The sequence below is a fragment of the Centrocercus urophasianus genome, unplaced genomic scaffold (genome assembly GCF_019232065.1).
Source record: "Centrocercus urophasianus isolate 14NV4802_14NV808 unplaced genomic scaffold, USGS_Curo_1.0 seq_5, whole genome shotgun sequence".
Lineage (NCBI taxonomy): Eukaryota > Metazoa > Chordata > Aves > Galliformes > Phasianidae > Centrocercus > Centrocercus urophasianus.
Genome location: NW_024885088.1, coordinates 4,228,684 through 4,372,862, shown reverse-complemented (window position 1 = coordinate 4,372,862; position 144,179 = coordinate 4,228,684). Strand labels below are relative to the sequence as shown.

Here is a 144,179-nt window from a genome sequence, read left to right as displayed (position 1 = left end):
GATGTCATGGGATCTTTGCAAGCCCTCTGGGATGTTTTTAAGAAGACTGCCATCTCCTTTACCTTCTTAACAACACATCTGTTGGCTCTGCAGCTTTTGGACCTCTTTGTATAGCACAGTCACTAGCTATTGGGAGGAGGTAAACTGTTTCAATTGTCATCTGACTACCTGCCAGCAGTTCACATGTGGCAAGTTCTCAAGCATATGTCTTGAGTCATTTTACTATGTCAGGCCAACACAGAGATGAGTCAATTTCATGTGCAGAAAGCTGGGACTATACTGGGAATGCACCAAGTCTGATCTTTTTACAATTACATTAACAACCGCTGGTTTCGGTGTTCTGATGAAGTTAAAACAGCACCTTTGGATGCTCAGCTCTGGAATTGGTCAAAGTTTTGAATCCATGGCAGATTTGTTGCTCCCGTATGTATACACAGTGGTTTACATAATTTCTTCAGTTCATTTTGTCCTGATGATGTTCTGTTGCAGCATTGATAACTTTGTTCACTCCATCTGGCCAAATAAGCTCTGGTGTCAATGCTTCCTGTGCCTCTCAGCCTTGTTTTAAGACTTCTGTCTCTCATCCTGCAACTGCTAAAATGAAACTTTGGAATATTTATTAACTGTTATCTCTCTGCTTGTCATATAATGGATGCGTTTGACTGCCATGTACCACGTTACACTTGCTCTTCTCTTGATTAAGATTTCATTCCTGAGCAAGAATTCATTCAATGGAAATGGAATATTACCTGAAGTTTCCAGAGAATTAAGCCCAGTCCCTTGCTTTTTGAAGTGCTGATTTTGGTCGAACAGTCTGCCAGTGATGAAATCTTTTATATTTTCGCAACTCTCTCCCTGCAAATTCTTCAGCAGATTACGATGGTTAAGGTGTCCATATCTGTGAAAGAGGTCTTGTTCCACAATAGCCTTAGCTATAGCTTAGTCCTCAGGACTTTTAGCAGACTGTCTCTGCAGTCTGCAGTCTGGAAGTCTTTCTTAATTTGCTTTTATGAGACACTAAGAATTATCTGAGACCTTTTGACTGGCGCTTTCTCTATCATATTTTCTAGGGAAAGAATGTTCCTGCAGGTGTATTCCAAGTTTTCCCCAAAGCAGAATATAAGTTGCATTTCAGTCAAGATATCAGCCTGTTTTTGCAAGATGAGTTTGTCTGTCCTGTGCTTGAGGTTTTCACTGAGTACTTCAAGCTGGAAACTGGACAAGAAACAACATGGGCCTAGCCCAGAGAAACGTGCTGATTGCTTGTCTAGCTGCTGACAAATGGAAGAGATGTGTTTCCAACTAGGAGAATGAACAGTTTTTCTCCTTTCATGACTGTCAGTTTGGCAAAACTTGTAACCCTTTTTTCGTAAGACCCCTACCAATCTCCAGTTTAAATAAAATTGGTAGATGGATTCCAAATCTGGGAGAAAGGCTGACAAAGATTTGGATTATAAGGTTGATTGCATTATGCTTATTTCTTTAGGAAACCAAGTTGAAAGTGGCACTGGTTGGAGGGTAGTGTAATTTTAAATATAAGCTTGCCTGAAATCTGGGTAGATTGTGAGGATCCCTAGTGGCTCTTGTGTCTTTTAACAGGCTTTGAACTCTTTGTGACTCTGTAATTACTGCCTGAAAGCAGGAATAAATTTCTTGCAACTCTACAGTTCTCCTTTCCTCTTTTTAAAGCTAGATGGTGTGTTTGCTTTTCTGCATAAATTTGGGACACCATTTTAGTTAGTTAAGTACCAATTTGAATACCTAGTAATATTTTATAGTTCATTCTTGTCTTATTTTTTACTAGTTTTCATTGTTCAAGCCACCTTCTTGTATTTGATTTTTTCAACTACTGATACAGAAACAGGCTTTACATCTTCATTCCCCTTAATGTAATTTGTTGGTAGTTCTCTTTCCCATTGAATAAAACTCCAAACATTTCTTGATCACACTTATATTACTGAAGTATTTATGGGATGCATTCTAACTACTCTTAAAATTTAGTTCTATATGTATTCATGCTTCTCTTTTATACTATAATGATGTGTTTCACTGATGCACTACTTCAAGATATTTTTCCTATGGACACATTTCCCATGGGGCCTTAATTCCTTGACAATGTAGAAATCTCCATTATTTTCCCACTGTTCTCCTGCCTTTCATTCAAAAGAACTGTAGACTCTGTCATTCTATCAACAGTCCCACCTAAGCTGTATTTTGCCTTTCCAAACACTTTCGCTGGGTTAATTAGGATAAAATTTAGAAAAAATTTCCCTTCACTACATTTTGCAGCATCAACAGGATATTGCTGACACATTCTGATAATCTACTGAACAACCTATTTTCTGCTAATTATCATTACCCAACCGATGACAACCTACTCTTTTACCCTGTGATTTTACCCCTTCCTCTTTTGCTCAGAAAATAAAACTCCAGATCTCCCAAAGCTTTGAATCTAAATCTCGTTTTCCTTATTGGTGATAGACACAGTAGACATCCCATAATTTAATACTCATATTTTCTTAGTCTTTTATCTGTGGAACTCTAAATAAGGTTTAATTTGCTAACACATGCATGGACAAAAAGCATGCTTAATCCATTCTTTTTTGTCTATTGTATGATCCAGATATGTATAACCCTATTCCAAGTAGTTTTAGGCTTTCTACTAGATGGCTGTGGTTAATACTTTCCCACGAGCTTCTATGACAGCTCCCTTCTTCAATCCCAATCCAAGGTTTCTTTACCAGGTTATGAAGCTTTTAAAAAAAAAAAAATAAAAAGAAACACTGACAAGGAAGATAGTCTTCCAGATGATCCTGCAAGCAATAATTCATTTATTTTCAGGATATATACTGCCTCTGCATCAGTCTTAAACTTCATAAACAGGGAATAGTGTAAAGAAAATTTGAGTTTAACTACATTGTCCGTCCTCTGTGTGCTAATGCAGGACTAACAGGAAAATATAATAGTCAGTGGGATGTGGCAGATATAGTTGGTAATATTTTAGCAATCTCTTGTATCCAGGCAAGATAGCAGACAACTCAGAAGACAAAGTCACTTCAGCAGATGACTCCATCTGACATCCTAATAATGAGCCACCAATCACTGTCATCTTTTGATCCCTCTTGGAATGCTTAGAGTTAATACTCTCAGATCAAAGAAAAACTCTTTTTATGGGTGTATTTTTAGAAAGAGAGTTAAAATTTTACTATTATCTTCAAGTTGAGGGAATACTATAAAACATACTTAATAAATCTATAAAAATAAGACTGCTGAATAATTCTGCATTTTGCTTATATGGAAATACACGCGCACAGATTTAACAAAAGTAATTGTTCTAACTTTCCATTTCATGAGCTATAGTAAATCCATAGCAGATGTGAAATAGGTTCAAGTGGAACATGTTACATACCTTTTAATTTAATTTCTTTTTTGTCTTTTAAAGTTATTAAATATTTAACCATTATTTACATTAGTGACTTATTTATTAAGGTTGTGGTATTTCAGCAGAAAGACTATAATGTCCATGTAGATTTTCTTATAGAAAAAAAAGGTATTCTAACTACTGCTCACAAAGGAAAAAACATAGAAGTATCTTACTTGTGATCCAGAAAGAGGAAATTTCACCTTCACAGGAGGAAAGAATATGTCCTAAGAGACATTTTCTTCTTTTAAAATCAGTGGAAAACAGTCATTAACTTCTTTTATGTTGGCTTAGCCCACTCACATTAACTGAGTATGTATTAAAGGATAAAGATGGCTCTGTAGCTGATGTAAAAACCCAGACTCATTATAATCTAAGCCTATGATCTGAAGGTCTAAGATCTCCATTTGCAAGATAAATTTTGCATAGTAGTATCAAAAAGCAAGCTTTTATTAAGAACCAGCTATACATTTTAAAATAGTGGCACAATATAGGCCTTGAAATTAATGTGTGCTATTACTTGATCAACCTATCATTTACTTCTGCATCAAAAAAAGCTTCTTCCATGTCCTTGTCTTATTTGTTGTTAAAGTCTTGTTCATTATTGCCGAATCAAATGTTTGAAACTCCAAAAAATAAGTAAATTGTCTGCACAGTCTTTCAATTTTAGAAAGAAGCAGATTGAAGATCAAGCTAACAAACTTTCCAAGAATAGAACTGTTGATGAAATAATTAAAAGGCTGAGGGACAGAGTGATACAGCAGTATCAGATATTATTATTCAGATAGCAGTAACTTTTCAAGATGGTTTTGTTTTTTTTTTTTCCTACAAGTAGTCACATGGGAAAATCAGTAAAGCTGGCTTGCAGAAGGTAGGAAAAATGTTAGCTATTTTTCCTTCTCCTGTGCTTCTCCCAGAAGGATGGTTATTGTCTTATTTTGCTTCACACAGCTAGAGTTAAATCCTCTAGGATTGTTTCAGTCACTGACAAGCTAAACAGGCCTCATGCAGGTTACTGTATAAAAGGGAATCTCAGCTTGTGTTTACAAACATAAAATTGTCATCCTGTAGCAGCATCTTACCTTAAAAGCTTCCATTGCTCCAAGGTGCCAAAACGAACTTGTATGACCTGGGAACGATGAGACACTGTTGGAACTTGGAGATGCAATGTCAACACACAGTACACCTCTTACACAAAATGGGTAGAGATTTCCTGATGAATCACTTAGCCTTAACTCAGAGTCTTTAAGCCCTCTAATGGCTCTACAGTGCTAGTTGTTAGGAGCAGTATTTGATTAGGTGAAAAATAAGTCTCTTAACAGAAACTTCAGGATGAATGACCTAAACTGCTCTTGTGTCATCTTTCAGATTTCTTCAGCCTCCTCTGAACTACTTGTGCACTGCAGTGTGGCTTGTAATCTAACTGGAGATGGGAGGAGCTCGCTGGACTCTCTGGCTCTCTTTCTTGCATACTCTTGCACTTATTTCAAAGGAGCCTGCAGTGGCTCTGTCAGAGAAATCTCCTCCAGACATCTAGTAGCATTTCAGGGTGTTGACTGGCCCACAGCAAGAAAGAAAAACCCTTCAGTAACCCCTGAATTCAGTTAATTTGAGCATGTTGTAATTTTCCACGGTAATTACTTGATGTTGGATAGCTTTTGAAACTGGGTTAGCTGATTTGGACACAGCATCTCAGTGTTAAATAAATAAATAAATAAAAACCCACAATATGAATACATTAAAATTGTTTAGTATCTACTTGCCAAGACTTCCAATTGGATTTTGTACATATCTTCCCGAGGTATCTTTTTATGCGGTGCTCCCAGGGCCTATCACAGCCTTGACTGTTTATCTCTCTCTGCATGCTGTTCTTCAGACAGATGGGTGAGGTCATGGATTTGGGATTGGAGCTGTGATGCCGATGGCGCCAGGCTGTACGTTTCTTTTTTTCCACTTTTCAAAGCAAAATACCTTGCTGAAAGTTGACAATGATCAGAAAAAGAAACATGAGGGCAGTAATATTTCCCCAGTTTACTTACATTTAGGCAAGAGCTCCCGCTAAGCAGTGTTATGTCAGTAATTCTCACTTTGCCCTATTTCCAGATGTTGAGGTAAACAAAAACTCAGCAAGCATCAAAACAGAACCGCACCTTTGAAAACAGTCTGCATAGCTCTATAGGAAAGGTTGTCCCAGCCTGTTTTTACTATGATTCAGCAGTCTTCCCATCCATGTACTGTGGACTATGCTTGTTTTTATCAACTACCATTGAAGGGCAGAATGTGCAAGCTGTAATGAGCTGGCAGAGTTGTTGCATTGCTTTCCCCACTTCTCAGCATAGACATATGAGACATATGCTCCCCATCATATGATAAGATGAATGCTTTGTTACTACAGAGCCTTTCCCCATCAACACTACCTACATCCAGCTGCACATCTTCTTACCCTCAGGTGGATATCTTTCTGCAATTGTGCATAGGAAGCAAAATTGCTTTGAAATGAGAGGGGAGGGAAAGAGAGAGGGCAAAACACATAAAACATTTTTCATTTATCTTAAAATTTTCTTGTTAATAGTACACTTATTAAGAATGTGTAAAGCTTCAACCCATCCCTACCAATAAAATCTGATATCTGTGGCACATACCTTTGGGATACTGGGTTTGGTTGCTGCAATTTACACTGCAATGTGATACCTAAGAGGCTTATATGTTGCCTGCAGCTAATGCAGCAATGTGCATTTTGTCACTATTAGGCAGAACAAACTTGTTCTACCCGCTGCTTTTCTTCTCCGTTGACTGTCTGAGTACAACTCGCATTTAAGATATTTGTATCACACCAGAAGCCATTGAACAGTCAGTCTTTGTGATTTCATTGTTCTTTTATTACACTAGAGATTACACATTTCTGAAGTTTTGACAATACACAAAGGATAAAAAATCATCATATACCTGTAGCTAGGTATGTGCATCACTGTACTGTGGTATTCTTGGACCCTGCAAGCTCAGCACAGTCCAGTTGGATGGAATATTGCCCAGGAACTCTGCTCTGCTTTGGCTTTTAATCATTCAAAAAGGACGTTTCCCTGCAAATCTTGTTCTACCCTTCTTATGCTGAGTGAAATAAGCCCACTCTGGAATAAATGAGGATGAAAGTTCTGTATGAATAAGGGTAATTAAAAGGGATTTGTTGTTAGAACTGAAGCCACTGAATACCTTATGTTTCTGGAAACTGCCTGGGCATATGTGTTTTCAGGTGACATGCAAACTGAAACTGATTCACAATCACTTGTCCTTAAAGATTCCTGCATCTGTTGCAAAAGAAAGTGGTTTTAACTTAACATTGTCTAGCTAGAATTCCAACTGGCAGTTTTTACATTGCTCCTGCCTTAACTTCCCTGACTTTTCTACCAAGATGTTCATCAGCTGCTTTCTTTACTTGTCTAGTAACACAGCTGCTTTCATCCCTGAGCTAGTGGAATTTCAGTAGTAGATAAAGAGAATCGAGAAATACCACCTTTGTGGGAAATCTACCCTGGCCTCCAATTGCTGTCTGAGGAGAATGTGAGACTCCCATTATCTGCATCTGCTATCTGCATATAAACGTTTTGGATATATCACATCATCACAATGGCACTAGGAATCAGTTTTCATGCAATGTAACCCATCCCAGCTGTGTCTAGGTGGGTTAGTCGTGAAGCATTTTAAGGTGCCGCTGAAGTTAAATGATCTATGAAGTTAAATGATTGTATGCTGTTCTTCAAATCCTGACTCTGTAGCTGGGCAGCTGTTCCAACACCATTTTCTACGTTAATGTCAACTTTGAAAAGTGTTGCTCTGATCTACAGACTCATCTGGAGTGGTCAAGCACAGCAGGACAGAGTTGCTTGTCCTCAGAGGTGGAGCAGGTTGCTCAAACAGTAAACAATATGGTGTGTTAGGGGAAAACCACAAGGACCCTTAGTTTTTGATTTGGACAAGCAATAGAAGTGGGCAAAAGTGGTTTTTCCAACTTAGAGGTCGATAAGCTCTGTTTATGTAGATAATGTGCTGTTAGAGCAGCACTTAGGGGAGGGCAGAATACATCCTTATATTCCTCTGAAAGATAATAGTTCATTGTATGCCTGAACACCTAACAACTGCAGACATAAAATCAACTCTGAGTTAACCTTTGTAGGGTTATACCAACGCAGCCAGTACTCCATGTTTTTCTTTACAGCTTACAGCATACGGACACCTTTTGGCTGGTTATCATCTGTGTGAGGTTTGTGAAGGGGGGAAGCAGAATTCCCACCCCCCTTACCAAAGGGCATATAGCACCTCTGGCTTTACTGGTCTGGCTGTCCTGGGGAAGAGGAAATAGACACAAACCTTGCCTTTACGCTTTGGGACTTGGATGATTATTCATAGATTTCAAAATGAGGAAGATGGCGCCTGAAATTTTATCAGGTGTCCTGGGATAATATCCACCATTTATGTGTGTGTGTGTGTGTGTGTGTGTGTGCGTGTGTGTGTTCGTTTTTGTGAAGGATTACAGTATTTCCTCACTGTGAGGTTGTCATCAATCATCTTCCTTTAAACAAAACTTAGAAACCATGCATTTTGTGATCCATTCCGCACAGGGCTATGACATAATCTTGGAATTTAATATAACTTAATCTTGTATGCAGTTTCGGGGAGAATTTTATCACTTTTTTTTTCTCTAGAAGAATGTGCTCATGGTTGCCAACATTACTATTGTGACTGATTCTCTCCAGCTTTGATTGGATTTGTATGGCCAGATTTTCTTATCACTACTATTAAACATTTGATCTAATGCTAGATAATTCTTCAACTGAACATGAAATATATTTATTTATCCAGAAGCTTTACATTCATAGAAAAGAATGACAATTTGTTAATTATTCTTACTATTTTAATGCTCCTTACATGTTCAGACATTAAATAATTTTTCTTTTTTTTTTGCTTAAATCTGTACAGTTAACTAAAATATAATAAGAGAAATCACTGTAGGAACACCTGGAGCATCAGAACAGAGTTGTGCCATAGTTGTAATGGAAAGCAACTAAATCAAGACTTACAAAGCAGCTGAAAGAAATGAGAGGTTTTGTAGAAAGCCCTCAGCAGCACCATGGGCTGCAACTCCAACTTTTCAGGAAATCAGAAGTTGAGAAAAGGAGGAGAAAACCAGAGACCCCTCTCCACAGTTAACTACCAGGTAACATTAGGAGACTATTAGGGAGGATCCCTGGGGTCTCAGTCTTGGAGGGTAAAAGGGTCTAGAAAGGCTGGACACTCCTCAAGAAGGAAGTCTTAACGGCACAGGAGCAGGATATCCCCCTGAGCAGCAAGATGAACGGTTGGGGAGGAATGGGGAGCTCTTCCTGAAGCTCTAGGAGAAAAAGAGGATCTACCTCCTGTAGAGCAAGGGACAGGCAACATGGGGAAAGTACAAAGAAGTTGTTAGGATGTGCAGGGAGAAAATCAGAAAGGCAAAAGTCCAGCTTGAACTCAGCTTGGCCACTGAAGTAAAAGAGAACAAGAAACTTTTACAAATATATTAACAGAAAGAGGAAGGCCAAAGAGAATCTCCATTCTTTACTACTCCACCTGGACTGTCACAAGTCCTTGGAGCCAGATTAAATCCATCTGAGGGAACTGGAGGTGATAGCCAAGCTGCTTTCCATCGTCTATCAGTGTTCTTGATCAACTGGAAAGGTCCAGAAGACTGGACACTTGGCATTGTAACTGCCATCTACAAGAAGGATCATAAGGAGGATCTGGGGAACTACAGGCCTGTCAGCCTGATCTCGGTGCCAGGTAAGGTTGTGGAGCGGACTGTCCTGAGGGAGATCACATGGCATGTGTGGGACAGATGGGGGCTTAGGCCTAGCCAGCACAGGTTCATGAAGGGCAGGTCCTGCTCGACCAACCTGATCTCCTTCTGTGATGCAGTGACCTGGCTGGTGGAGGAGGGAAAGGCTGTTGATGTGGTCTACCTAGACTTCAGCAAAGCCTTTGACACTGTCTCCCACAGCATTCTCCTGGAGAATCTGTGAGCCCATGGCTTGGACAGGTACACTCTGCTGGGTAAGGAACTGGCTGGAAAGCCAGGCCCAGAGAGTGGTGGTGAATGGAGTTAAATGCAGCTGGTGACCGGTCACGAGTGGTGTTCCCCAGTACGGGGGGAACAGTCAGTGTTGAGGTCTGTCCTGTTCAACATCTTTACCGATGACCTGGATGAGGGCATTCAGAGCCCTCAGTAAGTCCGCAGATGACACCAAGTTGGCAGGAAGTGTCCATCAGCCTGAGGGTAGGAAGACCCTACACAGGGATCTGAACAGGCTGGATTTATGGGCTGAGGCCAACAGGATTGAGGTTCAAGAAAACCAAGTGTTGGGACCTGTACTTTGGCCACAGCAACCCCAAGTGACACTACAGGTCTGGGGCAGAGTGGCTGGAAGACAGTGTAGGGGAAATGGACCTGGGGGTATCAATCAGTGCATGGCTGAACGTGAGACAGCAGTGTGCCCATGTGTCATGCTGTTTCATATTAGGAATACAATCTGTTACTACCAGGAGCAGGGAAGTAATTGCACCTTTGTACTTAGCAATGGTGAGGCCATACCTCAAGTATTGTATTTAGTTTTGGGCCCCTCACAACAAGAACAACATTGAAGCCCTGGAGCATGTCCACAGAAGGGCAACAAAGCTGGTGAGGGGTCTTAAGGGAGCGGCTGAGAGAGCTGGGATTGTTTAGTCTGGAGGAGAGAACGCTCAGGGAAGACCTTGTCACGCTCTATAACTATTTGAAGGGGGATCAGCTAATGGTGGTGTCTGTGTTGGAAAACAGTGTTTGGTACTGACAATTTGCTCTCAGATAGTGCTATTGTCCTCTTTGTATCTGTTGCAGTGTCTATGGAAGCAAATAGGAGGCATTACATTCAGAGCAGCCTGTGTATATCTCGGTCTCTTGTATTTTTATTTCCTATACAAAAACATCTTTCCTCTCTTCTTCAAAACTCAGTCCGTGCCCCATTAGTCACGGAACCGGTCCAAACCAGCCTGTAAACCGTTGACATTTGGTCACCATGGCACCGTGATGGAGAAGAATGGCATCACCATGGCCTCCTGATGTCACAGGTCGCCTCACAGCTCAGTGTTCCAAGCCCTTGGAAACGGGCAACCCTGGGCCCAGAACCCCAGTTGCTGAGCGAGAGGCGCCAGTGGCTGCAGTGAGCTCGTGAGCCAAGTGGTTGTTTTTGTTTTCCGAGGAGGCAGAATGGATTCTGTTCCTCCTAAGAAGAGGCGGCTAATGGAGAGGCTCCCCACCATCGAGCCCATGGAGGTGGACCCTCCCGAGAGCGATGAGGAGCCCATGGAGGTGGATCCGCCTCCATCAGGGCAGAGTCACCATCAGCCCATCGCTCTTGGGAAGTGGCAGAGGAGAGCCAGACCCAGAGCCCACCCCTACTACTGGAGTGGCCTGAGGTCCGGTCCACCTCCTGGCAGGTAGCCGCCTCGATGCCAACCCTGATCCTCCCATCCTGTAAGTTTATCATTATCTGATACAGCCCCAGCTGTCAGACCTCTCTGCAGGCTCACATGAGACATTCATCTCCTGTGAATTCTTCTTTTGACAGCCAAGGTTCCTGTGAACCCACCCTTCCCGTCCCCACCTCCCGTCCCTTCCCAAGTCCTCTCATCTCTTCTTTACCGAGAGGAAGAAGGAAGGCCAGGGACTGGCAGCCTCTGAGACACTGCTGCGGGGCAACAGGAGGAGTCCAGTGGAGGGACCTGAGCTGCCCGGGGACGTGAGGAGGTGTCAGAGGTGTCACCGAGGGTCTCTGTTCCTGTGGAGAAGCAGAAGACTTTGGTTGTGACAGGAGGAAGGCTGCCGTTCAGCATGAAGGACTTGTTCAAGCTTGGACAGCAGAAGATTTTAAAAAATAGAAAATTTAATATAAACAATTAAAAACAAACTGAAAAACAAGCAGAAAAAAACAACCACACCTAAAGCCTCAAAAATAATGAAAACAATAAATTTTCTTCTGGTTTTTTTGAACTTGAGAGTCTGTGAGTGGATTCTTGCCTCCTCTGCTAGTCTTCCCAGTACAGGAAAGACATTGCCATGTGGGCTGGGGCCCAGGGCCAAAGAGGGGGGAAGGGGCCAAGGCACACAGCCTCTCTGAGCAGCCTGTTCCAGCATCTCACCACTCTCTTGCTAAAGATCTTCCCCCTGATATCTAACCTAAATCTTTCTTCCGTCAACTTGAAACCACTTCCCCTTGTCCTGCTGTTATCTACCCTTGTAAGGAGTTGACTCCCCTCCTGTTCGTAGGCTCCCTTTCGGTACTGGAAGGCTGCAATGAGGTCACCCCACAGCCTTCTCTTCTCTGGCCTGAACAAGCCCAGCTTCCTCAGCCTCTCCAGTTTGGGTAGAGCTCCGGGGCAACCTCATCGTGTGAAAGATGTCCCTGCATGTGGCAGGAGGGGATTAGATAATTTTAGAAGCAGACAACAAAAACTATTCTGGGTGGTGCAAGGAATCTAACCCACAGAACCAACAAGCAGTCCTCTTGAGATTGGGTCTTCTTGGTGTCCTTACAAAAAGCAACAGGAGGCAAAGGGTGAAAAGACGATGAGGTACTACTATGAAGTAGCTGAGAGGAGACATCTGCGTGCGTTTGTCCAGTGGACAGCTTAATAGTCTGTGTTACCTTTTCCATCTATACAGTGCATGAAAGCAAAACATTGGAAGCATCCTGGAAAAGGAAGTATCTTGGGTCTCCCTGACACCATGGTAGCACAGGCACGACAACCCCTCAGCAGAAACACCAACACAACTAGCTTAGTTGTTATTCCACAACAGTCTGCTCAATTTCTTGCCAGACTGTTTGCACTTTAGTCACTGCACAGGAAACAGAAACACCCCCGTTTGCTCTTTACTTGATTTTAGCAATGCTTTTATGCTGCTACAGGTATATAGAAGTCAAGTGATAGGGGACAGCCACATATGTGGCTGTGCTCCTTTCCCCTAAGGATGAGCCCCGTAGGACTGAGAGAACAGATGGATATTAGGAAAAGGTTCCTTCAGGATTCAGGAAGCTTTTGGACATCAGTCTCCAGAATGTGGTTTGAATGTTGGTTGGCCCAGTGTGGAACCAGACACTTCCCCACAGCCATCTCTGGGAGTAACTGGCTGCTCCCCGCTTGGACAGGTGTACAGGTCACTGGCTGTAGAAGCAGGTGGGTGCCTGGGCTGAAGTGTCACAGTGAATGGAGGACTGCTGATATGACTGAGGTTAGGAAGAGTCTGCATAGAGCTATGAACAGGCTGCATCAATGGGCTGTGTCCAATCACATTAATAAGACTAAATTTGACCCGTTTACATTGATGAACAAAGCAGTGGGTGTGAGTACAGTGAGACAGAGGGTGGTGGATTTCAGCACTGACGACAGTGACACAGAAGACAAGCCATGTTCTGGGTGGCCATGCAGATTTTTATAAGCATGGCATGTAGGCACTTGTTTGTTGTTGGTAAAAATGCATGGCTAATGGTGGTGACTATGTTGAAAAATAGTGTTTTGTAGCCGAGAATTATCTCTATTAGATAATATTATTGTGTTTTTTGCATCAGTTCTGTTTTCATAGAAATAAATAGAAGACATTATTTTCAGAGCAACTTACATATATGCAGCCCACCTATTCATTCATTGTGGCCCAGGCAGGCCATAAGTTTGGAAACCATGTCATTGCCTGTTACTTGTTGCTTTTGCTAAAAATACCAGCCTCAATAGCAGGGAAATTTTGTTCTTTCTTTCTACATAGAATTGAAATTGTACAGAATAGATTTATATTTAAATGGCTTACTGTGAAAGTAAGAAAGAGAGATCAATTTTCAGAGTAATTTCAAGTTAAGCCATAGGATAAAACACCTAGACATCTACTATTCAAAATGGTATATTAAGCAACAAAATAGGCCATTGTATAGCTAATTTATTTTTCTTCTAACAGGGTTGGAAGATCATGGCATGCCTGTCAGTTCATGGATGACTGTCAGTTCGATTTACTAACAGAAAAGCTAGGGGTAGTTGATGGAGGACTAAATTACCTCATTTTTCTAGCAATATCGGAAGGTAAAGGAATTTTTGCACCAATACAACATTAAACAAGACTTTGTTGAAGATCCAGAATTTTTCTCTTTCTAGGAAGTACTTATTGGTGAAATTAGAAAGAAAGAGACTAGAGACATGACTTTTAGCACATGGATGACCTTTATGTCTGTAGATCTTTGATTTCTGATGAAGTTAAACTTCTAACCCATGTTTGGAGGGAAACTGGAACATATGGGATGTAAGCTGACAGTCCACAGTGATGTGTGATTGAATTGTCACTAACAGACTGCAAAAAGTGACTGACTGATCTCTCTGCCTCTCTGCTTGTCCCCAGAATTTCTTACTCTTCTTCACAGTCTTCTTCACAGTCTTCACAGGGATTATATTGCGTCCTAAATCACAATGGATGATTTTGTAATATGATGTCCAGAAACATTTTTTATTCTGTATGAAAAAGAGAGAAGACAGTAACTGCTTCTTTCAAGAATGAAAAACCTGTTAGTAAGCCATTAGTGATGAGTTTTAATGGCAGTATGTACAACTGGAGCTCTGTGGTGTGATCTGGTTACTTATTGGTTTATGGTTTTAATTTAAAGTAGTGCTTTTGAATGTTAAAGCTGTTAAGGGACTTTTCTACTAGAGTAATTGATAGTTTTATTGGATTATCAAGAATTCCAGTGAGATTCTAGGTTTACTGTTTTTATAGATGTAGATATATAGTCCACCCATAATGAGCATGTGGTCTCCATTGATTTACTGTTGCTGAGGAAAGCAGACCAGAAGAATATATCCATAATTTCCACTACTTGCCTTGCCCCATCAGTAATTTCACTGATTCCAAGGCAATGTGAGTAAGAGTTTCAATTTTCGACTCTTAAGAATGAATCTGATTGAATCTGAATTCATTTTCTTAGGATGGAACTCTGGCCAAAGCTAGTCAGTAATTATTCATTTCTCATTTCTTTTGTAATCTGTATTTAGTGCTTTAAATATAGATTTTCTGCATACAATTTTGATTCCACTGAATTCAATGGGAATTTTACCACTGGCTTCAAGTTCTGTTTTAAATTCTGTATTATTCATCTATTATTTTTTCTCAGATGTGCATTTTTACATAATGTAACTATTATTTTCTACTGTCATTATTTCCTTTTTATAAACAAGACAAAGGGTAAAGCTGACTTTTGGCTGGCTGACACAATATTCAAGTTTTTCTTCATTCAGACCTGTAAGTTTAGCAGTTTGTGTCTACAGCTGGTTGAACATCTGTCCATCAAAAAATGTGCACCTTTACTCACTAGCCTAATAAATGATGTTTGAAACAGGTGAGCTTGGGTGAAAGCAAGTATGCAGGCTCTTTGGTTTAAGTCAATAATCAACAGTATTTTGCCTGTATTTGAGCTTTTGCTTTTATCAGTTATGAGGCTCAAAGATTTTCTTTCAGGATGGTACTACCTCTGATCACTGTAAAAAGAAAAGTAACAAATATTTGATATAAATTAAGTCTCAAAAATTAGAAAAAGAAGAAAAAGAACCCTTAACTTTTATTTTTTTAATAATTCTTCAGGGTAAGGGGAAATCTGTTCCCTTGGCTTGTATTTACACTAGTGATAAAGAGACCTGATTTTCTTCTCATAAGCTTTAGTAGGAATAAAACAGAAATACAAGTTTCCTTTACTAGGCTTCAGTAGAGAGTGGAACTGTAAAAAAGGGAGGGATAGTGTATGTCAGTATGGAGAAGTGGGTTTTACAGAATCAAATTCGGAGAAATGAAAAAGCAGTGCAGTGAACGCAATTTAGTGACCTCTTCAGAGTAGGTGTGTATACAGGATTTCCTTGTGTGGACGTGTATGTAAATCATTTGGAAGGAAAGAAAACACTCCTTTAGATCAGACCGTTAGCTTAGGATTTTTCTTATCAGTCAGGAGCACGGTTTAGTGAAACGTCAACATGCACATTTTTTTTGGCAAGCTTTCGCATTTTGAAATCCGATGTGAACTACTTTGAAGTTACTATAAAACATAATAGAAGTTTGCTAAACGTGAAGGAAGCCATACCTACGAGCTGGTAACAGTATTTATTCAATGGGAAGATGTGCTGGTGATGATATATTTCTCTCATCCAAAGGTTTGAGAGGCCATGTGCTGTACAATGTGATCTTTCTACATAAACCACTTTGCTGCAAGGAGATGGCTTCTTATGTTTTAGGGGTTAAGTTAGTTTAGTCTTAATGAACTACTGTCTCTTATTAACGTATGAAAAGATTTAGGGTAAAAATACCCTTTCAGCAATACAAACATACTGATGAACAGTGTGTATATCCAAGTGATATGGAACACTGGAATGTATTGTGAAGGTTTCACAGCTAAGAGCTCTTTCCCAACAAATTCTCCTCACCTTTTGTCCCATGACACTTCAGTTTTTGCTATCTCCTATATGACAATATATATATATACATATTCTGTATTGCAGAAAAATTCTAAAATTCTCAAGAAAATTCAAAATACGTTACTTAATCTCTCCAAAACCATAATGATTCCTGGAGTATCACTGTGCAATGTGCAGACAGAATCACAAAGATGGGGAACAGTGACCAAAATAGCTTTTCTATGGCCTAAAAATACTGTAGCCCTTCAGGACTAGAAGTACACCTGTGCCCTGTTGTGAAGCTGGCTGTCTCCTCTTCCCGATCCTGCTGGGCTGTGCTATAACAAAACTTCAGGTTGCAAAATTATGAAGCTGCCGTTTGTGCATGACTGAATCATTCTGCAAAGAAACATCAGGCAGAATAGTTTGAGGAGAAATCAAATTGGAAATTAGGTGAGTTTTGATGACAGATCTCCTGAAATAGCTCATGCTGATTTCTGAGCAGAGGAAGACTTAGCCATGATAAAATTACTCCAGGGAGAACGGTCTAGCATGCAGTAGTTGTGATGCACTGTTAAGGACGTGACAAACTAATTTTCTGCAGCAATTGCATACCTATACCATATATATCACCTCCATCCACACACTCCCTCATGGAGAGAGGCAATATGACTACAAGAAACGGCTTTCACAGTATTCCTTTCCCCCTTCTCCAGTATCATTCTTCCCTTCCTCAAAACATCCAGGCTCCAGAGAAGGGTGAGGCAAAAGAAGAAGGCCTTGTCTAGGCTCTCTCTTTAATTGAGATTATCCACCAGGAACTTTCTTCACTTCATACTGGGAGAACTGTAGCAGTTGTGGCAGTGGCTGAAAATTGGCTGGACACCACTAACACAGTTATTGTAATTTGTCATATTTGGTCTGTAAAGAATACGAATGAAGAGTTTCTTGTTTTATTTTCATTATTTTAAAGTACTATTTATCAGATTATGTTTAATGTGTCCTTTTCAAAGTCTGCTATATTTTGATTTTGCTATTCCAGACGCCAAATAGGCCAGGAGCTACATAAGAAACAGCCCAAACCACAGAGTAAATAATGCTGAATATCACTGCATTACTGCTGAGAAATTTCTCAGTCAGCTTAATGATGACATAAGTCTATGGGGTAAACACATCAAGCCATGGTTTGCTTTTGACAGTGAAGCTGGTTGTTATTTGTGATACAAACATTTTTTTTAAACAGTGGTTTGGAGGAGCTGTGAGAAAAATGAGTCTGAAAAATGTATTTGAGTAACTTGTTTTGTGTCTTCAGAAACTTCCAGTTCAAATACAATCAAAAACTCCTTTTTCCCTAATTGTCTTCTCTGCAGTCTGTGCTAGGAAAAAAAAAGATCCTTCTTGTGAGCAAAGCTATTAAAGATTCTGCAATTAGAAGAAAATAACTCTGTACTACTCATTCATGGAGCAGTCCATCTATTCACGAGAGTGAGCTTTAAAGAAGAGGTTCTTAGTCCCTAGAGCCTACAATGTAGGGATTTTAGTCAAGAGTTGTTTTCCATCTTTTTTACATTTGCTTATTATTTTCTGTAATTAGCATTAGAATGTACTCCTTGAAATCCCACCATGGATATGCACAGAATAAGAGAAATCTCATTTTACAGAAGGAGAGAACCCACAGTTGTTACAGCCTTTTGCTCAGTTCATTCTATCTCCATTCCCTGGGAGAAGTGGAAAGATCAGCAATCAGGAAAGGGGCCCTCTCTTCAGAGCAGCTTGGGCACCCCTAGCAAAGCTGATTGTATTGACTGACATTACTTCAGGTTCCTGTAGATCTGCATCATTTGAAAGGTGTTGGAGTATTTTATGCCTGTTTTAAGGGGAGAATGCTCAGCTGTAGATTAATTGCTACAAAGTCTTTCTTTGTGACAGATTTTCTAAGAATGTGCAGGACAAAGGGTAGATATGACTCGCCTCTCAATATGGTATTGATAACTGCATTAAAATATTTGCCTGTTGTCAAAACAAGTTTAGAGCAAAGATCTGTTTTCTGCCATTGTTGTTGTTTTGTTTTTAATATGTAGTCAATATGTTAAATATATTCTAATGTCATTGTTAGTGTCTCTTGCCTTAGCCCAAGGCCCTACGCTCCAGATCTTTATGCCATCAGGTTACTAAGTGTAGACAAGATCAGGTGCTGTGCACAAAAATGCTGAGGTGCTGGACAAGGACTGGGAGAACACTGCAACAGCCCCTTTGACTTTGGGAAGTGATGCTGCCTAAAATGTTCCGAATGTTAAAGCTCAAATTGAATAACGAATAGCATTTGGGCCCTAAAAATTAATTCTAAAAACTCACTGAAATTCTGTTTAACTATGCAAACAGAGAGAAAGTCATAATGACAAGATACTGTACAGCAGTACAGTGGGACTGAAAAAAATCCTGATCAGCAACTCATCTCTGCTGTGGCAATGAAGATGTGATATACACACATAGGCTTATTTCCCAGTTTCTATTTGTCTCTTACAGCATTACTGTTGGCTCTGATGTTAGTAATATTTATCTGCTTGGTTTGTTTTCCTTATTTCCTGAATTGGACAACTGCGTGAATCAAGGACATCACTACAAAACAAGAAAGGAAACTGATGGTGATTGGACCTCGCTAACAGTTGGAGCATGAGACCAATTAATGTCTTACTCCCGTTTCTGTTTGGACTTAGCTAGAAATTGAAACAGTTGGGATTTATCTCCAAAATTTTCTTTTTTCAAATACTGTTACTGGTTTAGAAGCCCAATAATGAAAAAACAGTGACTGAAAGCATTGAGAACACTTTGCATTTTCCCAGCTAAGTTTTAGATCGTTTCTGCAGGTCAATATTTAAGGTTTATGGAATCTTATCTTAAACAGTGAGAGCAGGGAAAAGTCAACAGATTCCCACACACCTAAATCAGGTTACTGTGGCATTCATTTTTCCAAAGCCGGATGGAGCCCTCAGCCAAGGCTGATGTCCAGAGCTCTGGGAGCTCAAAAGGGGCTGATTTTGCAGGATGGTGGTTCTCCAGGACCTGATTCTGGTTCTGCGTGTGCCATTGAACTCAGCAGGTAGTCCACGTGTAGTTATCTTATCTTGCCAGGTCTTCAGATCCAGTATTCCTCTGTGTCTTATTTGAGACCACATCCAAGAGTACAGCTAAACCAGGCTCTGAAACCTTGTGCTTGAAGTATGTGTTTATAAAGAAACACATGAGAGAGAAACTGATGCTAGGAAATAGCATGAGATAGGCATCTGTGTGTTAAATAAACAGGCTTTTCTCAATTTTCTAACTGGAAGTGCTTAGAAAGTCTAAGAGGAGTTGGTTGCCAAAAGGGTTGAAATGGTTGAAACATTTCAATGGTTGAAGAACATTTCAAAGAATGGTGAAATGTTAAGATCTCCTCAATTCTAAAAGTGTCCTTGCACAGCATGTGGATTTGGTCACCTCTGCATAGTGTAGCAGCTGTGCTGGATGCTAATTGAGGCATCCATTTGCCCCTGAATGCATGGACTCCACCAGAAGCACCAGGGCCCAGAAATCAGCCACTTGTAATGGTGATTGAATTTGATTGCAAGTGTGGGTCTTACTCCCTAAACTCACTAGCCATGCCTTGGTGATTCACAAAGATGTTTTTGATCTATGCTATTGATGTAAATCAAGGATAATCTTCCTGGAGTCACTCCAGGATATAATTGTTTCAGAGATAATTAACATTTCTTTGTATGCGTACAGATGATCCATGCTGGCTCTTGAGTTTGAGGGAGAATGAACAACATTGATTTGAAAATAAATAGGGAATTACAAAATTTAAAACATCTTTGCTAACCTGCAGCTAGGGAAATAAAGCAGTATTTAAAGAATTAAGTTTACGCAGATGTGAAGTAACAGTCTTTAATGGGTATCTTAGAAACTATGAAATAAAGCCACTGCTACCGTGAAGAACAACAAAAGGAAAGGAAACTTGTGGAGATTAAAGATTCCACTAGCACAGAACATAGTTGTTATGTTATTTTTTTCTTTTCTGAGAAAAAAAAAAAACAACATGGTAACGGATGCAGAGCTAGCTTGTGATCAGGCTCATTACTACCTTGTTATCAAAGCAAGAACCAGATGGCATGACCTAGCAAGGGTAAGAAGAATGTTTTCTTTAAATAAATAAGCAGCACTAATAGATTTCAGAACATTATGCAATGTTGATCTTCAGATTCTATAAATATTCAAAAAGACCCGTGCAAAACAGCTCGTTAATGATAAAAACTTACTATGAGAGTAAAAAAAAATGAACAATTTCAATAATGCTCAATTTCTGTACTGTTAATTATATAGTAGATGCTATTAGTTATCTCTGAAACTTTCTTCGTATTTCACTTCTGTTGCTTTTATGTAATATTTCTGTTATAAGCATAGTCACGGGCTTTGTCCGAGGCCCATGTGATTACGCCCTATCCACACACCTACTGCCATGCTGATGCCCAGCGTTGCCCTGCACAATGAAGCACTGATTGGGATGTTTACACCATCCAAAGAGACTCTCATAGAACTGTCCCACAAAAACTTTTTCAACATTTTTGGAGCTTTTTTTGAATAGTTGCAATGCTTGGACAATAAGGTAGCACTAGGTAAAATGAATGTAATTTTTTGGAGCAATGTTTGTTTAAATTGGACAATAAACTCAGTTTGTAAAATGAATGGTTTAAAATAAAAAGGCAAAATTTCACTTATATTAAGTATAGAACACATTGGTGAGAAAATCTGCAGGTCTGCCTTTTTTCCAACGTCTTCATCTCCTGCTGGCATGCTTCAGCACTGGGTGTAACCACATCTGCAATTGCAGTTCTTACCTTCATATCCCTCTCTCTGCCATCAGGAAGAAATCTTCAACACAGGGAATATCACCTAAACACCTGTGATGTTAATCTTGGTTAGGTCTTTTGGGAGTTGCACATCTTTCATGTAGGAAGGAGTAAAAAAGCAGATTAAAAAAATGTTTTTAAATGAAAATCAGACATGCATGATTTTCCATTTTTCTTTCAATTCCCATTATTCATTAGATTTACAGGGAGATCAAGCATTTTGTCAAACTTGTTGGTTCTTGTTAGAGATGATTTCTTTTACGTTCCAGAATGTTCAGTAATTTGACAGTGAAAGAAATGGCACTGTACAGCCAGGTAGCATGAAAAAAGTCTTGTTCAGATTGGCATTGCAATCACCCCAGAGGAATTTAAGAAGCTTTGGGCAAGGTATGACAACTCTAAATGATTAGGTCTTGCAATAATGCATCTTTTATAGGATTACAGAGCCTTCGGTAGCGCAGTGAATGACAATAGATTGCATTGCACAAGAAATCTTTTATTTTGTTATGACTGGGACCTTAGATCATGACAGTCTAACAGGAGGCTACGTCTTATCACACTGAGCTCAGGAATACAATTAGATCCATAAGTTTCCCATGAATTCAAGGACAAGACTTTATCTTGACTTCAGTTTTACTGATCCCTTTAATGCAATACACATCTTCTTTCCTTGAACGGCACCTCAGGTCACCAGCTACCACCAGCTTGCTTTTCATCAGTTTTGTTTTATACACACAAAATGCCTACCTTAGTTTGTGTGGAGTGAAAGGCAGTCCCAGGTGTCTCTGGTCAGCTGGGAAATAGCTTCTATCAAGGAGGTCCTAGAGAGTCTATTACAAACCTGTAAGAGACGGTGTTTGTGCCACCAGCCTCTCATTTTCAAAGCGCTAAATTTGCTTACAGTATTTTCAACCTAAACAAAAATGATTCAGTCAGAAGAAAAATGCTACATACCAAGTACATAACAAAAGAGGGTAAAGTAATTTCATGCTGTGTAAAGATGGCAAATAATATCCTGAAACGTTTTTATAGACAAGCAATTTGTTGTGAAGTGGCTAGAAATACTTGTCTGCCTTCAACAAAGAGGAGCTGTGCTACAGACTGTTTGAGATGGCATAGATGTCAGCTGTATGTGACATTATATTAAAATTTGCCTTCGTTACAGGTCTATTTAAAAAAATAATAACCTTCTCTAACGTGTAGAACCTGAGTGTATTGCTTCTTGGTTTCAAACTGCATTAACTGCATGTTTTTTTCTTAAAGCTGATTCATCTCTGCATTTTTTTCAACTCCATTAGATTTTACTTTCTATTCTTACTCCTTATGGATGCCACGGCACAGTGAAGAGTATCCTTTTCATGCAGTTATTTGCTGCACAACTTCACTCCCATCAGCCACTCCTTTTATAGAATAGCTCAAATCTCTTCCGTGCCGTTATGTCTGTAACTTGAATAAAGGAATTAGAGTGAAGCTGAAGCTAAATTAGGCATTACCATGCATTGGAGCACTAACGGGTGGGGGGTGGGAAGGAACTGCAGGGGAAAAATCTATGGAAGCGTTTATGCCTAAGAAAATACGAAGAGTGTTTATGAATCTAAACTCATATTTCTAAAGGATGATTACAATTCTGAGCATCTCAGACTTGTGTGACCCATTTGAGACACCTGGGTCTGAATTTTTACGAGTCCAGTTCTCCGTGTCTCAAGTGAGACACTAAAAGGCAGCAGTTCTGAGAGCTGGAGAGCACTCCTGACTATTTGGTCCTTGGGGTAGTGCTTTCAGAATTGATTCTGTGATTACAAAGCTAAATCCTATCTTTCAAGTCTCATAGAAAGTCACTTATTCTCCGTGTGGTATGGCACCTCTGTAAGAGAGGGAAGTCAATGAGATTTAAGCTGCTATAGCACTTAAGGACATCTGTAATGCCATTCTATGAGGAACACATGAATATTTTAAAAGAGCATTTCTTTTTCATAGTACGATAAAGATGCAACAGAATATCTCAGCAAGAATTTTTACAGAAACTGGGGATGGAGTTTGCATCCACTGACACAGGGCTCAGCAGAGTCATCACAGAAGGCATCAATGCATATGCAAAAACAATCCGTAATAATCAACAAAAGAAGCATTCAAAGCTGGAAGAGCAGCACCAAGAGCAAACTAAAATTCTGCATGTAACAAAAGTTAGGGAACAGATCAAGTAAGATATTTATGAGTTTTGTATGTAACTTTCTATGCTTGTGTTTAGTTTAAGATGGCATTGCGTACAATACAAATGTAACAAAAATAATTCCAAAAAAAATCTCTGAAAAGGAATTTCAGTAGGTACCAGACCAGAATTATGCACACTGGTATTCCCTTGACTCACTAGAGATAAGCCTAGCTCAGTGTCTCATTTTTAAAATATTTTCCATGAATGTATGTCTCTTATTTTACAGACTTCATGGCTGCATGTCTTCTGAGAAATCCGTGTCCAGAAAGTCTCAGACACCACTGCCTGTGACGCTAACCTGCCAAAACAATCCCCTCCAATGCTTTGGTCAGTTCATGCTTTCTCTGATCTCTCCCAGCACAGTTTGGGAGCAAGAATGCCCCAAGCACTGTTCCTAATAGGCTGTTTGCAGGCAGTTGCTCTCTTTCAGTGGCTGAGAAGCTTCAGTAAGCAGAGAAGTGCCAGCTGGCTTCTGTGTCCAGAGCACTCCTGGACTGGTTTGTTGATAGTCTAATCTTGTGGTTCCAGTCCAAACACTTCTATCAGCACGAGTTGAGGGAAAAGAACAAATGCAGTCTTGTCACCCTGCAGGTCTCGTCTGAGACCAAGCAATGTAGACTTAAACCAATCTGATCATGATCATTGGGTGCTTTTCTTGCAGCTGGAAGACTTGAGGATGTAGCATGCTTTGGTCCCATATCCGACTCTGTCCCTTGGATGAGGTCCAAGTACAATCACAGTTGGTTTCACAACCCTCTAGCAGCTACTTAAATTGTCAGTAAATGACTGCGTAGAAGCAGCAAAAGACAGCCATGACAAGGGTAGAGCCTGGCTCCATATGAGAGAAATAAACATCTCTAAGCTAGAGGAGTCTCTGCCTCAAAGAAAATCAACAGTGAGAGTTAATAGACGATTCCTCTTGAGAAGAGCATTTCACAAACAAACAACAAAATGATACCCTACTGTGAGTGGAGTCTAATGATCCACACTTGCCCTGGTGAGTAGGGAGTGATTAGCCTGCTGCTGCTATGGGATTCCTAGTCCTGCCGCCAGAATGGGGCAGCAGAAGAATCCTCTGCCCCACCACAACACAGTTACAACCTTGTATTTCCAAGCTGTAGACAGACAGCACCTGAATGAATATAATGTTTTCTGCTCATGCTTTCATTGTTCTCCTGAACTATTTTTTATATTTTTATTTAGGACCGTAAACCTTCAGGAGCAAAACACATTTAAAAATATACTTCCAAGAACCCAAATGTGCTTTCTTTTGTGCTTGGAAAGTGCCTAGGTGTTGTAGGAACTAATAAGTTATTGATGATAATAATGATAATTCCCCATGACATTGTTGGTACGGTGATACACTCATTAAAAAAAAAAAGAACAGCAGCCTTGTCTGACAGATAAAGTGGCAGCTTGGGAAATTATCAGACAAAAAATAAAAAATAAAAAAAGGAGAGAGAACACCATAGAGAAGTCCTGTTAGATTAGCCAAGGATCTTGACTTTCTACCCTGCTTTTTTTAATATTGTTTGCCAGTGTCCCAGCTAGACCGAAGGAACTGTGGGCAAAACTTTTCTTCCTTCTCAGCATCACAGCTCTCCTACTTGCACTGCAGTCCCCAGCATTGTAAACTGTACTCGTGACACCCACAGATACCTTCCACCTGTAAAAAATTGCATAATATACAACAGAGATGGTTAAGCAGCTACTATCACAGCCTTTGCCTATTACTGTAGATGTAACTATCTGATGTGAAACTTAGACCTGAAGTGTCTCATACTGAGCTCCTGCTCCTTTTGTTGTAGCAGCTGATTGTCTTCAGACTTACACTTTGATGAAGAGCAGCTTTGGTCAGGAAACTCCAACTTTTGACCCATTAATGCAATGCCAACTACAAAGTGGCACTACCTTTAGTGCTATAAATAGAAAGTAAAGAAAGAAATTGCTGTACTGCAAGCAGAAAATGTGCAGCATGTCACAAAGATGCAAATACTCACTCTGAAGCAGCTGGAGAGTAATTAATCCAATGGGGAAGACATGGAGGGTTGATATAAATAGTAGTGATGCGAAATCCTGGCTGGTCCATATCATTTAGAATTATGAAGCTTTGAGAACTCACCATAACAGCAGTTGTGTACGTAACTATTTATGTGACAACAATACACACAAGTACACGTGGCGGTTGCTTTATCATAATATGAAACAAAACAGAAATTGGCAGACTGAGCCAAGGGTAACTGGATTCAGTTGCCTGGCAGTAACCAGAACCAGATGTTTCTGCTGGAGGTGAAGCAGCCTACTAGTAGGTGGATGTGGAATACTTTGCCCCTGTGCTGGGGCTCTCTCATGCTGGGTTGATGAAGTTTGGTTTAAGCCTGTCAGATAGGACTTTCATATCACTTTCAAAAATTATGTTATAATTATTTGGTAGATTCTGGCTTTCCTTGATTTGTATGTATAAAATATCCAATTCTGTTCTTAATCTTTTCAAATTTCTGGCATCTGTGCCTTCCTCTGGGAATGGATTCACTTGCAGTCTGCAAAAGTAAGTCTCGTTACTTATTCTTGTCACCTTTCCGTTCTCTTAAATATTCTCCTTGTCTGCCTGCGCTTTCCCATCCACTTCACATCCAGTGGGAGCAGTCATAGTGGTTTCTGTCTGATTTTCTCTCTTGGAAAGCTGAAAGGGCAAGAGAATTTGAGTCCAGGCCTCTGAACTCCTCAGATTTCACATTAGACCTGAGAAAGCCATAAATGACTTAAGCTGGAGTCATTGTCTGGTGAATGAAATCCAGCTGCACAGTGGCCGTGAAGGCAGGAATCCAGCAAGTGTCAGCCTCCAAGACCAAATAAGACAGCTGAAATACAGAAAATGGAGGTGGGCATTGTGCCTTTCTACTATATTAATCAGCACAAGGAGATCTGTTCTTGGTCAGAATAATGGAAACAATAGTTGCTAAACCTAACCTTGGTGATGCAAGTGGGCCTCAGCCCCCACTTCATTCTAAACCAGTTGAAAAACAAGTTTATTTCACTGATTCCAGTTCTGACTAGGAGACAGTTGCATGAGGTGTCAATGAATTTACTTTTAAAGGACCCACTTTGGTACCACTGGGAACAGCACCCACTGACTCTTTTGTGATCTTGCTTAAGCTGTCTCTCTGCTCTTTGCACAGTGGCTGCATTGCATCCATATCCTTTCTTCTGGCTGCAAACCTCACCCTCATTGCTTTGGAGACGTTTCAGTGCCCTGTGCTATGCACAGTGAGGCAGACAAAAGCTCTGGACTCTTGCAGTTCAAAACATACTGCTGTGCACTTTTTTTCTTTTTCTTTTGTTGTAACTCACAAGAACAAGCTGCCAAAATTAGAAACAGACATTGAACAGTGGCTCTCCAGCTCTTCAAGAAAAATACAAAACATTTGCAAGAAAATATTCCTTTTTGGCAACGTAACTTATTCTATGATTTCAATCCTCATTTGGTCCACACACGTATTTACTGCTGTGAGTGGAATAATCACTGCTTGGAAATTTAAAATCAGTTCAAAAATGATGAATGCTTCAGTTTTCCAAAAATATGATTTTCAAAAACTGTTTTGATTTTACCCCAGCCTTTCCTTTCATTGGGAAGATTTAAGTGGAAGGTAACAGTGATGATGAGAAGCTATCACTTAGCTGTATGGCACAGAAGGAAACAGGAGTCCAGCATCTTTTTCTGGAATGAAGGTACGATGTAGATATTATATCCTAAAAGTACACCCTTTCAAGATGGGAGGAGCAGTGCTAAACAGTCATCCAGTGATGGAGGAGATCAGTATCTCAGTGAAATCACAAAGACGGTGATTTTTCTAAGTGCCTGGTCTCAGTTGTTTTTGGCTTTCAGGCTTCTGTGTGCTGCTTCCTAGGTTTGATTCTCTTGGTCACTTGGGCTGCTGAGACCCAGGACCCATCCTCCTCTACTGTTTCCCCTTTGCCACCTCTGTAAAGCCATAGTTCTTAAGCTGTGGCACATTGCAATAACTCAAAAATAGGAAACCCTACCAGTAGATTTTAGATTTTTGTCTCTGTTAGAAAATTTACAGGCTTCTGAACATAATGAAACTTGAAAGCTATGGATCTAATTAGGAGATATTGGATCTATAGGGTCTTAAATCTGAGGGTGAAGAAGCCTAAGCTGATTAGGCAGTAATTAGGTACTTGGAGATTCAAAACAGTAAAACCAACTTGAATGCAATGGCACCATCTAATGTGCATGTAGGATCCTTCTATGTTCCTTCCAGTATAAGTTTTGCATTGAGTCTTGCATGGTAACAGGAGCAGAATGTGAGAAAGAGGAAGCACAGAACTGGAAAAAAAGATACTTGAAAGTGAGCAAAAAGGTGATAACTCTTTAGGGGCCTTTAGAGGCTCTAAAAAACACCAGCAATATTGTAGTTTCCATGGAAAGATTCACATCATGCTTTGAAACCAATATGCAGTGGCTGAATTCATCGTAGAAAAGCTCAGACTATCTTCTGGAATATTACAGGAGTAGAATCTATCGGTGTTTTTAATGGTTAGCCAGGGTAAGAGAGCAATGCATGCAGCCAAAAAAGTATGCTTAATAGTGCATTCTCCAGGAAATTGAACTTTTGAAAGACAAAGGTTTCATATGAGAATGCAGAAGGAGGAATCTTCTGAAGCATTTTGTTGGATCTTCAAATAATGAATCAGCCAAGTAGTTTAGGAATAATGTACCGTCTGGAATCAAAGATTCAAAGGTATGGGGAAAACGTAGGAAAGTAAGATGTTAAAAAAGAAGGCAATCTGTTTAGTCAAGTTAGGACACTCATAAGAGACAGTAGGAAAATATCAGAAGTGCAGCAGGACAATCTGTGTATCCTGAAAGAAAATGAGGAGAAAATTTTGAAGACGCTCTTCAAAGCTATCATTAAGAAGTATTAGAACTGAAAAATACATTGGCAGTAGAAGATAGATACAGTCTTCAGCAAATGGTTTGTCGGCAGTATCACTGAAAAAATAATCAATCAGTGGAAATGTGTGCCCTGTGTTTCTGAAGTGCTGCTAAACACCATTATTATAGGTACTGACTGAGAGATCAGATCTCTGGCTCTGCTGTGGGTTTTTAAGAAATGTCACACATTCATTTATTGATCTGCTATGATCAGAGCTGACACAAATCACTTTTTAGCCACGGCAAAAACAAACAAGCAACAAAACACACACAAACTAGCTTCTGAAGTATCAAAATTGTGTGACTATTTAGTGTTTTTCCTTAGTTAAAATCATTCCATTTTACAATAAAGTTTAGGTTGGAAAGATGATTACTAATCAAAAACATACTTTATAGAGCATTAAATGCATCTATTCTTGAAAACAGCACTGAAAGTGACCTAACACCTGGAAATACATTTTAAAAACAATGATTGCTCTATTTCAGAAGGTGGGCTGGGTTGGGAGAAGCTGTGGAGAAGGTGACACAACACAGAACGTCATGAAGGTTACCATCTGCTGGGTAGCAAAGGCATTACACATCAAGCCCACATAGCCAACTCAGATGAGCTCTCTGCGTTCAGTGGCATTACAGTTTAGAGGTAAACAGTAGAGTGATGTCAATATGTTATGACCTGATATGCCTCACAGAGTACAGGAGGCTCATGAGACCTTTTAAAAATGTGAAAGAAAACATCATATGTTGGTACATCTGCACCTGTTGTAAGTAATCGACTTGGGCATTAACCTGAAATTGCATTTGGATTGAATTTAACATCAGAGCGTGTTATTTCATATACTCATGCTGAATCTGTTAGAGTATGGATTCCCAGAAATTTTGTCTGGCAGTGGTGCACTGTTCAGCATCCCAGACCAGAAAATATTTGTATGGAATGAAGGATTTTGACGTGACATACAATTCAAATATCCTGAATTACAAGCTGAGTTAAAACTATTGAAAAACAGTTTCAGTAATTTGTGAAGGTGAGAAGTGATCCATACTTTCACAAAACTTGAGAGGAATGTATTTAAAATGGTTTATTGACAGCTGAAACTTTGTTAAGCAGAGAGACCCAGTATTCCCAATTTAGTCCATATAACATTGGAGGGTGTGATGGGTCTGAAACACAAAACAAATTGCTAACAGCCCGCCGAAGAAATACAATAATTCAGATTTTTTACACTGTATGCTGTCTGCATACACAATGGTGCTTCCTGGACCCTGAGGAAATTATTCTTTGTTCATATCAAATGTAAACTTCAAAAGGATGGATTCAGAGGAGAAATAATTGGCAAGGAAAATATTATTGTATGGATTGTACAAAAATTACAACTTCTTGAAAGCAAATAGAAAATCAAGGATCCTGTGATGCTGTGAGAAGAAATGCAGCACCAGCAATGGGAGCTGAGAGCAGACGCCTCTGAGGAGGAAAGACTTGCTGGGTGCTGCTAAAAAGTAGATGAGATCTAGCATGTTCCAGGTTACCCTTGTTCACAGAAAGAAGATGTATAGGTTTGGATGCTCAATGATTAATGGTAGCTTACCGAGGAGCAGAATGAGCTGGTCTGTGGATCCAGCAGCTCAGACCAGCTCACTGCGAGACAGAGGTAGTTGTGCTTGATTGCATGTGCTACACAGCTGTACTTTGTTATCACTGTCATACACCTTTTATACTCTAAATCCTGATTCTCTCAAGAACCCAGGCTCCATGCTCTCTGTACCCTGGGGCTGTCAGAGCAATCCCAAAGCAAATGGAGTACAGCTGTAGTTATTTACCCAGATAAAAACGTGTCATTTTTACCATAAGGGTATCTGCTTTGAAATGCTGAATTATATGTAGCTAATTTATGTATACTTGGCAATCTACATCAAGCTATAGTTTGCAATTATTTTGATCTTTCATTAATCTTAAGTGACTGCACCAGCTGAAAACATGCAAAAAGGAAAGATATTTGCGCCTGCCTTATCCTCCTGAGCCCAAACGTGGAGAGGCTTCTGTTGAATCAAAAGACAGAGAGGGATATTACTCGGGTTTCCAAACTTTAATCGAAAGGTCCCTGATGTCAGTGAAATACAAGAGAAAAAAAAAAGTGAGAGGAAGAGTCAAGATTTTCAGGTCTGGATTCAATCATTTGTAAGAAGCTGTAAATATGTCAGAGAAATGTTAAGGTGCTGATCCAAAGTCTCCATGAGTCAGCAGAAGCTCTACACTTCTTCCCTTGGTCATGAATCAGGCCCTGCACTTCTGCAGGTGTTGCTCAGGTCTGACTCTGTTAAAATCATTCTTCCTACTATTTCAAAGTTCCAGGGGCTTCAAATTACTGAAAGTATGCTGCTCAACCTAATTTTATCAGCTGTACCAAGTGTTTTGTAAGTGATCAGGACAGGCTCTAACGGCCAGGCTGGATGTGGCTCTGGGCAGCCTGGTTTAGTGGTTGGCAATGCTGCCCACAGCTGGGGGTTGAAGCTAGGTGATCTTTGAGGACCTTCTCAATCCAGGCCATTCTATAATTCTAAAAGAGAAGAGTGTATTTTCTATTTGCAGTTCTGGATAAGAAGAAGAGCCCGTTAATCACTGAAGTAGCATTTGTTTGCAGGGGGGAGGCTTTAGCCACACGGTTCCACATACGAATTAAATGGGGATGAGGGCGGGATGAGGTTTATTTGTGAACAATTTGGCACTCTTTGAATAAATCATATGAACTTACCACCCAAGAATAAGATCAAAATCCTTCTCTGCCCCTTCACCCCTATTTTGTATATTTCTTTGTATCCTTTCCATCTGATTCAACAAATGAGCTAAACTAAACATCTGTTCCTTTTCTGGGATAAATTTAGGGATTACTTCCAAGATTTCAAGAAGGCCTTTCATAAAATGGATAAAAATAATGATGGCTATGTAACAGCATGTGCCCCACAGAGATTTCTACAAGAATTCAACCATCACCCTGATCATGATCAGTTCAGCAGTCTTCTAAATAGATTTGTATGATTGTCTCCTGAGCACCTCTTTGGTCACACCCATAAGCTTGTATTTAGCGTTAAGCACATTAGAAGCTCTGACAAAGCTAATGGAGAGGGCCCCATGCTTAAAACTGCATATGGGTGAAAAATGTTTTTAGGTTGGGTACTGGCTCTGCAAGTAACGAGAGTGAAAGGGCTGCTTAAAGAAAGACAGTGTGCTTTGAATCTGCGTATTTATTTGCTGGTTTTATGTATTTATTTCGCTGTAACAGAGCAAGCAGGTGAAAGGGACCCTGTTCAAAACAAAACCAGAAATAAGTCAGGTCATAAAATAGCAGTAACTTTCAAAAGATCCAATACTGCTGCCATGCAGCTTTTAATTCTGCATATTAAAACGAGTGGAAAATTCTCTTGGTAGAGGCTGAGGAACACAAAGGACCTGTTCCATCATTGGATAGTTGGGCTTCTCTGCCCCAAACAGCCCCCCAGAGGTCAGAGGCCTGGCAGCACTCAGTTTTGTCTACAGCCTGTCAAATGAGACTCTTTTTTTGAAACAATGTTAGCAAAGTCTTTTTACAGTTCACCTTTAATTGGGTGATCAACTTTTTATGAATTGAAACCTTAATAGGAATCTGCTGCTTGTTTCTTTCTCAAAGACCTCTTGATGATAAACACCTCCATTCATTGTAATTTTGTGCAGATTATTCCTTTCTTGATCCAAAATAGTCTTTTCTAAATAATACAGAGTAGATTAGCATATGCATTTAGTTTTATTACTAAAATTTTAATGCCCACTTGGCAATTTATTTCTCAGCTGAAATGGTGTTGATTATTTCCTTTTCCACACACTGTCTCCAATATTGGAGCCAGCTTGACATGGGTACTATGTGGGAGTGCTGTGCAGCTGCAAGATGCAAAATCAGGGCTCTTGAATATTTTTTTTTCTTGGTAGCAGATATGGGGTCTATAGTTAATTTCTTTTCCAGCCTGTTTCATAAAGCTTCCTCTTTGTTTTACTGGCTCTCCCCATTAATTAGACATTCTTGTAACTGGATATTCTAGTGATTGGTAGCTGAGGCATTGGTCCCTGGTGATTTACTGTGGAAGCAGATGATGAAAGTACGTTAGAGTAATTCATTTTTACACAAGAAAATCAGGCTTGCTTAGTGGAGATATCTTCTCTGTCAAGGCCTGGCTCTCTAGGACCTGCCTTGACCATTATTCTGACCAAAAAAAGCATAATGCAAAACTAAAATCTCCCAACCTTTCCCTTGCAGCATAGGAGCTGCTTACTTAATGCATGTGTGAAAATAATCTTCAGTTTTGATTTAAGTCTGTTAAAAAAAGACCTCTCCATTGCTGGTTATTCTAAAGTCAGTCTGGAACCATTTCGTGGAAGCCAGTGAACCTACATGAAAAAGTCCCAAAGTATACTGTAATCTGAAGACTTTAGTTGTCTTTGAATGATAGAAAATTCTGTAAGCTGACTACACTGGATTTGTACTGGGTAAGGGTAAAGCAAGCTGCTGCTATTGTATCCCTTGTGGTAATGAATTCTACAGGCTCATTAGGCAGGTTTGAAGTACTTGCTTCAAATACACCAGGTGTCTTTTCATTAAGTGGTCATGAGTCACAGGACATTGCAGGAAAGTAGCTTTTCATGTTATGGTTAATGCTACTCATTTCATCTTAATCTTCTGTGCTGAATAACCCTTATTCTCACGTACTATCTGCATGTGTGAAGCTTGCTTTAAATCTAGACTTTTTACAGGAAACTATCCACCGTTGAATAAAAATTAATTTAGTTTGGTAACTCAAGTTCTCTGCACACAAACACACACACACAAAACAAAACAAAACAAATTAAAAAAAAAAAAAAGCCAAAATCATATGCAAGAGCTCATCTTTTCCCATGGTGGTATTTGATGCAAAAATATATTCAGTGTTGTTACCTGGAGCTATCTGTAGTCAGCTGTGTAACCCACTCAGTTTCTGATGTGACAGAACAGGAAAATCCCCAGTGTCCCTGATCTAGCAGATGTTTCAGCAGACATAAATCCAGCAAGTCGTGCATGCAGTCCGCACAGCCCTTGGGCTGGTCTCCTAGGTACTGTCTGACCACAAGTAGTCTGCTCAGGATCCCTTACTGATCATGAGGCTTCGCAAGGCTGCAGCTGAGGACCTGCATCCTCTGGCCACATCGGCGATGACAAGCTCAGTCACAGACTGTGATCAAAATACTCTGCTGTGCTTCAAAAGCACCTCATTAATGCTGATGGACTGGAAGGTTGTGTGCTTGGGCCCAGGCTAAAGCAGGTCTCGAGCATCTGGAGACAGGTTGGAATCTTCACTGGGAGCGCAGTTGCATTTAATTGATAGGATTGGTGGCTTAGACTAGAGAAAGAGGTTGAGCTGGAGCTAACAGGATTCATACACTGACAGCGCAGACATATCCTGAAGCACTGCTGCAGTACACATAATACATCATAATAATTAATCAGTGCAGACAACAGTGAGATAATTACTTAAAATCATTGATATCTCATTCTGTGTTTTTCCCTTAGCCTAGGAATCAGCATTCATGACAGCAAGCTCTCTTATTTTGATTTCCTGAGAGCAATTGATGATGGCAGAGCATCTAAATACCAACAGAGACAAAAGCAAGCCACACCACCTGCAAGCTTTGCAACGCACAGCTTAGAGCAGACCCTAATTAAGATAAAAGAAATAGTTGCATCATCTTGTGATTTGTTGTACAAGGTAAGTTTCACGTGGTCATTGCGTTTTTTTAATTCTCTTTTTTCTGCCTGGCTGGAGACTAGTCCAAAGGCTTCAGAACTATTCTACTATTAATTGAGTGTTACCAAAAACCTTGGCCTTTGTAGGAGCAGCATCTTCAGACAACTGCAGACTTTTTAATTGATGATTGCATTCTGGTAACTCCACAGAACAAACAAATCAAATGGAGCCTCACGGTTTTGTGAAGATAAGTATTGGAAAGGAAAAAGAAAAAAACAGCAAATTATCTGAAGCTCCCTCTTCCCCAGACCCCCTTTGCCTCCTCTGGTTTTTTGTAAACTGCATGGAGGCCTGTGAATGTTTAGTCTTTTGAATATCTCTGTTGATTTTCCTAAGCTGAAACTTACTGTAGGTACATATAATGTGCTACTGCAGGCAGGCATTATGACTTTATCAGTGTGAGATGAAAGAGCGTATAGCAACAGAAGCTGCAGACATATGATCAGATGAGAAGACATTATAGTGGCTGCAGAAGTTAGCACCTGTCACCCGGGCTTCTGCAGCTATCTGCATTTATGCACTTGGCCTCTCCTGGCTCTGACACAGACAGATAAGGCACATTAGCTGTCAAGCAGCAAGCTTCCTGGTTTTCCCATCTGTAAAATGAGGATGATAAAAATAACCCATTTTCTATAGAATTTTGAAAGCCCTGAATGAGAAAATGCTATTAAGTAGACTTAGACTGTTGTGTTGGAGTCTACTGAAATGCAGCAGCCTCGAGAGTAAATAGTTCTTGATGCCACAGTTAGATTGTTTACAAGCATGGAACAGAATAATCAAAAAGACCTTGAAGGAAACATTCCTATCACAAAGAAATGTAAAGCCATGACATCTCCCCTGCAGCTGCAGGTCCAGTTTAAGCTCATGGTCTTAGGGGCAGGCTTCTGTCTCACTGCTCCTATATCCCCAGCAATATGGTCCTCCAGCCGGCCTTGTGTCAAAGCCAGTGCTTGTGTTCCTGCCCAGTGATGCAGGTTGAGAGCTTCAGCCTGACAAAAGCCTGAGCAGTTGTGTGTGGCTACGGGAAAGCTGCTGCCAGCACAAGGGAGTGGAAGGAAACAGTGTCTGGGAACGTGATGGGTGTTGAAGTTTCTTTTCATCAATCATTGCATCTTTGAAATCTCAATCTCTGGGCTCTGTCCTGCAGACAGCACAACACAGGCTTGCAATAAAGACATCACTAATGATGTCACTGCTACAACTGGAAAAGAACATGGAGCCATGAGAGATGCTAGTTCTTTACAGAAATCTCTTTTCACGACGTTTGGAGACACCTATCATGCTGTAAACTTCCTGGGGCTGTCTTGCCATTTTTGGCCACTAACCACTGGACAGGACACTGAAGTATTCATGATTATTTTGCATTTTTCACAGTAAGGGAAAAAAATCCTTGCTGTGCTCTGCATTATTAAAATAGGAAGCAGATAAATATAATAGCACAAGTTGGTGTTTGTTATATTTTAATGGGACACACCTGGCTTCAAAATGGACAGTAGTATTTGTACTGTCAGCCCTAGGTGCTTTGGGAATAGGGAAAGTCACAGTTTTGTCTACTGAAGGTATGAGATGAAAATTGTTTTTTGGTACAAACAAATAATTCATTCGATTTTTCAGGATATCATTTGGTGTTATCCTGACTGCAAAGATTGACTCATTTTCTCCATGGAGAGCCAGACTGTTGTAGAAAAGCAAAACTTTTTCTCATTCCCTTTATATGAAAGAATAAGTAAATTATGCCTTTGTTTCTGAGCCGTTTTTTTGAGTAAAAGTCCCTCTCTCTTACATGATGGGGGTCTCTAACAACAGAAGAGTGGAAGAAAGTTTTTCATTAGAAATAGCAGATCTGAAAGCACATTTCCTGGAGTCCAGCTAGTTGAGAAGAGAGAACATCCCATCCATGACATTTCTACACCTGAATACAAGTCTCTGAAGTCTTACAACAAGTAGTTTAAGGTTTTCTAGTGTTCAAAGGATTCCTTTGGATCCAATGTCCTTTGGATACAGCGATGTTTGCTTTACTGCTTGGCACGCTTCATGTACATTAAAATATACAGTTTTAAACACATTATTTAGAACAGTTCTAATGCTAAACCAAAACTTGCTATATTACACTAACAAGACCTTGTTAGCCGAGTAGTATGACATTAATATGAAGTTTTGAAAGGTGCTATCCTCTACACTTTTTTGAATGAGTGGTGCACACGTGCAGTATCACTAATGAGGGACAGAACAGAATGAAGGGGCATGGTTACGTTGGTAGCGTCCAGGCAGCCTGGGAGCGGGTATGACCCACAACTTGTCCAGACCTCAACACTTTGGCCTCTCATCTGTACTACTCTCTTGTATGTCACCTGCTGCAGCTGTGCAGGATCTAGCCTACTTGCCCAGGGAAACATGGGGAAATATTCCACAAGGAACAGGCTGGGCACTGCATGTAAGGAAAAATGAGCAAACAAGTCTTCAGGATGAGCTGACACTAATGAGAAGTAAGGACTGCTGAGTCCTTTAGGGAGTAGGCAGAGGAAAATAAATTTGCTGTACTAGGAAATCTTTTTGGGAACAAAAGGCAGATCAAATATGCTCAGGCGGATTTCATTAGAAGTATTTCTAATTAAAAATATATTAGGCAGACCTCAAATATTTTTGTTCGCTTTCTCTCTTGTCTTCAGCACTGCCTGTTCTGGAATGTCTGGATGCTTTGTATGTTTCCTTGTTGTTTTTACTGCAGGTTGTTGTTTATTTGCATATTTATACTTGTGGCACAGAAATGCAGGCTATTTTTGGATTATTTCAACAATTGCTTTTCATTTTTGGAAGAATGGAAAACTTCAAACTAAGTAAGGTTCTGGAAAATGTTTTTTGTTTCTTCGTGTCTAAAACACCCGTAAGGAAAGGCATGTGGATCTCATTTCCATAGGAACTGCTAAATGGATATGAAAACAGACTTCTCTTGTGAACTGTCTACACTTGCTTAAATACTTTGAATTCTTCCTTCTCGGGCATTTTCTCTAGTTGATAAAGGAGACAATTAAAACACTAGAATTTCAGCAAGTGCTTGACTATTTCTGCTTTAAATTATCACACAAGCAGATCAGGAACCTTCTCAGGAACCTTAACCTTTGCAAGGAGCCGACAGTAGACTGGAGAGCTTTCTTAAAAAACATAAAGCTCCCTTCAGAGGTCACAGTAGCCACCAAGCTATTATTTTTTTTAACAGATAAGATGTGGTAAAAGTGACTGACTATCTAAGCATCCAAAATTCATGCATCTTTCAGTTGATCTCTATTGAGGTCCACAAAACCCTTATCTCCTTATGAACTGCTCTCTGAAGTCTGGCACTTCTGTAGATTTAGGGTTACACACAGCAAGCTGTGAGCATGGCCACAGATGCTGACAGATCACCCCAGCAGGATGACGTGGGATGTGGGATACCCAAATATGCCTGACCTGTCTATATGGAGTGAAGGATGGGGAGAAAAGCGAGTGCAGTGGAAGCCCACCGGGTTCTTGGCAGCAAGTAGTAAAAGCAGTATGGATGCAGCAAGAAGGTCAGACATGGTGATCAGCCAAATAAAGAGAAAATCTCAACTGCAGCCACAGACAGTGTTTTCTGGTGCTCTGAATATGTATGCTGGAATAATTCAAATTAGAGTTGCTCTTCTCTCTGGCAGAGGTTTGTATCTACAGTGTCTCAGTTTACTTGAGGCAGACTGCAGGAACAGATCCTTCAGTTCATACTCACATCATCCTTCTGTCAGGCAGAAATTCTTTCTGCACTTGTAAATTACGGAAGTGTGTCAAAATATGTAAGTAAAAGAAGCTTTTATCCTATTTTAATTTCAAAGTTTTTCCCTTCCCTTTAGTTTCTTCCATCTATCTTCTACCTTTTCCAGTGAGAATCGGGTATAACAATGAATATACAGGTGTCCAAATCACATTACCTTGCAGTTCACTTTCTAATTGGGCTGGAGGCCTGTTACCAAGTAGATGGCAGTTCTAAAGAAAATTAAATATGCAAGTACTAACTCTAATCTTACAGTCTAAGAAGTAACTGTGTTTCATTTACAAAAATGTATGCTCCAAGCACAAATAAAATGTGGAAAATAATAATCATCACCCAGTGGAAAACCATATAAAAAGCCTAACACTTCATTGCCATGGCAATAATAGAACGTTGTGCTAAACAAATCCGTGTAGAGCTACATGGTGGTTGCATTTTGTGTCACAAAGCAGAGGCTGGAAAACCAGTGAGATCTCTGTTTTAGCCTCCTCATATTTGAGTCAGAAGTCTGCCAGGGTTTGAGCGCTTCACAAGAAAAGGAGGGATCAGACTTCTTCCATACGGGAGGACCCACAAGCAGCTCCAAAAGTTTGTCCTGTGTTACAGACTTTTTTTAGCATGTTAGAGACTTTTTGCAAGTCAGTTACCAATAGGCACAGATTTACAATAGCGCTTATTATAAGTGCAGCTTTTCAAAATTTTATAAGGTTACTTAAATGTATTTTATTCTCTGTAAATTTAGCATTAATATTTATAGTAGTGCAACTGTTACTTTGTCCTTGGTGGCAGGGCTACATTTAATTATAGTTATTTTTAAAGTAGTTGGGAATTTTAAAATATTTATGTTTTCAGCTTGTTGAAATTAAAATGCAGCCTTAACAGATATAACAGATCACATGGCTCTCAAATGAAAAACATTGGAATACTTTTTACAGGTCAGAAAGGGCTGCATTTCCCCATTATCCTGCTTTCTGCTCAGATAATTTCAGTTGCTTTCAACCAAGTCGTACCAGCCCAAGGACCAATTGCATGAAATACACCCATATGATTATTTTCAGAATGTTTTTGTGTTGTAATATTGATTTACCAGCAAGCTTTCATCCTGACTTTAGAAGGGATTTCTGCTTTTGCTAGGGAAGATTTTGCTGTGATGCATTCTCATCCTCCGCGTACATGCTAAGCTCCCATAACAACTTGACAAGCTAGGTTCAAACTCTGAAAAGACACATTTTAATATGAAATCTCTTCAGCAGTCACTCCTCCAAGACCCTGAGTACCTCCCACCTCAACTTACCAAAAAATAAGCTACCTCCACATCTTTCAGGAAGTATTTTGGTCCATGGCAGGACTGGAGCCTGTGTGGCTTTTTTCGGAATCAAACATTCTTCTTGAATGCTGTGTTGGTGTAGAAGGGATAAATCCATCATTAAAACCCCAAATTAATCCACAAGGGAACGTTTTCGGAAAGACAAAACAAATATGAACCAGATTCACAGCACTGGTTCAGCTTCCATATGCTCTCAAATCTCATGTTAACCATTTGGGTTCAACCCCACATCTCCCATGCCTTTGCAATTTCATCCCACCTCAGGTTCACATGTATTCCAGGGCTCCTGTGCAGGCTCAGGGAGAAGTCTGGTTGTTAAATTATTCACTTCATCCAAACAGGCTACAGTTCGGGCCCATAAAGTATGTATGTAAATTAATGAGATATGCAACTCATTCAGGCACATTAGGAAAACTGATCATTATGCTATACAATTTGATCAGTGAAGTATATTAAAAAGTAACAAGTAAAGTATGCAGCTTGATCATTAAAGTACGGAAAATTTACTGAACTAGTAAAGTATGAGCCTGGGATGACTTTTGTCTCACATGGCACCTCGTAAATAAAGCCCACAACCACAAAGGCAAACATTCACAAACCCAAATACCATACAGGTTTAGAATGGTTTTTCATTTTTTGCATAGAAAATAGCTGGATAAGAGGAGATGCTAAAATCTTGTGGAAATTGTTTCTAAATACTATATGCATCACATGGATCTTTTGATGGCTTTGACATATGTTGATAAGCTTTACATTCTGATTAACTCTCTACAATACAGTCTATGGCATCTGTATGTCTAATCTGGTTTATATGAGGATGCCCACTGAATTACAGCTCTGTAGAGCTTTTAGGGCTACACAACATGAAAATAGAACTGCAAATAAAAGAAATAATAGAAATGTGAATTCTTTATGCCGTATGACTGCAGCTTAATATTCAGGCAAGGAAGAACTGTGGTTATGTCACTTAGCTGTGATACTGCTAACCATGCAGAAGATTTGAAGAAGAAGAGCTGAAAAAGTAGGAAGGAGACAGAGAGGACATTGTCTTGGGTGGGATGCTATTAACCACCAGTGAGCTTTCGGAGGATATTTGTAGAAGTCCAGATTCTGGAGCTGGGAATAAGCTCACCTGCCAGTCTAATGACTAGTAAGACCTGAGACCTGAGTGGAGCTCTTCTGTATTAAAATAATAAAATGCAATCTGGTCTAAAACAAACTACAGTTGGGAATCAGACATCCCCCCGCTAAAAAAAGAATGTACTCACACATCCTTCCCCACTGTGAGCTATTTCAGTTAAGGAAGGGAAAAAATTAAAGAGTGTATTAAAAGCAATAGTAGAGGGAGTTCTGGTCAGGTCTACAACAGCGAGGATTTACACAAAATCAGCAAACCAGCACACCTGCGTATGAGGGAGGAGGGAATGGGACCAATTGCTTTTTGTCGAATGGCTTTCCTGGAGTTGGGGCTGTCAAGGGATTTGCCAAGCACTTAGTAAACCTGTAAGTGTCAAGTCCAGCAGTGAGAAGGAAGAGGCCAGGTCAAGCTGAGATTCCCCGAAGCTGTACCTTCCTCTCCTTCTCCACTCTAAATAATAAACCAAAAGGTCTAACAATATACTTCGAGGATACCACAACCAAAGCAGCTCAGAAAATTCATTTCTTGAAATAAAATCCCAGACAAACTACCCTGGCACTCTAGAGCCAGCATATTTTGGAATTTTAATTTCATCCCTGCTTTCCCCCTTGTCCCTCATGATGCTTATGCACCCACTTAAGGCTAATGACGAACTGTACTTTGCAATGAAAGCCTTTCTTTCACTCTGTATTTACTGTGAAAAGTGGAAAAAGAGAAAGGAAGGGTAATGGTTTTGGGAACACACTATTGGGCCACCAGATGTACTACTGATGGGCTAGACACTGATGAGGAGTAGGGAATTCTCACTGCGGCTCCTAGTTCTCTATCCAGTTCTACCTAGGGTTATTTAATACAGCAGATAATATTTTAATTACATGTAAAGGATAGTGGCATTTTTCAAGACAAAATCAAGTTTGCAAGTAATCAGAAGCACTGTCTTAAATCACTTTGTCAAATCATCATGTGCCATTACAAATGCTAAACACTACAGAGAGTGTTTTACCCCATAAATGTGACCTCAAAACTTGCGTATGTCTGTTGCAAACTGTTGGTCAAAAGGAAAATAGTGCATTACAAAATGACCCCCAATGGAGTTTTCATCTTTTATTTATAATTGCATTTATTATTGCAAGCTCTTGTTGCACACTAGATATCGAATCATCAGCTGGCTTAAATCAGCACTCAGGTTAATGGAGCTAGGTTGATCACTGCCAGATGAGAATACAACTCCACTTACATGCCACTGATAAAACAAGCCTCGCTGTAATACTGGAGCTTTTTGATCAGAATCTGAGAGCTAGAACTGGCTGGCTGGTGAGTTACTGATTATGTTGAGTATACAAACAAAATGCATTTCCACACCAACCCCACTCAGGCAACTAACTGTGGCTGCCGCGTACCAGGCAGAAGCATCGTTCATGGAGATCAGCCTGAAGATACTTGTTGTGAGGGTAAGGGACAGGCCCGTGGGCTAAGCACAGAAACCCCAACAACTATGTAAACTGTCAAAAGGATGATTACTTCTGGCAAAGGTCATTCTCACTTACAAAGAGGAAAATGCATCCTTTTTCGGGGGAGATACAAGAGGCTTCTTACACAAGCAGTTTCCCAAGACCTTTGTTTTCTGAACCTTCCCAGAAAGGGGAGAGGTCAGACGTGACAGGACCAGAGAAATTGTAATTTATCCTGGTGTTCTGATTTACTTTATAATCTAAAATTTTCTTAATAGAAAAATTTCCCAGAAACAAGAAGGAGCTGCAGGGATGGAGCTTCGCTGAGCAGGTGTGGGTGGTGGAGCCTTCTTTTATTACTAATCAGCATAGTTATGCCATTTATAGAAAAGGACATGAGACTGTGCAGGGAACTTTCTAAAGAAGAAAAATGCAGTCCTGCTTTGAACAGCTAGTGATCTACATAGAGCCACCCATGAGAAAAGCCTCGTCTCTCTCACTGAAAGCAGGAGGGGAAAGTGGATTTACATGATCCTCTGAAGGCACCCAAATTCTGTTACTCCATCTCAGTCGTGAGGTTAAAGTGAGACAGAAGCTAAGGAATGTGATGTGTGTAAGCTTTGCTTCAGATGCAGAAATGGCATTTAAATACATAGATGCCCAGGCCAGAGTCTGAAATTCTAGGCTCCAGCACCGCTACTTCAGCCAAAGATGATTATTTTAGCTGTTGATGGCATACACTGAATGCATTATCTGAATGTAGTAGATGAATGTAAGGCAATGAATTAATATAAAAGGTTTTCTAGTTTTTGAGCTATGCTTTCCAAGAAGTATAAGTGATTTTTTTTTTTTAATTGGCTCTCTAACCATTTTAAGATCAAAGAGTACCAGGTCTTATGAAATAAACAGAAAGCTCTTGAAACTAAATAAATTAGGAAAGCTCCCACTTTCCAACTGTATTTTTTTAAAGGGCTGCTCAGCAGTAATATTTTCCCTAAGTCTTTGGCTTTGTTAGAATAATTAAAAGCAGAGGTAGTCCGCAGGCAGAAGGTGCACCTAGTGCTGGACCGAGCCTGGCAGTCTTCATTTCCTGACGACAGAAAGGGCCTGGCTCTGCATGCACAGTTCCACTTCTTGCGTTTCTTCTCTGAGCAGTGCAGCTGTAATACCTATCCTGCAGATGTGTTTTATGTAAAGCGTGGTTAATTGTGAAAAGTGTTATTTGCATCTGAAAATAAGGGAGTCTTTTCAGATGAGAGGCAGGCTTCTTGCGGTTCTGTAGGAAACATATTTTCTTTTCCATTCAGTTATAACGATCATGTGAGGCGTGACAAGGGAACAGGAGCTCAGGACCAAAAAGCCATCTGTTTCTTCTTTGGAATTTGGCTTTGCATAGAGCAAGAAGGTGGCAAAGCTTACACGCTTAAATACGGAGGTATAAAATACAGTAGCAACATTCAGCGTGCTGTAAAGAAATGTCCCTGTGTCTTTGAACCAAAAGCAGACTAGTACGTTTTTAAAACCAGAACCTCTTACCACCATGCAGTAAAAATGGCTACCACTTGTGTTTAGGAAAACTTTACTTCCAAGATATTTTACATATTTAGTTTAGACAGTGCTGGTGGGTGGGAGGTTGGCTTCCGTTCCTGAAAATAAGTAGTTGCTTTTTCAAAATTCTGATACTGCTTTTTAATTACCATTATTGTGCCGTTCCTGAGACTAATTTTATGAGTAAATCTTCATTCCATTTTAAAAACTGAGGCTTATTGTAGGCAGAATGCAAATGTTGAATAGACTTCACTGACGTTTACTTTTATGAAATGCAGTTTTTCACATGCACAGTGAAACTTCTGGTGTTTTCAGGTATGTCTGTAGAAAAGCATAGCAGTTCTTCGTTCTGCACTTTATTCTAACCAACTGTATTTTGTAGCTTCTGTCTCTGCTTGCCTTATGACCTTTTACTGCATTTACTCAAGATGTGGACTTTCTCACTGCAGAATGCATAATGGGAGTTTACTTACTAGGAGTAAGCTTTGGTGCTAGATTTTAAAGGCAGCACACTGACATTACGTTTGAAAGCAACGCACGGAAAATAGGATCGGTGCACACCTTGTGCAAGCTTTTACACACTTCTCTGCTCTTCCCTTACACATTGTGTACCTTTGCAGTCTTCAGCTGCAATGTTTAGCTGCCATACTCCTACTGTGGATGACCAGATTAAAAAGGGCCGCAGTGAATATACCTGGGACTTAGAAATGAAAGGGAAATAATAGCCCTCTCTTTCATTTCAGGACTGAAGTGCCCTGTAAATCAAAGAGATTTTCACTGTGTGCTAAGAACTATTCAGATGAGAAGAATACTTTTGGGATATTTGGGCTAGTTAGCACCCACTTCCTTTTTTCTGCATTAGCAGAATAGCCCTCTTTGTAAGATCACCCAATTTTTTAGACCTTTGTAGAAGTTTAGATCAGTCTTGGAATTCTGTGCTTTTGTTGGCCTGTCGCCAGTTGGATCACGTTTATAGTGAGTCTATTTTTCCCCTTAACTACTTGCATAGCCCCTTTTCTCTTTTGTGGTATAAGCCAGAATTCCTGGAAGCAGGTTTTACTGCCTGCGGGATCTCCAAGGCCGCCTTCTCTGTGGACTTCTCTCTCTGTGGCTGGCTGAGTGCCACACCATGATTTATAATTTATTCAGTAGATCCATTACTGATTCTGTGTGTATGTTTTGTCTAGACCGAGGAAGGGCAAAAAGTCATTCTGCCTAAATTTTCTTGGGAGCTGTCAGAGAGAGGCATCCTCTCACGGATACCAGAAGTAGCAACCGCTCGCTTGGACATGATTGCATGAGATTTTAAAGATATTGACTCTTCAAAAGATAACACAATATCAAAAGAGTTCTGGAATATTTGTAACCAACATTTTCAGCATCTGACAGAAGAGCAAGTAAGACAACTGTTTTATTTTTTATTGTTAATTTAAGTGTACAGCTAGGTAAATTGGCTCTGGCTATAGATGTGTATTTGAATGCTATTGTGTATAGGATAGAGTTTTAACAGTTTGGAAGAAATGAAAATGTTTTAAGACTTATCCCATGAACATTTCTTGCTACACTCATATGAGATTATTTTTTTCCTTATCTCTGACTGTGGCTGTGAACTGTAATAATCAGAGGCTTTCCAAAGCAAGGTCATGGAGATGCTATTGCTAATAATGAAGGTGTGAATGGAGAGTGCAGCAGCTTTCTTTGCCCAGCTCCTGATCTGTGTATTTGCTATTTTAAAAGTTTCTTTTTACAGTTTTAAGTTAATTCACTTCCAGGGTTGATGGGAGGGAAAAGGCATTGTCAGCACAGAACAGAGAATACTTCCCTGGGGATCTAATGCAAATTCCTTTTTCTCAGTAGATATTTTGTTCTGCCCTCCTTGGACAAAGAAAGGGGCAAGTATTTGACATTGCCCAGCCATCTCTCAGCTACTTTTCTGAATTAAAGATTCCCCTAGATTAACACCAGCAGAGTTTACGTAACCTTGAATTTAGCTCCAGTGACTGGAATCATGACATGAATCTGGCACTACAAACCACCTGATTAATCCCGTGCTAATCTCAAGGAACCCGATATTTTTGTCTTTCCTAAGATTCTGCTTCTACTGAGCTTACAGTGAAAACAGTCATTTTTTATCTTTGCTAATGCTGTTCCATTTTGAATTTTGCTGGTCCAAGGTGAATAATGAAGAAGAGAGAGTGAACCTTGACTACAAGGTTTTACTTAACAGCACTCCAGCCTTCATGCCTGACTGTGTCAGTGTTTTTTGGCAGCAAACTTAAAGACAAGACACAGTCTCCAAAGTCTTGTGCATGTCTACAAGCCAGAATATTATTTTGGTACTTTGCTCATTGCAGATACATGCTCTTATTTTTTGGCTCTGTATTTCTCATCAACACTTCTGACTACAAATTGAAAATAAGAGTGGGGCCTGCTTATAATTACATCAGAGAGATTGTACAGTCTTCTGTATTATTGGGGACTGCTATGCATGTGTAAATTAGCAAATTAAAGCAGTGAAAAAATATCTAAATATTTTCTGCTTCACCCTTGAAAATAGTATAAATAATATAAAAGAACAAATGATCTGTGTGCTTCAGCCCTAATAGTCATACTGCTGGTGAGGCACCAAGCACAACTGCTGAGGCTTTGTGAATCCTGAGCTTCCAAACCAGACAAAAGCAGAAGAGAAAACTTAGTGGTATTGTTTCCTCATCTCTGTGAAGCACTGAGCAGAAGAGCCAGTGTTGACATATGGCTGAGACCAGGCCAAGACAGGAGAGCAAACATACACCAACCATGTTGTGAAAAATCTTGTTTCTTTCCTTTTTGGAAGCAGTAAGGCAGCCATCTCCTGCTGAAAAGTCCTCCAGACAAGATCCTGTCTACTTACAGTCAAGAGAAAGCAAAGGGACAGAGGAGCTATTTTTCACTTTGAAAGAACCTCAGACAAGTTAAGAAAAAACTTCCTGATAGAAACTGTCATCCATAATAGCAATGAAAAGCAGGCCTGAAGAGCCTCAATTATATAAGCAGCAGCCTCTCTGTGAGACTCAAGCCCTGTATGTTCAGAAATATTTTGATTTTGACAGGCCTCTCTAGGATATGCCTACGTATAGCTATATGAAGATGCCCTAGGAGAGCCTTCCAATCTGGGTGCAGGATTTGCCTCTGCTAAACCAAACCCCTGCTGTTCAGGCTGTAATAGCTGCTCAGAGTTGTTACAACAGTGTTACTAGCAATCATATTCTAGATGACTTAAGAGAAAACGTCATCTTTTATCCTTTTTTGGATGACAGTCACTTATTGTTTGCTGCTAGCAAGGCTAAGTTGAAATCTATATCAAGTCACAGGTGAAGACTTCCTAAAATTTAGCTTCTTGGTCTTCTGAATTTTTGTGACCTTTCTCGTAAAAAATTCTATGGGGCAAATGGGGTGTTGATTAATATCTTCCCAACTGACACCCCCCTTTTTATTACAGGCACTTTTCTCCTCTCTGCTTGAACTACCTTGATGTGCTTGAACTACTTGCAATCCCCCAAATCCCCCAAATTTTGTTGAGTGTTGCAATAGTTTCTATCTATAGCTAACCCAGCTCATCAGGGTATTGTTGTATTTAATTGAAGTTTGTAATACACTTTGAGATCCTCATATGAAGTGCGAAGTGTAATCACAAGTGCAAAATAGAATTGTTTATAATTCATAATGTGGTAGCAGCCAGGCCAATGGGGGAAAGTTGAAAGGAAATTCAAAATGTATCCTTTGCCCTTTGAAGTTTGATTGCAACTTGGCTCATGCATCAAAGAGGTGACTAGTTTCCTTTAGGGTTTAAGTCTCTGCCGAAAAAGATCAAATCAAAAGCAATCTGGGGTTCCCAATTAGATTTGTATTAAAAATCAATAACGAAGACCCTATAAAGGCATACTGATGACTCTTGAAACACTTGCAAAATGAGTGCAGCTCATTTAAGGGCAGACTGTGATAATCCCTGCTTTGATTAGTAGCTTATATCATGAGTAGTCCCATTAAATTCAGTGCAGCTACGTATGGAATGAAGGGCTGTTCAATGGAAAGCAGCCCAGCCTTGTCCTTACAGAGCCATGCATCACTCAGAGAGCAGGGCTGCCCTGCCCTGCTTTGTGCCAAGCAAACACCCTATGTCCACATATGCTTTTAGTCCAGCAGCTGCTCCCAGGACCTCTGTAGGCTGTCTGTATTGTACAGATACGGTTCTCAGCAGTTTATCATAACTATATGTGATTCTAAAGGCTGTAAAGATTTTCTGCTATATTCTTTCCTGCTGATTCCTTTATGCCCTCAGGGTGAAATAATTTGTTGATGCAAATACAATAACTGAAGAACCTTAGTGGCCTACTGAGATGGTTGTAGAACTTAGGTGTAGCTGATAGCATGAGAAATTTGCCACAATGGTACTTAGCTAGGATACATGTGCACTGTGGATTTGATTTACATCTCATGATAAAACATTATTCTTCTATATGGCAGCTTAATCTCTGTGTCTAATCACAAGACTTAGTAGTCTAAACGTACACCGAGGGCCAAATTCAATTAAAAAATGTCCCGCAGAAATCCCTTTTTCATTGTTTTCCCAGCCTTGCTCAGGCTTCTGTAGAGAAGCTGTGATTTTTAATGTTTTTTGTAATAAGATGGACCCTAGGATTCCTTCTGTTCCAAATCATCCTCTCCCTTTCTTTTCAATATGCTTTGTCATATCCTTAGTACCTTAGAGGATTCCGGTTTTTAAAGCTAGCATTTACAGCAGTTGTCTTTCTTCATCAGTTTGAAAATCTTTGGAACACTGTGGATGTCGATGTTGGTGGATGATTGAAATATCAGGAATTTTTTAAGAAATTCAGCTCAGAACATGTAGCAATGTCATCAACCACTCCCAGTGCGACCTGTCCTGAGACTTCTACCAAGCCAGTTACCTGTGCATCCTCTCAGCCAGAGCATCCCAAGACATCATCTTCTCTAGTGGGGCAGAAGAGTGTAAGTATGGTTGTTTTATGAATTTTATCAATTTTCCTTTCTTGTGCATAGACTGAAAATAATAGTTTTGGAAGTTAGTGCCAGTGTTTCTATTGATTGCCCCTGAGATCTGGCACAAAGCCTGTTAATAAACAAATGGGGTTACTTGCAAAATAATTGTGTTACTAATTAGTAACTCCCCTGAAGTCAAATCATACATATCAATTTATAGCAATAGCATTCCCTGCTATTACCTTGGACATCTCCATCAGATGGCAAAACATCAGATGGCAAAAATTCTTTTGTCGTTTAAGTACAGTCCCATTTCTGAGAACAAAGTGAACTGCCCAAACCTCAACAGCCCAACAGCTGCAAAAGCAACAAAGCAACATAAAAAAAGGTAAGTGGTTGCCTGACAAAGCCAGGCAGGAGTGGTAGTTGCAGTTTGCTGGCCTGTGCAAAACATTCTTGTGGTTTTGCTCTGCTTTCTGACAAATGCCAAATTATAGTTGTTGATGGCTGGGAGTCAGATTGGTAGACTTGCTATGAAGACCACTGATCCAAGACAGATGAGAGAATTTCATGAGAAAGGGAGTAGTCTTGTTCCACTTTGGCATCCCTGGCTATACTTACTATGTTAGTACTGCACTTTGGTCCCCTCCACTGGCAAAAATATTTGATATCCACTTGTGGAGCTTCACGTGCTTGTACCATGTTCTTTGACTATGACTAAACCTACAAAAGAAAAATAAAATATTAAAATTATTAAGGTCCTATAAAATGAGTTTTCTGACTACTTCTACATAGAGATGTTTAACTACTGAAAAAGAAATAACAGATTGAGCAAATTAAAGATGCAAACAACTTGTCACAGCTGGTAAATCTAAACATAGGCCCATTGCTAGCTCAATTATTGCATTAACTGTAGATTCTTTCGTGAAAAGCCAGGCTATTAGAATGCGTCCTTCATGCTTCGATCCAGTTCTCAGAGAAAGCACTGGAAAATTTCTCATTACTGTCTGTGAATGCTAGGTTGGATGGTGCAAGTCCGTAGGAAAGGAATGTAAGTCTCCCAGAATGTATGGCTGTTGGGAAGACCCAGCCAGCCTGAACACCTATTAAGATTCTTCTCTGTAGCATTCGTTGCATGGAAGTGTGTGAGTCCTCATCAATCCTGCACCAGTGAGACTCCTGTAGGAACACTGGGAAATCTCAGAAAATATAAGAATATTTGTTGGACCTAGGAGCATAACTATGGCTTGTGCACCCAGCATATAGAAGTAGGCTGAGGCTATACATCCAGCTCACCCAAAGTACTGCTGAGAGAGCAGTCAAAAAGACACTAAGCACTGGCATCTTCTCACACTGTTCTTTCTGTGGGCTCTGCATGTGAGACCACAGAACTGAGTTTTCTCAGTAAGAAATCAAAGCACTGTTATTGCATTATTCAGTGATTATTTTGTTCAAAGATGATATTACACAGCTTTTCTAAATACAGAATCTGTTCTTTATTTAAAAAAAAAAAAAAGTTTGGAGAAACTGTAAATGATTTACAAGTAAGATGAATTTTTTAAAAAAGTGGTCAAGGCTGAGTAAGCAAATAGTGTCATTTCAACACTAAGAGTTTTCTAATATTTTTACCTACAGTTTTGCAAAAACAATTTAAATCAGAAATGGTTCAGATGGTGCATTAGTTTCAATGCTGAAAGGCCAGAATCCAGATTTGTCATCTAGTTAGTTATCTACAAAATCAGTAAGACTTGGTAGAAAAATTACTGTTATCTCTTGGTTTCAGACATCAGCATCCAGCCATCCTCAGACAACAACAGACTGTTCTGCACCTGTCCCTAACTGGGAAGAAATAGAAAATAAGATAAGAAAGAATATCCAGTGTTCCTGGAGAGACATACTGAAGCTGTGTCAAGAGAAGGATGTCAGCGAGATAGGAGAAATCCCATTGTCCGACTTCCTAGGTTCGTTACCATCTGAAAAGTGCTTTATTCATTCTCAGATGTGTTCTGTTTTCTTTCTGGTGTTCTGGCTATCGGCCTCCAGACATGTGGCATTCACTGCATGGTTGCTCCAGATCCCACCCTGTTAGTGCAGGGCAGAACAGCTTACTGTAGCTTTGGGTGCAATAAAATCCTGTTCGTATTCAGAATTAGTTGCCACTTAGAAAAGGAGTACATGGCTTTGCTTGTTGATAATTTTGGCTTGTAGACAAGTTATTTCCTCACCTTCCAAGTACACTGCCCTTATTGTACCTGGTGATGTTTTAATAACTTCGCCAGTCTTTTCCTTGTGATCTTGCATGTGCTTCTGGTTTCTCTGGTAGCGACAGCTGAATACCTGTTGATTTGAAAGGACCCTGGATTTTACTCTCAGACAAATTGAGCTACGCTGCTCTTATGTTGTGTTCTCTTCCTGAGAGAGTGTTCTGTGCTTCTGTTAGGACGTCCATCCACAAGTGTGATAAGACAGTGTACACTTGTGTAATCAAATGTAAAGTCCTGGGTAAAAAAAACATGTTAGCTTATCAGAAAATCAATTACATTCAGTATCAAGGCATACTTCTTGTGTGTTTAAAATCAAAGAAACATGTTATTAGTCTGCTGAAGCCCTGTGAAGTGTGAACAGCTACCTCTAGAAGTGTAGGCATATGTATATACCTGCATATAGCAATGGCTGTATAATATATTTAAGCAGAAGTCACTGAAAGTGAGCACGTCAACATATCCCTGTAAAACTTGTGAACACAATACGCGATTGTCTATTTTTATGAGTGACAAAGTAGATGTTATTTCTGCATTTCTTTATTATTTCAGATATAGCAGGGAAGTTCCATTTGGAGTTAAGCAAAGAAGAAATTAACCAAATAACAACAAAATACGATATCAAGAAAAATGGAAAAATTGCATACTATGACTTCTTTCAGAGCTGTGTCTTGTTGTTAAAACCACAGAAAAGCACGCTGCTACAAAGAGTGATTATACCGAAGCCACAAAAACCGGTACATACAATGCTTATAAAAATCAAAATTGCACTTTTTTCAGTTTCTGCTGCAGTGACAGAGAATTCCAGCATTCTCTTGTTTAATCCCATGATGTTAATTTCTGGTATTCATTTGGTATCCCCTTCAGTTTGAGGATCTAACTCCTTGTGATCATGCTCCCGTGTACCCAAGTTAGATGGTAAATTGGCTAAATGTGCTAAAATTTGGATAATTACTACCAGGAGAAAACATAGGACCTGAAGTTTTAAGAGCTTTTGTTGAACTAAATAAAAAACAATTTAGGAATAAAAAGTGCTGTGGATGTGTCATGGGATGGCTGTCATTCAGCAGCCAGTCCCATGCTCAGCCTTGTAGGAAAAGTATGGAGGCACCACTGTTATCAGTCACTAAAATCATTTTGTAGCCAGGACTGGTCAAGCACATTGTATCCATGCAGCTGTCCTCCTAACATGTACCTATTCCTCGAAAGACAGGCCCAGCAAAACAATTAGCCATAGGCTGTTGCCCGTATAGGCAGAACGTGACAAATACCTATAGTAGTGATCTAAGGCAGGAAAGATGAAAAGAAGAGTAGAAGACAGGCTGTAGAGGCCCAGAAGGAAGGCATTGGTAATAGTGTCCCGATCAAATTATGTAGTAGGAACAGTGCCAAAATCCAAATCTGCTCATTCAAATGAGCTGTTTTTGACTGTGCCTAATTAGTTTAGATATGGTTAGTAGCAGCATTTTATAGAGAAATTACATTACTGAACTGTTTTCAGATGTGAAACGAACAGATTGCTACTAAGGTATGAAGAGAGTATCATTAGGAATTATCAAGTATTCACTACCAGTAGGGACAGTAAGGTAGAACTATTAAGTTTTGCATCAAAAAACCTCATTAACTTACATAAGGTTTCCTTTACACACAAATTTGATGCTGTAAAATTTCATCCCAGAATACTGGAGTGGATAAAGAAGGAATTTTTGAGTCCCTTATGTAGTTGTCTCAAATCACTTTTATTTTATTTATCCTGTTCAGAAAATGCAATGAAGGTCTCAGTCCATGTTTTGAGCATCTTTGTATAATGTAATATTCAAAGTGAAATTTCCTCATTGATTGCTCACCCCATTCCATCTAATAAGCAGACAGATGCACATCAAAAGGAATAATAATTAATAATGGTAATAATAGTAATAATAAACTTTTCCTTTATGTCATAGGCACAGTTCTTTCTCTAAAGCCTGAGGGAATCAATGGCCTAGGGCTTCACGGAAGCATCAAACCTCCACGCTATGAAAATAACCCAAGTTGCATTCGCTGTAAAAAGCTCCTTCCCTTATTTCAACCCACAAGAGTACTCAGTATTTGGGGTTGGAAATTGCATTATTCATGTATCCATGCATTCCTCAGCTACATATTCTGAAGGCAGAACGCACCATGAGCACAGATCAGTGGTGTTATCTCACTACCATGCCTGTTACAACACATATAGGCGCAATACAGTGTCTGCTTGTGTCTGCCTGTGTCCAACTAACAGAGGTATAACATCCTCTGTTTGTTTCCTTCACAATGAGACATTTGTAGAGACTGTAGCGTCACGTGTGCCTGGCACAAAAGTGGCATAAGTGACGTAACCAATGACAAGTGTTAAGGAGAAGCCTGACATGTACCTAAAAAAATAAAAGGACAGCAGAGCAGATTCAGATCCTGAAGGTGGCCTGCTGACTTTGGATTCCCAAAGTCTCTTACTCATGGCAGTACTACAGTAATAGTTCTGCAGATCACATGTGTTCAGCGTACAACATGTAACAAGCGTAGCCAGGCTAAAACAAGGAAAGACATTTCCTAAGGAAAATTAAGTCTAAGTTCCAGTTATTTAACTGCAGAGGTCCAAAAAAACTGACTACAAGGTATTATAGCTATAGGGAAGAATGTAGAGCAGAGTTTTGCTTTTCTTAAATCACATGCTGCCCCCATAGTAGGATTATGCATTCAGTGATTTTAAAGCAAAAATTTCACTCTGGAAAATGAATGCTGCAGGGAATTAAAAATGCCTGAAAGAGGGAGTTGAAACAAGGACAAGCGCAACACAAGTGAAAACACAGGGAAAAAATCTGAGAAGAAGTAACACTGACTTAGAATCAGTTTCAAATAATACAGTTAGGGCGTTGACAGTGATTAAGTAAATATACCATCTGCACTTTCCAAGAATATTAAAATGTCATAGGTTAAAATTATCTTATGTAAACAGTATCTTGCAATAATTTGTAAACAAGTGCTTGGCAGCCAGTTCGCCAATTAAGCCAGCGCTACTTTCCGATACCTTCTCATTCTGCATTATTGTTCTGCCCCGTTGTGTCCATTGTAATAATGCTTGTCTTTCTCATCCAATTTTGACAGATGAGTCCTGGACCACAGTCTGTGTTGTTCTACAGCACAATGCTGAGAATTCAGCCCCAGATCTTGCACTGTTGGAGACCAATGAAGCGCACTTTTAAATCCTATGACGAAAGTCGTACTGGACTGTTAAATGTTGCAGATTTCAGACAAGTAAGCTGTGTTGAGCAGTTAACAGTCAGAAAATTGCAGTACTTTAATGTGAGCTTCCTGATTGAAAATTTTCTGGAAAATGGTACCGAACTATAGTATATAAAGTCATTCTGGCTTTCCTCTGTAAATTTAGCTCTGACTATTACTTGTGGTAATCTTTCTCCACATATGATTATACATTCTCAGGCTGAGGGTCTTAGTGGGGTCCTGCTATAACAGCATAAATAAAGCAGAGAAAATCTTAGTCCCTATCATAGAATCACAGAATGATTTGGGTTGGAAGGGACCTTAAAGACCACCCAGTTCCAACCCCGTGCTGCGAGTGGGTTTGCTACCCATCAGCTCAAGCTGCTCAGGGCCTCATCCTACCTGGCAATGAGTGCCTCCAGAATTGGGGCATACACAGCTTCTCTGGGCAGTCTGCTCCTATACAATCTTTAAATACAGAGCTTTCACAAATGCATAAGAACAGAGGTACTGGCAGAATCAAACAAGTCCTTTGTGGAAAGTAGCTGCAGGATCCTGTGGACTTCCAACTGGTGTCTTCCCTTCTGAATGTGAAATGGGCCCAAGCAGTCCACATCTAAGAATCTCTATTACTGGTTTCTCTCTTTGCTCTTTTGTGTGAAGTACAGTTTTGTACTAGGGGAGGGATCCAAAAGCTCTACAAATATTTTGGCATCTTGTATCCCCTCAAATACCAAATGCCTCTGTATTCTATATATGTATATTGCATCTGGAATTAATAGTTGCTTCTTCATCTATATCTATGGGGATTCTGATTTTTACTCAATCTTCACAAATTTCAGTGTATTCTTTGTTTTATTTATTCATTGTTTTATTTAGGATTAGTAATCGCAGTGTGTTCTAGACGAATTGTGAATATTTGCTATTCAACTGCAAGAAAAAATTACCATGGGTTCCTAAACTCATTTAATGCTGCGTGCATTGAGACACCCCTTGGTATTATTACTGCTTTAAAGAACTGATAAACTGGTGGACGGGATGCTCAATCACAGCAACCAAATGCTTACATGCAATAAGTAATCGTGAGGTGTAATTCTGAAGCTCGCCTTCCCTGGAGCTGCAGAAAACCAGCTTGTTGCCTGGCACTGCAAAGAACAGCCTAAACCTCTTTAGATTATACCAGTCACTGAACTCCTCTGTAAATCTTTACTTATTTAGTGTTGGTGGGAACATGATATTTCCTGGCACGGACATGTAACTGAAACCTAAGTCCCTACGTGAAGACTGAGGGATGAGAAGCACCACTGTAGCTATACAATCTTCATGCCACAGGCTCCCTGGCTGTCACTACAGCTTTTTGCCTGCCTGGGTACTGCCTCAGGATATCAGGCTTAGGGGAATAGGAATGAAGATCAGACCTGTTAGTTTGTCATATTCCTCTAGGACTGTGATGATTATCTTTCCAAGTTAAAGCGCTGTCAATAATTGCAAATCAAGCGTCTTTAACATGATCTAAGCTAGGCTAAAATAAACAAATAAATAAATACAATAACATCTCATAGGCTTAGATGAAGAAGCCATCCCCAGTTCCAGAATACTGCTACAAAGGTGTTAATCGGCCACTGACAAGATGTAAGGTGTTTTGTGAAGGAACAGAACCCTTTATTTCCTAGGAAACTTAAATTTACTGAAATGGAGAAATTAGCACCCTCCTAACTTCAGCAACACTGCTATTTACGGCTGTACAAAATGCACAGGCCATTAGCAACTTCAGATGCTGAGTTGTTAGGAGAGAGTTGCAAACCAATAAGATCTTTCCAGAAAGCCAGTGATTAGTGGCGTGGCATACCAGCACTAATGGCTTTGCTGGTCACTGGCAGGGCCCAAATTCTCAAGTGCATGTGAAACCAGAAGTAACGCCCAGAAATTAATGTGTAAAAACATGGAGTACATGTGGGCATTATTACATACATTGGGGTTTGCACAGTTGGAGTGACAGTGTTATTCCTTCTGTTTCCCTGGATGTGAAGACTGTAGATCATCCAAGAAGGATACAAAGGAAGACACTCCATTTCTCCATCCCATCTCCTAATAGTACTTAAAGCCCTCTAAACATGCATTATGTGTAAATTTGCTTCTACACACATAGGGGCTCCCCATCTCCAGTGCTCCCCCTAAGGCAAGTGCTGTTTGGGATTGTGGATGAAACCCCCTGCATACACAGGTTTTCAGAAATGCATCCCAGGAACCAATGCTGACATGGAAGTCAAAGATAAGAAAGAGGATTTGATTTTCTGGTATTCTCAGAAACCTAAGATAGGACAGGGCTAAATCATGAAGTTGTTCTGTAAAGAAATTTTAGCATAACTGTTTTTATTTCTTCCTCACCAAAGGAACAATAAATTTTAAAGTTGCTTCTGTCTTTTACAGGTTCTTCATGAATACAAAATCAACCTATCGGAAGAAGAGCTGTTTAACATTTTGGAATACTATGATAAAACTGTATCTTCAAAAATATCCTACAATGATTTTCTCCGGGCATTCTTACAGTAGGATTTGGTCAAATGCAGGAAATTGTAGATAAAGACAGTGATGGATTTACAATTTCAAATTTCAAACTAATAAATTAATTGAGAATGGCTTTTTGTATCTATTCATTAGAAAACTCAAAATACTTCAAAATTCTGACAGAGTGGTCCTGTGTTGTGGATTAGATCTACGTAGTGAGAGAATTAATTTTGCATAATCCATTTATCAAAAAAGAGGCAACAATTAACATTGTCAAAATAAGGCTTCTTAAGACATCTCCAAGAGCTATTCTTTTAAGAAAACTCTTCTTTTCAATTTTACACATTTTATTAACGGCATACTCTAATTTCAGTAAAAAGGTTTACAAGGCATACTATTCAATTTCCTCAATTGTGGTTTTCCAAATGTATTACTTTTAGTATATTAGCCATCATTATTCAAAAAAATCATCCCATTTTGCAGTGCTTCTTTTTCCTGTGCTTAGTGTCATATTTGTCTTGTCAAGGACATTAATTTGGAATGGCTATTAAGATGCCAACGGTGAGTCGACACCACATCTTACTATATTAAAACTGTTCCTCTACATCCGTCAACAGTTTAGAAAAGAAGGCACCAACGAGCATTGGCTTCTTAACTGCAGATAGATTCCTAGTGTTAGTCATGAGGTTTTATTTTTTAGAGTACAGATATAAATTAAACAGTAAATTGCAAGTAAACCGTTTGGTTAGATTTCCCAACAGCTACTGTTTGCTGTTCCCAATAGCAAAATTCTGTTTGAATATCTTGTGAGATACTCAGATCTTGGGAAGGAAATTAAAAAGTAACTGTTTTGATTGTTGAACTTCTGAGATAATTAAAGGACATATGATCATCAGAGCTTGCTTCCTGGCATTGTATCAACAACTAAACAATTACCTGATCTGAAGACTTGTTAGGTAAATATGTCACTGTTGGGTTCCTGAATTAATATTCACTGGTACACTGAAGAGTTCTGTCCTTATCACCTGTACTTATTTGGCATCACTCTTCCTCCAAAGTAGAAAAAAGTTTAACAGTATTAATAAAGGAAAAGAAAGAGCAAGCTGTGTGGTTGTAGAAGCATGTACAAAACACACACAGACACATGAATATATGGAAGTCAAAAGGAAATGGAAGAACATAATCCTCTTTTTCTTATTGTTTCTAGTGAACATGTGAGCCATTGGTAGGAATCTGAAAGATTCCCAGTGCCCACCACTTTAATGCAGTCACTCAGAGGGTGATCCACTGGAACAGGTTGTCCAAGGAGGTTGTGGAGGCATTCAAGGCCAGGCTGGATGTGGCTCTGAGCAGCTTGGTCTGGTGGTTGGCCACCCTGCACATAGCAGAGGGGTTGAAACTACATGATCATTGTGGTCCTTTTCAACCCAGGCCATTCTATGATTCTATGAATGTCTGTTTTTATGAAAAAATGGTTCATTGCATTTGGAGCTTCCACAGAAAAAGAAGGCACTGGGGATGTTTCTGATTGGACCTGTGGATGTGAGGTGTAGATGTTCTGTACTGTTTTTCATATAGCTTCTAGGATACTCCAACATAAAATAAATACATTTGGCATTGGATGTGTTTGAAATGGTAACATAAAGAATACTTGCTAGATTTTTTCCTCAAAACTGATGGCTATCTGTAAATCCCTGTAATTGATATTTAGATGATTAACAGAAGAGATTGTGACTACAGTTATTAAAGGCTGTCCTCCCATACTAAGCTAATACAAAAATTCCTAGTTCCATTCCTGGAAAAGAGTGCATCTTAGGGATACACATACCTGTAAGTGACTGAAAAGGACGGGCCTCGGTGCATAGCTGTTGTGGCATGTTGGACGTTCCCACTGGGCATCTCCAGGTGATCCTGCATTGACATCGGCCAGCCCCACAGGAATGTCCCAGTGTCTGAGGTCATCTCAGGCTACAGCAGGAAATCGTGTTTCAGCACCTGATTTGATCCCACGAGGGGTTCAGTTTAGCCCTGTACAAGAACCAATTAGTCTGGCCTTTTAGTTTTATTTTTGTAACTGTTGTGACTCCACAAACTGCTCTCTTCTTTAATAGCAACTTTTTCCCCCAACCCTAATCAGGTGCAGCATGCCTGATTTAATTTCTGTTATTATTTCATGCAGTTTATGTCCTGAATTAATCATTCATACTCATTAAAGAATTAATTGCTGTTCGGAACACCTAAAATTGTAACACAAATACTACAATGATTAGTTTTTAAATAGTGGATTTCACTGAACTGTTATAATGATGGCCAAAAAAAACAAAAAACAAAAACAAAAAAAAACCCAAACAACAAAACTATTTAAGTAATTATTGGGTGGTTATGTTTTTGTGTATTTTTTTTTTCAAATACACCAACACCTTCTATCTGACAATTGGATCCAGTTTTGTACCAAATATAATAAGGTCTCCATCCCCATGCTGTTACTGGGCAAGGAGGAATGTTGTGAAAGGATAAGGGCATTGTGCCCTGGCTCTGCCACCTTCAAGGTACCTGCCATCTTCAGAAGACATGCTGTGTCCAGGGACATTCCTGGGCTTCTTGACACGTCGTGCCAGAGGATTTTTCATTAGTTCCACTGGCAGGAGTATCAAATACAACAACTCCAAAGGGATTAAAGAGCAATCTTTTCGCTGTGCGAACAAATCAAATCATGCTGGTTTTTTTAGTGAGTTTTTAAAGGCAGAGATGGCACTTGTCAACTGTTTATCCAGCCTCAAAAAAACAAAGTGAATTTCAACTACCAGCATTTCAAAATAAGCAAGGTAATTTTTCATATTAAAATCACAAACTGCTGGATGGATCAACTTTATAATGGAAGAGAGATTTTTAAGCAGCCCTTCCCCAGAAACAATGGCCAGTCATCCAGCATCGGCAGGCTGGCAGGCATCCCATTTGTTTCCACTAAGAGGTAGATAATGTCAGTGGGATTGAGTATTATCCCTTGGTAACAGTCCCCTGCTGCTACACGTAATCACTGAGGCAGTTATGAAAATAAAAAACGTCAGTGCAAAGGGAGGAAATGTCACTGCTGAGCAGAGGACACTGATTCCTGTTTTCTGCCATCCCAGGAGCAGCCTTCAGGGAGGGAAACACAGGTAGGGCCACAGCGGGGTTTGGAGCAGCATCTCTTCTTCATGAAAGGCTATAGGACTAAAGTCAAGGATCCATGGAGGTGGTTCCGCTGGGCATCACAATCTGCCTCCTGCCACAGCCCTTCTGCCCAACCTCATGTTGCTTGCTATTCTATTCCCAGAATGGTGTCATTACTGCTGGGGACCTGCTTTGTACCAGAGGCATGAAATTCGCCAAGGGTAGAGAAGATCTACTCCTTCAACAGTGCTTTAACAGCGCTTTAAGTTCCATTTAAACCACTTCTGAACAAAATAAACAAACCGAAGGAGATTGAAGTTGCTGGTCAATCCGCCACCTCACAGAGGCCTCGTGTTCCTCCCAGATCACCCATCAACCTGCTCAGAAAACCCACTGACAGAAGGAAACCTTCAGAGATGTGTGCTGTGGTGGAAGCCTCCCTCGAGTAGCATCCAACCGACAGCACCCACTAACTGCCAGCACCACCAGAGCCTGCACAACAGAAGAACTCGTGCCAGCCAAACCCCGTAGGGTTTTCAGACAATTAAAGTTGAAACAAAAATGAATTTTGTATTTAATTAGACTATGAAGGAGGAATATCTTTCACTGCATTCTCTTCCTCTTGTATATCTCTCACTTTGAAGCTCCTGTGACACCAGCAGCATTGTCTTGTTAGCACATACCTGAGCCCTGCCCCAGGCCCGCTGGCCACCATTGCCAAGCACTGAGGCCTAACTTGGGGCAGGCAGCAGCTCAAGAGGGCCCTTCCTGGGCAGGGCAGAATCACAAGGCACAAGAGTTGCTTGCTGGTAGCATGAGCAAATAGGGAAAGGAATACGAGGTGGAAAACAGTTAGCAGAGGGAAGTTTATAGACTTTGTGGCAGCTATTTCTATTCTGGAGCTGCTGGAGTGGTTTCCGAGGCTGCTGGAGCAGGTCCAGAGGAGGTCACAAAAATGCTCCGAGGGCTGGAGTACCTCTGCCATGAAGAAAGGCTGAGGGAGTTGGGCTTGTTTGTCTGGGAGAAGAGAAGGCTCCAGGGTGACTTCACTGCGATCTTCCAGTACTTGAGGGCAGCTTCTAAACAGAAAGCAGAGTAACTCTTTACATGGCCTAACAGTGGTAGGACAATGGGGAATGGCTTCAAATTAAAAGAGGAGAAATTTTGGTTAGATGTTAGGAAGAAACTCTTTACCCAGAGGGCAGGGAGGCTCTGACACCAGCTGCCTAGAGAAGCTGTGGATGCCTCATCCCTGGACGTGCTCAAGGCCAGGTTGGATGGGGCCCAGAGCAGCCTGAGCTAGTGGGTGGTAATACTGTCCATGTCAGGGGTTGGATCTCAATGGTCTTTAAGGTCTCTTCTGACCCAAGCCATTCAATAATTCTGTGTTCTATGATTCTATGGAGCTTGCAGGACCAGAAACAAAGTCTCTCTGTGCTTAGAGGATGAACAAATAGAGTAGAGAGGGGGTTAAGGTAATCAAAGGGACTGAAAAGAAAAGGAACAAGGAAGAGCTTCATAGAGCCCATCTTCTACAGGCACACAAGGCTAGAAATAGAGCATGCTTTAGAAAAAAAATCAAACTCCTCCAGAATGCAGTCATTTGATTTGTTTGATTAAGGCATTACCATGTGAAGTACCTATATCTCTGTGCAATTACTGTTTTTATGTGGATGATATACAGCAGGTCATGTGCAGTAAAGGATGCTCCAAACATGGCAAAATGAAAATCAGATTTAAAAAAATCCATTTTCTAAAAAATAATTTTCTTCTGTTTTTGAATTTTTCTATACTAAAAGCTGTCATGCAGTGGAAAGAGCATTATTATGCTGTGAAAGGAGACATAAAAAGAATTTTGTATTATATCAATACTTAAAATATGCAAATATGATACCTTCCCAACGCCCCAAAATTATGCTTGGCATGAATTCTTAGCAACAATACAAATATCAGCATCTTCAAATGAGCAGGTTTAACACGCTGCTCAAATACCTGTAAAAACAACCTCATCACAGCTCTGGGAGTATCCAGATTTCGTCTTTGATGTAGTTAGATTTTAAGTAGGAAAGGTAAGCAAGTTGTCTTAAACAGTAGCTTTCACTGGGTTGAATGTTAATGGGGCAACTATGAATTTGACGTAGGAAGGAGAAGTGCCAGCATACATACCCAGACTCGACACCTTAAAAAACCTGGCTCTGGTCCTGCCCATTAAGGGCTGATGGTTCATTTTGGGGGAGGTGACACCTAAGTGCATAGAGCAGCTCCCAGACTGCTTGTCTGGGGAGTTCAGGCACTGCACAGCCAAAGAGGAGCAGTTCTTTGGGAGGTACTGTGGGCTCCTGATATGCATGGGTGCTGCATGGGGTTACAGAAGCACTGTGCTCAGCCATTTTCTTTCCCTGCCCCTACCAAGCAGAAAAGTCAAAAATTGCAAAAGAGTTTTAACTGCATTTGTTGAGCTCTGGAATTTGATTTAACAAAGCATCTGAAGACTTGGTGCTATGCCCAGTTGCTGGTGGCTCCTCCAAACCTGTGCAGGTGTTGCACAACTAGAAATTCTATAACTGGCCCCATAGCCACAAGGTTAACCCCAGGCTGCACAGCCAGTGTGTTTGAGCCTTACTTTAGCTATGTCTGTCTTCATCCCTGAATTGTGGTTAAAAATAAGGGTAAAGTGAAAAACAGTGTAACGCAGAAGTTTCACTGCGCTACGGATACCCCTTCTGCACCCGCTTTCAATGGAAGTACTTTTATGGAGCTAAATTCTCATTTCACTAAACAAAGCTTTGTAGGTACACTGACTTCAGGGTGTTTATTCCACCATATCAGATCAGAATCAGACTAGAATCAGCTTTTCCAGCTATTTCCAGGCCTAGAGTGGAACTCAGATTTTACTTGAGGAGCAATGCATCTTTCTCCATGCACTGTGCATAATTCCTATCTTATGCATTAGAATAGATGCTGAAACAGTTCTAATAAACATTTGTAATTTGCATTTTAATTGCCTGCTAGAGTGTGAAATGTCTGCATAAAGGAACATTTTCCTCAGTGCCATGGGTTTGCTCAGCACTAGCAAGGCAGCAGTGTGGAAACACCCTGGGCAGTGACCATTCTACAAAATTGTCTGTTCAGCCAAGGCCTGATTCAAAGTTAAGCCAAAAGCGCCCGTGTGAGTGTATGTTACTTTGTTCCTAATGAATGGGGCTTCCATAATTAATTTTTGTTTGTAGATATACATCAGATCTTGATTTTAAAATTGCCAGTTGCAATGAAACAGCACAATCACTTGAAGGTTGTTTTGGAAGTAATTACAATATTTGTAAGGAAAACACTGCATACATACATTTGAATACATACATATGTGTATTTTTAAGCTGATGGCAGTAAACACTGAATATTCCCTGCAATATTCCATTGCGTGTTGCTGCTGTGTGACAGATGGCAGCAGACAGGCAGTCTGACAAAATGGTGTCTGACATGGAAGTGCTCAGGAAGCAAAGGTGTGTCACTGAGTTCCTTCAAGTGGAAAAATGGAACCAATTGACATACATTAACACTTGTTGAATGTTAATGGAGACCAAACTGTGCATGTGAGCACAGTGAGATGGTGGGCAATGCATTTCAGCTGTGGCAACAGCTATATGAAAGACAAGCCACATTCTGCATGGCCATGCACAGTTGTCACGTTACAAAATGAAGAGCATCTTGATCAGATCACGCACGAATCAGCTAATGGTGGTGACTGTGTTGGAAAACAGTGTCTGGTACTGACAATTTGCTCTCAGATAGTGCTACTGTCCTCTCTGTATCTGTTGCAGTGTCTATGGAAGCAAATAGGAGGCATTACATTCAGAGCAGCCTGTGTATATCTCGGTCTCTTGTATTTTTATTTCCTATACAAAAACATCTTTCCTCTCTTCTTCAAAACTCAGTCCGTGCCCCATTAGTCACGGAACCGGTCCAAACCGGCCTGTAAACCGTTGACATTTGGTCACCATGGCACCGTGATGGAGAAGAATGGCATCACCATGGCCTCCTGATGTCACAGGTCGCCTCACAGCCCAGTGTTCCAAGCCCTTGGAAACGGGGAACCCTGGGCCCAGAACCCCAGTTGCTGAGCGAGAGGTGCCAGTGGCTGCAGTGAGCTTGTGAGCTGAGTGGTGTTTTTGTTTTCCAAGGAGGCAGAATGGATTCTGTTCCTCCTAAGAAGAGGCGGCTAATGGAGAGGCTCAACACCATCGAGCCCATGGAGGTGGACCCTCCCGAGAGCGATGAGGAGCCCATGGAGGTGGATCCACCTCCATCAGGGCAGAGTCACCATCAGCCCATCGCTCTCGGGAAGTGGCAGAGGAGAGCCAGACCCAGAGCCCACCCCTACTACTGGAGTGGCCTGAGGTCCGGTCCACCTCCCGGCAGGTAGCCGCCTCGATGCCAACCCTGATCCTCCCATCCTGTAAGTTTATCATTATCTGATACAGCTGTCAGACCTCTCTGCAGGCTCACATGAGACATTCATCTCCTGTGAATTCTTCTTTTGACAGCCAAGGTTCCTGTGAACCCACCCTTCCCGTCCCCACCTCCCGTCCCTTCCCAAGTCCTCTCATCTCTTCTTCACCGAGAGGAAGAAGGAAGGCCAGGGACTGGCAGCCTCTGAGCCACTGCTGCGGGGCAACAGGAGGAGTCCAGCGGAGGGACCTGAGCTGCCCGGGGACGTGAGGAGGTGTCAAAGTTGTCACCAAGGGACCAAGGGCAGCAGGAACAGCCACTGTTCCTGTGGAGAAGCAGAAGACTTTAGTTGTGACAGGAGGAAGGCTGATGTTCAGCATGAAGAACTTTTTCAAGCTTGAAGAGCAGAAGATTTAAAAAAATAGAAAAAAAAAAAAAAAAAGATGTATAATTGAGAAACAAACCAACAGAAAACAAAGGAAAACTAAATAAAAACAAAGAAAACCCTAAAGCCACAAAATAACCAAAACAATAAATGTTCCTCCGTTTTTTTAGAACTGGAGAGTCTGTGTGTGGATTCATACCTCCTCTTCTAGTCTTCCCAGTACAGGAAAGACATTGCCATATGGGGTGAGGGCCCAGCCCAGGGCCATAGTGTGGGGAAGGGTCCAGGGCACCCTGGCATCTCAGTGCAGGCTGAGGGATCTGTGTTTGGAAAAATGGCTATTGACCTAGACTACCACTGGTTCACCTCAGTTTTTCAATCCTGCTATTGTGAGCAGGAATGTCTCTTCCCTGTTCTTGTGGGAAGAGATCTGCAGCCTTGTGCACAGGAAAGGAAAAGCCAGCAAGAGTGTGCAAGGTGCTGTGAAGCCTCTGAAGACTCAAGAGAAGCAGTTGCCTTTTACAATCATAGGGAACTTTCAATGAATAAAAACTTATTTTGTCTTTATTAAAACATACACACCCTAGCTTTCTATTTTGAATCTACTTGTGAGCTGTGACTTCCTGATAATTCAAGTGAAGTATTTTTAGACCAACACTATGCAGTCACAGAACACAACCACTGCCAATAATGCGAGCGTGGGGTCAACAGGACAACATTCTTGAGAGAACACTATCCTTTTTTAGCCCAGAAACAGAAATGAAGCCAATAGGGAGCACAGAACATTACAATTGCATCTGGGAGCACTGGTCAGTCATGTGCTTTCAAATTTTTTTTTCTTCCAATCTCTGTGTTTTGAGTTTTCGGTTGTTTTAATAAAACTAGCTTCAAAATTAGGAAGAACCATACCCTATCTGTTGCTGTTGTCCTTTTCCCTTTGATTCATTTAGCAAGTGTTGGTTTCTTGTAAGCGGAAAGGCATTGCTTTAACAGAGCAGAGCTGCAGTGAGCAGGGTGTCTGTACCTGATGTGAGGACCTATCCTAACCAGCCAGGTCCCCCCCTGCCCCGTCACTATGCTTGGCCCCAGGGCCCAGCTGAGATCCTACACTTCAGATTAAAATCTGCACCATAGAAGTTCTCTGTACTAAGGAACAGCAAATGCTCAGCAGCGGGTGAATTGAAAGTAATTAAGAAATAAAACACAGAACACATGCTCTCTTCTAACATCTATAATGCAACAGGCTCAACCGCTGCAGACTCGTGCAATACACTGACACAGTCCTATAGGCAGTTGATTGTCTTCATCGTAGTTTGTTGAGTGTATTGTCTATGTTTCCATTATTTATTACTTCCTTGACTTTCTTTTGTGTTGGGAGAAACACTGACTCAATTCAAGCAGTGGCTGCTAATTGTTTGAGCTCTATTTACCGCTCGAGAGCTCCAGTTTTGACAAGTCTCTTGACCGCATGTTAATAATATGTATGATTAATTATTGTTATGGGCATTCACAGAAACGAACTGGATAGGTAGCACTTCAGAGCTATTATTTCTTTCTGAACAAACAATAAACACAGTTATGTACACTGTGCAAGAATAATGGGTGAGGAAAGAAGGTGCTGCTGGATGTATGTGGGAAAAAATTGCTTCCCAACAATCCCAGCACGAATTCCCAAGGTCTCTGGTGGGAACGATGGACAGCAAGCCAGAGGCACTGCTTGCTCTGTTACAGGATAAGCATGAACATCAAGCATGCTGTTAGATCATCCAGGTGTCAGAAGCCATCATCACTTCACAAACAGGCGAGACACATAAGATGAGAGGAATTGTGGGTTCTGGTGGGCAAAATGTTCAACAAGAGCCAAGACTGTGCACTTGCAGCTCAACTGCATCCTGGACTGAGTAAAAACAGACCTGGCCAACAGGGGAAGGGAAGTAATTGTCCCCTTCTACTCTTCCCTTGTAAGGACCCATCTGGAGTACTATGCCCAAGTCTGCGGTCGCCAGCGCAAGAAAAGATGTAGGCTGTTGGAGTGGTTCAAGAGGAGGGCCATGAAGATGGTCAGAAGACTGGAATGCCTTTCCTATGAGGAAAAGCTGTGGGATCTGGTTCATCTTGGAGAAGGTTCCAGGGAGACATCACTGAGGCCTTTCTGTATTTAAAAGGGACTTACAGGAAAGACAAGGAGGGACTCCTTAATGGAGAGTGTAGTGACCGGACAAGGGGTAATGCTTCAAACTAAAAGATGGGAAATTTAGATTAGATGTTAGGAAAAAATTATTTACTCAGAGTATGGTGATGCACTGTAACTGGCTGCACAGAGAAATTGTGGATGCTCCATCCCTGGAGGTGTTCAAGGCCAGGTTGGATGGAGCCCTGAGCAACCTGAGCTGGTGGATGACATCCCTGCCCATGGCAGGGGGGTTTGAAAGTAGATGGTCTTTAAGGTTCCTTTAAACCATAGCCATGCTGTGATTCCACAATTCCATGTCTATGTCTTTCAGCTTAAGGTGAGCTTGTGGAGCACCTACTTTAACCCTTAGTGGAAGGACCTGCCCCTCTCGGCCCTTCTGGGCTTCTTGGTTCTGTCTGGAGCTGATGGAGAAGGCGTTGTTGTTTGTCTGTGGGCTCAAAGGCAAGACCATCTGTCCATCGGATAAAACTAATGTGCTGCTCCTCACAGATCTCTTCACTATTCATGCCATAGCCATGTTCAGTCATTGCTAACTTTGAAAGCAAATACATGACTTGAATGATGGTAATGATGGTGATTTGGCCACTGTTACATGGTCCATCCCTCCACAAGCTGACATTCCCAGGGTAATGTGATCAGCATTACCAGCTCATTTTGAAGAGGAGTTGCCCTCAGCAATGCATCTGGAAGCACCCCGTTAAGCCAACCCAGCTCTTTCCCTAAGTACAGCCTGATGTAAATCCTGACTTTTTAAATGAACAAAATGAAGAAGTACAGTATATTTAAATGATGATGCTCAATGCCTCTGGTGCCATTAAAATAAATATGTACTCTTTGAAGAAATCCAAACATGGGATCTAAATCACACAGTAATGTGGCAAACATGGGGTGTCACAGCCACAGGGGCACAACCTTTGTTGTGGGACATAAAGGAGTGCCTGGAACCTCCCTTATCCAGTCTCATCTCTGCTGGGCAAACCAGCCATCCTGCCAGCTGGACCTCCTCTTCTTTGTGTATAAGGATGCACTCCAGCCCCTGGAGAGACAGATGTGTCTGGAGTGGGGATACCCATGTTGGGGGCTGCTCATGAAGCCCCCCAGTGAGTGGCACACAGTGGTGAGGACAGAGGCAGAAGGGTTGGTGACAAAAGAAAGGTGACTGGCAGCCAACACGTGTCCATGCAAAGCAGCTTTCCCTTCCTTGTAAAACATCAGGTAACAGATGCAGTCAGAGCAGCTGCACCATGCAAAGGCCTTATAAAATAGCTAAAAGAAATACAAATGAAGGTTTAATTGCCTAATCAATTTAAATTGTGTTATCCTGCATAACTTTATTATTTCTGGAAACTTTGTCCCAAGCTGTTAGGCAGGGGTGAAGGTCTCTGTTAGCCTAAGAATGTTTCCCTCACAGGAGCAGCAGCTGCTGGATGGGCTGCCATGCAAGGCAGCCAGAATTGTTTCTGCAGCACAACTCCATCAGTGCACTGAAGGCTCATGACATCCCCAGAGCAGAAAGCACTGAATGAAAACAGCAAGCCCATCCGATCACCATTCCCCAGTGAGGCCCATGGCATGAGGCTGGCTTCCAGCTGGGAACGGGGCCTTCAAAACACAGTGTTCCAGTGCCAGAAGCCATCTGCTGTCTGACCAGACCTGGGTGGTGTTGAGGCTGAGCAAATGGCGGGAGCACAAGGGCATGTTGTGCACAGGCCCAATGGCTGACAGTGAGGTTAATTGCTCTGCTCAGCATTGGCTTGTCATGCTCTAGAAGAGAATGAACTTTGCTGTGTGTGGAAATAAAACATGGTCAGTTTCTGGAAAATAAAAGCTTGTTCCTTTAATCTATTTGAAAGCTTTGGTACATCAAAATCCTGTCAAGAAGAGGTACCTTGATATAATTGGGTGGACACTTGCAAAGGTCCTGATGTAGACCTTTGTCAAAGAGCAGTTCCTGAGAGACTGCAAAGGGTCATGAGCAAGGGACATGCTGGGAAGCACCACACTATGGGATGGGAGCCATGAGGCATCCCTCTGCTGCCAGCCCCTCACAGCAGTGTGCCCGGCCCCACAGCCAGGAGTACCACTGGCAGGCCTGAGGAGAGGAGGGCTGCAGAGTGCACCACCAGGGCCAGGGGAGGGGCCCAGAGGGGAAAGGCCGCAGAAACATTCTGACATGGACTCAAAGGGATTCCACAGAGACACAAAAGGATTCCCACGTGGATGTGTCCTCGAATAGATGGTGCTTGTACAAACCAGGGGAGCCTAGATAGGCTGCCATCTCTTTAAAGGAAAACTCCATCTGGGACCATAGGCAGCTCACCACAGTCCTTCACTTTGGGCTGCAAATACCTGCTGTTATCAAAAAATCCTAAACAAATGAACAGTGTTAGATGAAGATCAGGACAGAAGAAAGTGGCAGATCGTTGTTCCCGGAAGCTCTGTTGGGAAGGGACAGGAGGTCCTCCAGAGTCCCTGGCTTTCCCCAGCTCCCACAGGACACATGGGAAGGGAGAGAGCCTTTCTGGGATAGGACAGAAAGAGGTTTAGAAATATTTGAAATTGTTTAAATTTCCTGACAAAGTGAGGAAAAAGCAACGTATTGGAAATATACAAAATAACAAATGGTCCAAAGCAGGTACATATAAGCACTCCTATTCACACTTTTCACATAAAAAGATAACAAAGGGACAGTCAACAAAGTCGAGTGGCGGCACTCTTGCAGGGATAAACGAAATGCTGTTGTTCTAATGCACGGTGCATCATCACCCAGGGAGCTTGCTGTTCTAAAATATCTCTGAAATCTCAGATGCAGAGAGTTTCCTGAGAGGGACAGCAATGTACCTGACAGGACATTTGCAGTTATCTTTGCTAAATGTGAGTTACATTAGCAGTGAGCAATAATACGAGTTTTTAAGAGAGAAATTCACATACAAACAAGAATAAATGAAGAGGGGCAGACATCCCCATGAGCAGACTATTCCAAAAATTGCCTTCAAAGGAGTATCTTGTTCCTCCTTCCTCTGAAATACTTATGTTGGCTGTCAGCATGCTCAGAGTCTGCAGAAGATGAACTGCTTCTCCCTATCCCTTCTAGCTGCCTGTTGCAGCAATGCTTGAATGCTGGCACTGCCTCCTGCCCAGCACGGCCTCCAGTCTCCACACTTCACACTGTTGAGGAAGACAGGGATTTCCACCTTTCCCCCAGGAAGGTGGCTTGCTGTATCCCTGAAGAACTCTCCTTGAAGGGCAGAGAAGTTCTGGGGTTCTCTAGCTTCAGATTCTCACAAGCAGCAGCATCTGACTTCCCAAATCCAGCTCCCGAGATCGGGGTACACTGTGGTGGGTAGTGGAAAACGCAGCTGCTCTGGTGGGTGCCGCATCCCTGCTTGCTCACTCCTCGTAGCCAAGGAACATTTCACATCCCCAGCCGTATGTGCCTGAGAGAGGTAAAAATAATCTCGCCTTTTTTCACTGACATGCAGCAATATCTCCTAGTCCTCACTGAAGTGAACTGGAATTTATCTCTGTAACAATTCTGCCTAATGATGGGAACGCACGTTATTACTGACACACACCAGCACACCTCTGGGAGTGATCCTACCTGGATAAATAGCGGTGAAGGTCAGCCCTGGGGACGGGGGTGGGAAACATCTTGACAGCTCATCCCTGAATTTAAACAGAGCTGACAGTTCCAAAACTGCAAAACCTTCCCTTTCATGGCCTTGTTCACCTGGGGTAGATTGGAGCTGGGGCAAGAAATCCAGGCTTTTGATGGTGTTCACAATGCTAAAATAAAAATGTTCCCTTGCTCTATCTCACAAACCTGTATAGTTTGTGTCTGTACAGACATAAGCCAGCACTCAAACTGTCCGTCCCCCAGTTCACTAAACATTCCCAAAGGGCAGCGTGCAGCTTGAGCAAGTGACAATGAAGACCAAGACTTACCAGGACAGAGCAGGACAAAGTCCATGCCCTGCTGGTCATATCATAGTGACCACCACTGTGTCGGCTGCATGACCCATGGGACACCCCACCCTCTGTGCCAGCTGCCCCCAGCCATTCATGATGGCAGCTTCAATACCCCAACTCAGTACCCTCAGGCTGGCTCCCACAGCTGCAGAGCAGATGCTCTATTACCTGGGATTGAGTGCGCCAGGGGGATATAAAGAAGCCTTGTGTTTTGTTGTTTCTTTTAAGACTTTATTTGTCTAACATGCTTGACCAAAAATTACAACAACAATCAAGTTATGCCAAAATGATTAAATAACCTTTAAGCTTTCATACCTCAAGTAGTTTAAATGATATTTTGAAGTAACAGCTGCTTTCATATCTTTTTCACATAAAAATACACAGTATTTTGAAGATACCTTAGGAAAAATTATTTTTAAGAGAATAGTTTATGGTCGACATAGAAATTTTGTTGAGGCCAATAAAAGGACCTCTTCCCTCCACTTTCAGCATTTTAGTATCTTAAGTGCCATGAGTGAATGTAAACATTTCAGACTTCTTTAACATACAGCCAATTTCCTGCCACGTTTGTTTCAAAACGCTCAAATTGTGACTAGATTAGACACTTTAACTGCATGCTATTGTTCATCTTCCCAATGATGGTGGGAGTTCACATTAAGCTATGAATTTTAGTCTTTGCTGAGTTAGGAGCTGATCTTGCAATTTCTACACCAATGGATTTTACAAAAAGTAGACCCAGCTGAATTCAGTGGTGGACTGTTCTTGTGCTGTGAACTGTTCACTCCAGGAAACCCCCGCTCATTTTTATGTTTGTTTTTTGTTTGTTTGCCTGTTTCAGGAAAAAGCAGCAAATCAGTTTAGATCCTAAGTCACACAGCCGCTCCAGGAAGTGACAGCTCTACGGCTTGCCATGTTTCTTACTGTCAGTGGACCCACAGCACATCAGTTGCTGGCTTCGAATTGCACAGCTTCCAACATCCACTGGATGAGGATTCAGGAAACCCCCAAAATGCAGTATTTCTGCCTGCCTCCCTTAGAGTTGTGGCTGCTAGCCTGGGTTGGCAGAGCAGGAATTTTGATATAGATGCAGCCGCTACACCAAGCTCGCCTTCACATCCATACATCAGGCAAAAAGTAACCGATACTACCATCCACTGTGTGTGTGCACGTAGGAGCTGTGCGCAGAGCTGAAAACAATCCAGTATTGATAGTGAGATGAGTTGCCTAATTTGTGTAAACAAGATTAATATGTAAATGCAGTCAGCCCCAAACACTGAAAGTCAGCATTCAGATTCCAGCAGTTAAATGATCTCCATCCAGGCAGAAAAGCTGCTTTGAGCATGGAGGTGTTAGTTCAAGGCAGAAACCCATTTCTTGCGGGACACATATGAAGCAAGTATTTTTGCAAGTTCGTAGACAGATCTCTAGCTTCTGCCCAGGACTGTGTGGAAATCCCAGCAGACTCAACACCTCTGCTAACCTGCAGGAAAGCTGCACAGTTAAGATTGGTGCTAGCCATCCCCAGCAGCTCCTGACACCCCCTGCTTTGCCTGGATGCATCTACACGCAGCACAAGAGACAGATTTCAGCTGGGTTTATGGTTTTGTCTTGGGCCTCCCTCAACAGTGCCCATGAATGGGTACATGGCCATGACAGGCAAGCTCTTTGTGAGGCAAGCTCTGCTCTGTACCCACTGGCATGTACTCATCACTCACTGCACTTATGCTACTACATAGCTATCCAAAAATTGAATGCCCAAACCCCACTTTTGGATGACCCCTCCCCCTCCCCCTTGAGGTCCATACGGTTTCCCAAAGGACAAAATGATCACAATGACATTCAGTCACAGCTGACATGGGCCAAATTCAAAACAGAAATCTCACTATTGGCTGCATATACCAGCAACAAGTTTTAAACAAATAGTCCCAGTGGGTTTCATTTAAAATTTCAATACTGAGCAATGGGTTGTTGGGTGTTGTTTTTGTTTTTGTTTTCTTTTTACAGACAATCACGCATTGCCTTACCATATGAAAACACAGTTATACTCCTTCATTTTTTTTTTTTTTTTTTTTTTCCCCCACAGGCGAAACCAGCTCTCAAATTCCTGAGTTTATACTGCACTTAACACAGTCTCCCTTCTCCCTTCTTAGATTTTGAGCTGTTTAGAACATGCTGGCAATATGCATCCTTTCCCTTAATGTCAGATGTAGCAAACTTCATTTCAGTACAGTGAATTAAGACCTCTATTGCATTGGTTTTGAATAGATGCAAGGACTCAAGACCTGGAAGGCTTGAAATAATAGCTTTCCTCTTGTGGCTGGTCATTTATGAAGCATCTTTTGTGTATCCTGTGTTAAGGGAAAACATCTTTAACATCACTTTTATCAAGAGCTCAGTGGGAAACATCTGAAATGAGAAAATCCTAGTCTAAACTCTGTTTAAACTGCAAACTTTCTTGAAGAAACATTCCCCTGAAAGACACTGTTCTTTTAGTTAGTCCAATATAATGTACGGTATATACAAAAGTCTCTACTTGAGAAAGAGAGAGATGTATATGTATATATAGATGTGGAAGATGTGGAATGCATTCACTTTTCTGTGTTCACAAACATTTTAATGGTGATATGTCTTTAATCTGTTTCTGGCACCAAAAAGTCTTTGTTCATCATCCGTTTTTGTCACTCAGATTTATCTGTGAAGAGCTAGCAGGAAAAAGAGAAGAAGGACTTTTCTTGTTGAACAGTTCCCTATTGGGATTCTCAGCCAGCAATATAAAGTTGCTAATGTGTTGGGCACAACATGAAATCCTTTATTATAATCATGTATTCCTCGGAGTAGGTAAGTCAATAATTATAGGTGGATTTAGTGGTTGGTAATTCACAGTGCACACAGAAGCATTCACGTAGGTAGTAGTTCCATCAGCCATGACACCATAACCTACGAAAAAAGAAGAGCTCTAATTACTCTCATTATTCATCTTTAAATCATTTTTATTATTTATCTTTATCACATAACAATGATGACTGGCATGTTTATTATTCAGAAGGTGTTTAGAATTTACCTTAATGCAAAATGTGAAAGTCTCTTGGATGAATACCATCTTTGTTCTACAGTAGAACATTCTGCCATATAGCATAAGAAAACAAAAACTGACCCTCACTAGATAGAGGCTATCATCTCTGGCAGCCTGCCCCCCAAACCTCCTTATAAACATTGGTATTTCTCTTTGAAAAGCTGTTTTCTTCAAACCTCCCCAGTTTTAGAAGGGATTGGAAGACAGAGCTTAGACAGTTTCAGCACTAAAAAAAAAAAAATACTTCATTTAGATTTGCAGACATCCATGCAAAAGAATTTGGGCAATTTTTCTTCTTCTACCTTTTTTTTCCGTGCTGTGTTGTAAATATTTTAAGCAACTGATGGAGAAAAAGGATGATGTGACCAAGGGGAAGATGTATGCATATACACATGGTTGGGCTTAGTCTCTGTAGGAACCTCTTCCCATGTGTTTGATCTTGATGACTAATTCCAATAAAATGTGATGGAAAGATTGTAAAATGTCAGCCCAGGAAGAGAAAAATGACTTCATTAATACATTCTTTGACAGACAAGGTGAATTCCCCCCCGGACACTGTAACATTTCCATAGGAGAAAACACCTCCAGAATGTCTTACAAGTAGGGAAAAAGTTTTAACTACATCTCATGTCCGACTAGACATTCAAGACACTCTCAGAGCTAAATCTGCAGGAAATCAAACTTCCAGTTCTTAAGCTTGTAGAAATGCAGTGAAATGCTGTTTGAAAAGCTGAAGAAAAAGCCCCTGGACTGAAAATTAAACACATTGTCCACTGTCAAAAATATTTTCATGTACTTCTAGGAGAAAGCATGAAAGCATGAATTAATAACACTAAAGCTTCATGTTGAAAACTTTCATTGAACTAAATGCAAGTATTATGATCAATATAATGAAATGCATTCACAGTCTGAAACACATGATTTTGGGAAAATCACCTAGTGGAAGGCTTTTGTACTAACAACCAATCTTACTGTTACTAAAGTTAATAGTGAAACTATTCACTATATAGTGAAATAGTGAAAATATTCACTGCTACAAGGGTTGCTCCTATTTTATTATGCTGGTGCACAACGTCAGAGGCAGGTGATGGTGGTATGGCAGTAAAGGTTGAACTTTCCCAACAATATTCCATTACACTGTGTGACATGACAGCAGAGGGGCAGTCTGACAAAATGGCACCTGACATGAAAGTGCAGATGTAGGAAAGGTGTGTCACTGAATTCCTCAAAGTGGAAAAAATGGTACCCACTGACAATCATTAACACTTCCTGGATGTTTATGGAAACCAAACAGTAGATGTGAGCACAGTGAGGTGGTGGGTGGTGCATTTCAGCAGTGGTGACATTGATGTGAAAGACAAACCACGTTCCAGATGGCCATGAAGATTTTTATGAGTGTGGCATGCACTCATTGTTCACTGCTAGCAAAAATGAATAGTTAATGGTGGTGACTGTGTTAGAAAATAGAGTTTTGTAGCTGAGAATTTGCTCTATCATATAATGTTATTGTGCTCTTTGTACCAGTTTTAGTTTCCATGGAAATAAAAAAGGAGGCATTACTTTCGGAGCGACCTATGTGCACTGAGTTAAACTGTTGCTCTCCTAGGTACATAGGATCCTAGTTTTTTCTGAAAGCAATTCCATGTCTTACAGAAGCACTGTTAATTGTAGCATTTATAAACAAAGATCCTTAAAATACCCTGAAAAATGCAGGGCCTCCTGGACTCCCCATGGAAAAGCCGCATTATAATTAGGGCGTAGGGAGGGAAGAGAACTCTGTCAGGTTCCTGTCACAGACATTTCTTTACATCATGTGCTGTTTGCCACAGAACAATCGTCCTGTGTAAAACACAGGCTGCACCAAGGACAGTCTGCATTGCTGCTGGGAGTTTCTGTCTCCTCAGCTACACATTTGGAGAGAACAAAATAAGCTCGCTAATACATTCTTTTTGCTGGAAGATTCATCACACTACAGTCTTCACTCTTCCCTTACTGCCAGCAGAGTTTCCTTGGGCTTGACCTCCACCAAGCACTGGCTGTAATTGGCAAAGCAGTATTTCAGCTGGAGCCCCTGCCAGGCATCTCATCACCACCACGTCAATCAGCAGCAAGGCCATGTGTAGAGGTATTTTTTGGCAGAGACAGCTGTGCAGAGGGGGAATAGGGAAGAAACATTTCTTCTAAGCATCTCTTCCTCCTGGATATTCAGTAAATGACTGCTGCAGATGTAGCTATGCCAGTCAAGGGAGGAACTCATCTGTTCAAATCATTCTCTCTACAAAGAGCAGCTCCGTTTGCACAGCCTGTCTGCAGTGGGAATTCTCCTCTGCAGAGAGTTGCCATCCCACTGCAAAACAGGCTATACAGCTCCCCATTTGTTTTCTCTAAATTATAGTAGTTGATGGGAAGAGTACCTTGTTTCTGTGTTCTGATACCTGCTGTGCCAACTTATTAATTCACATGATATACCATTACTGTGGAGGTGCCACTCATTTCACTTGGGAGCCAAAGTTGGGCTTGGTCTTAGCAGATGTGATTTTGTTTACCTGCCTGAAGCTTCTTGGCTCACTGTTTGCCTACCTCCCTTGCAACTCACTTGGCCTATTTCTGAAAAGACAATGAGTTTGAATTGTAATCACCAGCTCTCTTGTACAGATTCTCAAAGCCTGCTGTAACAGCAAGATATTAGGAAAAAATATTGCCTATGCACTGCTTGTTTGCTCTGTACTTTTAACAACAATTTGGACATTAACAGGTCATCACAGATGAGAAAAGAGAATGAACTTCATTCCTGCCCTCTAAAATAATGATCTCAGTGACTTCTCTGTCAATTTTAAAGCAGCGCACCTCTAACCACTCTTAACCTAGCAGGATCAAGACTCCAAGCAGAAAGTCCAAGTGGGATTTTTTGTGAAAGGCAATAATTCTTCACAAAAGCAGAAGTATCAGGGTGCCAGTTACTCCAGTTTTTTCATTAGTTCATTCCTGCACTGCTGAAACCCACTGATATCCTACACTGAAGTCCGGAGCAATCTCAGAAGCAAAAACTGGCAGTTGTGGAGCACCTTTTCCTGCCAATCAGTTAACACTGCCAAGAGCTAAGTAGCTAATAATACATGCTGACATGCCGATGGGCACGTTTCTGCACAGCCCAGTGGTTTCTTTTGGTGGGGGCATGCTTGAAGACTTACTGCCACTGTACGTGTACTGGAACAGACTCCTCTGGAGCAGAGGGCATCTACCATACCCTTTGCCTGGAGACAAACTCCTGCTGTTCCTGAATTCAGCAGCACACGTTTGCTAACATTTACTGACTTTGTGAAGAGAACTTATTTTTTCCAGTTAAAAATCAGTCAAGAGAAATGTCGTGTTTTGTCCGGCTACAAAACATTTCCCCTGCCAAAGCACATAAATACATGAATAAGCATCTTGTAGTTCTACACAAGTAAGTCGTGATATTGCTCTTCATTTTAAATTCATAGAGAGAGAGAGGGAGAGACAACTTTTATTGTCCAATCTTAAAGAATAGGCTTCAGAAGTACCCCCTAAAGAACTCTCACCCATTTTAAAAACACAGAAACAGAGACACAAAGAACTTGCATGAATTACCTTAAGTCACAGAGTTTCAGCAGAGGAAAATACAATCTATCAATCTTCATATTTAGTCCCTTCCTGCAACTACTGCACTGGTGTCATTTTAAAACTCACAGTAAGCCTCACTGTGAAGAAGGCACCACTCTATTTTATAGATGAAGAAACTAAAAGAGAATCTGAAATACAAATACTGAAATGTGAGTATCAGCCAACTTCATCTGCATATTTGCAGCTAAATAAGTATCTGAATTCCAAAAGTGCTACTTCAGACATTCAAGTTGAAAAATACTGGTTAAAACAGACAAGTTCTGTGCCTGTGGGTTTCGAGTACATACAGAAAGAAATGTTTTCTGACCTTCGTGGATATGTCCAAACACATGAAGCCTTGGCTGTATTCGTCTCTGGACTGTGTTCAGCAGCTCTACACATCCTACCCGTTGCATTTTCTTAGGTACCCAGTCTAGAAAACCTTTGGAAAAGAAAGGAAAGCTTTAAAAGAAGACAGATCATTTGCAAAGCTGCACTGCTGTAGTATTCAAAAACATTTCTGAGATTTAACGTCTCATGGCCTCTCATAAGCAGTCAGAAGAACTGACGTGGCAAAAAATGGTGTTTGCTTTGGTAAGTAGAAGAGGAAAGAAGGAAACATAAAAGCTCATCTGAAGAAACAGGACTACAATAACTCTTGGCAATAATTTTTCAAGGGAAAAAATCACTGCAATTAAAGCATTTTTTTTTTTGCACTGCCGTTAGCAGGAAATCTCAGTGCTTCATCCATTCTTCTTCCTTTAAGAGACCGATTATCATTAAAGAGCTGCATATCCAAAGTGAGTCTCTAAAGTTAAACACCTAAATCAACACTTAGCTGTTTAAATCCAGCCCTGGGATGTAGTTATTAAAACAAAACACTTCAACCAATATAATGAATTTGTGTGACTAATGATAAAACGGCATTGTTTTCACACTGACTCTTACGTTAGCACAACGAGGTGAGGAACCCAGACCATGTCTAAGAGCATCCTCAAGTCAAATCAATTTAAGGGCTTCAGATAGCAGACGAAGCTTAGCCATCGTGCAGCAGATACATTTGGAAATGCTGTATTTACTCCCACAGATGTGTATAAAAACACAGTTTTTATGAAACAAAATGAGACAAAAATGTACACCGACTTGCTTCTATGTCCATAAACTTGCTGCCAGCTGAAGTGTGTTGCTTCCTTCACAGCTGAATAAGAATGTTATTGTGTTAGAGGCTTTGGAAGAAACCCCTCTTGCTTCCTTTCCATTGTTTGATCATTTTTGATCAGGCTCAAATTTGGAAATGTGAAAAATACCACTGTTCTGTTTTTCTGTATTTGTTCTGGTGCTCTCACTGCATGCCCGTCATAGTTCTGCATCTCTGACTTAGACTGCTGCAACAGCAGGAATATATTGTGCTTTTGAGAAAACTGTTGTCAGTCAGGGAGGTGCAGAGTCTGGACCTCGTTTTCATATGTTTACTTTTGAGGTGCAATCAGGCATGGCTAAGTAGTATCTAACCAGCTGGCTTAAAAGGCCAGAAGTGTAGTATTCAAGCTCTTGGAAAAGCTTTCAGCTTTACTGGAGCTTCAGAGTAGGTTCACACATTGAAAAATACCTCTTCAGATGCCAGTGCCCGGAAACTGAGCTCAGTGGGTTTTATCTAAGTGATAGAAATTTGCCCTGCTATCAGTTGTGAACTAGGTGTCATATAGTGGACGCTGGCTCCTAATTTATTCAGATATCTTTGAAGATGGTGCTTGGCAGCCAATGACGGGATGTACAAAGAGAAAGCCAGCTGAATTACAGACAGAGCACATCAGTGCACCCAACACACTTCAAAATTCACTGTAGGAAATAACAACTGTTTAAGATGTCGCAGTGAAACCAGCAGTTTTTCAGGGATTCAGTTCACATTTTTTTTCATAGGAAACACGTTATAACTTTGGGCTTTGTTACTTCAACGATTTGAAACAGTTAATTGTCAGAAAGTCTGCGGTGAACATAAAGGGAGAAGTATTTCCACTTCAAAAACTTCACAAACAAAAATCCATAAAATTAACTTCTCCATTAAATTAAGCATTATTTATGTTGAACATGTTTTTGTTTACATGCATTATCACCCTTCTGAAGCTTTCCCATATGTTAGCAGCTTATTATGTACACCTGACTACACAAACTAAGAATAATTGATTACACCTAGCTAACAATTAGAGATCATTTTAGGGTTTTTTTTAATGTTTGGTTACTTTAAACAGGTTTCTGCAGCTGTCAGGAAAGTATAAATCTTTGTCACAGACAATCAAGCAGACAGCTAGAAATGAAGACTTAAGGGTGAAATTAAATTAAAAACAAACAAAAAAAAGAAGTCAACTTCTGAAGAGGAAAGAATCATAATTGAAGATCTTTGGGAAAGGACTTTCAAAGTTACACTACACATAAAACTAACAAAAATAAGCTGATTCAGAAATCAGCATTAGTGCTTGTAAAGCACCATATTTTATAAGCTCTGGGAAAAAAAAGATTATATCTTCGTTAGAAACAAAGAAGTCCATAAACTCTTAACGTTGCTTCTGCATCTAAATCGTGGGCAAATTTAAATCTATATAATAATGTAGTATTAATTAGTTTAGGAGGATGCATGCTTTTTGGAAGTGAAGGAATAAGAAAGCAGCAGAGAAAATGAATGACAGAATTTAGGGAGCCGTGCTGGGAAAAAAAAAAAAAAAATTGAATTTGCAAGAGAACTGATTGCTTTACATGATCATTAGGAACAGCTCTGATCTTGCTATCTGAGACCAGAACAACAGTAATCAGCTTTCTGGTTAAAATAATTAGCTTGGAGGGTCAAGGAAAATCCTGTCTCCCATACTGTCTGTGGACAAAGCTACACATTAAGGAGGCTCTGTAGGTTCGGCACAGTGCTAATTTCTTTTGAAGTGTCATGTATTTGTTGCTGTGAGTGTTAGGGATGCCAACAGCTGATGTTCTCAGGCAGAGCGTTCTGTGCTATGAATGTATCAATACGAAAAAGACATAGATATGTGAACTTGAAAAAAGGAAAATCCTTGGAGGACAGCTCAAGCTTATTTTTATTATTAACACTAATAATATTAATAATAACAAAAGCAAGTGACTAAATTAGCACAGTGCCTGAAACTGAGTGGTGTGAAACTTGCTCTCTTCCTTCAATCAATGGATTTCAAACAGGGATACAGGGATATTAGGAAGAGCTGAAGGCTCTTTGAAAATGGCTTTTAAAGTGCTGACGTTCCTGAAGAAATTTTAGAAACAGGAGAGTTATGAACAAGACAGTGTCAAAGATCCCTGTTACAATGCAAGCCTTGGATCTACATAGCGATTATCTCTGCTAATCATTTAGAGAAGATATATCAAGGTCTATACGACTCATTTCTGCCATCCACTTTTATGAGGCAGGTCCAGGTTACAAGCAGTCTGGACACGGCACGAGACTCCAGTTTGGTGGAGCAGCAGCTCTGTGAGAAACCGAGCTTGCAAAGCAGCCCTTTCACCAGGATTAGTGAGCAGTGGAATGCAAACGTGTCTTTCTATAGGAAACAACAAAACACAAACCCTTTGGACACTTTCTGCTCCAGATTTTGAAAGAGAAGGAGAAAGGGTGAAAGACAAGAGGATTTTAGCTTCAGGAAATTGAAGAATGAAGAGAATCTAAAGGTTTAAAGGAACCAACTGCCTTCATCTTACATAAAATACTATTCTGCAGTAAGAGGCAGCAAAACATTTTAGTACATGCTTCACATCCATATCTAGTTATTAGTGAGAGTTAAATACACATAAGCATTAGACACAGCTTGCTATCTGTTAGATTTGTTGACAAATGTGTTAAAAAACAAAGCCTTTACTGTATCAGGACAAGTTTCTGTGATAATTTCATTTCAATAACACAGATCATTTCACTGTTATCCGAGAAGGTAAAAAATTTCTCCCATCTTGCTTTGTATCATCAGTATGCTTATTACTTGTAAAACACAAATGCAAAACTGTTTCTTGCAGGCCTGCTAATGTTACTGTATTGTATTTAAAATAGGCAATTAACCCTATCCAAAGATAGGCCAACTACCACAGTGTTGGGGTTTGTGAGGCAGGAGATAAATCAAGTCAGCATGCAAATCCATGGTAGATAGGGGGGACGCTGGTGCAGGTGAGGGAGAATGATGGTGCTACAAAGTAATCCTGCATTGCTCTTCAAAACTGCTCCATGCTTCAAGTCAACTGATTTCTCCAACCAGTGGCACCGTGGGCAAATGCGCAGGAAGACTGAACCTCACTTATTTATAAAGCTCATTAAGACCCAATTTATTAAGACTTTATTTTTGTAGCCGTTATTTAATTCCCTACCATAAATTGTCAGTAATCACAAAACATAAACCTGAACTGAAGTTCTGGTGCTGCTGACATCGGTAAGGATGTTACTTTTGACTTTTGTAAGTCAGGTTTCCACTCTGTCTAAGGACAGCCAACAGTTACTGTATAATCATTTGAAATTCACAGCTAACAGCACTAACATTTTCTTACCGAGAGGTGGTCCATGTGTTATAAGAATATCTATCCCATCTGGAATAAGGTTCCACTTCTCTAATAATGCTTGGCCTCGTGGAAGATTAAAGCCCCAGCCATAAAACCAAGGTTGCCTGCCAAGAGAGGAGGAGAATGTCTTCAGTGCTACTTCCATGTATGGTTACCTAAGTAAAATATGGTGATTAACTTTCTATTAGCACGGAATCTGGAGACACAAATAGCATTCTTTTTTTGTGTGTGTGTATGTACAGTGAAACTCTCTTTCTGTACAACCAATGTTATATAACTTGTGTGGAATATCCACATATCCCTTAACAGATTCGGTGGCAGTACACAGTACAATGTTCACAGTTCACATTGTTCTAACCAGATATACAGTAATTCTTACAACAGCTGAGTACCAAGACCCCCACCTACAGATTAGCATGCCAGATTCTCATGGTATCTAGAAGCACACCTGCCTCAGACAGCTAGGTATGGTAAGTGTTCTGCACTCATTCTCATCATGTTTGAGTTGTAGCCCACCATCATTTGAGCAGGGTCAGAACCCAGCACAACCACAAATCCCACTCAGAAGAGAGAAGGAGACATCACCTATGCTGTTTTGTTTCTCCAGTTGGAAGCATCCCACCAGAACAACACTGCTACTTTTCTTATATACTTTTTTTTTCTGTTGGTTTTTTTTTTTTTTTTTGGTATGTGGAGTGGCTTTTAAGATGCTATCTATTTAGGATTTCTTAACATATGGGCATTTACTCTTTTTAAAATGTAGTCATAGAGCGGCTCATCATGGAGCAGTGGGACTGTAACACTTCCAGTCAGAACACAATTTATCTGTACCTTGGAGTCCCATTGATTAAAAAACTGTATTTCATGGCAATTATATCACAGTGGTAAATTATGTCTTGCTGACTATATTCTAATTCTAGGCCATAAAATTGAAGGGTTAGTTTTAGGTTGGAGTTTTTAAATAATTTTTTGACTGACATGTTCTGGCCATATCCATATTTGGAGAACAACAAACAGACTGCTGTGATTTAATAAGGTTTATGGTAATTGCAGCCTTGGTGTTTATAAATACATACACATACACCAGAGCTCCCTTTGAGATGTTACTTTGTTGAAGAAAGCTTTACACTCCCTTGCTGCATCAAAAGACAGAAAGAAATCTTTTAAACAAATTCTCTGAACTATATTTTACATCATGTATGGCAAAGACAAAAGAAAATGCCCATGAAGCTATTATTCATCCTGTCCCATTACTGATGCTTGACTAACATTTCAAAAATTAGCACGTCTGCAATCTTCATGATGATATATTTTCCTTTTTTCCTTTCGGAAAGCTGCAAAGCACATGTCTATTGAAAACAGCTTAAAATCTAGAGCTGGATAAAATATAAAGCAATGTGGTTTACCAACAGGAAGAAAAGAAAATTCTGGTAAAAGGAAAAGCAGAAGGGGGCTTTTCCATTCTTTCTTCTACAGACAAAAAAAGCCCCAGCTTTTCTAGAGAGGTGCCCAAAGGCCACGGGTGCCCCAGCTAAGAGAGAGCTCACCTTTCAGCTCCTCATCACACAGCATTCTGGATAGCCAGGTGTCCCAAGGAGAAAAAAAAACAAAGGAAAAGAAGAAAAAAGAAAAAAAACTTGGTACATCTGCCACTGAAACCAGAAGCATATCTCAGCCATTGGAAGCTGTAATGAGGGAGGTGAAGCTGTGTGAAGAAGAGATGCTAAGAGCAGCACCAATGCAGCAGAAACATTGTTTTGAGCCAGGTGGCTCAGACCAGGGTAGCTGCCTTCTGCAGATACCCATACAATTCAAACTCCACGTTTCTGGTTAGCTGTTCAGCTTCCAGCACGGTTTCCTCCTAGCAGGAACACAAACTGGCCCACAGAACATGACTTCTCCCTTCCTACTGCTGTGGTGATCACTCACAGTCTATTCGCTGCCTTATTTTGCAGTAACTAACTTTGATGTGCAGCACTCTCACACAAACCAAATCCAGGCCTGGGAAGACTGATCCTTGTGCTCAGCTCATTATTAAGAGAATGGGAGTGTTTTTGTTTCACAGAAATGCTGTTAAAATAAACCAGAGCCTGCAAGGTGCTCAATGTTCCAGGAGTGGAAGGCTTTATAAAAATACACAGGGATTAGGTTATTTCCAAACTCCCCATCCCTGCCTTGGAATCACACTTCAAGCCTTTACTGACAAGCAGCTTCCTTCACTAAGATGAACATACTCAACTATTTGGCAAACTGTACTCAGGCCCAGAGCACGTTTTCCAGTCACTGACAGAAAACACTTGCAAGGGCAATCAAGAGGCAAGCGAGGCGTCAGTCAGTCGATCCTTCTTCAGCCTTCAGTCACAGCTGAGACTGCAGCCCCCTGCTCCCACCCGTGGCCCAGAACAACGCAGTCCCCGTGTCCCCAAGGGATGCGGGGTCAGGATGCGTCCCACAGCCTGCGGCCTGCTGGGCACTGAGGAACTGACTGCTCCCTTGTAAAGAACCCAAGGAGAAAGATCAATATTTGCCGAAGAGAAGGTCAACAACCTCCAGAATCGTTATTTTAAGCACACAATGAAGCATTTATAAAGAGAAATAATCGTGACTGTCACAGGTCGCGACAACGCAATTTAATCCCGTTGAAATCCAAACGACTACGAATGGCACCATGCAGACGCGAGGGCCTCAACCTGTCCCTCCTAGGCCCAGCCCGTACATCGCGGCTTGTTAAGAGCCCGTTTCCCCTTATGAATAGGCATGATCTGCTTATTAAGATCCGCAGCACTTTCCCTGTCCCTGCCTCCCTTTGTGCCGGCAGCGCGCCCACCCGAGCTGCGGGGCTGTAAGTTATGCATGCTGGAGCTTTTCTTTTGTGAAGGGAAAATGTTCGAACTTGCCTGATTTGCCATTAGGCTGTCTTTTGTGACAATCCCAAGATTGAAAGAAATGGCCCAAGTGTTTCAGGCAAAAATCGGGAGTCCCAGGAAGGATTCAAGTGGAGGATAGTAGAGTGCTTTATTCAAGGGAAGGAAGAAAAATCACGCACTTCAGTTCCCCCGCCCCCAAAGCCAAACCATCTTTATACCCACACAAGGATTTTATAAACCCCCAGGTCCCCTCTTCTGACAATTTATTGCAGAACAGCTATCAAAGTTTCAGAGTAGGAACAAAAAATCTCCTCAAATACCTACTAACAAGCCTGTGACCTGGATGTCATGCACAGATAACTTCGTCTAAGATTTCCATTTATGATGGTACCTGAAAGCAAAGCTGAAGTCTTAGTATCAAGCACAGAATTTTCAGATCCCCTTATTAGTACTTGCTGATGAAAAGCATAATGTTTTTATAATTATTTTTCAGTATTGGTTCACATTTTATAAAGAAAAGGATCTGCTGTATGTTATCAAAGAGAAAACCTCCTATTCTCAAAAACAACAACCAAAAAAACCATTTTTGGCAATTAAAGACATACATCATGAATATAATTCACCTCTGAAGTGAAATGCTCATGTGTAGAAATGCACTTTGATTTAGGTCTTATCTTCTTAAATAGAACAGTTGCAGTCTCTCCATTTCCTACTGAAATTCAACAGCATTATTATTATGATAAAAATAATAATTGTCTACACATAAGACTCTCAGGGGAAAATATATTGGAAGTAAATTTGTTTACAGCACAATTAACCTTATGTTAAAAACATATGAACAAGTTTTACAGGTCAAATAATCCACCATACAAAAAGGGCTGAATTATCAGAATTTGTGCTAGCAGTCGGATGTTGCTTTATGTACTGAATTTCTATCTTTCTGTTCTAAAGTAACCATTGGAATAATTTTCTTACAGAATGATAGTTGCTATGACAACCATAGCAAATTTTCCTTTTCTGAAACAGATGTCTCATTTAGTTGAAAATTAGAATGTGAAAAACCCATGGGAAAAATTAATTCAAACTTTAACAGAACACTGACTACAATGTAATCTCTTATAGGTTAACCCCTTAACATCTTCCTGCACTCTTATAGTAACCTTCTCATAAATACTAATTAAACCAATTTAACCTCTTATGAATGACCTTCTTAGCTATCATTAGCACTTTAGTTGTCTTTGAAAGGAGCAATTCCGTTACAATAATAACTGAAAAAAGTCATATAAAAAAAAAAAAGAGTGGTCAAACATATTACCATCTTAATTATTTATTACTTTTCCTTCTTTTATTCAGCTACTACTGGAAAGAGCTACTGTGTAGTCCAAGAATTCCTTTGTCATTTAAATGGGGCATAACTTAGTTTTACATGTGATTTACTGTAAAGGGCAGTGATGCACTACGAAGACTTGACCTGTAATTTATGTGAACACTGAAGGTTTTCAATTTTCAAACCACTGGTATACATCTCAATCTGCTCATCAGACATACAAGGGAATACAGAACAGGATACTTGACTGGCAAAAAACTATCTACGTACATGTGTTTTTCTACTGCATGCAACAAGGTGGTAAATCTCCATTACCTTGATTCTATTTAAATGTTTTAACTTAACAGATTTTTTTCCTTTCTCTACATGGTACTCAGTCATAAACTACAAATGACCATGGAAAGCAGCCAGTGGGCAGTTAGAAAAAATACTCAAAGCACAGCATCATCCTTAGTGCCTGCAGAGTGCAAGCCACAAAAAGAACTTCAGGGCCGCAAGATTTACAGCAGCAGCTCCAGCTAGGCTGTCCGGTTGCTTAAGACAAATCCTGCCACCAGTAGGCACGCAATTACTCTTGTTGACTTCAAGGGAAAACTCCCTTACAGAGTCCAAAATCCACAGAGAACTATGGGTGGCAACAGACTCAATAGCCATTAGCATATCAAAGGGAGCAGTGGTAACATCTTGTGTACACCTGAATAGCAAAAAATACATAACTAGAACACAATCATTACACATTCTCATTTTTATAAAGCTTCCTACAGACAGCCTTTCTGCAGCTGAAAGGCAAAATCTCTAACTAGACTTCCTTCACTTACAAAATAAATTTCAGTGGTTCAGCATAAACACTTGCAACTTGTTTCAGTCTTTTCTCCACAACGGCTGTTCCTCACGTAGGAAAACAAGCAGATAGTGGCCAGTGCCTGTAAAGAAGCTGAGTGGGAAAAGAATGGACCAAATCCTCTCATCTCTGCTCCCTCATTGCAATTGTAGAGCCACACATAAACCGAATCTTTCCTGCTCTTGATTTAACGTGTTATTGCTCACGACAGATCTGAGAACAGGGATATACAGTAATGTCTATACCATATACCTTCCTTATCTGTTTGTAGTTCACATCCTTCATATTTCCACACTCACCATCACTGCATTAGTTGAATTTAATCAATCTCTTTAAATGTACATTTAGCCTTCCCTCAGTAACTATCCAGTTGATCATTTTGGTGGCTTTTCACTGTTTTCTCTCCACCTAGAATTCAAAAAAGGTCACCTTTTTTTGTGTGTGTGAATATGTGCATGTGTTTGGCACCAGTTTCTACATTTAAAGGAGTTGTGAATTAGCATTGTTCTGTCTTTTTTTTTTTTTTTTTTTTTCCCCTCTTACACAAAAGAGGACCATTTAAATCAAACAGGAACCAAAGGAGCAATTGGACCACTAGTGCTTGCAGGGACAAGCAAGGCATGTTTGTTTGTAGGCTCTCAACAAGCGCTCATTATTATGGCATCTGCTACATTAACAGTATAACTGAGATGTGAAAAAAAAGTGGATTTCAGAAGTTATGAGGTAACTCATATAAAGACCAGCTTTCATGTGCAAGTGACAAGGATAGTATATTTTCAGAGGAGAGGAATGAGAGATGAGAGCAGTGTATGGAAAGGATTAAATTATGCAAAAAAAAAAAAAAAAAAAGAAAAAGAAACTTAAGATTCACCTATTTTTAACAGCAGAACCACAGTATTTTAGTGAAAGCCAAGGCCTCCTTACTTACGTCTATTAAATGCAAACGACAATTAATCTCATAGATGATTATCCTTTGGAACACATGGCCACACCATGGCTTACAGGTGGAAAGTCAAAAGCGGCAGGGAGGGGAAATAAGCTAAGAACTTCAGTTGAGGCACTAAATGCCTTGCACAGTGTTACTTAGGGCTGTGCAGCAAACTGAATTTGCATCCTCCGTCAGCCTGCTGGCCACAAGTATATTTCCAGTATATTTCTTTTATTGGAAAGACTGCTGCGTTCTTGGTTTTTTTGCCTTACTTGCTTTGCATCCAAGGTTGTAAATCTCAAAACTCAATCAAATTATATTACTTTTTTCACAAAAGGAAAGAAGTGTAAAATCAGAATGTGGCCCTTTGTCAGTAATTATTTCTTTTGCGATTTGAGTTACATATAAAATCATTCATCTTTTGTTTAGCAAAGGATTTCATACGTCTCTGACTGGAAAGAAGAAAGAATGAGCTGTGACTAATAGGAACTGATCATTTCTAAACATTAATCTGTTACAAAACAATGAAAAATAAAATGAAATCCACTTTATCTTCATAACGAGAACACAGAAGATAACAGGTAAAGGGAAAAATTAATGAAAGACTGAATTTAAAACACGCCAGCACCAAACACAAATTGCTTATTTCATTCTTCTAGGAGCCAAAAGATAATATCCCATCTGATACATTTTTTAAATAATAAAATAAACCCTGTAAACAAACTTAAAAGTTCATTTGGAATAATTAGCTAAGAGATTCAATGCTAGAGGTACAGATGTAGAACTAACTGGACAATCAGCATGGTATTATGGACTTACAGCAGAACGATGCTGTTCAACTTCTGATATCTTTGAGTCCGTTCCCGCAGTCTCCCAACGTTGAAAATATAGGTACAGGTAGATTACTCTGTCTGTACTTCCAATATTGGCAACTGAGAATCACAGTGGCTAAGAGGGAGGAAGAGTGAACAGACCCTCTGTCCGCAGTGCAGTCATGATCTCTTTTTAGATACAAAACTTGCCACCAATGTACCAGTCAGAACAGAAAGAATTGAAGCCTCACCTATGCATGGTATCTCTACAGTTTTTCCACTATCTAATGACTAGACAGCTAAAAAAACATGTTCTTTCTCCACACATTTGGCTAGTTGGATTTCACTGAAGTTCTCTGTGGCTTTACAGAACTCAACTAGATAAAAAGATGGAACATCCCTCCAAAAGGAGACACTATACTTCAGCTTTTTTACGGTGTAGCTCCTGGAGGGACTCTCTTACATGAAGTATGACTCAAATACATAGGATGGGTAATAGGTGCACTGAGAATTGTTAAAAAAGGCCCTCACAGTAGCCACTTCTCGGTTTAGTAACTCACCAGGTCTGCATTCCTTTCTCAAAATACTAGGAGTAATTAGGCCATATGGACTAACTGTCTGCCAGTTCTTCCCTCTTTTCTTCCTTTTTCTTTTTTTCACGTTAAAAAAAAAAAAAAGGAAAGCCATTTTGAGTTAAACAAGCATGAAAATGCTTTCAAACCTAATACACTAATACAGCATATGCGTACATATGCACAAAGTGCATTCTTTTTAACATTTTCAATTTCGCAACAGATGAACTTATTCCTTGTTTTAAAAAGCACATAACGATGCTCCACATGCCTTATTCTTACCTGAAGTGAAAAACATTCAAGTAATCCTAAATTTCCAAGCTAATGCTTTCTTGCAGTCCTAAATTCTCTACACTGCAGTAGTGGAAAACAACTGCTGCAACAGAACTTCCTATGCCAAAAATGTACAGCTTCAACACCTTCATGTTCATTCATCTAGTTAGGAATACTGAGGTATCCTTACAAAAAAATCATACACTTATCTGATGTCAATTACATAATTGGAAATATGAGGCACGCACACGTACAGCTCCCCATTTTAACACTGGTTCCAATTTATTCTACATTCTTACTGGAGAAGAAAACTGTTCATATTAAACAATGCTAATTTATTAAATAAAATTAATTATTGAACATCAAATCCAAAGGAAGGATTATAATGTTAAACAGATTCACAACAAATGGCAGAGGACTGCTTTATCTCTTAAATTCTGGTCATGAATAATAGAAAGAACTGAGATAACCGTGTTACAGTTAGTGTAATAGCTCTGCATACCACACCTCCTTAGAGCACAATGTAAAGTCAGCATCTACTTCTCAGTGCAGCAGTGCACCTGAGATGAAAGAAGCTTCTGAACAAAGTGTCCTTGCAAACAAGTTGCACAGAGGCTTGCAAATTTCTCTGTGCTCGATTGCTGTGCTTACAAACAAGGCTCATCAAGAAGAACCAGTTGAAACAAGAAGCTACAATGGTCAACCAAGAACTTGAACATACGAACTTTAGACTTATTGCATAGGTTTAATACACTAATTAATATTAACATCCCCACCCTGGGCAACATAGGGAGTTAATTAGAGTTATACATGTGATGTAGAGTTAGAATTAGAGTTACACATGCGATGTATGATACGCTGGGAGGGCACATACAAGGGGGAAGATGTATTTGACATACTGGGAAGTCTCTAACCTCCGAGTACTTCAGCCAGTGAGTAAAGGTGGAGTAACAGTGTGGTCTGGAGATAGGGAAAAAAGGGGGGCTGTGCCTCTGATACTTTGAGAGACCCTGCAGGAGGGCTGTCCCCATGGATTCACGCTTCATTTGAATAAAGCAAGCTAAAGACTCTCCTGTCTCTTTTTGGGGTAAAGATAACTGAGCAAGCCCCATACGAGCAAAATTTTTCACAACACACCTATTGTGTAAAAAACCTTTGGAAAGCACATGCATGGAAAGCGATTGTGAACTTGGGAAGCTGATTCTCACTCCGCATAAAGGGCTCAGAAGCTGGTGGAGCTCTGCCAGTTTACTCCAGCTGAGAATCAGCTCCACACGGATCCGCCCCAAAGTAGTTAGTTATTTGTGCTTCTCTTGGATCATCGCCAAAGGGCCCATCCAGTACCCAACTGTGTTTACATCTTTGAAACATCCTGAAATTGCTGCTGTCTGAGACTCCAGCCCAGACTACAGATTGGGCTGGTGGGCCTTTTGTTCAAGCAAAAAAATAAAATTAAAAAAAAAAAAAAAAGTGCCAAAACAACAACAACAAAAAAAGCACTTTAAAGTTTTAAATCGGCTCTGTCTCATAAAATTAAACTTGTAAGCAAATGTGTAGAATAAAGAGAAAACTAACTGCTGTGGGGGATTGCTATTCACTCTCGTGGTTTATGAACTGCAGGAAAGTGAAGCCAATTCCCTGCAGTGAGATTACAGGTCTCCTCTTCTATAGGTCTTAAATTAAAAACCAGCTGAATCCAAAGTGAGCTAGTTTACTGAATCAGAAGATTCAATTATTTCTGCTAAGTAACTGAACGTGAACTACTTCATTCTAATAATATACAACTAATAATTACTGCCCAAGAAAAGACTTTTTTCTACCAAGCTAATTAAACTAAAGCAATATATTTTTCAACTGCTCTCAGATTTAACTAAAGCTAGAAACATTTGCAGCAAAACAAGCAAATGCAAATCCCCACTCAACAGACAGAAATACAAAGCCACACAATGCATATAAGAAAGAGCACTTCCCCAGCAATGTTATGGGAAATAAACATAACTGCTGATCTATATTCAGCATACATGCACACAAGTATACAGAGCCACGTCCTGCACTCCCGTACAGATGTAGAGTGGATGCAAAGGACCTCTGGATTCGTAACTGACGAAGCTCACTCTGCAAGAGATCACGGTGAAAAGTGTTTGAGGATTGATCCATATCCATAATATGTGAAGTAAGCAGTACAGAACCGTGTCTGACTTACTTTTTTCTTCTCTTTTGACCATCAAAGAAGGAACTGTTCCAGGCCCCTTAGCCTTGGGCAATGGGAGAAATCGTAAGTGACAGAAAATTTTTTCTGGAATATTCATTAACAGGAAAAGAAAAAAGGGCTGTTTCAAACTGCCATCGCCTAAAAAAACTATCCCAAGGGAAATGGAAAAGTAAAAGTTCTTAGGAGCACATAACAATTAGAATTCATCACATTGGTTTCCCTTTGACAATATTTATGAACTATGATAGGTGTAACTAGATTTACACTCTCATTCACCCACAAAACCTAAGGCAGAGTTTATTTAGTTAATAACAACCATGTTCTTTCAACATGCTACAGAAAATTCACTTTCAGTCTGAGAAATCTTGGTTTCTTTTCATAAACATTTTTTTTCCGTGGTGTTAATTATCGTCGCTAATTCATTTCTGCCACTTAATTTGTACTGCAGTGTTCATTAAAAGACCTCTCCTCAATTCTATGATTGCTCATATAAACAATGACACCTGTATACCTCTTGTCTACTGAATGGCACTCACACATCTCTTTTGTTTCCAAGTCATGCAAAGAGAACGCTTGCCAGACTGCATTTACCATACAAAATGCACCGATTTTAGCAAAGTACCTTTAGTAAAAAAAAAATGCATATATATATTCAGTGATCTATTTCTGATGATAAAACAGCCAGAATGCACTCTTAAGTCTCAGTTTCTTTCTGTCACTGGCAAACCTTTTACACTTCAAGAGTTCAATATCTTACATTTCTCCCCACCACCTCCCCTAAACAGCTGAATTTAATAGATCAAAACCATTTTGCAGGAAAAAAAAAAACATTCTTACGATCTCCCATATGTTGCAAACTAAACTACAGTGAATTGCAGTTTTAAGTGTTTTTAGAAGCAGCACTTTCCAAAATGGAAAACAATTTCTGATAAGTACAGAAAAGGAAATAAAAATATCACTCGAGCATTCCATTAAAATACAATTAAACCTGCATCTATGTGCCACAGACTGTAATTAATATATTTTAACAGAATGATCAATTTCGCTTTCTCTCCTCTGAACACGTTGCCATTTCTTACCCATCTGTCACATCTTACCTACCTTTGACTGAATGCCTGAAATAAAACATCTTCAGCATTCTAACCATAATCACACAGCCACATTAGGAAGGCTTAGATGCCAACATCTTCCCCAAAATTTCTGAAACCTGAGATGCCTGAGTTCTAAACAAGAAGCGGAGCCTACTAGTCCCGTTCCCAGCCAGCATTCTTCTTCCTCACAAGCTATGTCCGTGTACCTAAAGTATTCATTTATATTGCCTGCCTCATCACTGATAAAGAAAGAGCTCCAAATAGGTCCTGAGTTGCAAAAACAGGGAATATCCGCCATTATTAAATTTCTGAGCAATCAAAACCCAGCAGTCTGCAGTATGTCCACACCCAGCGTTCTGTAAACTTTAGCACTGACACAGCCAGACATGACAACAAGCTGCCTGCTCAAAAATCTACTTACTCTGACATCTGCAAGAATTTTTGCATAGTATTTCACTGCTTTACAAGCCAGTATGTAAGCAACTGCACTTCAGATCTTTGAATTTTTATTTTTTAACAAAGTGAAGTGCAGAAAGGAGAGAACAAATGTGGATCAGATATTTTATTTAGAAAAATGGTCCAATAATGCTTCACTATGTATTTCCATCACAAGCAAGATACGGAATAGTTTATTTCATAGATATGAAAGGGGAAACAAGAACTAAGAATCAAAGTGGTCATCTTGAGGCAGAAGAACAGTGATTATTTTCTGTGTATTTTACAGGGGATGAAATGTGCAACATAATATCTTGCATTGCTGCTGCTTTGTCATGAGTAAGCCATGCTCCCAACTTGGGAGGTGCATTATATTAAATGAAGTCAATATTTTATTTTAATACAGCTTCATTTTAATTGATGTTCACCTCAATGACTGTAAAGATTTGTACAAGGTCTGGCAAAGTAAACATGAGATGATTCATTACTGGCAAAATGAAAGCATGTCCCTCTCATGAAATGAATCTATAAATCTTTGTTACATTATTTCACTGATGGAAACTGGGCTCAGTGAGGAATGAAAGCGACTACTATAAGCCGCTCTTGAAAAGATGGAGGAGGTAGGCACTGATAAAGAGACTAGGCTATGAATGGACTAGACTCCATGTGAAATAAAAATCAGCCTGCCTCCTTTTGACCTTTGCATGCTCTCTGAAACTACTGCAATTGCATGGAACTCACCAATTTTCCTGTCCAAAGCATGCTCATTCCCATGTGCACACATGTGAGAACAGAGTCTGAAAATGAGTGTAACAGAGTCTCCTACTTTGCAACTAAAAAACCAAATTGGTCAAGGAAAAGAATAAAAGGATGTTACACACCTGTAGCTAAGTACTACTGATGATTCTGGACTACACAGTTTGAACAAGGGCACTTGGCTGCATGCCATAACAGTACAGACAGCTGCAGTGCACTGAAGAAAGGGCCAAGAGGCTGGAACAGCTTTCCAGCCTTAGCACCGAACTGGGGTGATGAATGACATTGAGAATAAGGCCCTGTTGAGGTTACTCTGGATGAGATGATGCCTGCTGCAACTGACAGGTCAATGTGCCTTACACTTACACAGCTTACAATTACATAGGCAGAGCTTCCATCCTTGACCCAAGATGCTCAGTAATAACAATAAATGAACAGAACAAATACTTACCCTACATACACCCCTAACCCTCTTCATTAGGTTCTCATTATCTGAACAGAAATGTTGTATGAGAGCTGTTGGCCTCTGTGTAAACACATGAGGACTGTATCTAATCAGCATCCTGTTAGAGAAAAGCTATAAAAAAAACCAAGAGTCCTGCCTGGGCATCTGTCACTTCAACACAAATGGCCACAAATGTCTTTCTAGGCTGATACTGATCTTTGTTCTTCCATTTTCTCTGATAGAAATAAAAGTTTCTCAAGTTCCAGATGGGCTATAACAAAAAAAATGAAGAAGGAAATATGAATACATAGACACTAGAAAAAAAAAAAAAAAAAAAGTAATTTTGCAAAAAGAAAAATGAGGGTCTGCTCAGAAGAAATAGATTCCTCCAGATAATCAAAGCCAAACAAAAATCCACTCTCTGCATAATGAGTCTGGAGGCAATCTCATCCAAAAGGGCTTTTTAAAGCTATCCAGGACAACGTGTCACTTAGAATAACAGAATGGTCATGTTTGGGAAAAAGAGTTTGATTGCTGCTCTCTCTGCCACATTGTGGAAAATGAAAAACAGTGCAAAAAGAGATAAAATGCTCTCCTGCCACTTTATATGCCTGTTTTAGGACAGGATGACAGAAGTTTCTCCTACAGCTCTGTACAGCTGCTTAGAAGCATTATGGAGATTCAGTGGCTAGGAAAAAGACGCCTTCCTTCTGCCACTTACATTTCTCCTGCTACATCAAGTAAAAGACATACTCTTACCTTGCCATTAATGCACAATAGCCCACCTTTAAATAGAAATTCCTGCCATTTTCCACAAGGTCAGAGCATAAACACAAAATAACTTCTGCAAATGTATACTTTACCAATAAATGAGGCAGGGATGCAATATTAGACATTAAGGCAGCAGCAGTATAACCTTTGCCAGATATAGGGGTCAATTCATTCAGTTTCGAGTCTTCTCATTAGTTACGGTATGCAAGAGTAGAACAGAGGGCTATGTTATTTACTCACTGGGTTGTTAAAAGCTCAACAGAAACAACATAGCACAGCAGAGCCTGTTAAGCTCCAGCCATGCTTCAGCCTGGTACTACTGGAACCTCATGCAACAGAGAAGCAGATGTAGCAACACTCAGGATTACACCTGCAAGTATGAAACTCAGCAAGGTGCTCTCATGACAATACAAAGCATACGTGCACCTTAAAACTGTGTAAAAATAAATGATTGTAATTAAATAATGAGCACAGAATACATAGATGCCCATTCAGCAAGCACAACACATCTTGTGCACTGAACGAATCTTGTGCAAACTCAGTGTACGACTAATTAAAACTGCTAGTAGTACACAGGCACAGGTGGATTTTATCTTAATTCTGGATGCTAACACTCCTACCTTTGCAATAATAGTACGTTTTTGTACATCATGGAGGTAAGGAACTATAATGGAAAGCTGAAGACCTATAATGCTCACTAGTCATTAATTAATATGAGTCCATGCATCCTCTCTCTCTGACCTGGTAATCTCGGCTGGGGAGCACACTAACCCCCCTGTGATTCTGGAGGAAACAGTCAGAGACCTACTGCTCCAACTGGACTGCCACAAGTCGATGGGGCCAGATGAGATCCACCCGAGAGTGCTGAGGGAACTGGCGGAGGTGATAGCCGAGCCGCTTTCCATCATCTGTCAACGCTCCTTGTTGACCGGTGAGGTCCCAGATGACTGGAGGCTTGCCAATGTGACTCCCATTTATAAGAAAGGTCGTAAGGAGGATCCGGGGAACTACAGGCCTGTTAGCCTGACCTCGGTGCCAGGGAAGGTTATGGAGCAGATCGTCTTGAGGGAGATCATGCGGCATGTGCAGGGTGACCGGGGGATCAGGCCTAGCCAGCATGGGTTCATGAAGGGCAGGTCCTGTTTGACCAACCTGATCTCCTTCTATGATCTAGTGACCCATCTGGTGGATGAGGGAAAGGCTGTTGATGTGGTCTACCTAGACTTCAGCAAAGCCTTTGACACTGTCTCCCACAGCATTCTCCTGCAGAAGCTGGCATCCAGAGGCTTGGATGGGTACACTCTTGGCTGGGTAAGGAGCTGGTTGGAGGGCCGGGCACAGAGAGTGGTGGTAAATGGAGTCAAATCCAGCTGGCGACCGGTTGTGAGTGGTGTTCCCCAGGGGTCGGTGCTGGTGCCTGTCCTCTTCAATATCTTTATTGATGACCTCGATGAGGGCATCGAGTGCACCCTCAGTAAGTTTGCAGATGACACCAAATTGGCTGGAAGTGTGGATCTGCCTGGGGGTAGCGAGGCCCTACAGAGGGATCTGGACAGGCTGGAGAGCTGGGCTGAAGCCAATGGGATGAGTTTCAACAAGGCCAAATGCCGGGTCCTGCACTTCGGCCACAACAACCCCAGGCGACGCTACAGGCTTGGGGCGGTGTGGCTGGAGGACTGCATAGAGGAAATGGACCTGGGGGTATTGATTGATGCTCGGCTGAATATGAGCCGACAGTGTGCCCAGGTGGCCAAGAAGGCCAATGGCATCCTGGCTTGCATCAGAAACAGTGTTGCAAGCAGGAGCAGAGAGGTGATTGTTCCCTTGTATTCAGCACTGGTGAGGCCGCACCTCGAGTACTGTGTCCAGTTTTGGGCCCCTCACTGCAAGAAAGATATTGAGGCCCTGGAACGTGTTCAAAGGAGGGCAACAAAGCTGGTGAGGGGTCTGGAACACAGGCCATATGAGGAGAGGCTGAAGGAGCTGGGAATGTTCAGCCTGGAGAAGAGGAGGCTCAGGGGAGACCTCATTGCTCTCTATAACTTCCTGAAGGGAGGTTGTAGTGAGCTGGGGGTCGGCCTCTTCTCTCGTGTCATTAGTGATAGGACCAGGGGGAATGGCTTCAAGCTACAGCAGGGGAGATTCAGGCTGGACATTAGGAAGTATTACTTTTCAGAAAGGGTGGTCAGGCACTGGAACGGACTGCCCAGGGAGGTGGTGGAATCACCGACCCTGGGGGTGTTCAAGGAAAGACTGGATGTTGTGTTGAGGGACATGGTTTAGTAGGAGCTATTGGGAATAGGTGAACGGTTGGACTGGGTGATCTTTTAGGTCTTTTCCAACCTTGGTGATTCTATGATTCTATGATTCTATGATAACACTCAGTCTGATGACACAGAAAAGAACTTCTGCCACAAATGCATAGTTCTAGTGTTATTTTGGCTTCCTGACTTTCAAACCATTTGTCTGGACTATCCACTGCTCGTTGACAGTTAGAGGTCAAGGGAAAAGCTTCCTAGCGTTAACATTTTAATACCAGTTCATTTCAGGTATCAACACTCATACCTCTCTCTAGCTCCACAGCAGGATTTACAATCATAGCAACATTTCTCAGAAGGGATCTCTGTAAGTTTTCAGCCCAACCTACCACTCCAAGAAAGGCAAGAACAGTCACTAGACAGGGTCAGCCATGACTGTTGTGCTAAGACTTGGAAACACCTAAGCATGGGTGCTCTGCCACCTCCCTGTTGTTCCTGCTTGCTGCATAAGTATCTATACATTATTATTTTAAACACTGCTAAAAAATAAATTAAACCTCTCTGGCAAATTGCTTCATGGTTTGCTCATCCAGACACATGAACCAATGGTGTGTAGTGCACTATGAAGAGCACCAGATTCCTTGGCCAAACATAGACACAGAAAACCCTTAAAACTCAAGATTCTCTGGATATATTTAAAATCCAGGTATTCTCAAGTTTCTGATGAAGCATGTCTTTATGCTCCTCTCCCTCACTGTATTTACTGATAGTCCCCTGGTCCTAGAGTCTCTTGTGTTGCAAATATTTTCAAACAAAAGCTTTTGTATTGGCATCAAAATGGCTGCTCCCTGCCTGATTATACTACCAGTGTAATTAATGCTTAAGGCAGTTACATTTTTGTGATTGAGTAGAGGTTCAATGTGGCGCTGAAATCTTGCCTCTGAAGCCCAGGAGAGTTATAGCGTTGGTTTCTGAGACAAGACAGTGTCCCATTTCTTCTCTGCAATTAAAAACAACCACTGAGTTTCAGATAATACTAGAGGTCAAAATATCCAAGTGCTATAGAATATATTTAACTACATACAATTGGTACCTACTTAAAAGGCCTTAGAAAATTGCACGTTATACAAACCAATCAAGCTTTCAAGGTTTACTCTGCAACTAAAACATCTTAACCAGAAATATAATCTAATTCTCTACAGGTCACATACAAGAATACAGATGGCTACAGGTAAACACACTCAGTTAATACCGGTTGGCATTCACTCAGACCTTATTCCAGGGTTCTCAAAATACTTTACAAACAATGACCAGCCTTTTTCATAAAGGAGGGATATCTGTAGCTTGCATTTATTTTTACACAGGGTAAATTAAGACTGAGGGTCAGGGCTGTAATCAGAAACAGAAAGGCAGGACCTGGGGCCCCAGTTTTTACATAGCTCACCTTCTAATTAGAGTTATGCATGTACAACAAACAGAAACTCTAATTGGGAGTTCTCCAATTAAACAAATCCTCTAAGAAAGCTATATGCATATTTTCAAGGCTGGAAAAGAAAACATTTTAGGATACTGAGCAAGCAACTGCATGAAACTTAGCTTTCTTATTGAGCTGAGTGGTTCAAGAACTCTAAATTTTGAAGTCTTAACTGGATTTGTAAGCTTTTTGTAAAGGACTGGCTTCACGATGTAAAGGCAATAAAAGATTCACCATAAAAAGTTCCCCAATGTTCTGTACCTTTTAGTTTTTATCATTATTGCAATGTATAAAGAAATATTAATTTCCCAGAGAGACTCTGAAAACACCTTTCTTTTCTGGGCAAATGAGGTACAGAAACAAAAAGAAATGCTGAAGAACAGGAGTGCTCATTAGGCACAGACTTGTACTCAGCCTTCAGTTTAGCAGACAGGCAGTTTAACCCACACACAACAGCTTTTTCTCTTCCTAAGTTTTCTGACCAGTGGCCTTGCTGATGGAACTTGGTTACTTCTAGCAAGTTTTCTTCCATGCATCCTTCTGATAGAATGATTTAGAGCTACTTCTTATTGTTATTGCTGCTGTTTTCACTAGATATGACATTGCTTCATTCAGCACTGCATAGTAACAAAGAAACAAAAAAAAGAACAGTTTGGCTGGAACAACAGGAGCATAATGTCAGGCCTAATTCAACGAAGCTGGTGCAGGAATGCTTAAAATGGCAAAAAGAAAAAACATCTCATCAGAGGGGAAAACAGAAATGGTCAAACCTATGGAAACCAGACAACACGAGATATGCAAAGGCAGATTTAAGCATCATCCCAGTTCCACAGACATTCTGGTAGAATTAGCAGGCAGAAAGGGAATCAGTGGATACCCACTACACTTGTCAGATTCTAGGAGGCATCTTCAACCTTTATAACACGGTGGATAATTTAATGTCTCTGGAAGATACCTGTTTGCAATGCTGTGGGCACTAGGTCTTTTTGTCAGAAAAGCTTTCCCAGCCTAGTTTTCATCACAAAGACTCTCTCCCATATGATATAAGTCAAGATCTTCAAAGAACTCTGCAACTCTTACCTTCTGGGACCATAACAGGGTGGGAAATGAGTTAGCAACACTGTGAAGCACGTACCATAGAAGCTAAGATATAACCCAAAGCACTACAGAATCGGAAAAATAAGTATGACAGTAAATCTAAATGAATGCATGAAAAATGAGAAGTGATCTTTTTCAAGAACAATGGGTCATGCCAGACAGCCTAGAAAATTTGTGCAAAATCACAGGATAAATGCACAAAGGGAAAGCAACAGATCATATTTTACAGAAACATTTATGGTTTGGTGGGTGGAAAAAGGTTTTTTCGACAGATTTTTACAGACCTAATCAAACCCAGAAAGTTCAAATGTTTCTTTTTGCCTATACTTAGTGCTACTTTATAGATAGTATTTTGCTTTAATTTAATTTATCGAGACTTTAATGAGACTTTGGTACTTTACTGCCTGGAAAATTATTACTGACACTAGAAATATGGTGCCTGGTTATGAATACTGCAATGAAGATATGAAGTCGCCAGACATATTGTAAACAGAGCATAATTACAGTATTTACAGTTGAACATCAAAATGGGAAGAGATGCCAAGAGGCATTTCTCAGAAGTTAATATTGGGAATTATACAATCTAGTATCTTCCCTAACAATTTGGAAAATGAAGTGAATTGTATATTGATTGAATACACGGTAGACACAAGAAGATGAACTACAACACAGCAGGTGGGAAGGTTGAAAAAACACACAAAAAAACAACCAGCAACAGAAAGATTTGGAGGACTAAAAGAGAGAAGGGTGCAGTTAAGAGGGAAGCTGTTTAATATAGAAAAATGTAGAATAAGAAGCTTGGAAAAAATGAACACCCATCTCATGTAACCAAATGGGAAAATGCCAGTTTTCATTAAAAAAAAAATTCCAAAAGATTTCACAGTTTATTCACACTGAAAATTCACACTGGGGTATATGCATCAGGTTTGACAACTTGTTTGCTATGTTCCAGCCTGATGTGATTTTAAAAGAAAGAATAATATATTTTCTTAAAAACATGTCTCTTAAAATAAATTTTAACTTATTTTAAATGTGTATGGAATGCTCATAAAAGACCTAATTTATAATCTTACTTGCAGAAATAACATTATAATGTAATATCAGAGACACAGAAGAAGCACATGAGAGGTTAAAGGTGGGGGCCAGGAAGCCAAGGCCTATCTATCTCTGATACTTCAAGGAGTTTTAAGTGTTCACATAGTATAGCAAAATCCATGAAATACTAGGCTGCAACTAATTTGCTGATTTTAATTAATTTAAAGCTCAGCTGTACCTTGAGGAAAGCTACTACTGTATAAAGGAAAGTAGGATTCTGAGGAATGCAAAGGGAAAAAAAAAACCTGAACAAATACTGAAACAAGCTTGCTGCTTTACATGACTACTGTATACATTAATGAACCTTAAATATCATCTGTAGGACAGAAACTGTCAAAAGAATCTATCCTGGCAATAAAATTAACCTGTAATTATATAAACTTACTAAGTGTTGAAAACAGACTTTATGACAGAAAAAGATCTGCAAGGACTATATTAAAGAACTCCTCCTGGGTAAGAGTCTAGAGTACTCTATCTTTCCCCCATCATTTTTTTATTAACAATACCCATTCTGTACAAGCATATAATTTTGTCACAAGAGTGATTCATTACAAGACAATATATAAAACTTTATCAAATTGAGTACTACTTTTCTTCCTAACACAGCAATCCAAATATGGCTGAATGCATACAAAATGGCTGATGCGATAGCAATCAACAATATTTTTTAATGTATGCTATAAAACCTGCTTACCAAGGGGAGCCATATATTCTGAATCCCCTCACGGTCACTTCAGAGTCTTGAAGATAGATGCAGTTTGTTAGAAGAGACTGTACATTTTCATAGCTCTCTGGCTTCAGCTTAGAAACAGAGGGGAAATAGTAAAAGTCCTGCTTGATTAAGTCAGCCATGAATTCCTGGTCAAAGGTCAATTCATGATTTCCTGCTATCACAATCTTGTATTCATAGGGCAGGCTACCTAAAACAGTGAAAAACAAACAAATTACTTGTTTTATGGAAAATCCGATCAAAGAAAATAGGCAGACTCACAAACTATTATCGATTCCTATAATAGGCTCACATAGTCAAAACAATTGAGCACATTCCTTCTCAGTGTTACTATAATTCCTGGTGATTTCGGGTAAATGACATTGCTGTCTTCTTCAGGGCACAGTACGATTTAGCTTGCTTAGCATTATTGTGTTGAAACTACTTTCAACTCATCATCCTTAAATAACAGTCTGCAGACTTCTGCTCTAGTATTTACTTCCCTTTAATTGCCATTTGCGTTGCAAGTATCACTTACTGTGACAGCCATGACAACTCAGTGACAGAAATTAGGGTTCAAAGGAAACCAGCCACAATGCTCAATAAATTATCCCAGTTCTCATTCCCTAGCCCTGCGGTCATTGCCAGCTTGCACTGACAAAGTCTCACTGACTAAAGGCTTGGGTCACCCATGGGTCTGCTGCCCTCCCTGCCCCAATATGAAGACCAAGACTTCAAACAAGACAGGCCTTGAGCTTCACTGTCAGAACTCCACATCCCCCAGAGATTCCTAGCTTTTCACAGCTCTATTTTCTCACTGACTTCCTTGGATCCATGGTCTATAATTTAAAGTGACTCATGTTTAAGAATATTTTACAACTCACAGTTAGTGAAAAACCTAACAGCAACCTCCTGCCTAAGGCAAGAGTACATATCCCCCCACACGTGTTTTCTCCTGAAAGCAATACTGCAAGAGAACCCTTCCACCTGACTCCACTTTGGTTATCAGCTGGACTCTGCCCATAAAGCAGGGATCACCTGTCCTAGAAGACTTCTGCTGAGTGCTTTATGTGCATTTGAGAGAAAACCTACAGGGTTTTTATGTCACCAGTCCATACGTGTGGTAGGAGTTAGCATCAGTAGGATGAAAGATAAAATCCAACAGTGGGATTCAGAGCTCCAGAAAGAGGAGAGAACGGAAACACTAGCCCAGAAACGTATATAAATGGCTGAACTCAGTGTCTTCTGAATGAAAATATCTGCATGACTCCTTCGTATTCATTTCAGACATTTCTGACTTTATTATTAGGAAAATTGATCTTACCATCCCGCTTGTGGACCCAATACATCTGTGCTTTTAGAAAATGTATTAAGGGAAACTCTGTTCGGGTATTAATTATTACACACAGACTCAATTATTCATGTGAAAGACTTCTTGAAATGTAAATACTGCATTTTTTGTTTCTGAAATGCTTCATGCTTCACTTTTTGCAGATGTATACTCCATTTCCACATTTCTGTGTGCACACATACACAAGTTTTAAATGTTTTTTACGTGCTGCATAATGTAAGGTCATCTACAGGACTTAAAGCATTCTGAGGAAAATAAGGAGAGAAAAAAAAAAAAGAAAAGAAATCCAGCATGCCACAACATTGTTAACAATTCCATTTCTATTCTGTTTTGTAAATCTTTTCCAGCTCATCTGATCCATCCATCTAGCAGCCAAGAACCTGTATGAGCTGGTTATAGTTGTTGCTTCCACTAATGTATTTATGTCATGTTGCTGTCTGTGGGTGTTACATAGGCAAATTAGCAAATTACTCTGAATGTACAGTTACATTTATTATAGTGGCGGCCAGCAGCACTGCTGTAGTTACAGGTCTGTCAGCTTTTCAATTAACAATTCTGTTTTTGATGAGTTTGCAGCTCAGTTTTTTTTTTTTTTCCTCTTTCTTTTCCTTTCATTCCATACCAGGCAGCAACTTGCTAAACCAATTTCTCTCCTTTGTCTCCACTAGCTCTCTCTACCCTCTGTCTAACACACTGAGGTAATTCTTTCTGCTTGCACATAAATTTAACAGTATTTTGTTTCAATTTTGTCCTTAGAAGACTTACAAACATGCTTCACACCAAGCACTCTTACAGTACCAACTTAACCTTAGAAGGAAATCTTTGAAACCTTGCTCTTGGCTGGGCACCGCTGTCATGAACTATATGTAGAAGATGTATAAGACCCTCAGCTCTCAGATCACAGTACTGATTATATACATTTCCTGCCTTTCTAGTATGACGAATATTTACCAGTACTCACAGTCCACATGCAGAAGTCAGCACTGAATACTACACATATGTGCATTAAAGGTACAATCCCCTTACCATTAACCTCAAAGGCGCCACTACCTTACTGTAGTAGAAACACAATCCAATGTGGTGTGTGAATGCAATCCTGAAAAATTTTTAATGTTCTGAGTGTCTTCTACGGCCTTAAGATCCACCAAATACTATCGATATCTGATATTTAACTGAAAACTACCTTAGAATAGCAACTTTCTTTCCTTCTCCTGACCTACAGCATAATACTTTTTCTCGTTATATTTTGTTATTTAAATAGTTTTGTATTTTTTTATTCTAGTACATCCTTCCAACGCAAACACATGGTTTTCCAACCCTAGGCACAGACTATGGCATACTCTATAGCTCTGGCTTGGACTATGGCTGGACCAAGACCTCTCCAAGAGTACACAGCACAGTAACCTGGAATTTTCATACATGCCCATATTTTGAGAACAACCACTTTTTCATCTATTATCTTTTGTGTCACCAGTTTTGAATTCAGATTCTTCCAGGCTGATCGCTTGATCCTGCACCTTGTAGTGGGTACTAATGGCAAGCTGGGCATAAATAACTTCAAGCACACTTTCTGTCCCTTGTTAAACAAGCTGAGCTAAGAATGTTGAATTCACAGTCATGAAAGCTTTCATGGCTTGGCAAGAATGATTCCTACCTAAGACAGCAGTAGCTACAAACTAGCCAATGCAGCCTTCCTCTTCCTTTTACAGATTCCACGAAAATAAGCCTTACTAAAGGCAATGGCTAGCATTTTGATTTGCTGTTTTCCTTTTTTTTTCCTTTCGTTTTTCCCTTTTATTTCAAAAACAGTAATACACTAAAAAGCAAGTTCCTACCACTCAGCCACATAGCCACCAGTGATACCATCAGAGTGGCTTTGAATGCATATAGGGCTGACCAAGAGCTCTGGGGTAATGGTTGGAGATGGGGCCCCGGGGGCATCTCCTCAATCCTTCCAGTGAGGGGGCTAGGAGCTCAGGTGGGAGTGGTGCATCCCATCATCAGTCTGAGTATAGCAGAAGCTGAAAGCAGAGCTCCCACTTTTATTGCCAAGGGACCCTTTCTGAAGAATAAGGGCTGCTGTGCGGGATGATCTGAGGTCCCCTCCATCCTGGGTGTCTGTAAGTCTGCATTGGCAAACGAATGAGAATTTTAAAGAGCCTGCAATGCTGTAAGAAATTAAATACTCATTCCATGTGATTCTAATGAAACAAATCTATAGTAAACAAGCAATTTAACAAGGACTAGAAAGTATATTCCATTAACTTCTGTATAAGTTTCTCGCATTATCCATTTAGCAGGTGAGAAGGACTAAATACTCGACTGATAGCCAATTAACATTTGATGCTAGCATATGGCTTTGCTGGTGGGCAGGTAGCAAACTTCATTTTAGTACAGGAACTCTATGCATACAAAGATATTAAAGAAAACTTATGGTTGTCACAGGAGTTCTGCACACATATCCAGGACAAAATTCATTCCCCTCTGAAATAAGTCAGCAAGCATGTAAGAAATAGATCTGCCCTTCAGGAGTGCCAAAAAACACATGCAAGAACATATGCTATGGGAGTCAAAGATGATTTAAAAAAAAAAAAAGTTATGAATTTGGGGAAAATATGTATTTTTTTCATGATTTCTTATTTTGATTAGTCAAATCAAGACAAGTGATTTTGCCAAAGACATGGGATTACCGAGTTCTTCACACCTGAAAAGCTTCTGCTAAAATAGCTGCATAGCCTGGAGAGAAAATACAGCTAGACTGGTTGGAGAATTTCGCCTAAATAGTTTTCTGTATTAAAATCATTAAAATACCACTTGGATGAAATGAGATATATTTGGAAATTCATTTTATGGTTCTGACATTACCAAGGAAACAAAATGAAACAAAATGTCATTTAAAAATATTTTGGGGTGAATAAAAATTACACTTCTAAGCAAAACTTCACTTTTTTTTTTTTTTTCTTCAAAATAATTTTTCCCTCTCCTGGAATGCCTAACTTGTGAGAAATAAAAGAGTATTTTTCTCCATAATCAATCTTTTCATCCTATTTGGATTTGGAATCAACAGAAATGCTTAGACATCAAAATTCTGTCAGAAACACATTGGCTCCAATTCAGTCCTGGGTTTCAGGGCTTTCTCTTTTAGGACACATCCAGTATTTGCTTTCTGCCAATTTGGAATGGAGCTCCAAGCACAAGCAATGACCCACTCTTTCAGCCACTATCTAAACATGGGTTAACAGATTATTTTTCTTTCCTTTCCCTTCTCTGCTACATGATTCTTTATCTTTTTTTCTTCATTTTTCCTTCTTTTTTTTTTTTTTTTTTCACAATTCTCTTTTGTATGCAGAAAAATGCCAGAGTCGCATTTTCATGCACTTGATTTAGTAGCTTCAGAAAAGGGTATATTTTTCTTTCTTTTACAAATACAAAACCATTGCACCTTACAATTCTGTACCTTTGTTTCTCAGCATCCCTCTGAAAATGCCCACCAGATTTAAAAGTCATTTACTACAATAGGCAGAGGAGTGGAGGCCTCAAAAATAATTACATTCCTTTGAGTTTCCTGGAAGTAAGTGCCTAATAAGACTCATGTACAATCTGGAAGAGAGGCTTACGAAGGATGACTACTTTTATGAGATGCCCTAAGATCCCACAGAAAATCTTCAAGACAAAATCTAAGAAGCCAGGCAGCAGTGGTTCTACTCCCAGAGCAACTCATCACACAAAAAAATCTGTCCCAAATCTCCTGAATAAACATATGTATGTTGCTCCAAAAGCAATGCTTCCTATTTACTTCCATGGAAACTACATCAAATAGAAAGAGCACAATAACACTACTTGATAGAGGAAAATCTCAACTCCAAAGCACTATTTTTCAGCAGTGGATACCACCATTAACTCCACTTTTTCACCAGCGATGAAAAAGAGCTGGCATGCCATGCTCGCAAAGATCTGCATGGTCTTCTGGAACATGGCTTCACTTCCACATCGCTGTTGCCACTGCTGAAATGCACTACCCACTGCCTCACTGTGCTCACAGCCACTGCTTCGTCTCCAGATACATTCAGGAAGTGTTGATGAATATCAATGGGCACCATTTTTCTGCACAGAGAAATTCAGTGATGCCCCTTTGTTTCATGTGCACTTCCATGTCAGACTTCATTCTGTGAGACTGTCTTTCCGCTCCCATTTGTCGCACAACAACAAAATGCAATGAAATATAGGTAGAAAGCTTCAACTTCTACTGCCATACCACTGATATCTGCCTCTGACATTGTGGGCCAACTTAATAAAATAGCAAGCATTACTTTTGGAGCAGCCCTAATTTATTATCCTTTGAGATTTTTTTTAACTACTGAAAAGCCTGGGATATCATACTTAACTTACATGTAGCAAAAGGTGTCTTCAACTTGGCAGCTTCTTAACTAGATATGTGGGGATTTTGTCAGTTGTGGCAAGCCCTCCTCAGAAAGTTTCTTAGCCTTTGTTTGCTAACTACAAGAATCTGATAATAGCTCTGGTAATACAATGTGAATGAGAATGTACGTATATATTTGTTTAGCTAGTAACATCTTTGTTTATTTCTTTCATTACTGCAGATTACTAATTAAGAAAATCAACTGAACATCTAATTTTTTGTGTTTTTATGCACCAGTTACAAAATCATTACAGCAATTCTTAACTTGTAAACTACAGCAGGTCCTTTTTATGGTGAACATAATTTCTACCAAATAATTTGAAATGCTGGGGGACTGTCACTTGAACTACAAACTGCGTAATGCAAAGCACGGAACAATGTGCCTTTGCCATTTCCCCGCATCTGAGTTCGTTGGAAGTAGAATTTTGTGTACTTAGAGGTTCATTCCATTCTATCAGCAAACCTTCCTCTTCTTATATTAGATAAACAATGCAAATACGTCAAAAGCAAACGCAGGATGTTTATACTCCAGGCTCCTCTTGCACTAAGAGGTTAGGCATCTTTACCAATGTGACTTCCTTTGTTGCTTACAATTGTTACCAATTCGCAACTTCACGAGATAAAAAGCAAACTTGAAGAGCAGATGTGCTTTGCTTCTCTCCCAGTATTGTACCAAGCAGAATTTTTAGTATTCATTAAAAGCAGTGACAATCATGTAAGTGCCCACTTAAATGCTTTCTCCCTCTCATTTCAACCTTTTAGAACACAGCAGTGAGTGATATAGTAAAAAGACTGCATAACTGTCTCAGATTGCTTTTTTAGCATCTCTTTGACAGTTCTGTGTTTAAACACTGGGGCTGATGTCTGGGAAATTCACATTAACATACTTATTGTATGGTGTGTAATCTGGAATAACATTGTAAATGAACACTCCTTCCTAAGTCATCTGTAACCTGCTAGATCAAGACATTCTTGCATTGTAAAAGCCAGTAATTATATCAAGCATTTGAACAACAAACACATACAATAATGCTCACATTTGCAAACCAGGATTTCTTTAAATAGTAGATAAAGGCAATAGAACTAAAAAATTATTTAAAAAAAAAATCAAAATTGGATAATTCTCCAATTTATATTCTTTGATAAATTGTGTTTTATACACACGCACATAATAATAATTGGCCCAAATTACTTCTAAAGGAAACGTGGCTTTGTTTTAGCCTAGTAATTATGTGGAACCAAACCCATGCATGCTGTAAACCAGGCGATGAGAGCAGCTGTAGTGGAGTCAGGTCAAAACATTGTCGCTCTGTACCTTCTGTCCACTAGTGGTCAGTAACAGATGCAGAGAAAATTGCCCAACTGCAAGGTTTGCCCAAGCTGAATCTTTCCTTGATATGCTCCCTTACTTTATGGTGATTGATGGACCCCTATTCACACCTATACAAATCATGGCATTCATTTTCATAAATTGGTTTTTTTTTTGGTTTTTTTTCTATCTCCTGGAAAAATTTTAGTTTAAACAATATACCTTTCTGAGGTTTTAAGCCTTTCAGAATATTGTAGTTTTGGTATACTAAATGTATCTGGAGACAACAAATGCAAAGGAGATAGAGAACTACGTTGAAAAATAACAATAAAAATACTTCAAACTTCCTGCATAGATGTCTCTGCGCACTGATACAGATTCCTGCTCAGATCTTCAGATCCCATAGAGGTGCTTTTGCTATTTCCCAGCTGTCACCTTCTGCAAGGGAAGACTACGTGGAGCTGCGTGTTGCGTCACTGGATGAGGTGCACAGCACTAATAACAACATTTAATGTTTGTGCACAGTGCCTTGCAATAGGTGTTCCGAGTGCTGAACTGAGAATAATTAATCCTCCAACACATTCATGTAGTAGGTGCATCAAGCATCATTCTCACAATTTTACATGGGGGAACGATGAAGAGGCTGTCAAACCTAAAAGAGGACTAAGTCGAATTTGGTTGCCCGCATTCCACAGGCTCCTTCAAATATCTCAGTCAGGGGCAATCAGGGTTTGAAGAAATATATTCCAGATTTTTCACTTCCCTGGTTGCTCTATGTACTTCTGGGTCTCGCGGCCCTCCTGAAGGGATGCTTGTCTGCTAGTCCAGAATAACATTGAGTAATTTTACCCACTTACTTAAACTGGGAGTCAGACATCTCACTGTTTACGAAATTCATAGGACATTTTTACATGAGCAATCCGCAGGGCTCAGAATCTTGAAGGTTGACTACTTTCCACTCCATCAGTGGAAAGCAGCACACTCAATCTAAGAACAAAGAGCAAAATAAACCCCAAAGCATTTGTGTGTTTGGAAAGAGGGAATGCAGGAAAACTCCTTCAGCATCTACCATTCCTAGGGTTCCTACAGCTTCTCATCACTACATGAGGAGCAGATCTGGAAAACAGCTGCTCTGGCACTTCTTCCCTATAAAGGAGCGTAGCTTAAATATTCCTTGAGACTCCTAGTTCCCAGTCTAACGTTCAGAAGTCTTCAGGATATATGAAACCCCCAGAACTGGAGAAATCCTGGAAGGGAGTGTTGCAGTACACTTTTCTGTGCCACACTGTCTGAAGCTTAGATGTACAACGCATCTGAGACACATTTAAGAAATGAATTTTTTTTAGTATGCCCAGTCTTTTAAAAATGACATCTGTTCTAAATCCCTACACAGCTCAATGTTTTTCACTGCATTTCCAAAGCCATTCTTTTGTAAATAGATAATTTGTGCTTAAATACTTCTTTCAAGAGGTTTCTACATTAACATAAAAATAGTGTAATTACCGATGGTCAAAATGGCATGACTACAATTTATAAATTCTAATTTCTTTTCCTGCTCTGAAGCTGATTTTCTTTCTTCAACACAATTTTAATCTGTTTAAAATGTGAGTATTATTGAACTTAAAAATACAAAATACCTGTTAAGAGAGGAACATAAATAATTGCCACCATTTCACAAGATTTAACATGAGCAAAAGTAAAACTAAGCCTCATGTTTTAAGCTTTTTTGAAGATCTTTTACTAAGAATTTAAAAAGAGGGATGATGTTTATTGACCAAAATTAGCTGACTTTGTTCTTTGGTGTAATATCAGAAACAAGTAATTCCACTGCTGCTAGTTACTAAATCTGGGCAGACATTTTCACTCTACAACCTTTTTTTTTCGGTCTAAAAGAAAAATGATGTCTTTTGAGCTGAGTCTGCCCAGGTCCGTTTCTGAAGTGCATGTCAAATAATTTAATTAATTTTTGTGGGTCTGTGTGTATGATACACAAGTAAGATTAATATTGTCAGGAAAATAGTCTGAAGAGCTAATTACTGTTTTCCACTACAAAACATGTAAAGCCACCTTCTCTCTTTTTTTTTATTTCAAGTTTAGCTTACATTTGAATTTCAATGAGTGTTTTTGACATTGGAAAATCCCAAGCAAACACACTGAAACAATGAGCACTATAAAATGCGCTGGTTTAAGTAAGCTTTTCAATCCACATACAAAAAACAGTTCTCAAAGAGAATATGAAAGTATGCTTGCAGCGTGTACTGCAGATTGGCTATTCAGTTACATTTCCAGGAAAGTTACTCACAAGCTGAAAGTGACAGCGGGTCCTGGAGCATACAAAATTTGGAAATGATATTACAGACTCTAGCAAAATGAATTGCAAGAACAACTGAACCAAGCAAGCAATTTCCAGTGCCAACAATATGGGACGCACAAAATAGAGATGGTTTTAGACTCATTATCTGATGAGTGCAGGAAAGCTTGTCTTTGTGTTCGTCCCACAGCACATTTGATTTATATGCAGGTTGAGATTAAGTAACAAAAATAATGAAATATCTGACTACACGGATAGCTGCAGTGCATACGAAGCATGACACACCTTACAATATAATCCACCTTATCTAGCCATGATTACATACTAATCTGTATTTATTACAATTCCCCTGAATAATTTTCAGCTGTTTAAAGTGATGCCACTAAAATCCCCTGCACATACTGGAAAACCAGTGTATGTCCAAAGCTGTCACACGATCCGTCCTTAAAATGTCACTACAAAGTTTTGTTGCCTTCATGGCCTTCCAACTGCACCTACTGTAATACATGCTTTGCTCTTCCTTTTTTTTTCTGATTCACAATACCTGCATTTGCAAATTTGGAAGAAAAATACAGTCAGAAAAGAAACTCAGCAGCAAAAGGGAAAAGAGAATCATAAAAATAGGAGAAAGGTCAGTTCAGCAAAAAAGAAGGGAGGGAAATGACCTCATTAGCACCACTCTATAAACTTGACTATTCATAGCCTTTCCCCTTCTTTTTCTAAGCTACCCTGAATAAGAGTTCAAAATGGAAATCTGACTTACAAAAGTACATCACCGTACTGCACGACTGGGCAATAACAGGAAAGATGAAACAGAACAGAAATTCATGCAGAATAATGTAACTGCTGGAAAAAGTATCCCAACTATTCGTAAGTGATGGATTCTGAACTGGATGTTGCTGCTCAGGAAATAGTTTATAGAGTAGGCAATTTTATGAAATCTCATTGTTCAGTCATCAACAAAAATAAAAACAATAATCCACAATATTAGAAAGAAAAGGAGAACAAAATAGGAAATTTCGTTATGCTGGGGTATAAATCTGTGATGTGTTCAGAGCACGTGCAATTCCAGTCTCTCCACCTTTTAAAATAATAAAGAACAAGCAGAGGTACAAAGAAAGACAAAGATGATCAAAGGCATCTAAGGACTTCTAAACAGCTTTCAGCCTGAAAAATATTGAAAGGGTAAATATGGGAAGAGCCTATAAATTCTGGAGCAGAATGAAGAGTGGAATTGTTCACTTGCCTCATTTAGTATTAGGAAATACCAAATGAAACTAGTCAATGGTAAGTTCAAAATATGCAAAGTTCTTCACACAGTCACATACTATATATGTCTATTAAATACACTATATGTGTATTTAATGGTGTGGTCCAGGAAGTCCTTGGACTGCCCATCAGAGAAAGCTGGGAAAATATGCATGCCCAGCTATCACCAGCCTTTTTTCTCTCCCTCGGAGCTCAGCATCAACCTATTACCGGTAAAACCTCAAATCCCTTCCTGAGAAAAATGGAGGAGTCTTCAGAAAACAAAACCAGGGAAAGTAAACAACTGATCACCAAAAAGAACTGAAATGAAATGCAGAAAAGGGCTACAGGAGTGAGAGGATTGAAAGTTTAAAGTAGGAGACTGAGGGGCAGACAAAGGCAGTGATGGGCTGCAGAGATATATCATCTGGCCTTCCTGTGTACCCACATACAGTTAGCCTAAAAAAGAAAGAACATATTTTAGGGTATGACTCAGCAGCCCAACGTGCCTCTATCAGCATAACACTTGAGCATGTGCTTGATAGAAGCATAAGCTCCACGGAAGTTAATGATGTTAATGTAAAATATATTTTGCATCAAAAAGGCACAGAAATTTTATGTAGAGAAGAAAGATAAAATCTGAACTTGCTTAAGGGCCTCCTGATAAGATGAAACAGGCTGACAGACCAGAGTGGCAGAGACCCAAGGGGGTGTGACAGAACTGAATGCCATAAGGGAGGAATAAACGCTCACATAACAGCAGAAGTAGGGTGTGTACCTACTGCCTGGAGGAAGCAGAGGGAAGGCATAACAAACAAATATTCTACTCTTTATTTTGAGGCATTAATAAATAGGTTATGATCTACTGATCGCAGAAGACACGTTACTGAAACAAAACAAAATAACCAAGTGGGAAAGCCAGTCCTCTGGTATGGGAAGAAGCAACAGACAAGGAAATTTGGTGGTGACAGTTAAGAATGAGGCTGTAAGCAAAAGTCCTGGTCAGTGCATCAATTGTTTTCTCCAGACACCAGTGAAATGTTCAGACAAGGAAGAAGGATAAGGCTGGGCAGGCTGTGGGCATTATAGTTGCAAAACCATGTAGAAAAATCTAAACTGTCACAGACTAGCATCTTTCCCAACAACACGGGCTACCAGTAAAAAGTCTGGAAAAATCTTCCTCTCAAAGAGAAGGCTCTTAACCATTTTATCATTTACTACAGATTTTGTAAACATTCAGTGCATTATTAATTCATAAGTTGTTCATTTAAAACAAAATAACCTTTCAAAATAAAAGCTAATGCTTTCATTTTGAAATCAGATTGAGCATAATTATTAAAATTTACACCTTTTAACTGAAACAAAGCCTTTAATGCTAGTCAAATGAAACCTGCATACCAACTCCAAGCTATTATTCTACTGGATATTTTAGAATTAATTCAAAAAAAGTATTTTTTTTTTCTGCAAATTGTCAATAAGCCTATATATATATAGGCATATATAGGCTTATATATTTATATGTATGGTTTTTTACTTGTTAAATATGCATGTCCCTGTCATGGTTTTGTGGTTTCTCGTTTTCAGTATTCTACATCATAACATCATGTAGTGCACTGGGAGTTAAAGTGTTAATGCTCCAATTCCAGGTACCAGTCCCTGTATGTTGCAGAAGTCATGGGATCTGGCCCATCCTGGCTGGGTGGTCTCTTACTGCCTTGCAGTGGGTGCTTTCCAACCATACCAAGCTTTTCAGGTTCGACTTGGTCTCAGGAACTCTCCTATTTTATTTGTTTTACTCAATTTCAATTTGATTGTATTAAATTGTGTTATCTTGCATTCCGATATCATAGTAAAATATGCTTTCCTCCATAGATCGTTGCCACTGTTTTTTTTGTTCCTCGAGCCCAGCTCCCATCTCCCTATCCTTTTCCCTTTTCCTTCCCATCTTGTAGAGGCGGAGGGGGGCCCAAGGGCCTACTGCCTCCCTGTCACGGGCATAGATTGATCTACTTAACTCCGTGACAGTCCCAGAGAGGCTCTGTCAACAGTACACCTCAAAATGCAAAGATCACCTTTTCCCAAACCATACACTACCATGAAATCAGACTTTGGAAAAGTCAGATAATTAGGCCTTCTTTTGGAACAAAAATGATGAAGGGACCATCACAGAAATGCCTTGGGAAATTTCCCAACCAAACTGAGAGGATTTTAGCTTAAGGACTTCTTCAGAACACTGTACAGCTATGACCAGCAGAGAGGCAGATGGAGAACTAAGGACACAAAAACTGTGCAGCAAGCAATGTGTGTAGCCCTGTCTTTGCTCACTAGTGATGTCCCAAGGCATTTTTTTTCCATACTAGCAGACAAATAAAATAAGTATTATTTAGAATAGTTAACCATATGGTAGGCATCATCTCATATGCTGTTTTCAGTGCATTGTTACACTATACGATAGAGATCTACAAAATAAGATTCAAATTTGCTTTTGGTTGCACAACAGACCATTTGGGGACAGAGAAGAGCAGAGGGCACCATAGCAGAGTATGAGACTTCCACAGGCTGCTCCTAACTGAGTGACCACAGAACAATGCAATTTCTTCATGCTGGGCATGTCATGCGGTTTCCAAGCTGAAATAAATGTTTATCGGCCTTAATTGATGATTTTTTTGCTGGTAAATATTTGTTGAAATTGTGTAGCCCTGACTTTTTTCTATCCGTTTTCAGCCTATGTGTGTTTGTCAGCTTTGTGCATTCTTAGTGAGGAACGCATGCAGGAAAAAAAAAAAAAAAAAAAAGGACAGTGCACAAAAGATAAACTAGAGGAAAGATAATCACTCTAAAAACCAAAACCCATTAAACTCTGTCTTTCCACTTCCCAAGTCCTCTGACCCTTTTTTTGGATAATGAAGTATCAGAAGCAAGAATTTGTTTTTATTCTAAATTAAGGTATCTACGCTGCAGCCTGAACAATACCGATTGGGTTTTTTGTCTGGATACAGTGAAATGCTTTCCAGTTTTCACTGACATTTTTTTTTTAGAATATACAGAACACTGCAGAAGCGCATGTAAATCACCACTCTCTTGCCCAGTGGAACAGAATTTCAGTTACAATGCCAACAGTTGCCTACAGAAGGCATCTACATCTGGTCTGCTACATCCAAGACAGCAACCACGGGCACACGTTTTGCTTTATTTGGAATTCATTGCTGTGGTGCAGCTGAGCCCCAGATAAAAAAACTATAAGCCTCCAGGGTTAAACAGACAAATGTTTTCAGTCACAACAACTTTTTTTTTTTTTTTTGCAGGGAAGCAAAGCCATAACAATGTATGTAGGAGGTTTTATGTAAATCATTAAAGGCCTACTGACTGAAATTGTTGCTAACACCACGAAGTTGCTTAATGTACACTTGAGAGTGTGAAGGCAGAACAGATGAATAGTCTCACAAATCTTATTTGCTCCGTTGGAAAAATGCAAAAAAAAAAAAGCAAAAAAAAAAACCAAAAAACTTGTAAAAAAAAAAAAAGAAAAAGAAATATCTGATTCTTGCTCATTGCCATTCAAATTTAAGACAAATTAATATTCATCATTCCTGACTGCGTGGTGGTTTTTACTGGGAGGCAGAAGGGGCAGATACATTCAGTAAACAAATTTACTTTCAAATCCACACAGATTTCAATACCTACCTAGCCACTCGTTGAATTTTTTTACTTCACTAGGAAGTCCCAGCTCAGTGAAATCACCAGCATGTATTAACACATCTCCATATGGCATTTGGATGGGATCAGTTCTCGAGTGAGTATCAGAAATGCAGACAAATCGAGTATACCCTGGAGGTTTGGGAGCATCATGGGGCACCGGATCAACCCTGCAGGAAATGCATCACAACAAGGTTATAAAGTACTTATGAACTTCCAGCGTCTACTTTGTAATTCTAATACTAATTTTTACCTTCACAAAAGATTACACAGTCTTATAGATCTGTCTGATGGAAGGGATTTATTAAAACAAATCTAACGCTAATGGGAGGGGTAAAAATTCTTGATGTTCGCATCACAACATTCTCAGTATTTGTTGGATTAATTTAAAGAGATTAAGCAAGAGAGACTGAACTGTGGCAGCAACTCTAAAACAAATACTTACAAATAAATCAAAGGCATCGAGAGATTCAAAGGAACGGTGCTATTCTGTTTCACTGTTTAAATATGATTACATGGTACATGGGAAAAAGATTTATTTCAGATACATAAATACATTTTAAATGCGGTTTTTTAATTATAACTTTTTTTTTCTGCAAGTTACATAATTCCAGCAAATTTAATTAACACATTTTGGAGATATGTTTCAGTCTGTTAATGCAAAGAAAGATAAGAATCCTCCCGACAACAGCTGTAAATGCATGTTCAAGTCTGACTATTGTCAGGATAAATGTGGTAACTTTCTGGGCTTAATTATACTAAAAGAAATCAGATGCTGTGAGGGGTGAGGATGCATTGTTCAGAAACCAATGTCAGTATTTGGAACTGAGAAAAAGAAACAATCTGACCAAGTTTGGTGAGAGTTACAACTTATGAACAGAAGAGGAAAGCAGAGAACACCTCTCTGCTACCGGAGGCATACTTATTTCCAGCTCATTCAGTCTTTTTACCCTCAAGCTATAGTTTGTTACAATATACAAAAGCACATGTATCGTACACAGCTATACCATATCTGCTATTCCAGTTTGGGAATTCTGGTGGAATAAAATCAAAAAGTCAGAGATGCAAGAGTTATATTTACGTCACCAGGAACCAGAAAGGCATACAGAAATATTCTGAATTATTTTACTTTTAAAACAGTTATCCTGAAAGGAAAATCAAAATTAGTTTTGTTCACTATTGCCATATATAATATATTCCTTGATGGTTGTGCTTCAATTCAGGATCTTACTGTGATATAAATAAACACAGAAAAAAGTTAGAGATCTTTGTTACTAATGATACTGCCCCTGGGTTTACTGGGTAAATTTCCCAAAGACATATTATTACTTGAGAGACATAAGATAATCATTTCAAATCTTTTCCCTAAGTGAAAGAAGAATTCTATTAAATTTATGGATGGATAAACTGAGGTATTTTTGACAACTTCACATGATAAATGGATAAAATCTAAGACTTCATATATATCAAATATATGTAAAATATTCTATTTTTTGTAATTAAAAAATCCAGTTTGAATAAATTACATTGCATTCATCTTTCTTACATGTTTTAGGAAGAAGTGGAGTGGCTTTGTTTTGTTTTGAATCCAGCACAATAAGCATCAGCTACTTGTGAGGTGGTTTTGTTACTTTTTTTTTTTTACAGGAATACTGGAGAAACCATTATGAGTACCTTTCAACTCTCCAAACTTCCTGTTTCTGAGCAGAAAATAATGAAATGTGAGTAAGGAGAAAAGCCAGCCACAATCAGATCTACCCAATGAGCCCCTAGCATTATGCGCATGTCAGTGGTACATCTAAGCAACGCATAATAGAAACTGGAAAACTCAGCCAAAAAAGTGAAACATTTGGACCCCGAGACACAGAAGCTGCAAACATGATGTGCATGGCTGAGGGAGTATGTAGGCTGCGTGAGGGCCACAGAAAAGAGTTAGATGGGTGTTAAGGAGTATGAGAGGTCACAACCTCAAACAGTGCAGTTAGATGACTGCAACTAGGTATTAAAAATGCCTCTGTTTTCCCAGGGATGAGAGCTGCCACAGAGGGAGCTCTATGGACTGTGAGGGGAGGTACCAAAAGATGGAGAATGGTGGGTTTTGGACTACTGAGTGAGGGCTGTCTTAAGGTGCAATCTGCATGAAGGGTACTGCATTTAGTTCACAGAGTTCCTCCTCAGGGGTAGCGTGTATTTCCCTGCATTAAAACCGAATGGAAAAACAAGGGACTTATCACAGCAAACCAAGTGTGCAATTACATTTGCTGTTTCTTATAGTTTGGATAGGGAGGGGGGAGGTGTGACAGCATTTTCCTGGTTGCTGAGGTACACTTAACTTTCAGAGCCCGTGCAGTGGGTCAGATAATGTTCATGCAGAAAAGATACCAATACTAAAAAAAAAAAACCCACAAATAAATGAGATGCACATTTTCATGTTGAAGTGATATGCACACACTGAGTCCACATATAGGTAAAAACGTGTCAAATTTCACAAATGCATCTAAGTTGTATTAGAAATGATTTCTGAAGGCTGGATCCCAATATTTTTGGGTAACACATTGCCACAGCAGCTGTCACACCAACACCCAATGCACTGCTTGCAGCACAAGCAGAGGAAGAAAGATCTAATTATTTTTGCCAAAATGCTATTTTTCTATAAAACAACGTGTAAACTTGCAAAGAAACTGAAAAGCAAAGTTAAAACCTCATAGAAAAAAAAAACAACAGAGAACAATAAGAGTGAGTTTTTAGACCAGACTTTAGAGGAGGTTCCCAAAAAACAGAATAAGGGAACTCCTTAGGAGTGACTGATGAACTTGGGAACACTGTCAGAATTTGCCACCCCTCTTGTCAGTGGCAGTCCAGTCACCTCACAAACATGGGAATGACGGACTAAGATGGGGTTAGGAAAGTGCTGTCAGTATGCCAAAAAGTTAAGTAGAACTGCACCAAGGACCAAAGAAGAGCTCCAGAACTGGATTCAGTAGATGAGTACCAGAAATAACTGCAGTATGAGTATTTTACCACAAGTTCAAATGTTAATGGATCTATCTGGAGAGTGTTTACGATTGGCTGCAACCTAGATATTTTGACCTTTGTATATATATTTTGCATATACCTGCCCCTTCTTTGTCACTGTTCTATTCACTAATTGGAAGCAAAAGCAATGCTGCTGGTAGTCAAAAACATTCTTTACGATTTCTGTACCAAGAAAAGAGCAGGTGAGATTGTGGTATACATTTTAATTTATTTAACCTATGTGCACAGGCTTCTTCAAGGGCGTTAATCATTTGTAAGAGAGTGCTAAATTCTTCTAAGGAACAATTTTCTAAGAATAGCTTATTCTCAACTATTTGCTTAGGTGCTGAACTTGTATCATGCAGTTGATTTTCTCAGCTCTCTGGTACTATGATTTGTTCATCATTTGTTAGAAATTCAAGCTGTGAATTGTTGAGTACCAAGTGGATACTTGTTTAGTCTGGAGAAGAGGAGGCTCAGGGGAGACCTTTTTGCTTCCAACAAAAGTAACAACATGAAAACAGTAACAACATGAAAGGAGATTGTGGCGACATGAGGGTCAGACTCTTCTCCTGCGTAACTCATGATAGGACAAGAGGTCTCAAGTTGTACCATGGGAAGTTCAGGTTGGATTTTAGGAAAAACTTTTTCTCTGAAAGGATGGTCAGATGCTTTAATGGGCTGCCCAGGGAGGTGGTGAGTCACCATCCTTGGAGGTGTTCAAGAATTATTTAGATGTGGTTCTGAGGGATGTGGCTTAGCGAGAAATACTGGTGGTAGGTGGACAGTTGGACTGGATGATCTTGGAGGTCTTTTCCAATCTTGGTGATTCTGTGATTCTAATAAATAACCCATTTTCAGCACAACAAAACACAGCTTTTAAATCTGGCGAACAAGTTCACAAGTGCCCAGGAACTGCCTGAATGTACATGAAGAATGGCTAAGCTTCAACAAAAAAAGCAACCTGCATTTAGTATTTTCATTTATAAAAGTACTTCTGAACCCACACTTGTTTGTTTGTGCTTTTACTAACATTTGCCAACTCTATAAACAAAAGATGTTTCCCACTGCTGACACTCAACTCATTCTACTGTTTGCATTTCAATAGTACCTAAAAACCCCAACACAGATTACAAGCTAACACACTGCCCCCAAAAAGCAAGTGTTTGCTCATCACCCTGCTCTATGTCAGTCTCCAGATTATTTTTTTTTTACACAGTATCTATTTATGCCAAAAAATATACATAAGCATTCACTAAACAGACACACAGCATTCAACCACTCATAACTGCTGACATTTTCAACTGCAGAAATCGTGGTCTATGTCTGGAAATTATAAATTCATATTAAATACCAAAAATGTGAATGAGGGGATAATTTATTCAGACTTAAAAACAATAAAAGAAAAAAACTTTCCTTAAAAAAAAAAAAAGTGAACACCAGTCTTCTCATCTACAGATAAGGCTGCTTTTTCCTTTAATAAACACAATAAAATGGTGCAGACATTTTTATTCCCTATAAAAATATTTTACAGTAGAATTTTATACTTAATTTATTTGTAATAGCTTTACTGTTTTGCTCTTCCTTCTGGCTTTAAATTTTATGGCAGGTTTCATTTCGTAATTATAATTCTCCACTTTACATTACAAGTAAATCATTTAGAGCAGTTAATTTTACTGATGCTGTCATTATATAAGAAGTCAGAAACAAACACATTATTTTAATTACTCTTTAAGCACTTGGCATCTTCAGCACATTGGTATGAAAGTAAGTTGTCGGATGGATGCCCACACCATTTTACTTATTGATGTCATTTTTTCCTTCTATGTGTCTGCAATATAACTAACCAAACAATATCTGTTGTACAGATACGAGCTTGGTATTTCAACAGCTATTTCCATCAATAGGCAAGCGCACAATGCAAACAAACAACTATTAAGATTGCAGAAAGTATCAGCCTTGTAGAATTTCTTGTTTTATTACCATGGCTTGATGTTTATTTATTTTTTTAATATTATTATGTATTAAAGTTATGCTGGTGGAGTGATCTTTCTATCAAAGTACTTATACTTCCCAAACAGACTGACTTTGTATCATTATAGTAATTATTAGAAAGGCAGCAAAACAGTTTTCTTTGCATACTTTTTGACTGGTCCATCAAATACCACATTGACAAGGCAATAACAATTCAGAAGGCTGTGCTAAAGCAATAACAAAACTATAATACTTACATTTGCACATGTGGGGGCTGAAAACGTCCCTGGTTAATGTTGTAGAACGTGAAAGCCTGTGTGGGGTTGGAGCTGTACTCATCCACTTCAATTATGAGTCTACTGTGCTGATGCCTTCTAGCTGCCATAATGTGTGACTGGGCGAAAGCCATGCTTGCACTGGGTAGCTCTGCTTTCTCAGGCGATCATATCTGCTATCTTCCTACATCGACGGGAGAAGACCATGACATCTTATCTAATCAGCACACCTCTCTTTGGAAAACCTAAAAGTAGATGGAAGAGAAGGAGCATAACTGCTTGACAGTTAATCTGTTTTCAGATTTGCTTTATTATGAGATGAAAATCAAGGAGGGAGTAAGGAGGAAGAGGCAGAGCTCAAAGAATTCATTACAAACCCTTCCAATTCAGCAATCTGATGAACATACTTCAGTTGAGGGCGGAAAGTGGGTGGGGGAAGTAAGCTTGCAACAGAATACAGGAGACAACTTGCTCAAATATTTCAGACATTTAATACAGATCTAAAACAGAATGGTGCGTCAAATATTAATGTCTCATCAACACATCTACTTTTTTTTTTTCCTGATTGAACTGTTGAATGCTTGTAACCCATCTTCCTCCAAGAAAACCCCAAACCTAAAACTGAATACACATCCATGAGTGACTACAATGAGATCTAATTAAAAAGAATGAGATCTACCAATTCTTAAGAAAGTCTATGCCATTTAATAATGGGATGCAACACAAATGGTTGTTCTTCAAATCCGAAGGAATAAAACAAACTCAACCTTCCACACACATGATCCTGGCTCTGCAGACCCTGGAGGACCTCCTGATATATATACGACAACCTCCCCATTTCAAACACATTCTCTTCTTAGCACTAGCCCCATTGAATCTGGATTCAATGGGGGGAAAAAAAAAAAAAAAAAAAAAAGTTATTTGAAGGGTAAAACAAAAGTTAATTTTTTTAAACAATAAAAAATAAATTCTCTTCTTAGCACTAGCCCCATTGAATCTGGATTCAATGGGGGTAAAAAAAAAAAAAAAAAAAAAAGTGATTTGAAGGCTAACACACAGGTAAATGTTATTAAATATCAAAAAGTAAAATCCATAGAGGTTTTATGTTTGGGAATAAATGTTCTCTGAAGGTTACATATGTCTATAACAACAGCACTGAAAATGGGGCAGAGGAACTGCAAAGTGAAACCAAATGGAATGTAAAGAGTATCCCCTAGAAACAGCAGAAAGCAATTAAATTGTGAATTTTACTTTTATTTCTCAGTTTTAATAAAAAATGGATTATAAGGAATACAGGTGGGTATTTTGCCGCATAATGTTGTGTCTTTTTTAAAAGTTGTCTGCCTTAAATATTTACTTTCATGCAAGCAAGGGCTTTTTTCCTCTAGCAAATATAAGTAATCTGCTTCAGAAGCTGTATTTCAAGAAAAGCTATGGTAGAATGCAGCCGTCCGTCTGATATGAGCAGTTTCTGAAAAGCAGAACTACAGGTTTTTTATGTGACCTTGCTGATATGAATTACTTCCATTCTGATGGGACCATTGCCAAGTGATGGATGAGGAAGGCCTTCATAGTCACTCAAAGTTTTAAAGCTATTTATAGGTACTTAGGTCTAATTCAGTTCTAGTGGGAAGTATCCAAAGTACCGAAGTACCTTCACCGAAGTATCTTCAAAAACCCGGGCTTCAGTCCTTCTATCTATTGGACATGTTAAGTGCTCCAAGAAGTGGTGGTGTATTTTTGTTTTGGGAAACTTTGTTCTTAGAAAACTGGAATGAGAGATTCAGCTCGTTTTTGTTACTTGCTGAATGGCTACAAAATGATGACAACTTGCTGCCGCTAACAACCCGCAGGAAAACTGTCAGAGAATAAAAAAGCAGCTGCCCCTCCTCCACCTCTCCCCCCCCCCCCCAGAAGTGAGTGGGGTAAAGAAATGATAGAATAACAGCAAAGAAAAATTTGGATTTAAACACTCTCAGATGCTCTGTGCAGGCTAGACGAACAAGCAGCAGCACAATGGAATGTGCCAGAGCAGGGGGAGGGAAGGGAGGCACGATTCTTGTAAGAATAATCAAGTACAAATTGCAGCGCTTAGGAAATAAGAAATTATGATGGCAGATGTGAAGAATCCTCCCTGAGGAGCTTCCTGTAACAAATGAAGCATTTGTAAAGAAGTTTGAATGGGCACGGTCAGGCATTTTATAGGGGGTAAACTGCTCCTAGTGAACCTACTTGTGTTTGAGAGAAAACATTAGGACTGGAGACTTCTAGAAATATTCTCCAGTATGATTAATAATATATGAGCCCACAGCTCCATGTGAGGATTTCAGATTACCTTAAAAACACCCTGTGTTTTACAATTCAAGGCTCACGCCCACCTTAGACATAGCTGAACTGAAGCTGTAAAGGCATTAAGGCACTGCCCGATGGGACCTAGAATCTCCCATTGGCCTTAGGAAACAGTCAGTGCCCAAAGCAGCTGAGACATGTTTTTGTTACCCTTCTGTTTAGTCCTGTCTTCTACGATTGCTCTCAAGTGATACATCAAAGGAAAGGAGAAGCAGATGGATTCTGGCACCCCAATGTCAACTCTTAAGCTCTGCTTTCTCTTTCCAAGTGAAGGGAAATCAGTGCTTATCAACACAAACTAATTCAAAATAATGTTTTTTTCCACTTTGTTTGCAAACAAAAACTAAGCACGGCAAGTGCACCACCAATACACCACTTAGTGCTGAAGAGTTCCTTTAAGCAGGGAATCAATCCTTGCACATGGGAGAGCATGTGAATCACACCATTAGGCAAGCCTGTGAGGATGCTAGCCACAGACATTCAGCAAGAAGTTCACCACACGAACATGTAGGAAATTGGAAGGCAGCATGTCTCACTTAAGGGGAAAAGAAAAAAAAAACAGAGAAAGACCACAGCATTGCTAAGTCTTCTGCCAAATGACAGTCACCCAGTGTCAACTCTGGACACATAAAAAGCATCCAAGACAAAGGGCGTGGGGAGAAAAAAAAAGAGACAGATACTGCAATAAAAATAAGATAACTAGCAATCGCATGAATAGCTTATGCTAAGCAAAAATCAAATACTGTAACATGCATAATCAGTAAGCATAATTCAATAGCAAGCTTCATTCAAGCTCATTTCAGAAACATACACAGATGTCTTTGAACCTTACCTTTCAGTCTAGGGCTGCTTTCCTGCATAAGTGGTTGGCTGACTACGAACATTCTTGGTGTTCGACAGAACAAGCTGTCTTTTTCTAGCTTGACTGATAACTAGACTTATACCCATTACACCCCTCTTGCTGTTTCCATTTCCAATGGTCCCCACAATCATAACTTTCTCTTCTTTTAATATTCTGAAATTTCTTTCTTGCCTAGACCAGAGTATGAAATGTAGCGGGGAAATAATTATCTGCATCTCTAGTATGCAAGTTTTAAAATTTATATGCCCAGCATTACCAACACAAAGCACTAAGACTCAAATCCCCACAGCAACAACGTGCTAACCATCCTCTTCCCCCAGACTTATGGAGCTGCGGGATGTCTGCCAGAGAAAAACAGGGAAATGTAAAAAGGACTGCAAGAACATGAATACTAAAATAAATATCACAAACCTGGCTGTTAGAATCACAGACTGAGAAAAAGCTATTAAACCAGCTACGCCATTTCCTTACTGATGTCAGGAATGTTCTCCATGCATTATCTTTCAGGTGCTTCCTTAAATGCGTGCTCAGAGGTTCAGAAGCCTGATCCAAAGCCCGCTGTATACAACGGACACTGCTAGACCGCCTTCAGCAGGCTTTGCACAAGGCTATAAACTATATGGGTCACCATCTATTCTGAGGAATTACTGGACCAGGCAGGTGCTTCAATTCAGACATATATTTAAGTCATTTGCAGAATTAAATTCTCAAAAAACAAACAAACAACAACAACAACAACAAACACAATAAGATTTTCTTACTTTTTCAGCCTGGAAATTTCTAGTATAGCCAGCTTATTTGTTTTTACATCAATTCTCCAGCCTTTCTATCCACCCCTTTCCCTTCCCTTCCCTTCCCTTCCCTTCCCTTCCCTTCCCTCCCTTCCCTTCCCTTCCCTTCCCTTCCCTTCCCTTCCCTTCCCACTCCAGGGTAATATTTTATTTTAATCTCACTTCTTCACTCCTGGATTCTGTTTCATTCTATGTTCATCCTCCAGCTCATTCTCTTGTCCAGTGTCTCTCATCAGATCTTATTCCATCATCTCTATTGCTACCATCTACTATTTGTCTCAAGCCTACAAACAATACCAAGACTTCTTGACAATTATTCCAGAAAAAGGATATAAGAATCCAGACTTAAGAACAACACAGCTCAAGCAGATGTCACTGAAACAATAATTAGAAATCAAGATAAAATACTGATGGTGATGATGACATTGATGATAAAAACAAAGAAGCTACAAATTAAGAAATAAAACTCCGATGGAGTTACCTGTTGAGCAAAGAACTTTGCCAGGTTACAAAAAATATGGTGATCAAAAGGCTTAACATGGCTGGAGCACATCACAGCAACAAAGTTGAAGAGGGAAGCTGCCAGATTTTGCATCAGCAACACTGCGATACCATGAAGTAAGAAGAGAAGCTTGTACTAGGTCAGTGGCAGAGGCAGCTAAAGAAAACACATTTTGTTCAGAGTATGACGAGCTGGGATTTGGGGACGCAATGAAGAAATAAAATGCAGTAGTAAAAAAAAAGGCACCTTCATGCAGCTATAAAACATCAAAGCTATATTTTTTCAGGGAGAGCCAGTGAGACAACAGCAGTAAAATACCTTAACGAAGCACACGAGAGCTTGTGACAGACCACATAGTCACACACGTGCTTCTTGTGCAAATCACAGAATTGTAGAATGGTCTGAGGTGAGAAGTACCTTAAAGACCATCTAGTCCAACTCCCTGTCACGGGAACACTTTCCAATAGAAACTGAATACTGGTAATTTTGGAAACTGATAAGCAGAAACCCCTCCTAGAGCTTTACTCAGAGTTCAGGCTGCCCACTATACTGAGGGTAAACTGTTCTTCACAGGCTGTCAGGTCATCCTCTACACAAAGAGAAGCAGGCTCTTCATTTTTAAAAAATGGGGGGAGGGGAAGTGCCACAGAGTATTCAACAGCAGTGGTACCAATTGTCATAGTAACATTCTTAAAACCCCCAGTGGCTTTGTGATAACAAATCACTGATGTTTATTTTTTGGTTTAAATCCCTCCTCCCCCCAACACAAACAGATTATTATAGACTGTCCAGTAATAAGTGAACATAATGGATCCAGTGAAGTGATTACTATGAGAAGTAGGGTGAAAACTATTCTTTTTCCTGTTGAAAATATCCATTTCACATAGTCCATACTAATCGATGGAATTGGGCTGCTATTTCCAGTTCTATCATCAGAAAATGAACGCTGAAACAATCCTAAAAAGACATTATTCTGTGGGAAAGGATGAGCCAAGCAAATCACTCTGCAGATAAAAGCTTTTCCAAAGTGATACATTCTCTTCTTCCTTCTCTTCATTTTCTGAAATGAAATGCAAGTCCTGGCAAACAAAAACCGCCAAGTCTTCCCTTAAGAGACCAAGCAAATTCACTTGACAAATGAGGAATCTGAATGCTCTTAACACAATCGTGGACTTTGAAGTGAAGGCAGCATCATCATAGAGACACTCGTAGGTTCTACGGTCAGTCATGTCACTTCTACTGATGGGATTATTAGGCCCTCTAAATGAGTACAATTTTTTGTACCAATTGCATTTAAAAAGTCAACAAGTGCAATGTTCTAAAGTGCAATATGCACCTACAAGCCTCCTTTCCCCAAGGCAACTGCTTTACATATACGTAACTTGTAACAATGAGTATGAAACAATATTGTAAAAACCAACAGATTCCTCAAGGATATCCGAATTGTCATTTTATAACGTGTGATGTCATTTACGGTGCCTTAACCCTTACCAAATTCCCAGAGTTCTATGTTATGAATACAGGGAGCTAGAAATCCTGCTTGGAAAGCTAGCCCTGCTAAGGTACAGAAGCAGGACAGCATCTGAGAATTGTTAGTTTTCCTAAACGTCAGTTTAGCGCTGGTGCAACGTGCCAAGGCGACAGCCCTCAAGCCTCCAGACCTCGATCCACGGCACACGCAGGGGCCTGGCACAAGCACCAGGCCTGGCACGAGGCCCCGGGCTGCCTTTGTGCCTCAGATCTGCTCAGTAGAGACCAAAGAGCAGCACCACATCAAAGTCACATGTTTCAAGAAATCCCTGCTGTTAAGCAGCAAATAGATGTGTACATTAGAATGAGTTCTGTGGAGCAGGTTTATCACCAGAATAAAAGTGGAACGAGCACACCAGTTAATTCTGTGAGGGCCCGGAGGCGGCAAAATACATTGCTTTGTCTGCTTCTCAGGGCACAACATGTAAGGATACTGATTGATGTTTGGGCTTGTTGTCTAAAGGTCAAGAATCTGAATAAAACTTTTAAAATGCCTCCCTACTATGGCTCACCTGTTAACTAGAGCACATACACTCTGCTATGCTCTGGTCATCGTTTTTAGAAACTTTTTCTTATGTTCTGTCTACAGTGGATAGACACCCTAAGCATCCTGCCTTCCAGTTTCAGCTCTCTTCAGAAGATGTGTGAAGAAGCTAAATCATCTCCGTAATTTATTAAGGGGACCATCTTAAAGAACACATCTGAGATGGTCTTCTGCACTAGCGAACCTAAATTTGCTAACAGTTATCAAATAATACTCATTTCTGTGACTGTATCTTTTCACCAGATGTTACTCCCAGATAAATAACCACAAAAAGCAGACATAATTCTCAATTACCTGTACGCCTCAAAATCCTACCAACTGCAATGAGAAGAAACGCACAATCTATCAAATCTTGTATTTCATCTATCAAGGAATGCTTTGGTGTCTCTTCATTTATACCATCTATTTCTTAACTGCAGATCTGCAAGTCACAGAGCAACCTGTTTCGTAATGTGAAAAGATCCGTTTACTTATATGAGACTTTTTATTTCTCTGTAATTATAATTGCCTTAACATGCATTAGGAAAAAATAAAAACAAATCCTCCAAGCTATCCCTCACCATGCAAAAATACATTGTTCCTCTTCTTTGCTGATTACAATGACCTGTCAAACACAGCATGACAACATTCGTCACTGAAATGAACTTTTACTCCAAACTAGTTTTCTTCCATTGCTCTCAAGCACAAGTATTATACACATTTCTCTCATTACTTCATAAATAAAAAACACTGTTTGCTAGTACTTGTTAGCTTTAACTGTCATGCAAATATTTTATAGAGAAAGCAAGTAGGAAATTAGATAATTTGTCTTTTGGAAATACGCCCTTACGTTCACTTCTTTGGAGTTTCCTCAGAAGGAATACTGTATCTACTCTGTGTCTAAGTTCTGACCTGGCATCCACAAAAAGAGATGGATGGATTCAGAAAACACCAAAATTAGACATTTGCCTATGAAATTTAACTGTGTTGATTTAAAACAATTATCACTTTAAAACCTTCTTAGCTTGTCTTATTTTGAATGATGATTGTATGATTTGAAATTACATGTGCTAATTTACTTACCAAGGTTAACAAAAATCACAATGACTGAGCATTCTATTTATGAAAATTTTATTTTATTTGGGATTATCGGGAGTATCATTTTCTGAACCAAGTTCTCATCTATACAAATAACAGTTAATTTATTCAATTAAATTTTAAAAATATCACTAATAATATGCGTTTGTCTATTTCTTAAACGTTGACTTTACAATACACCAAATGCATTTTAAACACTGCAACACTCTAAGATCAACAAACAGGCTAAACATTTGCCAAGGCTAAATGTTTTAGAGTAACCCTACATACAATCTTGCCTGAACATATAAAACACCATATTTGAATAAAATATTTACATGAATTCATTTCTCTTAAGGAAAAATCTTTTCCCTGAAAAATATACTGCTTTGCTCGATGTTGCTCTATTTATCCCAAAATATCTGCCAACATAGCTTATCTATTTAAGTAATTACCGCTAAGGAAGGAAATTTTAAATAAATATATCTAAAAGCCACAAAACTCATTCTTCACTCTAAAAAATTAGCTCTCATCCCTGGTAGTATTTCAAAATCTGCTATGCTACTGAAGATCCCAAGCTCATACAAGAAAACTTTCAAGTCCCAAAATGACAGTACTCATCTTAATTAAAAAAAATAAAAATAAAAATAAAAAAGCTAAAATACAGGTTATCTGGAAACATTACCAAAAATAGACATTTCAATAGGAGTAAACTAAGACTGTGGTGCAGTGATTCCACATTTCAGTCTGCAATTTGGGCATGTCATCTGACGAAGCTCTCGAATCTCTTAAAATATTTGCTTAGAAAATGCATATATAAGTACTGAAATATCATATATTTAGGAAGACAGAGTTTGGTTTAAATGTGCAACTGACGATCTTTGTTCTATACCCTTTTGTGAGAACTGCCTAACATTAATTTCTTAGCCTTTATCTGGACAAGCATCACCAGGTCAAATTCAAGTTACCTATGCCACAGAATTTATCCAAACTAATTTCCATGGAAATAGCATAGAAATGCACAGAATTTAGCTGATTGGGTCATTCACACCTGAGGGCAAAATAAATCCAAATGATCTAGCCTGCTTGCTCCGATGCCAGTATTTTATCAGAATATGACAAAGCCTAATACTAAATGCCTAGCAGTCAGTTCAAGTCACTCTAAAGCAAGCACTCAAAAATAGCGTCCTCCACCAGCAGGGTTAGCCCATGGGCCAGCAGTGCAGCAGTGCACAGCAGTGCTGGTACTAGGGTGGCTGAGGACCGAAGTAGCAGACAGCAAAACAGGCAGCAATTCCCACATTCTGAGGGCAGCCAGAGATAGAGTTGCTGCTTCACACAAAGGCATGTTGATGCCAGCAGGACAGCTCACAGAGTCTTCCCTTTTTGTCCAGCAGCATTGCTCAGATTTGGATGAATTTCTGTTGCTGACATTTCCCTCTGATTTCAGGAAAAAAACTAACACTGAACAGTCTTGAAAGTTTGCTGATCTCTATGTCAATATGCAAGAATGGGAAAATAAGAGTCTAATACCTGTAGCTGAAGATGAATGAAATGCCAAAGTACAAGCGTGCAAACATGTGTAAATCAGAATATACAACAGCTCACATGTAAATATACCTTCAGTGATACTACCTTAAGGATAATCTTATTAAAAGGAATCAAGAAATCTTTTTAACAGCTTTATATATATATTTGGACACAAAACTTTGAAAATTAAGTACATTGTCCTATTATTTTAATTGTTTATACCTTTCAATCCTTCAGCTTTATTTATTCAGTTGAAATCCTTCATGACATCTGATTATTATCTGATGATTGTCTGACCATCCAGGAAGAGAGTCAGTGGGTTTGCCCTGTTTGTTTTTCCAAGTACCCTCCCCAGGACTGATAGAAAAAAAAGAACACAGAAGTTGGACCATTCACTCCTTGTACACATGAGGTCACACCCACATAGAGCCCCCCCTCCAAGCTCCATGGGAAACTGAGACAAAGATAACTAAATCTCTTCCTTTAAGGAAAGAGGATAGATAACACAGAAGCCCCAGGTACACAGCTCTGAGGCGGAGTATTGGAGATCAGGAAGACCCAGTCCTACAGTGCCTTCTTCCACAACAGGATGCTGCAAATCACTGCTCTCCCTAAAACTGAAGAGGCTATTCGTGAGAGAAACAAAAATCAGGAGAAAACCTACAGCGAGACAGCACATCCACAGCACTTCACTCCAACTGAGGTAACTCAGGTGGTAGCTTTTGCACTGCAAAATGCTGGACCAGCTGCTGCTGAACTGTGGCTCTGAGCCATACACACACTGCATCACCTCATTTGCTGGCTGTTCGAAAAACTCTTTTGACAATTTTATTTGGACGGACTACAAATCCTCATTTGACCCAAAAGATGCTAAAACAAAGCCAGTGGTGAAAAGTAAAGGGAGACCAAAATGAAAAAAAATATTTAGGAGGAAAACATCAAAGCAGTGAAATTAAACTACTAGACATTCCTGGATTTTCTTTTTCTTTCTACCTTTTACTTGATCAATCTGGTAAAGCCCGAATGTATTTTGCTGTTGTCAGATCTTCTACTAAGTATTCAGGTTTTACTATTTTGTTAACTACTGGCAGTAGCTGGGTCTTAATCCATCCTCCTCCCGCTCCAGCAGGCAAGGTATCTTGAACTTTTACCAAAACCAACTCACACTAGGGATTCAGTACATGTGCTGAGGGAAAAACTGAGATATATCTCAGAAGAGTGATACTGTGAAGATAAGCTTTGAGCAACATATTTTTGGTTTACCGCAAAACCAGAAGGAAGGCTGTCACACAAACAAGACATAATTCCAGTATTATTAGTTACTGCTACACGAGTGTCCACAAACCAATTGAAATCCAAGAAGAAACTACATTAGTACTGTACAATCAAACAGCAGCAAAAAGCTTCTGCCCCAAAGAGTCTACAGTCTACCAAAACTCAACAAAGGATGTGGGAAAAAAATGATACAGCAATGTAGAAGAAAATGATCAACGCAACGACAGAACATTACATTCCTTCCATTTATTTAAGAAGACAATGAAAAAATAAGCAGGATTAGTATCACAAATAAGAAAAAGAAAAAAGAAAAAAGAAAAAAGAAAAAAGAAAAAAGAAAAAAGAAAAAAGAAAAAAGAAAAAAGAAAAAAGAAAAAAGAAAAAAAGGTATGATAGAGCCGGTGAGAAGAGGAAAAAAGAAAATTAAGTGCTATGTAGGATGTTTGAGCCAGAGAGAACACAAAGTAAAGCGACTGAGAGCTGGCAAAGAGGGATCTTGAGCAAAGCGACCAATTAAGATAAGGCAAAGAAAAAACAGTCATATATATCAGTAACCATTGGTCTCCTTCGTACGCTGCTTCTACAGCTGCTCTGCTGGCTCCAGTCTTTGGCTGAATGGCAAGACCCTCACCTGCTGTAAGAGAAGCTGGAATACATGCATGGCACATAACCGAACTTGAAAAGTCAGGAGAGCATGCTGCATCAAAACAGCTTGCAAAACAGTCATATAGGTTTAATACAGTAATCTTATTAGCAGAAATGTATAAACTAAAAAGACATAATCAGTAGGTGGCAAATACTTGCAACTGAAATGTACAGTATGTATTACAACTCTTAAAAAAGAAAATCTAAATAAGATGACCAATTAAATGACATTATGAACCCAATTTTACTCCCATGGTAAATACTGGTATTTTAAATAGTGAAGCATTCTGTATTTAGGTTAGCATAACGAAGACCAAATCAGCTACAACTGCAAGTTACTACACATACAGCATGATGGTTATTTGTTTATCCTAATATAATTCCCACTGCCACATCAAATCACAGCAAAACTGTCACACTTGTTGACAGTTTCAACAATGAGGTCAAGCAGTGAGCAGTCACAAGAGGATGAACTGCTTCACCCTCCGGAGATGGTCACTGCAGAAGCTGGTGAATAGTCATTACACTAAGAGCTCTGCTCCTTTTTGCAGTCTTACACTGGACTGTCACTCTGTAACCTTACCCAAGCATTGCATTCGCATGTATTTTAGTTATAATAACATTAGCCTCTAAGGATGACCTTCTAAGAGGAAGTCACACAATAACAGTCCAGTGTCCTTAAAGGACTCCCTTACAATAATAGCCTTGCTTATATTTCAAAACAAACCTGGAAGATTCAGGATTGAAACAGGAACGTGTATTTAAGTTAGAAACGATTAGAGACCATATCACTTTTATACACTGCAGCACAGACCCAACTCACCCATGGACAACGTTCACAAAACCCAACCTGCTGTATATGCAAATGACAGTTTCCACCACTATACTTGGTCTTCTCAGGAGACCTCAAACTGTACATTGTAACAGCCTAATACATCTTAATGTAACAGTACCATGCAGAAAGACTCTTCCCTCAGATTATTTTACATATCCTCCCTGAATCTGGCTGCTTGCAATTCTTTGAAATACAGTTTAACAGGAATCAGATGAACTGCAGGGAATTACCACTATGTGTATTAATCATTTGAGATGAAAACTGATTTCATGTACAAAAATACTGAAATCCTCAAATTTAAATACACATTTTTATTCACTGATAGTTTCTTCTCGCAGATAGTATCTGCATCAATTAAGTGGTCAGCTGGTTCTAAGGAATTTGAGGTTCCTCATAATTCAGTGGCAAAACTCTAGCTGACATAAAAAACAGAAACCATTCCATATAACACCGCATGCTCTACTACAGTAGAGAAAAGCCCATTCCTGTGTAAGTCTTCAGGTGAGAGGGACTGCATCTGAGGCAGCAAATCCAGTCATATTCCTTTCCTAAGAGGACATAATATGCACTTTTTTTCCAATTCTTTACAATGAATTCTGTTAGGTAAATATGATCACAAACGGCACTATAATCATTAACCCAAGAAGCAGAAACATCAATGTCAGAATAGGCAATGTATTCCAAATCAGAACTCTGGTCCACTCTACATTCCTGCTGACAGTTCCTGTAATGAGCACACAGCATTAAAGAAAAACCATGACCTGTTTAAACAAAGATCAGAGCACCAGCTTTATCTGTGCATTCTCTGGTGTTGTTTGTTGTTTGGTACTACAGCATCCTACAATAACACTTTAACAAGTTTTCATGCAGGGCACGAAGGGTTTGCTCTAGTCTAACAGGAACAATTGTTTATCTTTAACACAGGTGCTTTTCTTCATGTGAATCTGTACAGGTATTCACAGCAGTTACAATGCTTTAAATCAGACTGAAGGAAAGCACAGAGAAGAGGCAGACTGGTGTACAAGCAAGAAATTTTAAAATTCTGTCTCAAATAGCCTGAGACAACCAAGGAAATGAGAAAAGCAAAGCTATAATTGTTTAAACACACCATTTAAATTCTGTGGCTAATGATTACAATCAATCAGTTCATTTACGTAACATACACAGGATAGCCATCGTATTTAATAATAATAATAAAAAATCATATGTAAAATAAAAAAATACATACCTACACTGCCAGCAAATTTACATCACGGCACAGTTTAACACGTGCAGGTCCAGCACACGTTACAGCCCTGTAATGACTACTGAACAGTCTTCTCAAAAGATGCACTCATTTTGGAAGCCAAATCCCAGCCATACACATTTTCTATGCAGTCCTGCATTTTAAATACCTACTGATACTCTCTTGAGAAACTGAGCTCACTTCACCAGGAGCTTATCACAAAGTTTAATAATCTTGCCCAGTTATCCAGAATAACTAAAGCTCCTTTGCTCTGTAGCCTAAATTACTTACTAAATTCATTAGGCATTAACTGAAGTTGAAGTGGTTATCAATACTGGATGTTATCAGCAGATCTTTCAATTAAGGTATTATCAAGATATGTGCGGTGTACGCAGAAACCTTCAACTACTGATCATTTACCAAAGAGAACTGAAACCTGCCCGCTCTCTGCACGTTTCTCATTCTTATCTCCTATGTTGGCCACGCACAAATATATGTATTTAAAAATGTATTTCATGCTGCTGGTTCAACGTGCAAACCGCAGAAACGCAGACATAAAGAAAACAGTGAAATACATCAAAATCAACGAACCCTTTACCTAACTCTCTTCAATCTTCTATTTTCTTCCTCGCTCCGCTGCTCGGAGCGTGCCGGGTACCAAGCAGCAGCCAGATGCACGACACGAAGATCAGCACGAATTCTGAGCAACTTACTGAATGCTCTCCTCCCGGAACAAAACTTTGGAGGTCACCAGATCCTTTCCTACCACCCCGCAAAGTTCTCCCGCTCCCACCGCCCCTTCCCCGGGCCGAGCTGCCGCACCCGCTGCTCCAGGGCTCCCTCTGGGCGGTCCGTGCCCTCGCACCTGCCCGTAGCCGACGGAGCCGCCCTCCCTCCGACCCGCGGCTCGCAGCCTCCGCGGGAACTCGCTAACAAAGTAACTTCCAGGCGGGAGCACGGCCGCTTTCCCCCTCAGCCCCGCGGCCGGAGAGAGGCGGAGGCCGGGCGGGCAGCGCTCCGCTTGGCGGCTGACAGCCCGGATTTACCTTCGCGCAGCCCTTCCTCCGGCCCGGCGGAAGGCGAGCGGCGGCAGAGCGGCATGGAGGCAGGGCGCGGGGAGCCGCGGGGCGCTTCCCTCCGCCTCTCGGCAGCCCCTGCTCCTCGGAAAGCCCTTCCCCCTGCCGGACCGCCTCACTCTCTCCGGCTTCGGGGCATACGTATCTATTTTTTAAGGAGCGCGGAGAAGCCGCGGGGAGGCTCGGCTGGGAGAGGCGAAGCCCTGACGCGCTTGGGGGTGGGCAGGCGGGGGGATCCAGATCCTGGCACGGCCGTGCACGCACACCCATCCCCCCTTCTCCGCGGTCCCCAGCCGGGGAAGGCAGCGCCGAGGCTCGAACCCCGCCGCCTCCAACCGACCCCGCAGCGGGGAGTGGGGCCCTTCGCCGTGCCCCCGCCCCAGCCGCGGGCAGACCCCGCCCGGGGCGGCCGCCGGGATCCCTCCCCGCTCCCACCCCTCGGGGCAGGGGCGCTCCCCAGAGCACTTACCCTGCCCGCCAGGGCTGCTCTGAAGCCGCAGGATTTTGCGCGAGTGCCCGTCTCGTTCTCCGGGAGCCCAGCCTCCCCTCCCCCTCGCCTCCCCTCCCCCGCCTCCCCCACCTCCTTTGGGGGGCCAGGAATCCCCCCCCCCCCGCCCCTCCCCCCCCCCCCCCCCCCCCGCTCCTTTGGGGGGGCCAGGAATCCCCCACCGCCGGCCCTCCCCTCCTCCCCACCCGCCCGGAGAGCCCCGCGCCGCCGGAGCGCCGAGCGGCCGCGGCCCGGCCCGTGGTCGGAGCTGCCCGGCCGGGCACGGGGCCCGCGGTACTCCATGGCCCCCGGCCGGGGCCGGGACGAGCTGCCGGCCCGCCCCCGCGCCTCTACGCCCTCCGCCCGAGGGGCACGCCGGAGCCCGCCCGCCCCGAGGCAGAGCTGTTGCAGCCCCTGGGGAGCGGGGGGGTTAGGCGGGAGCTCCGTGCCGGCTGCCCCCGCGTCCCTTCGTTGCGCGGGGGGAAGTTGATCGGGGGGTCCGCCTGCAGCCAGGCCGCGCCGCGCCGGCAGTGAGGCGGAGAGCGGGCGGCAGCGGGGGTCCGCGGCTGCCGGCCCTGGCCCGCTGCCCTCCTCCTCACGGCGGCCCGGGTTTCCCTACCACCCCCCGCCTCGGGGTCGGGGGAGCCGCTCCCCGCCGGGGGGTTGGGAGGTGTTGGTGGGGCAGCGGGAACTTGGGGGTGTGAGGGGAAGGCCCTCTTCCTGCCTGCGCCCGGTGTGGCTCCCGGAGGCACCGAGCGTGCACAGCTTGTGTGAGCTTTAAAATCAGGCCATGATCATCAAATCATAAATATATAATATTGCACTCCTATGATATTATGAGTAGAGAGTAGGAGAGTTAAACGCATGCATCGAGGAGAGGCAAATTAGATGTAAAGGGCTTTGCTGCACAGTCGTCAAGTGATTCTGAAATGAAATATTTTAAAATCCCTCCAAGAATAAATTCAATTCCTGCACGCCTGCTCCTGTCTCACCTAGCAGGGGAGGAAGCGTGCTGGATGGCCAGCAACAATTAGTGAGCTATGTCTGCTTTTAGCACACACGGTGACTTTATCACTAATAGAACAGTCCCTGAAAAAATGGTGTGCTGGAAAACATCCATTCCTTAAAAGAGAACTGGGATTTGGGCAGTTGTTTTGTGTAAGAATGAAACAGACAGCGTTTGAGGGGTTTTTTCTGAAAGAAGAAGAAGAAAAAAAAAAGACCAGCTCAATAGTGAAACTATTTCCAAAGCAGAGGCCAAACTGGAGCACAAGGCTCTCACAGGGGGCGAGCACCTCCGCTACCCACTGAGCCATTATCTGTGGGTGGAGAGGAGGCCAGGATGTATCAGAAAGCAAAAAAATGGACCTGAGAGCCCTCCCTCACTATTTCTGTTAGTGGCAAAACATATTTATCTTGAAATTTTACATTTTCACATGTCAGCGTTTTTACAACAATATAAATGTGCTTGAAAATTTTTTGATCAGCCTAATGGTTAGGGCCTATTAGAAGCTGCAGAACGTATTCACAATAAATGCACTTATTCAGATGCATGAATACAAGCTCAGAAAAGTAATTATAGGCACCCATTTTTGGAAATCTAGAGGCTGGGTAAGATCCCCATGAGAAATACGAGTAATAAATTTCTTCAAAAAAAGAAAGAAAGAAAGAGAGAGAGAGAGAAAATGCTCTTTTTTATTTTTGTCTTTAATATTGACATTGTTGATGAAATGTTCCAGATACAGTAGAGATGGCTTGAAGTAAAACCTTCATTTTAATTATTATTTAAAAGAACAAGTGAAAAAAATGGCGTTAGTAATTTGAATATTTTGCTTTTAAAAATCTTAGTTGCCTAAGAGTAACTGATCTTCCTTTTTTTGGTGAACACATATACATAAATTTGCAGATGATTGTTATTAACAAGTCTGGCTATTTTGATTCTTCTTCAGCTAGGAGACTGCATTGTATTCATATACATTGTATTATTCCATTTTAGCTTTTAAACCTTTTATTCAGAATATTAATTTCTTAGCCTCTATTGTTACAAAATAGTGAATGATACTTTACTATTTTAGTTGCTTATTTATTATTTCTGTCAAGTTCTGCTTGCCTGAAAACTGACACTCAGATAAAATTGATGTGGCATAGTTTCAAATTGTCCATTAATTAAGACTACCTTAAGTGTGCTTGATGCATTTCAAAAGCATTTTTGCGTTTTAAAATAGTTCTTGAAACAGCTGAAATAATGACAAATGAATGGGAATTCAATGGGAAATGTCTGGTAGCCATCACCTTCACAGTCCTAGTGAAAGCAGATCTTATCCTCTCATATTTGGGATCGTTGTAGATTGACAGAAAAAAAATAGGCAATCTTACTTTTTCTACTCTTGCGTTGATTTTTCAGCTTTGAGTTAAATAGTTCTTAACAGAACACCCTGAATGGATTGAAACAAAGATACTCAGCCCGCCTGCGGAATAAACTGCAGCTTTCAAAAATTGCTTTCCTGCATCAGTTACATCCTTCTCCATCTGCTAATCCAGTGACTTCAGCCAATTCAGTGGCATCACCTTCAAAACTTCAGCAGCAAACATCTTTTTGATTAGCTGTCTTAACTCATGTCAGTACATGGCAGCAAGTGTAAGATCTAAGTTACTTGCAATATCAAATATAATTTGAAGAGATAGAGGTAATACAGCAAATGAATTTTGGATGGAAGTGTGCTGGAATAATACTAGGACAATGCTTGTAATGGGATTTTGATCAAATTAATGAGACAATGATGCAAAGAACCTCTAAACAGTTGCCATTGGTTGTACAAAGAGATCATTAAGTTAAGGTGAAAGAACTCATGTATCTTATTTTCAGATTCTTATTATAATGACAAAGTGCTATATGTGAACCCTTACTTTCTTAGCAACTGACAAAAATGAATTTCAAATAATAGTGGAGGATGTGATCCCCTTATCTAAAGTGAAAGATCATTGGGCAAGTGAAGTTTGGGAGAATGCAGGAGGAAGGCATACATCGATAGTAAAGATAATTCTGTATGAAAGTGCATCCCTTTATTTCTGCTGAATTTTTGTATTTCATTTGCCTTTTTGATGGTTGACAATCATTTATGTTTAGTTTAATTTAAATCTGTACTTGAACCATTTTTCAGTGGGTAAATGAATCTGATCTACTTTAAGATTTTTTGATTCTCAAGTAGTTTGATTTTTACAGATAAGGGTTCACACAGACTCCTGTCAGTACAGTGTCACCTCGGAAGAGGAGCAGCAGACCAGTGCTGAGTGACAGCCTCTAGCTCTGACATCGTCAATCCGTTCTTCCTGGTGTTATCCAGTACTCATCCTCTGTGTTTGTCTGACATATCAGACTTCCTGCACATGCACTGCAAAGCTAGCTTGCACATATCTGCTATGTCAGTGCTTCCTAGGCTTGTCTGTGCTGGGCTCCTGTGATGCTTTCCTGAAATATATGATTTACTGCATTTGGCAAGTACAGCTGATCTACACATTCACTGTGCTCCTAGCCAGGACTCTTGAATACATAGCATGTGAGTCAGTGTAAATGCAGTCTGCTGCTTTGCACTATGACTGCAAAACCCCAGCAAATAAGGAAGAACATGAAGTTGTACCTGATTACCACAGGGATATGTAGCATATGTAGGAGGCCTTGTCCATAAAGTAGCCTTACCTTGTCATTCTCAGGCAATGGAGAAACCTGTTACTTGAGCAGCAGAACTTCATTGCTAACACAAAAAGCATGTTATGGTTTTTCTTCCCCTAAATTTTACATCTTCTCCACAGAAATTTAAAACTGGGTCTAATGCATGACAATAATATTCCATTGTCATTTTTTAGAGTGGAGGAAGGTCTTTAATATGCATTACATTTTTAATCTAATAAATATGTAGCTAGTTCTAAATACAAAATATATCAGTCAAATCATTTTCATTGGTATGTAATTTTCCAGTAAACCTCAGTGATCTTTCAATTTTGTTGAGGTATTCCCTCCTACTCCTCATAAAATATGGAACTACGGTACTCTGCCTGGGGAAAAAAGCCTGAAGCCACGCATAGTGGTGTATCTGTTTGACAGTGTGAAAGAGATATTCCCTGTTCACAGTCCTGCAGAGTCAGACTTACTGCTGGTAAACTTTAAATTGCCTGAGTTGCCTGACATCATGATTAAAAGACTTTTTTTTTCTTGCCTGAATTTGTTTGACAAAATAGGAGAGAGAAAAGGCTCACAACTGCTTGCATACCAAGCAAACAATTGCACATTGACCAATTCTACAGGCTTCTCTTATTCTTAAAACTGTAGTCTAATAACAGTATGGATAGCACAGGACATTTTAATTTCCCCATCACAAGCAAAACAGAAGACCTAAGTCCAGAATCCTGAAACAGGATTACGAGAAGTGTGAAGTGAGGAGGTATATGAAAAAAAAAAACAAACAAAAAAAACCAAAGGCTTCAGAATAATATTCTGCTTTTAATTTTAATTAAGACAAGTGAGAAATGTCACAAGTCATCCACAATGTGGGTCACAGCAAAACTACATAAGTACCGTAGAAGTACTCCTTTTTTCTTAAACACCAGTGTAGTTCCTAGTTGCATTTTACTGTAGAATGTCTTGGAGTTTACTACCGTGTTGGAAGCTGGAGAACTGGAAATAATTCTAAAGCTTGAACAGTAATGATTGCTAATATTATTAATAGTAAGACGAAATCTCTGCATTCTCCAATATTAAAAAGAAAAAATTAAGTGGAGTGAATAAAAAAAGATAACAAAAAGCATTTATATTCTGAAAGATCAGGAGTTGTATGTTTGGAACAGCGTTAAAGATTAGTTTGCTTTCCACGCTATAAATCAACAAATGTAACTGAGATGCCATCTCCAGTGAGGAAAGGTGTTTCATTGCTGTTTTTTATCAGTGATACGTATCCTTCAGCTCAGGGGGAAACGTCCATTTCCAAATTGCTTTTAACAAAAATCAAGTGGACGTATTTGTGCTTCTAATTTAGGAACACAGATCCCTTTTATAGACATTAAAAACTGTTTAGTACTGGAATTTTTCATTAATTGTAGCTGTTTCATGTAGTGTCTTTCATGTAAGCATTATAAAAGGAATTTACTGTAGGATTTAGAATATGGGGTTTGGGTTTTTTGCCCTTCGTTCTTGTTTTGTATTTTTATTTCTTTAGAGAACTCTTTTTTTTTTCCCTCTTTCAGGAAATTTCACATAATCTTTTCCATTCGTCATCAGCCAGGTTGCTGATTACCAGAGTAACTGCCAAGCTTTCAACTCCTTGTCATCAATGGGCTGTGAATGACAGACAGCATTAATGTTGGCAAGCTCCCACTCTCCTTTTCGCCTTTCCCAAATGTAATTAAACTGCACTAATACAGCAAAAGAAAAGCTGCAGCTTTATTTTACTCACCCTAATAACATAACAATTAAATCACAGAAGCACACAATGCAGTCAAATAAACCCATCATGACAAGGAAATTCAGAGGTAAGAGAAGCGCGCATCTAACATTTAGAGAAAAACATGAGGAAAGAGTCTTCCTTTCCTTTCCTAACACTACAGTGACCACGCTGTTTGACCTTCAGCAAGATGATATGGCCAACATATAAGTAGCCACTCTGTTGCAGCCTGCTGAAAGGCATCAAGTGTTTCTTCTTCTGTTGCACCTTCAGTTTAAGCATAAAAGAAATAATTGGCTTCTCCTTGAAATGATCTCCGTGAAATGATCTTGGAATGATCTCCCTGGTAGGAGACAGCTAGATAAGGAACAGAGAAGATGTAACACAATTAGAATGGCATTACACAACTCACCCATCAGAACAAGATGGCAATATCCCGATCCTGGAGGAAGTCCTGCACTTTGGATTTAAGGACTGTGGGGGGGTCGGAGAATAGCGGAGTGTGAGGAAGAGGGAGAAATCAGTCCTCGAGTCATTTGCAGAGGACAAGGGAGGCTTGTAGAAATGCAGAGGTATCACCGAACCCTTCTGTGGTAGATAATTTATGAGCACATGAATTTATTTATGTTTCTTCAGACCAAAGCAAAGCAGAAGTTACAGGCCTGCAGAAAGGCAACAGAGTTTAACCGTAAAGCTTTCCCTCGTTGCAGCAGTGCTCTAGGACAGGAAACAAATGCTGGTAAGGAGTCTGAGAACTGACTGCCATGACCCCTGAAAACAGCTCTGCTAGCATACATGCTAGGAAGGGGATGGCAGTCTAAGTTTTCAAGCTATCAAAAATAACACAACTGGTTTATAAAACAATGAAAATTTACAGTAATGCAAATAAATAGTTTATATAAATGCAAAGGGGGAAAAAAGGAAAGATTATTACACAGCTAGCCAGGAATGAGGGGAAAGATGGAACTCCCCAGTGTGTAGCTGAGCGGCAAGAATGGGAATTTGGTTGTTCCTGACCACAATAGATGTAGCTTCAAATTTGACAATCATTAGGCCAGCCTGGCTGAGCAGACTTCAAGCAAATGTTTGCTTATGCAATTTTGGTGACTAATAGTGACTGTTAGTTGACAGGTGGTACCTTAGAAATCCAGCCTGTGCCAAATTCACTGAAGATCTGGTAGTGTGGAGCAAGTAATTTGCCAGCGTGAACTAACAGTTCTGCAATAACAAATGCAGTATGATATGGTAAGTGCTCCAGAAGAAGGAATCTTTGGTTGAAAACAGCTTTTAAATAAAGTTTGCAGGAGGATCTGATACATTAAGATTCGAATAGGTCTGAAGCAGGAATTAATTTTTATGTTTGATAATATGACTAAAATGTCATGAACAATAAAAAGGGAAAGAAAAGTGATGCACTTAAACTTTAAACATGTAAAACCACAGGAGTGAATGAATGCAGGAGGAACACTAAAGGGGTGAATTTCAAGGTTTCTGTTAGATTTGCTTTGATATAATACAGAGTTTGATATGGCCCCAAAAGACCTGTTGGATAAGCATCATGATTTTTTCTTTGATTCAGCAAAGACTGAGATTATGGTGTTCCAAGTCAGCTCCCGGCCATGAGGGGGAGAGCCAGCACCTCAAACACCCATCTCATCTGTTTTTGCCATCAAGCAAAGAAAGAAGAAGCCACAAATGACATGGAAAAACATGCCAGAATAACATAACTGAACCTTGAATTTTCTTGTGCATCAACAATAACTCTCGATAGAAAAATAATGATGGAGGATTAGTTTCCTGTATATGTACTACCTTGAACATTTTAAAAGGCTTTCTCTGAGTCACCATGAATAGAGGTGATTCCCCAGACCCTGTAACAATTTAATCTGATTTTTCAGGCTGAACATTAAGCAAAGATCGGCAATAGAAATTGGCCCAGACGATGACAAAAATGCCAATATTGCAGACAAGATTTGTGTCATTTCAATGTGATGGCCTTTGATTTTCAGAATAAGCAGCTACGTTTGAGATACCTCTAGAGAAGGCTTTGGCCTGGAGTTCCTCCTGGCCTGTTCACTCTACCTAGATAATACCCTAGGCACATGCTAGTATCTTTGAACAAAATTAGATATCTTCATAAATAGGACAGGATCAGCCTAAGCTGCTGGTCTGAAACCATACCCAAAGCAGTAGGAATTGTTTTAAGAAGAATGAATTTAGTGCTGGCACACAGAACAGTAAGGAGGGAAATTCTCCTCTTAAGTCTTTGAAGACCGGATGTGCAGTTCTATGGGACTTTAATCCTACTAGAGGAGGTTTATTTGTGTGTTTCACATAATATTAGATGCCATTTGCATAAAAAGGGTAGGAAAAGAATGTTATTTCAGTGGTCAGTGTGTAATTTAGCAAATGAAGATGAAAAAGTTCTTCTGATTTTTTTTTTTTTTTTTTTTTTTTGTGTGTGTGTGTGAGTGTGTGTGTGTGTGAACTTATCAGGGCTTCAAACTTCATTTTCAATTAGACAAAAATGCTAAAGATTGTGGACTACATATTGATACAGAGATGCAGATCACCTCAGAGGATGATAGTTTATTAAAAGTCAATGGCTAAACTGTCCTGAGAAAAACTACTGTACGCTTTGTCAAGGATTCAAACTATAAAATATTTTCACAACTACTTGTATGGAAAGATGCTGTGATCATAGTGGAGCAGGCATCCCAGCAGTAGTTCTTTGGATACAAAACCAGGAGGGCAACGCATTCCAAAAACAGATTGAAAAATGGCAGTGCAGTGGGTTTGTAGTAACCCAAAAGCATGGATTCAGGCTTAGCATGGATTGCTACTGACATTTTGTCTACGTAGCTTCATTGTGCAATTGATTCCAAATGCCAGTATAAACAAGCAAGGAGCAAATAATTGATTGTTCATAGGAATTAGCATGTTTGGGATGGTTTCCCCACTTTCTGTATCTTGCAGAAGTTCAAATCCAGTGTAACAGTGGCTACAAGTATTCCTGAGAAACCAAGTCATTCCCACAGAGAGAATGTGATACCAGAGCACTAT

General features: G+C 40.1%; 2 protein-coding genes across 4 annotated transcripts; one reads left to right on the top strand and one right to left on the bottom strand.

Annotated features, from left to right (window-relative positions):
* The first annotated feature begins 10,697 nt into the window (after positions 1 to 10,697).
* Positions 10,698 to 56,055, top strand: EFCAB6 (EF-hand calcium binding domain 6). Its single transcript, XM_042834887.1, has 7 exons — positions 10,698 to 10,927; positions 13,434 to 13,555; positions 33,529 to 33,719; positions 49,785 to 49,962; positions 50,815 to 50,999; positions 53,386 to 53,535; positions 55,933 to 56,055. Exons 1-7 carry the CDS (start codon positions 10,698 to 10,700, stop codon positions 56,053 to 56,055), a joined length of 1,179 nt encoding a protein of 392 aa, XP_042690821.1.
* A 16,154-nt stretch (positions 56,056 to 72,209) lies between these two features.
* MPPED1 (metallophosphoesterase domain containing 1) lies at positions 72,210 to 135,734 on the bottom strand. 3 transcript variants are annotated; one of them, XM_042835153.1, is made up of 8 exons: positions 131,969 to 132,190; positions 130,361 to 130,495; positions 120,957 to 121,219; positions 115,699 to 115,880; positions 101,361 to 101,586; positions 81,400 to 81,515; positions 77,180 to 77,293; positions 72,210 to 73,094 (listed from the first exon to the last, which is right to left on the bottom strand). In XM_042835153.1, exons 3-8 carry the CDS (start codon positions 121,106 to 121,108, stop codon positions 72,976 to 72,978), a joined length of 909 nt encoding a protein of 302 aa, XP_042691087.1. In that variant the 5' UTR covers positions 121,109 to 121,219; positions 130,361 to 130,495; positions 131,969 to 132,190; the 3' UTR covers positions 72,210 to 72,975. The 3 variants fall into 3 exon arrangements, with proteins under 3 accessions (XP_042691087.1, XP_042691086.1, XP_042691088.1); XM_042835152.1 differs by lacking the exons at positions 130,361 to 130,495; positions 131,969 to 132,190 and adding an exon at positions 135,664 to 135,734; XM_042835154.1 differs by lacking the exon at positions 131,969 to 132,190 and having other exon boundaries at positions 130,361 to 130,510.
* Between the last annotated feature and the right edge of the window lie 8,445 nt (positions 135,735 to 144,179).

Coding starts and splice junctions, on each gene's coding strand:
- EFCAB6 (XM_042834887.1), top strand. CDS start 10,698: ATGGATTCTGTTCCTCCTAAGAAGAGGCGGCTAATGGAGAGGCTCCCC. Junction 10,928..13,433: donor TCCGGTCCACCTCCTGGCAG/GTAGCCGCCTCG, acceptor TTCTTCTAACAG/GGTTGGAAGATCATGGCATG. Junction 33,720..49,784: donor CTTGTGATTTGTTGTACAAG/GTAAGTTTCACG, acceptor TCTTGGTTTCAG/ACATCAGCATCCAGCCATCC.
- MPPED1 (XM_042835152.1), bottom strand. CDS start 121,108: ATGGCTTTCGCCCAGTCACACATTATGGCAGCTAGAAGGCATCAGCAC. Junction 101,587..115,698: donor AAAATTCAACGAGTGGCTAG/GTAGGTATTGAA, acceptor TCACTGTTTTAG/GTAGCCTGCCCTATGAATAC. Junction 81,516..101,360: donor AGAATATATGGCTCCCCTTG/GTAAGCAGGTTT, acceptor CTCTCTTGGCAG/GCAACCTTGGTTTTATGGCT.